Source organism: Anopheles arabiensis, chromosome 3, assembly GCF_016920715.1.
Source record: "Anopheles arabiensis isolate DONGOLA chromosome 3, AaraD3, whole genome shotgun sequence".
NCBI classification, from domain to species: Eukaryota; Metazoa; Arthropoda; class Insecta; order Diptera; family Culicidae; genus Anopheles; species Anopheles arabiensis.
Genome location: NC_053518.1, coordinates 45,424,060 through 45,543,560, shown reverse-complemented (window position 1 = coordinate 45,543,560; position 119,501 = coordinate 45,424,060). Strand labels below are relative to the sequence as shown.

Here is a 119,501-nt window from a genome sequence, read left to right as displayed (position 1 = left end):
CGTACGTTCTTTACAAAAGGCTTCCTTCGGCAATTCAGTAGAGCGTTTGATTAAATTCTAAAGATCCGGCTGACGGCGTACTGAAGTAGTTCAGCCTAATTTTTTTGACCAGTTTTCGTGGGTGAATGTAGACCAACCCTTCCTAACGTAAGAATCGACCACGATGATAAACCGTGGCACGTCGTCGCTATCCAGGAAATCGCTCGTTTGGTTCAATGCCGGTCAGAATGGAGAACCGACAGCAGTCATGCGAACACGCAGATCCACGTCGGTAGATCGACGCGAAGGAATTTCTTAGGTTCAAGGACAATTTATCCTCCACGCTACCAGTGCGACTGTTGCCCGTTTACCGAGGCGTAATAAATTCAAAGACCATTCGAGAGTATGAATATACTTCCACCTGTGCGGATAGTAAAGGGACAGAAGGTGAAACAACGTTTCAGTACGAAAGGTTATAATTGCAATGCTTGTTTCATTATTGCTACGACGTCTTGCTACTTCGGCTTGAAATATTAATGCCATAGGGGCGGTGTTTGTGTTTGAGTATTGTGTTTATAAAAAGCATCCCTTTCTTTACTCGACAGTTTTTCATAGTCATTAACGCTTATTTTGTATAAATGTTCACAAAACAATCTGGACAATAGTTTTAACATTCAAACGAATTCATTGCATAAAACCACAATTAAAGAATGTTACTCATATACATAGAAACTATTTAAATTTCTGATTTGCAAAGTATTCTATGCAAAACCATTTAACCTTACGTTTGCTCGATCGTCTTTCAACGTGTAACTCGGTTACCTACGAACGATTCCTATCAGAACGGCAGCATGAGTCATCAGTACTAGAATTGAGAATAACGAACCTTACCTGCCCTTCGAAATGGAACGGAACCTGCGATCGTTTCATGTCTGCCGATAAAATCAAATTCCACCGTGACGGATCATGAAATGGACTTCTGTGTCTGTTCCACTCGTGCAATTGTGATTCACTTCCGTCATTCTAACGGTAACACGTGAGTAGGAAGTGACATTAGCATAAGTGTCAGCTTACAACTATTGAAGCGTAAATAGCTACTGCTTCCAGTATGTCAACAGTTTGCTGGTTAGGTCGTTGTATAATTTTTAAATCCTATTGAATGTCGTTTGAGACTTATTGAACCTATTATTAAGTAAATAATGCCTAGCAGAGGTCATGGTATTCTTGTTTACGGCACCGTCTGTGGTATATATACAAAGAAATAAAATGTTTTGACAGCATGTTTTATGGAACATGCGATCTTCCGTTAATAACAAAGATGTTTTCAATTATTCATTTTGGATTCACATTATTACGGCTTCGGCCGTATTTTCATTCACCTAGAAAATAATTTAGCCGGTCTCGTAGTACAGTCGTCAACTCGTACGACTTAACAACATGCCCGTCATGGGTTCAATCCCCAAACAGACCGCGCCGCCATACGTAGGACTGACTATCCTGCTATGGGGGGAAATCTATTAGTCACTGAAAGCCAAGCTCACAAGTGGGTACAGGCAGGCCTTGTCCGACATCGGTTGTTGAGCCAAAGAAGAAGAAGAAGAAGAGAAAATAATTACTGATTCAGTATTTATAATCGACTTGCTTGGGCAATAGCAACAGGCGATCCGATTTTTTTTAATATTTCTACTATAAAATTAGTTTATTTAATAGTGTTTTATTGGCATCTTGTATTTCTTTAAATGTATTTTAATTTTTTAATTAATCACAACAATAATTTTAAGAAATATTCATACAATATGTACTATTTCGTACTATTACCTCTGCCAATCATTTCGTAGGCATTCTAATTCAGTTGAACATAGTTAATAATACTTGGCATAGTTATACCTGCAGGAATAAATTTAAAACACAAACCATGTAAGACTTAGATTTGGATGAATAAACCAATTCCTTCACCACCCATTACAATCAGCCATTACTTTCGGCTCATTTTAAAACACTTAAACTCAAAAGTAATCATTTAATTGCCATGTATAAGACAGTCCCGGTACCATAAAAAAACATGCCATGATTACGTACATGGCGTCGGTCGGCAATGCTGTCTCACGCAGCAGGTGTGTAAATTTCTCCCACAGTAAGTACAATATTGTGGGATTTCATTAAAAAATTTAATTACCGCATGAGCATCATCACGACACGGGTGACAGTGGCGGTCATTTCACCCCATTTGGCTTAGCACCGATGGAGCATGAGGGAGAAGGGAATCTCTCAACATCTTTGTAAAACAAAAGTAAACATAACCCGTCCGTAGTGCGAAAATGGTCGCATCGTCCTCCAGTGATGTCTCTACCACATCCATAAAGGGCTCTTCAGCAGGGAGCTACATCCACCGGTTGGTCTCCAGCGCTACAGAGAGCGAGAGAAAGAGGGAGAAAGGGTGAGTGTGAGTTAAAAATGCAGTTTGGAAAAAAATGGAAGAAAACCCCAACCATCCGCGAACAACGCGGCCCAGACGCCAAACAAATTCAACCAGACTGTTGGCTCGAGACGTCACGGCGTGGAGATTTTTATACACGTTTTCTTCGACTTGCGCAATAGATTGTGCGCCGTGCGCCCCAATGCGCTCAAAGAACTGAAGATGAAGAAACGTTCGGCAACGCACCACGGGATCTTTTCACAGCCCGGTTTGACTAGTTTCGGGGCTTGGTGGGTTACTGCTGCTGCTGCCGCCGCTGCTGTTTCTCAGGTCGTCATCGGTTCAGGTTAGGCTGTGCGAGTGTGCTAAATTTGAAGAGTGCGCCATATTTTCGTGCATTTACCCAGCCCAAAGGTACAAGCGCAGTTGCATCAGCGAAATTTACGAGCTTCTTCTTTTCGATGGTGTCATACGTGTCTCTTTGGAGCGGGGCGGTATATTATGATAACATGATGCCGGCTTCAAGCTGTTATTCAAAAAGACAAAAATCATGACAGTGCTTTGCTAAGATTTACGTTCGATTTTCTTTCCACAATCTACTTTCACTTTGCTTAACAAACAAATATACTCTGTGGGGTCGCACATATCATCGATAGCTGAATTGACGTTGGCAATGTGGTCGTTTAAATGAAATTACTCCGCGGAAAAGAAACACTATCCTTCGTTCAGTCAGCAATTCTGGACATGATCGTAAACATGTTTCTAAAGCCACCAGTTGAGTGGTGGAGATAGTGCAAAGTGCTAAATATAGCTACAAAGATACTGACGATAGATAAAAATAACCACTGCTGTTGCTCGGGTCACCGCACTACCCGATAGTTTTAAAGTGTATTGCACATATACACCAACGGTGGTTATGTGCTTATTAACTCACTATTCAAACATGTTGCTTTATGCTATTAAAAAGATCTTCAGACTATAAAACAGTTAATGTGACCAGGAAATCTCAAAATAATTTGTTTTTACAACCCTTTCATAAATAAACGATGACATTTTCCCATTTCCCATTGGTCTATATTTTGCAAAATCATATCCAATTTACTTTTTGTTCCAATTCATAAATATCACCTTCTACGTTTGCTAGTCAGAGAGAGAGAGAGAGAGAGAGAGAGAGAGAGAGAGAACGACACAAAAAAATGCGCAATAGCGCATTCCCATGCCTCAACCAGATCATGTTTGCAGCAATCCCGACAGTTTCTCACGTTGATCTACGGCCATCGGCAACGTGACAAATTTCAGCAACCGAATACGATTAATATTGCGGCGGATCTCACCAGCGAACGGACCACCATTTCGTATTACTTTTAATGAAAACATATTGCTGTATGAGGTTCCATCTAGCATCTACCGGCATCAATATCTCTCATGGAACAACTATAACATCATCTTCATCATCATCAACATCATCGTCACGTTTTTTGTTCGTTTCGAAGCCAGTTTGATTCATGTTCAAGCGCAAAACGCGTGTCTTGTTCTAGAAGTGTTTGTTTCTAAATGGCCATAAAAACATTCACATTGTTTGTGTCGAAGGGTAACTGTTTGAACAGTGAAAAGTGTTCTTTAAATGAGATGGAAATAACAGCTTTACTCTAAACCTGTTCCAACATTCAACCTTGCGAAGATGCGAAAAATGATTGCCGCAATGTTTTAATTACCGGTCAATTGATATGCAGTTGCGATTTCTTACATTTATGCTGTGAAATTGTGATTCTTATTAAACAGTAAAGCTAACATAACTATTGGAATCTAAATCCATTACCACTCACAGCTGACGGTTAGTAGCAGGTACTCGTTTCCGCTCAGAACAGAACGATTACGGTACAGTGCACCGTAGTGAACCTTTCTCCACACGGTACAGATATATCAAGGTTTTGCAATCGAAGTTCAAAGCCGTTCATAAGTGCGTCTGGCCCTAGGCAAGGTTCCAGTGGATCTCCTTGAATTGGAACACAATCTACAGTTGCTCGCTTAACTCCGCTCGACCAGTTCAAATCAGTAACTGCAACCGTTCGCTACTCGTGATTCGCGATCGACACGAGTTTCCCATTCACTTCAAAATCAGCCACGGGCGTCGATCATCTTACACATGCGATCAGTGCATGAACGTGATGATAAAACAACACGTTAATCACGTGCAAAGAGCACTGCTCTTATGAGTAGAACAAAAGACTTCTACGCTGCGCAAGGTGTAAAAAGCGACGAACCTCTAGCGTTCATAGCGTTGTGTTCCTGCAATGTTATATGAGTTGCATCCCACACTACGTTGTTTGGAGCCGTTGAAGCTTCAATGATTTTAGTTTTAAACGAAATGCTAAATATAGACGGCATAAAGAATCAAAATCCGTATTCAGTCTACAATTAAATGTTTAGTATTTTTTTACCCGCCTGACCTTGAACATTCCATTTGATTTTTAGTCTTCATCCTGCATTTTTTCTTTTATCGAGCAATCTGTACACCGTACAACTCAGTTCACACACACACTATGAAAGAGCAGACCATCGACAAGAAATGTGATTTGTGCGTGGTGATCGCGCTCGAGCAAAGTTCCCGATTGGCCATTGTGCCGGGTCATTGCGGTGACCAGTGAAACGTGACGCAGAGTTCAAAAACCAAGTTGAAGGACGCCAGGACTTTATTGGCCCATCGGTACAGTAATGTGATACACCCATTTTGTTTCCTTCTTTCGAAAGTAGAGTATCGCGGAAAACCGGCGACAGATAGACAAGGACAAAATTGAAGGTGTGCTCTCCAAATGGTATCCTTTAAAGAGTCTTCTTTTGATGAAGGTCAAGTAGATATCACCGTAAATGCGGTAGGAGTGGCAAACAACAACCACCGCTCATATTATGGGAAGTAGTAGTAGTAGTAGTAGTAAAGTTGTCATGAAAATTCAAAGTCAATAACAACCTCAACTTGACTGCCAATGAGTTCAAGCCGATTAAGTACATTACATACATTTTGGGCCGTAAATTGCTTTGTCGCGTAAGAGTGATCATTAAAATTCAAATTGCTTTAACATTACGTGATAATCAACGCTTGTTTAAGGTACATTACCATTACAAATCGGTTTTCTGCAACTTTTCGTAATTAATTTGATATCTTTTCAAAAAATCATTTGATCTAATTTAGTATTTCTTTAACGTTGTGAAACATTTTAAAATAAATCAATTTTGATAAACTTTCACTGTCAAAATGCAAGCAAGCTATAAAGCACAACTCATCTCTTTAGCCACATTTCCGATTGCTCCAAACAAGCCATGCTATTCACACTCTCAGTTTCCGCCAGCAATTGCGTATCTCATCACATACCCTATAAGTCCAAAAACATACATAAACACCATTAAATACTCATGCACAACCACTTGCTCTCTCAACGCTAGATCACAACTACCATCTCCATTCGCTGAACCACCCCTCTGTCCCTTCCACCCACCCAAACATCATCGAAAGGGCCACAATACCAGCTTGTGACGTCAGTGAGCGAGCTCTTCGAACAGCAAAATACAGAGAAAGAGAGAAAAAAAACCTGCACCGCACATTCCGCACGCGCAAAGCTCAAAACACAGTAACCGGGCACGCGGAAAAGCTCTCCATGGGCGCCTCCATTCGTGCGATCGTACAGCGCCCACACTACCACCATCAACATGAGCGCGTTCGTGACCGATCGTGACCGAACACGGATGTAGCCGTCGCCGTCGTCATCGTGATCACCGGCAGTGTTGGCGGCGATCTTTGCACGTTCACTTATGAGGTAGTTCCGCAAAATTCCCAGGACGCACACCACGTACGGCGCAGCTGGCCCGACACCAGTCGCTTAGTGGTGGTTGTGAGGTGACGCTTATTGCCCGTTGCCACCGCCATCGACACTGGTCGAGCGACGCACTCGGCCGCCCTTTCTGCCCACAGACGGGTCGCCGTCACTAACACTAGCGTACCATGTACTGCGGACGTGATCTTTTTCCGCAAAAAAAGCACCACCAACAACGCTAACAACACACCGCTGCCGTTGGGATTGCCGTTACCGCGCCAGCGTTCGGTTACGTTGACGATCGCCACCAACCGCCCGGTGGCACCTTCCCAACAACAACAACAACGGATGAACGATCTACGCGTTACTGCCAGATGACGGTGCTTATGTGTGTGTGTTGCTTCGTTGTCGGTTGTTATTATAGGTGGTGGATCGGGCCGCTGAGCGTGAAGTAATATTCCGCACACAAAACATTTCGTCCGAGAGGGAGCATATTTCAGTTTGAACAGAACATTCGCTTGCGTCGGAAGCAACCTGTGTGTAGTTACGGTTAGTTTGCAGACGATTTTTGATGTTGTTTTGATTGTTTGGTTGATGAGATGTTTGATATATTGTTTTCTTAATTTCGAGTGTGTGGTGTAACAATAATGCTGTGATTTTAAATGATTGAATTGTGATAAAGTAGTAAAATTACTCGTCGGCTTTAATGTGTAATTTCTTTGTGATATTATTACCTCTCTTTGTGATATTATTTGCGTTACATCAACAAACTACTTTCAGTGCTCAAAAAAGTATTACATAAAATTTCGTTCATAAAACGAAATTGAAGTTCCCTTTTCACTGCACACCATTCCACTGACACACATATTTCCGCTCTGGTGCACCTCTTCCGGGCTAACATTACCACGCGGCGCATCGCGGCCACTGTAACGCGCCGTTGCTGCGATAGTTATCATCTCTGAGCGTTCACTTTCTTTTATCCGGTTTACCGGAGAATACGGCGGGGCAGGAGCATACACTCCAGCCGTCCCGATTCGTTAGCGATTAAATAATTTCACCAAACGATGTAACATTGCATGCCAAACAGGCAACAGCCAACCCGCGCCCAGTACCCAGTTGGTATCGCGAACCCGTTATATTACTCAACACTCGGTTCGGTTCGGACACAATTTGTCTGTTTTGGATTTTCTGGCCGCTTCCTTTCTCCGTTTTCCGTTAATGTAAAAATGAAAATAAAAACAGGCACACAACCCGGGGTACGGGCAAGCGTGGTGGAGCTTTGTCTATGTTTTGGTCCGTTCTGCAAACTCGAACGGTTGAAAGCGAAAACGCACATACGAGAAAGAAATGTATGCACTGGGGTTTGTGGTGTTGCAGTGCGAACGAAACCGAAACCGAAGAAACGTGTTCATAGAAAGTGAAAATAAACGCGAACCAAGTGGGATGGTGCAATGCTTAAGGAGAGCCATTTGTGGGCTGTGTTTGTACGTCGTAAATGGTGATGCTACTGGTGATGTTTTAGTTTAATATTTATGAGTATATAAATGTTGTAATGAAATTTTGAATGAAAATTTAAATTACTTATCGTGCTACATATTCGAAAAAAGGATAATAGAGCCCTCCGTATAACACTTTATCCTTTTTACTGTAATTAAACTACAAAGGAGGAGCTTGATAAGGTACTCTGTGTCGTTTGCACTTTGCATTTATTAGTGTACATACTACACCAACCACCATCCGCAACGAAAGTGAGTGAATATTTATAGTACTAAAGCATCTATACTTTTATTCCTTTAGTAGTATGCACGTACAAAAGTGTGAAATAGCTGTTAGGCGGTGAACGGGTGTGAGATAAGGCGAGAGATAAATTGAGCGCAGAGAGAGTGACCAGAGAAAGCGCTTCTCTAAGCACCAAACGCGCAGTGTGTTTGTGATTATGTAAACGTGATTCGATCACTGCAACCGCGATCTCAGGAGGCTGATTTGTGAGTGCCAAAGCCGTGTGTAGTGTACCGTTCGTGGTTGTACCCGTGTGTGTCTTCTCGAAAGGTGTCCGTTTGACGGTGGATGTGTTGTAGTTTCGCGTAGTGCATTTGCGCGCGCCGTTTCAGTGGCAGTATTATCATCTTCATCCATCGATCCTCTGCGGTGTGCACACACACAGTTCGGAGGAGTTCTGCTCTTTTCCATCCCAACACAAAACATACTCGACGGCACGGCTCTTTGCAATACGACAGGAGAAGAGTCTGCTAGTGCACGTGAGTGAACTGATTTTGTGACAGAATTCCTTCCAAGTGCGCCATATTATTTGCTCGACGACCTAGCCAAGCGGCATCAAACGGTCAATTATAGCAGAAGAGTACGCTCCCGGGAACGGATCTGCCGAACGGGACGAGCCACTGATGGTTGAATAATTCCACCGCGAAGACAACGACGTTCCACCACGATCACAGCAGACGGCACAACAGTCACGGTGTCAAGTTCCCCCGCAAAAGACGCAGCTTTTCTGCCGGCTGTAAAGCACACCGTGGAAACATCTCCAAACTGTAGCGTGTGGTGAGTAAATGTTCGCTTTTTTCGCCACTAACGCGCCATTGCTGGGGCGCTAGAGAGTCTGTAAGCCATTGTGTAGTTGCTTGTTCGTGCTGAAGTGTTGCTGTTTTGTTGGCTAGCGCACGTGCAGGGCGCCAGGGAATCACTGAAAGATGATGCACGCGATTATTTATCGAGGTGATCGTTATTTTTTTTTTTGGTCCTCTCCCGCTGAGAAGGATTGATATTAATTATGCGATCGAGGGCTCTGTTTATCTAACGAGCAATAAATGAACTTCAAAGGCATCGAAACGTCGCAACAAAAGCGTTCGACGATGGCGGCGCCGACGTCTGCGTGGGCTGTTGACGTAACCTCAACAGCGGTTTATGAGTGTTTTTCTTAATAGCTCGTCCAAAGTTGTCCTACATGCTTGTGGCGCGGTACGTTTGTTCGAGTTGCCCGATGTGCCGTGAACCGAAGAGCAAAAGCACAAGCAGTGCCAGCTTCCCTTTGGATGCCAGAATTATGTTACGAAAGTTTATGTATTGAGTGTGAAGTAATAGATTCCTAGCGTTCCTGTTAAACGCTCACAAAGGCACTCAGCGAAATAGTGCCCACATAGGCGCTTCCTCGTTGTTAGTAGTAGCAGCCCTTGGATTTAACAAAGCTTGAAAGCGTTCTTTTCTTACGTTTGCTACTCCATCACCGTTTCCACACTCGCTTACATACACGCACACACATATATACACGTGCGCTCACTTCACGGCGCCAGAGAGCTGCCGGAGGGAGTGGAGGAAGATGAGATGTGTAAAGCAGATTCGTTCACGCCACATTTACATCAGCTAAAGGTTGCGCCGTACTTCGAGCTTCCTGCCTGACCGGTAGCGCACGCTGCGCTCGCAATGCCAGCCGCCGGGCGAAGGTGGCGGCACTGAATCGCACGTACAGAGGCGTTAAGAAACTTTCCTGTGGTGAAACACGCTCGGATGCGGGTATTTCGATGCACGGAAATGGTGTATTCATCATCGCGCTGCAGTTACAGAGTGTAGTTGGCATGAAGTAGAAAATTATGAAACCAGGTAATTAAAATAGGGCGCATGTTAAGTTTTTAAAATTCGTGATGAACTTTGCACTCAGTTTTCCTGATAATTGATGCAGATAACACGTATCGTGACGTTTTGTTAAAAATGTTTTAAATATTAATTTACCATGTAGAGTCTAACACTAAATAGAGGTATTGAGCGATATTATTATTGAATCGATATTTGTATAGACAAAATGTTCAAAATAATATATATGACGATGGTGGTAGATGTATTTATGAAATAATAACAAGAAGAACTACAACTTTTTTGTAATGTTCTGCCGATTCAGGAAAAAAAAACTGGTCATTAATAATGTAAAATCCTTGAACTCAATTCTTTAGAACTTATTGCCACAAAATACAGACTGCCATGACCGTTATTCAATGCATTTCGTTTCGTAGTAGCTCACCGAGTCCATCATGGACCAGTGGCACACTTTAGGTCCTTTCCGCATCCAATTGTAAAGTTGTAAAGCCAGTAGCACCAGCCAACCTAACTTCGCCCATAAGCCGTGTTACCCTAAGTTCATGATTAATTTTTCTGACCCTGGCCAGCTGCAAGAGACGCTTTTGTTCGTACGTACGCTCGTTCGTTCTCTTCCCGTAGTGCAGTATTATTCAGCCCAGGGCTAAGCCGTTGGACAAACGGTCGAAGCGAAGATTGTTCGCGCTGGAGTGTTTCATTAAAATTTCAAATGAGACGTCTAGTGGTGGCTTAATAAGCACCACACCAGTGGCCAGTAACCAGGAGTTGCTGGAAAATGGTAATCAACCAACTACTACCACCAGTAGCGTGACGGTTGGTGTTGCGTCTCCATCTCCTGGGCTGTGATTGTCGGGGGGATTTAATTGAATTATGCCCATTCTCCCAAGCCCCTACTCAACCACATGTGAGGAAGACACGGTGAAGAAAAATTCTTCATCATTTCCACTGACGACGGTCTTACGAAGACGAGAGAAGTCAGTACAACTTTGTCAGTTATAAGGCGATTTGTTTTGCTTATAGCTGAATTTTAACTCAACAATCGGCATGGTAGGACGCTTTTGCGTGTGTGTGTGTGTGTTGGTTTGTTTGTTTGTGTCTTACACGCACTAGCACAATGCTAAGCTGCTGTTCAGTGACGTGTTTAACAATAGATGACAGGAACATTACCCATTCAGCGTATTGCCGGTTGTCGTTCATTCGTAACCACAAATCTTCGCAGCTCACCATCAAAGCCACAGTTTCGGACGGTGGCAAATGGTGGGAATCTTCTGCTTAAAAGACCCCGGCACACATTCAATGGCTTCGACTGCGCATTAGCACCATTTTTTGCGCACAAAAGCTCGACCGAAATCGGTTTACGGGGAGGGTTTTCGAGCCGCGTTCTTGCAGTGCTAGTCTGCATAGACGTTTCATCTTTTTGGATTTATGATCAGCCATTTAAATGCTAAAGGCTCAGCGTCCTTTGTGTAGTCAGTTTTAAATAGATTTTGTTGTTGTATTGTGCGGAAATATGTTGTCTTTTTTCTTTTCATTTTATGTAATTACACAAAATATTCTTCAAAAAAACCGTGTCCCATATCAGACATTTAGTTATGTATTACCATTTCAGATCATGAAAATCAAATGTTAGATTCATCTGGTGATGGCGACTACAATAAAGCTAAATCGTAGCCTATGGTAGGGTTCTCAGTAGTATCTTCTTGACCAAGGCTTCCACCGCCATCACCACCAACCATCCAGTGACCTTAGGTATTGGAATGCTCATTGAAAAATACGCAACCATTCGCTAACTTATATTCGCTAAGCTGCACTACGCCGCTCATCCTAATGTTCTAAGGGATAAGCACAAACGCAGCGCAATTTACAACCTTTTGATGCACATTCAAACAAATAAAAGATGGCAAAATCACTGTTCAAACACTAAACCGAAAAGAGTACAGCGGTGACTACTCATCATGTTCTCGGCACACTTTAGAGCAGCTCCGTACGGGCAGCTCATCAATAAAACATGAACCGTATATGCATCCACGAGTGAACCGTGCAATGGGGTTTCACCATAAGTGCCGGTCCCCCGGGGGAAGGAGGGCTTCATTCGATGTTGTTTTTTTTCGATTATAGTGCTGGCCAGTGTCATGAATACATATTTATGCAGATTCATGTCTTTAAACACCAATCAAATCGGAGTTCCTCCGCGAGCATCAAAACCTTCCCAAGCACAACACCTTTAGGCGTTCGTTGGCGTACCGTGACAAGGCGTAGAGTCGAGATTAATGCTCCTATAAATTGACATAAAGCTAATCTCGCATTAACCATGATACCGTACATCGATACATTCATGCTTTTCAGTATGTGTATGTGTATATATGTGGGTTTTTGTCCAATTAAGGATGATGATTTTGAACATTAATTGAGTTTCACTATTAACGCCATCTAAATGATATGATCACATCCACCATAAACATGATATTTAATTTAAATCGCGTTTCATTTTGGACACTTTAAATAAGCGTTCCCGAATAGGAAAATATTCCAATAATCATTAAAATCAGTTCAATAAACTACAAAGGTGAGAATCCTGTTACCAACCAAACCGAAGTAACTGTTTTCCTACCCGGTACGCATGGTACATTCAACTGCACGCGGCCATGAAGGTTAACTTGCCAAATTTACTGAACCACCGCGAATCGAAATCTGTCCGAAATGAAATTTGCGTGCCGAATGGCATACAAATTCTCCATTCAGTTGGCGCCAACTGTACCAACGTCATCAACCGGTAGTAACGGCGGGGAGGCATGTAATTGAGTCGGGTACATGCATGCGTAAAGGGGTAATCAAAATGCTGCATGAATGAAAACAACCAAGAGCAATACACTTTGCAAGGTTTTATGTGGTATGGCTTCCTCGTTGAGATAGAACATGAAATTGGAATCTAATTGGATCATTTATTGTACCGATTACGTGCCGTTACAGTTGACACCTCATTACGCGTTGGTTTGTGCGCAGTTAGCTTGCTACACCTTTATTCACAGATATCTTAAATTTTCCACCGATTGTCTTTATATGGTGCCTGACCATATTTGGTAGCAATTTTAAATAAGAAAGTTGTAAAATGCTACCCTGTGGCAAACTCATTTACTTTACTGCTTTGGATTGGTGCTGAGCGGCGCTCTCTGTTGACAGTATTTGGTTGTTATTACATTATCAATTTTCCGTGTTGGAATTTTACGGTAACAACATCATTGTGGACGTTGTGTTTCAATCTGAACTGTACTGTATCTTTTTTTCGATTAATTATCATACACTTGAAAATGTCATGCTAACAGTACTAAATACATTTACCAACCTTTCAACCTCCCTCCTCTTAATGGCCTACAATCGGTAGCTTTGCAGCAATAAAATCTGATACCTCATTATGGAGCACTATTTTGTCACCGAATGTAACTTTATTTATCACCATCAGCAGCAGCAGCAGCAAAACGGTTGTCGCTTCAAGAAGCGTTACCGTAAAATCGGTCACCCTAGATGCCATACCAGCGGCTCAACTCGTCTCAATCGAGACGCAGGACGGTAAAATGAAGGAGAGCATATTTGTAGTATGGTAAAAAAGCGGCCCTAATACTTGACGGTGAACGTTTCAGGACACGAATCATTTTCGTCAGAAGTGAGAAAAAATAACAAGCTGGCACAACGGGCACATAAATTAAATCGCTGTCACGATCGGTACGAAAAATAAGGATGATTGGTCACGATCGATGGATTGCGACAGTGCGAGACTTTACGACTCGGTTCGATGCGTCTTGAAGATCGTCTCAAAACGGCCAATGGTGACGATGCGGTGTGAAACGTTTTGGCTCGACGCGACTAGGAGCAGTTCTTCTAACCGCGATCCCGGCATTCCTACGCAGGGAAAGTTTGGTGTGAAGTAACCGATAAAAAGCGAGTGTGCATCGCCTGATTTTTTTCTCTCCCTCTCTCTAAATGTTAGTGCAACTGGGCTCCAAATCGAACGCATTGTGTAACTGCAGGTTTCACTCCTATCGCTTGAAACGCAAATGCTTGCCACAAACGTGGCGCCATCGATTGTCGTAGCTGCGAGATAAAGCTTACATCATACATTTTGGGACCAAATCTTGCCCACCAGCTTGGTTCGTTTGAACGGGGAAGGCAACCGAACCAGACTGCGGGACAAGGTAGCCCCGCAGGGCTAGAAAAATGAATCGATAATTAATTACTTTTGTTTGTTTTGCCTCCGATCGGTCGCAGAGCGAACAAATGGAGCCCTAATTTGAAGCGATCAGTCCACGGGGAGGCTGCCGAACCGCTCGAAAACACGATATATCATCACAAAACGATAATCGACCGGTTAAAACCTATGGAGAAGGGTAAGTCAAATTGTTGGTCCTTCTCAGCGGGACGTGCCGATGGGCGATTAACGTTGAAGAAATCAGACCCAAAGAAGACGAAGAAGCAGTAGATGAAGCTTAGCTTTTCGTGTCGTCTAGGTGCTCCGGAGGCTCAAGAATAAACGATGAATAAATAACCCACGGTGGGATGATTGTGCACAAGATCGCTTTGTAGAAACGGTTTTTTGTGGCAATTTTTCACCATTGAGCGTGGTTGGGTTGTGTGCCTCAAGACGTGCTGTATCTCAATCGATCTAACCGCAAATGAAATTATCAACTGTCAATGTTTCGCTCCAGAAAGACAGCCAAATTCGTTTTGATTGTGCTTTGAAACTTCTTCTACAGCAAGATACAGGCGTTGTGTGAGCAGGCAGACATCAACAGCTGTAGTTAGTTGTACTTAATCTTTGTTGTTTGAAAATCGTTTGAATCATTTGAAAATATTTGGTGTTTTAATCCTCAATATTTGGTAAAGCGCTTCATTCCAACTCACACTGCTCTTCGCCATTCAAATTGAAAGCATAAATCTACCAGACTCGAACACTTCCAACACAGCTCAACTTTTGCCGGAATTGATCCATAACTCATAACCTGACCGTGCCACCGTTTCCGTTGTCGTGTCTTTTTCTAGCAAACTAGAAGAAGCAGTGAAGGGGGTGCCCCCGCACTGCAAAAACCGTAAATTAAGCTCTATCCCGCTTTGAACTTCCTTCGGCAGGTACTGGGTGTATCATTGCAACGCTGCGAGCAGATATTTTCGCCATATTCCATTTAATCTTTTGCAATTCAATCAAACTCGGCCGATTGTCGTGCATGGGTAGTGTTTAAGCTTGAAGCCACGGTTATTTCAGCCAGCGCCACCGAAAGGAACCAGCACCGCCATGAAATGGATATGTGCGCCGACGACTGGGGATTGATTGGGCCACAACGTTCACCAATTTGCTAGCCAAATAATTTATACACTTCCCATTGAGAAATAACAGCCCGAACACTCCGAACAAGCTACTAGTGTGGACCATTGTGAAACCATTCTGTCACGGGGAAATCTCGGTCGTAAAGATTGCCGTTACGAATTGCGATCTGACATTTCCCGTCCATGGTCGTATGTTGCCTGTGTTCTGATTCCCGCCGAAGGACAGATGCTGTGTAGGGGGAGGTATATTTTCCTCCTTGGGAGGAAAAATGCTACTAGCACCAAGCATCTTGCACGTGTTAGCGCAGATATGTACTTTGGCAGGCGAATAATTATGGGATGTAATACCGTGAGGCGTGATGGCTATAGCTAACGCTCTCTCTCTGTCTGCGCACACAACCGGAATTAATAATTTCAATCACTGCTCGAATTCCATTGCCCCATTCAAACTCCGTTCGAATCATAAATCATAATCGATCCCCAAGAAAATAACCAACGTCCAGTGAACTGTCGATGCTCGAGAACCGCAACACTAGCTGCGCCCCTCGAACAGTGTTTGAAGGTTACGGCGAGTGTGTACGTCCGCTTGCCATTGAGAGGGACGTTTAACTTTTTGTTGTTAGGGTTTCCGATCGGTAAAGCTGACCAGCCGAGCCTGGTACGGTGGTACTGCGTATGCGGAAATATGACCAGCACGTTCTCCCGCTACGTGCCCGTTACATACCAAACAAGAACTACACGATCGCGAACGTTGAAGTGTTGTTGTCGCTGCGAGGCGTATCGTAAAATGAAGTTCTCGATGGTCCTCCAAGGTACACGCGTTAAACTGGTGTTGTTTATTCATGTACCGAACACAGGAACATACCAAAACAGTTACGTTGTTGTAATCAAAATTCTGACATAGGAATGATATTTGAAAAATCGTTGTGTCTCAATGCCGTGGCTTATACAAATAGCCTCTTCAAAGCAAGGCTGGTTCATATTCCCATTCAAACCAGGTTCTTCATATGTAGTAGTAATTTTCTTGTCCCGTATAACTAAACCCGCTAAATTGTACAAGCCAATCGATCTACCCTTTTAGAATTACATTTTACTTTGTACAAGTTGCTAAGTACGTTACAAACAGCAACATGCGCTCTTCACGTCCTACTACTCACGTGTAGGCGATAACTGTGGATGCTCGCTCTCAAATAGCGTCCATATATCATCTATCTTACACTCTTAAACTCCTCCAGATCTACGGTGGTAGGAAGTAATTAGCAAGACCAAGTAAACGAGCGCGCACATAACATGTATTTAATCAAACGACCTAATGTATGATGTACATCGCCACTCCGCTTAGGGTCAGTGTACATCGTAGTAGGTCCGAAGTAAACTTGAGGCATTGCGTACACCTGCGAAGGAAAATTTCAATTATAACCCTTCGTTTAGTGTTTCTAAAAGGTAGAAGTGTTGCCAGTGTTACCCTCCCGAGCAGTAGGGATTAGGTTCAGTGGCAATGGTAACCGTCCTACGCTTACTAATACACTTATCTCTCGTTCAAAGGCAGGGCCGGAGGCAGGGGTCCGCTAGAGCCACCGGTAGTACTGGTTGTGCACTTAGCGTTTTAAGTCACCTGCCCTTCGCAGGGCTTTTCCGTTCATCAGCTAGGGATAATTATGAACCTGTACTGAGTGGGTCGCACGCTGGTTGCTCCGGCTACGTTCAGCAGTATCATCGTGTCGAATCGATTTGTGATTTAATATTACGTGACTGTCCTTCGTTGATTGCTGTCGTTAAGCTGCTACTGCTACCGTAATGCAGCAAGCATAGATACTTGCAGTCAGAATGCATGTTTCTATGTGAGTGTATGCACGTTTGTGCAAGTGTGTTTATGTTTACTTCGCATTGATAATATGGATGACGATCGTGGCCCAGTCGAAGGCTAGCTGCTAGAGTTCAAGGTTTTGCACTTTAATGAATAATGTCACAGTTTGTTTTAGCGCTCAGACAGTGATAATTTGTTGATTGAAGTTGGTTTTTGTGAAACAATTGATTTCAGTCTGATCATGCAACAGAATTAAAACTATATGCTAATTAATTATTGTAATTTAAGATAACATTTCATCATAATTATTCCCTTTTTAACACGTGACAATCTTCATGTTTATCACCAAACCAAAATGATTTGAAACAAAAACAAAATTCACACGTCTAGATTCCTTTTGTAATTGGTTGGATGTTTCGCATGAAACGCGAAATTCCCAACCCTACTCAAGCTGTCGTGCGTTATTTCCTGCTATCACCTCAACACGGTTCCACCGGTATGTGGTTATCCTCGGCGAATGTCAACGGCGCCGGTAGTCACATTTTTTCTTGGCCATTCTCCCCCACCCAACTTGCGCAAGAGCCCCACTACGGATGCAATTTGTGTCCTTTCCGTCCGTAAAAGGAACCGATCGTCAAGCAAATGGTAAAACCGGACACCATTCGTACGCTGAATAGTGCGAGCCCCGTCACAGTCGCTGCAATGCTGTGACACATGGTGAGCTGTGTTTTTTTTGTACGCAAACGACTCAACAAAACAACCCAAATCCGTCTCTAGACAACGCACGTGTAAATATTCATAAATCCGTTTGACCGTACGCAGTGGTGACGCATACGCCACATCAGGGCCATCAGCATAGCGGACTTCAGATATTCAGTGGCTGCATCTGCGAAAGCAGAAACGTATCGATCGTTCGCAAGGGTCAATGGCAGTAGAGTTAATTTTATATGCCTTTACAGGTTACTGGCCACTTAATAGTGCACACTCAACTACTTCGAACTGACGAATCCTTATCCTTGAGTATGTATTTTACGAATTTGATGAACTTTGTGATATAGGAAGACAAAAACAAAGTATAAAAACTGATCTAGCATCCTCCATCAAATTCAAAACGTTGTGGGACGTCTGCTGAACGTTGTAAGCATAGCAAATTACCGGGCCAAACAAGCATCAAACTCCATCAAGAATAGTCGATCTTTCCAGCTCTTCGACCTTCGTTCTGCCGATAAGTTGCGGATGACCTTGATAATGTTTTTTTCTATGGTACCATCACGATATTTAAAACTGACGTATCAGTGAATAGGCAACATGTCAAGAAGCTGCGAATCATCTTGATGCGCTTATAGGCGATGGATCAGGTAGCTTAGTGTATGGCCATTGACTCAGCATAATCTGTAGACAGCGGACCTTATAATTACTTGCTTATTTTGTTATGCTTTACATGTCTTTCAAATAAAAAATCGAATGAAGTATCATGGAACCATCGATTTTGCGTTGGTTATATTTATTAGCATAGATGAATAAAAATCATAATTTATGTAAAATTGTTATATGTATCAAGCAATTTAAATTGAATTTTTAATAAAAAGTTAACTTAAAAGTATTCATTTTATAGTTCATGAAAACAATCAGCGATCGACGTAAAGCTGAAAGTATATCTGAAATACAGATTTATCTCCCCATTACTTGCAAATATCATACAAAAAAACATAATTTACAATACGTACATTTTACTTAATAAAATTGTTTATAAGAGTCAAGAGTCGTTCACGAGTCTATTCAAATGTCATAGACAAAAAGGACAACCTACTAACATGGCTGCCATGTTTTAAATTATTTTATTGGACAAGCACTCCATACCCAGAACTGACTATCCTATAGTCACCAATAAGTCACAGTCAATAGTCAAGCTCATAAGTTACTTAGATAGGCCTTGGTAAAGTACGACTATATTTAAAAAATCACATTTCTGTTTTTATTGAACAATCTATGCGTATCCAAGTTTGCCGAACTTTATTTAGACCAAATTATTAACATTTAAGCGATATTATTCCGTAAGTTTATTAGTACCCAAAGCAGGATTCCGATGAAAATGGAACCACGTGCGTCACTGTAGAGACTCACATATCTACGCACATACTGTACTGGACTTAATATTACTCAAACAGAATGCACAATAAATCCTCGAGATTACTCACCAACGGAAATGACACGGTTCATTTATTTCCAAGTGTGTAATCATACAACCGAACGATCGACTCTTACCTCAAAATAGCTTCACACCTTCTACAGTTTTGTTAACTCTACGCATTTATAAACATTTCCTGTGCGGTGGGAATGAATTAGGTTTCCTTTTTGCAATGCAAGCGCTGTAGCAATCACTGCTAGAAGATTGCTACTTACAACTTGACCCGTCTAATGCCAGTCTCTTATTGCTCACTTTTGTTAAACCGTACTCCATCTACTGCACCCCACTAAACCATATCAAAACTTTTCAAACAGTTGCACATCAGCAGATGGTCTCATCAGAAATCTCATTTTCTTCGCGACGTCTAACGCTCCAACGCTAAAGATCAAGTCATTGATCCAGCAAATGTCTTCCCAAGCTGCTGCACATGTAGCTTCGAACGGCGAGGGATCGGACGTTTTGCCGCAACTGTTGTAACGTAACCTTTAGCCGAAAGTTCAATACGATCCAATGAATTGGGTTGGAAAAGTTATGTCCATCTATTTCGTTGTTATATTTTGTAAGGGCCACTGTACAAGCCATGTGAGGGAATGTGATTAATAGCGTCGTAACAAATGATATTCATTGTTTTATGAGATTATAAAGCGCTGGCCTCTTTTTTGCTGTTGCGATGTCTTTTTTGTTCAACGTAACGATGGTTTGTTTAAGAAAAAGTATGGATAATGTTTAAAGAAACATACCTAAAACTGATTCTTAAATATACAACTATAATGGAAATTTACCAGAAAAAAATAATTTATATACTTGACCGTAACATCAACGGCATAAATATTGCCGGTAGCCGTTCGAAATTGAATCAACCATAGTCAAATAACTATCAATCAGTGCAGCGCTTGGCAGCAATGATGAAAAAGTCATTTTGGCAAACGAAGATCAATGAGGAGTTTTTCCTTGAGATTGAAACAAAAATGCAATGCTATTGCAGATGGATTGCATTTATTTCAAACGTTCACTATAGGAGAAAAATTATATGATTGAGATGATTTGGAACCGTTTCAAACTTGTTGGCCAATCGTAAACGATATAACAAGCCAACGTTATTGCTGCCTGTTATACAATTCATTATGTCGTTAAGTGTTTAGCAATGAGCTAAACGAAATTTTCACTTGATATTTTTGTGATGATAACCATTAAACGTGTTAAAAATATGTGTTCATAGTTAAAATCTAAATGAAATATCTAGAGTTGTGTTTAATTTATTGTGTATAATAAATTGTTTTTATAATTTATGATGAACTAAAAGCGTAGAATGACTTGAATATTTCTAATAATTTAATGATCATTACTAGTATTCTGTTATTTTTTCAGTTTACTTTATTTCTTTTACCTCTTAGTAGATCATAAATTATCACCATTGTACAACGAAGCAGTATTTAGAACAGCGAGATACAATCCCTCTCAAGTTTGCAAACAATACGAGCAAAATATGTACAACTCTCCATTCAAGCTCCCTAAAGCTAGCCTAAAAATGATATTGCAATAGCCGACAACCATGTAAGATATAAGCTCGAGAATCCAGTTACTATCACACCATAATATACACATGCACACAACAACAACAACATCCTAACTTCTTGGCGGAAATCAGTGGCCCTGTTTGGTTACGGAATAGTTTTGCAAGCTATACACACACACAATTACCAATTACCCCACCGGCAACATATGCGTCACCGACATTGTGCACGGGCACACATGTGGCTGGTGCAAGTAAACGTTGCAATTGTAACGGATTCAATTGTGCACAATTTGGCCATAGCTGTATAGTGAGGTGCATTTTCGAATGCGAGCTCACTTCGTTTTGAATGCTGCAGTTCTATGTATTCATGGTGGTACATTAAAGGAGGGAGGAAGGAGGTGTATAGTAGTACATAACTTAGCAGTGCTTTTAGTAAATGTTTAAAAAAGAATATTGTTTAAAAATTCAAATATTTCACTTTGTGACGTAGCTTCTTGTACTCTACGCACATCTTTCAACAGAATAATGCATGATCGCTGATCGTTTAATATATATTTCACTCGCATACAAACCAGCACTCCCCGCATTATTAACAGTTACGTGGGTGGTTGCTGTAGATTGTGGGCATGAGTAATGATATTTTGAAATTCCGCATAAAAAAACGACACAGCCCGTTTTACCTCCGCAAGTGCTGAGAGACGTTAGATGAGATAAGTGAGCATCTGATAAATGAGATACATGTCATCACTATATGTAATGCTTCTTCTTGGTTTCTATCGCTTCTTTGCGTTGGTTCGATGATGTTGCTTCTAATTTGAAGTAGTTTTTTTTTGCTCGTCGTAAATGAGAAAATTCTTATATTAATACTTTTTTTAAATTATTTCTTACTTTCCATTACGTACAATTACTGTGCACTAGTAATCCATTTTAACTCGAGAAAGTACGATCACGTCCATGATATGTCGTCTCTTCCCCGAACAAGGAAACTCAACCAAAAGTCCAATTATTTAAAACGACTAATTATATTTGCCTCCTGTTTAACTGTCCTCACCTGCTGCCAACATGGGCTGAACACTTTTATCTACACCGTTTTCTACAGGTGCAAATCGCTAAGAGTTCCCCAAGCTGTGTTAGTGTTCTTCCGGGGTATTGTTTCTTTGCAATGGGTGTCATAATGTATGGTACCATCGCTATACCCTAAACCCGTTATCTAATACACCGACTCGTGGTGCAATTTTGCCTTTGCCTCTCAAATGCCTTCATCCGTGTTTCGTTTTTGCATATTTTTCAGTAACATTCTCTCTTTTCCCTCTTCTCGTTCCGCAGGTCTCCACAGACGTTATTCAAAATAGGAACCCTTTAAACAATGAAGGGCTGGTTTGACGCGTTCCGCGATGACGGAGCGCCAACGCTTTACTCGTTCTCTAATCGTACCCCCGTCACGGGCGATGTCTCCATCGTGGCGGTTTGTGTGATGTTCGCCACCGTGTATTTGGCGTTTCTGGTCATTTTCCCGGGTGTAAGGAAGCAGGTATGTAGGTGGAGATGCTGTAACGCACATATCAAATCGATGTGTTGAAATGTTTGCTAAACACTGTAAACTTAAAGCTAGCAGTTAAAAAGCTTAATTTTTCATGTAAAATTCTTAAAATGGGAGGAAAATTTTATAAGAAATATTATGGGCGAAAATTATCCGTTGCATCATCATGCTAGATCTACTAAATTGCCAATATTTTCTTCTTATCTATTCTACTAATAACTCTTTATGAATACTTGGAGTTAAATATTGGGTGCTCTCTTGTTTGCAGCGTCTTCAAAAAACCATAAATTTAACCAAGGATTGATTGTACCAGATGAAGGCACAGAAGTGACTGTATTTTTCTAAATGATCCTTTCATTTCTTACTAATTTTCAAACATATTTCTTTGGTCAATATGCATTTAAATGGTTTTCCGAATCAATTTAAAATGTTAACAAAATGTTTTATTGCTTGCAAGATGTTTTAACAGCTCCAAATGTTGTATTTGCATCACAATAATTTACCGGTTATTCTACATAAAGCTTCTAATACGTCTCAAGCGGGATCGAGTTTGACAGTTCTAGGTGATATGTTGAAAATCATGTTTATGCACTGAATCTTTACAAAGTTTTTTAAGTCAAATTCGAATGTAACCATTGTTACAGGGTTTTCCAAGTCACTTTCTAATGTGCACATAATTATTCACCGCATCGAAGATGTTTTTCAACCGCTGTGAAATGGGTTATTTGCTTCAAAATGAAATTTCAGTTTTAAAACATGATTTTCAACACATTAAAAAGAACTGTCAAGCTCAATCCAGCTTGAGTCTTGTTGAAAATCATGCTGAAAAAATTAAAAATTATTACGATGGAAATGAAACATCAGATTGATGTGGATTGTTATTCACCGCGTGCAAGATGTTAATCCACATCAATCTGATATTTCATTTCAATAATCTTCTTCTTTGGCACAACAACCGCTGCCGGTCAAAGCCTGACTGTACCCACTAGTGAAGTGAGCTTGGCTTTCAGTGACTTATTGTTACCATAGCAGGATAGTCAGTCCTACGTAAGGGGGCACGATCTACTAGGGACTCGAACCCATGATGGGCATGTTGTTAAGTCGTAAGAGTTAACGACTGTATAACCACCGGCTCCATTTCTATTTCAATAATAATAGTTTGGAAGTTCTTTGTTATGTGTTGAAAACCATGTGTTAAAACTGAAATTTCATTTTGAAGTAAATAAACCATTTGACTGCTGTTGAAAAACTTGCTGTCTTCGATGCGGTGAATAATTGTGTGCACATTAGAAAGTGACTTGCAAAACCCTGTAATGATGTACTTATTCGAAATTGACTTGGAAACCCCTGTAAATTGCTCAGTACATTACAATACGTTCTTTATTTTTGGCTTGCGAGATGAAAGACGTTTTAATTTTTACCAGAAGGGTTTCTATTATTCAATTTCTATTGCTCGTTCCATACACAACTGTCGAATCTTTTAAACTTGTATTCATATACTATACAACTGTGATACAACCAGAAACTCAATATTGTTAATTCGTCATACGCAACATTCATTGCATTGAGGTTCAAATTTGAAAAGGTGAAATAAAATAAAATAACATCAAATTTTTTAATCACTCATACATGAAATATTCTTGTGGGCAGCCGATTCCTGATCTCTTCAAACAACTGCACACACTACATTACACCGTACGCTGAACCATTTCAAGCAGAGTGTTTTATCGTGGATCAATATTTGGCGTCGTAAAAAGTCCCATGCCAAAGGTAAACAATTCGATCGTCAACTACAAGCTATTGCACGATCGCCTCAACCTTGCCAGGTTTTTGCACGCTACTTTTCCGCCCGTAGCGTACCGTCGCGCAAGTGCAAACTAACGCAATGCTCGATATTATTGTACCAACGTTTGTTAGACTGCACCAGCCAAACAGCCCACACCGCTTCACGGTGGTCCGCAAAGGGTGCCCGTTTTTGGAAGATATTTTAATAGGTTTAATGAGATGCGGCATAAATTCATGTCGAGAAATTATTATTACCGTGTGCCGTGTTGGCCATGTTGCACGTTGCGCTCACGACTGTTCCTGCCAGTTCATTTAGGATTACAAGGGGTAACCGATCGATCTCGTCCCGGTTGCAGCAAACCAACCATCCATCCAGGGCATGCGGTAAGCGCGTGAATTTCGGCACGTTATGATCAAACCTCCCACAGCTTGGTCCCACAAACTACCGCGATTGGTCACGCACTGACCGGCAGAGCCGATCACGTCGCTCAATTCGTCTCCACCGGTCAGTGATTTGCACCCGGCGCGATTCGGTGTTTGATTGATGGCCAATAAATTGATGTTTGCAAACATTTGTTAACATAGAAAGCTGAAAAGCATTCCTCCGTGGGTTTGTGTTTTACAGATTTTCTTTCCCTTTTTTTGGTCTACGATCTCTCTCTCTCTCTCTCTCTCTCTCTCTCTCTCACTCTCGCTGTCTCTGTTTTCGCCCGGTTTGGGCGGAATTTTAAATGGGCGCAAACAGTAGCAGAGGCAGGTTAAATGCTGCTTACTAGGGTTGCGCTAAATTGATCGCTTTGGTTGATTTATTGCACGATTAGAAGCTGCAATCGAGAAACATACGGGTTAAGTGATTTATTTGTACCGACTGTGTATGGTTATATCGAGGCGTGTGTGGGCAAGAGATTTATAATTTGTACCTTACACAAATGCACCTAACGCATTCAATTAATAACATCGGTGCAAGCATACTCTTTTAATTGATATATCCTTGGGTGATTATGGCTTAGAGACAAATGTATTTAATTCGTGGTGTTATTATTTACGTTTTCTGTTTTATTTTTTTTTTCTTTCTACAGAAATTTACAACTTTCACTACCGTTACCTTAAGTCTGTTTGTTGGACTAGTCATATTAGGTAAGCAAAAAATAGTGTAAATAGTGTATATGTAAACTAATGTTGTAGGATCAGTTGTTTTAGGAAACAAAAACTTGATATTGATATTTAGTCTCTAAAGTCGGTCGTTTGTCATGGTTCAACAATTCTGTCTAAATATTTTAGGACTATATTTTACCACAAAAATGCGGATGGTAGTGCTAAATTCAAGCTTATCAGCCATATCCTGTGTGCTGTACAGCCTTTATACCATTTCCCTCCTAGCTGCTAATACTCTCACGCAGGCAGACTCCGCTCATTGATTAGTATTTCATTGAAACCGTTGTTGCGAACAGCACAATGAAACATCATGTTCGGGTTGCAACTTTGTCTTGCTCTAGCCATGGTTAAGCATCAAGCATAAAACGATCGTCACTTCTTCCTTCATGGTGAGCTAGGCGGCTTCCCTCGGTGATCAACATTTGCCACAATGATCAAAGATACCATCGCTTACAATGCTTAAATCTCATTTCCACAGCAACTTTATTCTATGCCCGGATGTGCGCCTTTTCGCTGGTCCGTGTTACTTGCTCTTAAGCTGTGTCGGGATTTGAAGTATTTTTTGTCGACTTAAATGAGTCGCCAGTTTTTGTGCGTATTACTTTTTGCTCCCCCCAAAAACCAGCACTCCAAAAGTTGTTGCCGTTGTTAATGAGCTAAAATAAAATCACATCGAGCGGGTAGAAGAGGAAACGGTTGAATGGGATTCGCAAAAACAACCCACAACAAGAAGAAAAACATTTCGCAAAAGCGACTCATCAGCAGCTTAAACAGCTTATAGCTTCTTCCACACATAGCAGCAGTAGTAGGAGTTAGGTTTCGACCGGACCGGAACAATCAGCTTACAATCGCTACCGCAGAATGTGACCATTTCCGCACCAAGGTCACGCGGGCCCCGGGCACTAAAACACTAAACGAAACTAACCAAGATCTTAACTTCTCGGCTCTCCTTCCTTGTGCGTTTGTTTGTTTGTTTGTTGCCGTTTCGACTGCTGTGCATCTCGTGACCCCGACGACTTCCAACATCCAACCGCGCAGTAAGTCGCCTTGGCTCCGGCTGGCATGTGGCCCAATCGACGATCGTTGCACCGTACCGTGCGTTCTCGCGGGAGAAGCTGCCCGCCCGCATCGGTGCGCACATCGGGCTGATGCACATCAACATCACCCTGACGGCGCTACCGCTCGGCAACTGGACACCGCCGGACATTGATTTCAACGAGCGATTCAGCTGGAATCAGGCGAACGATATGGGCAACTCCTACCGCGATGCACTGCAGCGCGGACTACCCTACCCGATACTGACGGTGGCAGAGTACTTCAGCCTCGGCCAGGAAGGGTTCGCCTGGGGCGGCCAGTACCGGGCTGCCGGTTACTATGCCAGCATTCTGCTATGGTACTGTATTGTGCGCGATGCGCGAAACATTCAATTCGGTGTGACATTCAATTTGTACTGCTTCCACTTTCTAGGGCATCGTTTGCCGCGTGGCTCCTGATGAATCTGCTGCTGGTCGCGGTACCTCGCTACGGTGCCTACACGATGACCCTGACCGGTGCACTGCTGATAGGGGCCAGCATCGGCTACAGCTCCATGCTTCCGAAGCGTCCGCTGACGATCGTTATCGAAGGAGCACGAATCGATTTCCATCTCGGCTGGTGCTTCTATCTCGTACTCATCGCTGGTAAGTTCTACCCTTTTTCAACGCATGCTTGACCGACCCTGGCTAGCTCCGTTTCATCAGACTTATGTATGTGTTTGTTTCGTTTTCTTATTTTCCAGGAGTGTTATGCTTCGCGATCGGATTAGTCATTTCTATCATTGATCTTGTGTGGCCTCATCGCTTTTCCACCATATTGGAGGTAAGGCAAAACGATGTTTACTTTTAAAGAATGTTTCTCACACACCCAACTCTCTTTGCGTACATGTTAAGGTATACTATGACACGCCATATGATCGGCACGTGATTCTGGAGGAGTCTCATGACGTTAGATATCGTAAACGCAACAGCAAGGGCCTTGAAGAGCCTCCCGGTCTGGGATCTCGCATCCTGAGGTAACTAACTGTTCGAGTAAATTTTGCTATTCAAAATGAATTGAACGGAAATTTCATTTCCCTTGCATGTAGACGTCTATCCTCAAAGACTCGTGATCAACACACGGATAAGATGGGCATTGAAAACCGTGGATTCCAGCACGATGTTCCCAAGTCTCCGTGGCGTTATCCGTTCCGGCGGGCTCAGCAAACGCCTCCTCAAGGTATCCAGCGTACGATTTCGCAGGACTCCACATCCAGCATTGCATCTGCTGCTGCCATGTCTCAATCGCTCCACAAAGTGGCCCTCTCGCGAATGCTACCGTAAGAACACACACACACACATATTAACCGCATTTGAAACGATCTTTATCACTCATTTCACTCGTGTTTCGTTTCTAACCACTTTCTAGGAAACCTCCGCTAGAACGCACGCGAGAAATTTCCAACTGGTAGAGCCCAGAAGGTACGCCATCTAGTGTCTTGGATAGTGATCGCATAGAGCGAGACGATAGAGCAGAGTACCGTCTTTATGCGTGATGATCTTTTGTGATATTTATAAGAGTGTACACAAACCTCCCACATGGTCAATGATGACACTGATGTATTTTATCGACGCACTTTTAACAAACAAACACCCCCTTCATCTGTAACTCTGTGCCCTACCAACGTCCGTTCATCTGTGGCGTGAATAATTAAGAAAATTGGCAAATGCTTAGTGAACGGGGATCGTATTCTGGATGGAGTTTGACACATAAGTTTTATTCTTAGTCGTGAAAGTTTTAATGTAGAAGAGGAGACGGTTGATACGGAGCCGCCTAAACCCGACTTGATTCATTCATTTGTAAGGATGCCTCGTGTTTTCTAGATTTTGCTACTCGCGATGTGATTGAGACAGATAAAACGCAAAGCAGAAATTATCCGAAACCGAACCGAGGGCTGATCAATTTTAAGTTATTTATTGTTCCTCTACCAGTGTTAGCGATGTAGCAGTTTCAGTAATGCGTAGCACAAAGCGAAACGAAAGCGCTTATAGCGCGGATCTATGTTAATCATTGCATTGTAAGACCGTATGGTTTGTTAGTAACGTAAGGAAGATTGTAAACTATTTCTTGACGATAAATCTGCGACAGAAAAAATCAGCGCAAATGGACGAAATGGAATAAAAGTCAGATTTGAACTACAGGTTTCTGAAGTGTCTATGCGTTTTTTTACATGGAGATTGGTTTCAGCTATTTTTTCGGTTGTCTTGTTTATTATGCTTTTCGGAAGGTAAAATGTACACCAAAAGGAAGTACTTTCGCAAATTGTTATAATCCACAGATTATAAGCCTGAAGTCATTTGAAAGTAAATTTCAATAATTTTAATTTAAGTCATTTTAAGTAAAGAAACAATTGAGAAATTATCTGAATAATAAAAGCCCTATCTGTAGAGGATTAATTTAAAAGCTATTCTGGGGTATCCGGCCACTTGATGTTGTAAAAATATCTTGGTAAAAAATAAATACAATAACTTGGTGAGAATAATGAAATATAGTCAGTCCTATTGTATAGTACCGCAGTATCAAACTCATTTCACCAGAGGGCCGCAAGTACTCATTTTCAGATATTTGCGGGCCGCAAAGTAGAGAATAAATATATACCCCAATATTTATATTAAATACTGCTTCAGATCAGCATTTTTAAACAATATGACTTTTTCACTCCGCACTATAAATCTGGAAACGTTTGTTATTTACAAATTTGCGATGTATTTTTTTCTATTTACACTTTTTTCTGTTAGACAATGATTAACGTATTACCAAAGCAACAAACAATTTATACTAAACTTATTATCAAAATAGGATATTTTTCATAAGCCGTTCATTTGCACATTGCACATTTTGCTAGAAAATACCTGTCAAACACACTTTTTCACTCATGTAGTGGCAGTCTAGCGGCCTTTGGCGAATCTTTTTTGAGAAAACCAAGCTATAAGCGAGCTTGCAACATATTTACTTACAATCTGCTTTTCAAGGCCCAAGTGTTCTGGTGATATTTTGTGCATTTTTTACAACAAAAACCTGTATTTTAGGGAATATTTTGTTAAATAACGATAATTTTACCTGACGAATATTTGTAGTGTGTGAGCGCAAAAATAATGGCTAATGTTTTTTTTACAATTGTTTCTGATAGAAGGGGAATGATTCGCGAACAACAGAAATAAGCTGTGTACGCGTATTTGCAATCTTTTTACAGGCCGAGAGAAATGTCGTGTTTTCGTGTTGTTTGAAAATTAGTTTTCGATTACATGCAAGTATCAAGTGGTCTTATGGTGGTATACTGTGCATTTCTTACATCTGAAACTTGTGATGTTTTGATTAATTTGGTTCAATTACGATATTTGTATCCGACAAAGATTCGTGGTGTGTGAACTCACAAAGATTGGCGAATGTGCAGAGTAGTTCGGATCAATCCGGAGCCGGCTGAAACCTCTACTCAGCAGTCGGTGGCGTTGAAATCGTCAAAATCGGTGGAACCGATCGGAGCTAGTTCCGACTGCAGACTTGCCGCTCCGTGCGACAACCGACGAGTCCAACGGTTCCGAATGGTTCTGAACGGCTCCGGCGACTTCGGACGGCCTCGAGTGGAATTGTCGGTTTGGATTTGGCCGGAATAGGAGTCGAAGTAGCGACGATCGGAAATGGGTTTGAGCCATGGATGCTATTCCAACAATCCATTACTTGTTGTTGCGTAGCTCCCAAGAGTGTTTATGTACATATTTTCATTCCTATTTCGTTTCTAGCAGTTGACGCAAATCTGTTTTTTCCATATACAATGTGCAATTGAGTCTACCCATAATGTTGCTATAATCCAGAATTTGATCGCAATCCGAGTTTGCATTCGATTTAGCGTTTCTTAAGGGTCTCGGTAGATATTATGGGTATATAAATATGAGTTTCGAAATATATAGAGACAACATTATTGTTCTTCCCTGGGAAACTTGATACACTTAGACAAATTGTAAGAATATATTTTTTGATTTGCAATGCTATTTTCAAAATATTCTCGCTGGCCGATAATTCTCGATAAAAATCGATAATTTCTACTAAAACAAATTAAAATAAGAAACCAAATTTCGACACGAAGGAAGATTTTTGAAAATGAATTTCTACTCATCAATTGTCAAATGCAAATAAATCATTTCCTTTTCGATCGAATTGTAAAAATCATTCAAAAGTAAAAAATTGTTATGTTCAGTCAGAACCCAAACGCCACAGATTAATCTTAAACGACTGTAAAACAGAATGTACATACAAAAAAACGAAGGCTTCATCAAAAGGTTCACTGGATTGCTCAATAGACGCCGCCTTTTACTCATCGTTATTTTGCTATCCTTTTCTAGCAATGTACTTGGCCTATCTTCAAGCGAACATAACTTTTTAAGCTATCTAATATTCCGACCAAAAATCAATGTGGTTAGATACACAGGTTTGCTTTGGTGGTTCAAATGGTTTGGTGGTTCAAATGCTTTGGTGCTGATAGAAAACGCATTGAAGCTTAGTTTTTGAACAATCGTACTGCTTGTGCTGTTGTATCGATGCATAACTTCAAACCGAAGCCATACATGATGATAAGTCCTACCTCTTACCCCAAGACAGGTTTGAGAAGGACGGAAGTATGTTTACGATAATATTGATCTGATAGGTATATTGAAATATTTTGTAAGAGCAAGTGGTGGCATAGGAACACTCTCAGAGGAACTGTCCGAGTCATACACACACACAAGATGACCAATATAGTTTCATCAAGAAAAAACGGGTCATACTCCATCGAATACAATGGTATTCCCTAGCATCCTTTACGTAGCCCGCCAAGAACCAATAAATGGATCTGGCGGACAACTTATCAGGACATAACTGCGACATACATATGGCCAGTTCCACTAGTGCCAACCGCTGGCTCCAGGGTCTCTGGCACCAATGGCTGGCTCCAGGGCACTACCTTCCAAAGCAGGAGAATCTAATGTATCCCTTACGTAGCTCGCCAAGAACCAACTAATGGATCCGGAGCACTACTTATCAGAACACAACTGCAACATGCATATGGCCAGTTCCAAAAGTGTAAATGGTTGTCTCTAAGGCACTACCTTCCGAAACAGGTGAACCTAATGTATTTGGAATTGGCCACTAACAATTATGAGTGAAATGATTGAATCCTGTTGTGACCTCTCAGACCGTGTGCAAACCGTAATATCCTTCTCGTTCCCTCCGCACTCGTCCTCCCCTATATATTGCCCCTCGCCGTACAACTGTGGATCGTAATGATTCGTCGTAATGTACCACATGAACCAGAACCGTACGGTTCATTTAGTACACGTGAACAAATGGAACCGGTTCACAAGAGAAGAACGCTATAGTTCTTTTGATACGTCTAAATTTAAAAAAAAAAATCATGGAAATGAGTGCAAACATTCATGATTATTTTGAAATAACGAACAACAAAACCTTCCAACATTCGCAAATTTAAAGAAAAAAAAACAAGAATTGGTTGATTTTAAACTGTTTGTGTAAATCGCTTTCTAGGGTCAAATGATAGATTGTCAGTATTGATTTGCTTTTCATGCGATCATACCCACGGATTAATCTGTAGTTCTACCGATTTTCGAATACAGTACCGATTCACAGACTTTACAGGTATTGCTGTTTGCAAAAGAACGAAAGAACCGAAATCACGTTCGCGTTCACAGTAATGAACGACAAGCTTCACTCACGTTTACTGAAAACAACCGAAATGCTCACCTCTAGTAATGATCCGCTGCTGCGCGCAATACGAACTTCCAATTCCTTGTCCCTCCTATTCGAATTCCACCTCTCCCCCTCCTCCTTCCGTTCTCGTTCATCCTCCCTCTTCGGTTTCTCTTCTGCTTGAGGTCTAGCTTTGAGGTGTAGCAATAATACATAATACGGACGTCACACGATGCGTAAACTTTTTGAGTTTACGCCTCGTGTGACGTCCGTATAAGAACTTAATTTTGTTAAACTATACGGCGAACAAATCTAACATAAACATAAAAATACAGAGGTAATGAGACAGCTCTCAAAGCGAAGAAAGCTCCGCTGTGTGGCTATCGCACAGATGGCACCACCTAGCCTTTTTGCTATTTTAAAAATGCATCAGTCGTTTACCGTCTGCTAAACGAAGTCTTTTTAGATTCCTTTTAGGCTGATAGCTTGAGCCGGTTAGATCCCGTTTAGGGGTCGTTTTGTGGATTTGAGGCATATTATTGTATTATTATTATTATTTGTAATTTAGTGACTAATACCACACTCTACATGTAAAATAAACAAAAAATAAATCAATTTGGGTGGAAATCGCGAGATTTATCCTACACGAAAATTCCAGATACGAGATGTCTTATCAGTCCGCTGTAATAGCGTATCTCAAAGACAATCTGCAATGAAAAAAAACATAAATAAAAGACAGTCTGAGTAGTATTAGATTTTGTTGATAGAGATTTTGAGTCTTGCGACTATGTACATTTATCTCTTTGCAGGTAAACTAGTGGAGTAAAGTTTGGTTGACTTGATTATATTTTGTTGTATAGTTCCTTATTTTTCAGAAATTTGAGGAGATTTTTTTAGTTCGGTTTGTTATAGGATAGAGCATTATCAATGCTATTTGAGATGTTGTGTTCTGTGCGTTTGTGTTCGTAACCACGGCATTCAATCAAAAGGTGTTTAACAGTAATTGAGATACCGCAATAATAGCATAGTGGGGGACTGCTCTTCTCCATCAAATAGCTGTGTGTGAGGAGTGTGTGCCCTATTCGTAGTCTAGACAATACTTTTTGGTATTTTCTAGAGTCCGTATTTAGACAACCGTTCTTGGATGTTTTAATTTAGCGAAGAGAACGACTTGATGATGTGTGCCACATTTTTTGGCATGACGAAGTAGCGATGTTGTTGCTGGACCTAATTAGGATAATACAGTCTGAACTCACTGATTGAACTTCTATTCTCTGCCAACTACAGCTAACCGCAAGGCCAGACGTGGTGAAATATACAGCGAAATGAACTATTTGACAAGCGAAATATTTGACAGGTATAGCTAAAGCACCGACAAACCGACGTGACACTGGCGTTACAAAAGTGTCCCACGCGAAAGTACTGTCATTTACCAGTGAGGCGATCACTTCTGTCAAAGTAAGCTCTGTTCACTGCTGCTAAGATGTAAACAACTTTTCTAAATACAAATTGCAAAGGAAGTGTGAGGCAAGATTTTGTGAGAATTATTGGACAAATAACCCAGGAAAATCATTTTATAAGTTTCCAAATCAATCAAAAGATGTGAGAAGTACATTAAACAATACGCATTGGAATTTGCGAAGAAAAACAAAAAGGGGATTTAGCAATTTCTTCTCTGTGTCAGTGTGTTAAGCGAATCATTATAGAGATGGCGCTAGTGTTTAACGTATTTTCATTTGAAATAAGGAGACAACTTTTGAAGCTCATTTTGTTCGAAGTGTCACGTCGGTTTGTCGGTGGCTTAAGTGTTGTATCTCCATACAACATCCGCTTTCGAATATCACTTAAAAAGAGTATCTTCTGGAACATTCACAAATGGGAAGAAATGATGAACTGTTGACTGAAAATTAACGAAATACTTGATATTGAAGTTTGTTAATTTATTTAGTTGCGATTTTGTACACGTTATTTGTTTCCATTGCACATCAGCTGGTTGCTGTGATGCGTTCTCTGCCAGATATTTCACCTGTCAAATAGTTCATTTCGCTGTATATTTCAGCTCGTCTGGCCTTGCGGTAATATTCGCTAACTGGGATGTTTTTTGGTATAAGATGGCTCTTGTCAAAGTGTCAAAGACTGACCCCAAGCGCCACAGATTAACCCAAGCGCCACAGATTAAGCTTAAACGACTGGAAAATTGAATATCCATCAAGGACCGTAAAGATAACAGGTCAAGTTATAAGCCCGTTTTGACAGCTAGGTGGAAGAAGAATCGACGAAGAAAACTGACAGTTAGTTTTCCGCGTTTGGCGAACGTTTCAAGTTCTCCAAGGAAAATTTTCATTGGAAATCACGGGATGTGTTCTAATCAACTAAAATATTCACCCAAATTGATCTCCACCAAATATGGACCATGTAAAACGTAAAAAAACCCATCAATACATATACCAGCGGAAAACCATCTGTCAAAATCGGAGCCCAGGGGGGGGATCGCCAAAAGCGCTATAATTACACCTCATTATACATTCCACCTTGATATCCATAGAAAAAATGAAAGCTCCACAGCTTCATTGGTTTGATCAATAGATGGCGTATTACAACTCATCATTATATTGCTATCCTTTTCTTGCAATGTGTTTCGACAAGTTTCATCTTATCATGACCTATATAGCCTTCTAACTTTCTGAGCAAAATCTATACGAATGGTCGTGTGGTCAGATACGTGGGTATCAACACCAACGACCATTACTCAAATCGTTGGCCGTATGCTAAACGAAGTCTTGCTATATTCCGTTTAGGTAGAGAACTTGAGTTGTTTAGAAGCCGTTTAGCGGTTGCTTTGTGGATTTATGGCACTTGGGACGCCGTCAACCCAAGTGCCACAAATCCACTAAACGACCAACTAACGGCTTCTAAACGACTCAAGTTGTCTACCTAAACGGAATATAGAAAGACTTCGTTTAGCAGACGGCAAACGACTGCATTCTAAAAATAGCGAAAAAGCTGGTGGCGCTCTCTGTTGGTGGGATACCCCAACTAGTTGAGCTTCATCGCTTGCAGGAGAGCTTTCTCATTTCCTCTGTACTGTTGTACGGTTTCGCATTGAAGTTATGCATCGCTAGAATTAAAACGGTGATACGATTGGTTAAATACTAAACTCCAACGGAAACCACCATTACTGTAGCAAGTGAGATTTGAGTAATGGTCGTTGGTGTTGCTACCCACGTATCTGACCACACGAAAATTCATATAGATTTCTGCTCGGAAAGTTAGAATGCTACATAGGTCATGATTAGAGATAAACGTTGTCGAAACACATTGCAAGAAAAGGATAGCAATATAATGATGAGTTGTAATACGCCATCTATTGATCAAACCAATGAAGCTGTGGAGCTTTCATTTTTGTCTATGGATATTCAATTTTCCAGTCGTTTAAGCTTAATCTGTGGCGCTTGGGAACCATCTCATTGCTGCTGCACAAGTTAGATTCGTTAATCGAAGAAATAATATTGAGGAAAGTGATTGTGATTGTCCAGTGAATTGAGTGAAATTTTGTGTAATTCATGAATGTTAACAATTTAAAAATATACACATGTACTTAAACGAAACAAATCTTGTTGATTATTTCATCAATTACGCTTGCTTGAAAATAAAACGCAAAGAAAAAGAATCCCCAGCACTGTAGCATAAGAAAGCTGCTTAAGCCTTATTTGAAAGATCCACCTGAAAATTCAATACTTTTTAACTATGTATTGCAAAAGGCGAATGCGAGCAGTGTTCTTTAGCTTGCCAAAAATGAGCTGCTTAAGCAAATTTAGCTATTTGGGAATCTTACTGTTTGATAAAAAAACAAAACCAGATTGATGGTGTTGTTCAACTCAATGAGCATTGAAAAATATGTTTTAGAATCAATAATAGACATTATTTAACGATCTTTTCAAAACGTTCAAAGCTAAATTACTAATTGGGAATTGAACTAAAACTTGGTTTCCAAATTGTTACCTGGGCAATCACGCGTCATTGCGATTGACCGACCACACTTCCCACAGTGCACCACAGCAGCAAAACAAAAAGCAGCACAGTTTGAAACTCACAATTAATGTACGCAGGTGAAACGGAATGCAGTGAAACTTTGTGAAACGTTTCTCCATGATGTGTCGTGCAAGTCCTAATCTACGGCAGCCGCCTTCTCTAGCACTGGAAAGAGTCCTCTAAGCACGACAGTTGCACGGTTTTGTTTCAGTGATACTGCCAGAAGAAGACAACGAAGAAGACGGTCGGTTTTGATCTGCAGTAAGTGACCTGCGTGTGCCGCGTCGCTGTCCCCGTCCCCGTTTGCATAACATTACTGCGTACGCGCGTGTGAGCAGCGCACTGCCGTCGTCTTCGGTCGTCCGAATCAAGTGTTCATCGGCTAGCACGCATCGTTTAATGTTGTGTTTTTCACCCGTCTGACCAGTTCGAGTGCGTCCGCCCGAGCCGAGTTTTGGTTTGTGAAGTTGAATCCATCGAGATGATGGTCAGTGTTGTGCTGTCAAAGGAGCGCGGCCATCGTTACTGCCGCGGATGAATGGTGATCGTGCGCTTTACTACACGATCGAGAAGAAAGTTGCGACGTGATACTTTGTCCGCCTGTGTCTGTTTGTTTGATAAATTTAGAGAAATCGATCGCGGCACCGGCAGTAAGTTTTTGTCCGCAAAGTGGACCCAAGCGAAAGGTGGCCGAAAGCAGAGAGGCAGGCGCACCAAAGTGCTTCCGTGTGCGTTCAGCAGTTCTGATGATCAAGCAGTTTGAAGGGAACGAAAATATACGGTTCGCACTGAAGCGGAAAAAAGAAGCTAAAGTGTAAAGTGTGGTGCTTCTTTCTCTGACGTCCGAGTGTGTGTCCCTTTTGCAATCGGCCGTAAAGCTTTAATAGAAAAAAAAGAAGCACAGTGCATCCACATCGGCGGCCAGCAACCAGCCAGCCAGTTCGAGCCTGTCTGCGTGTCACTCCGTACGAAGGTGGCGTTTGTGGCATTTTCGGCATTGGGAAATTATTCCTATCGCCAACATAGTCCGTTGGTGCTGTAGTCGTCGTCGCAGTCGGGGAGCCGTAGCGGTCGCGCTCAAATGCTGTCGATGTTGAAAGTGAAGCAAAAATGAAGTGTAAATGCAATACCGCTGCAATCGCTGTCGTGTCAAAAGTGGGCAAACCCATCCAAGTAGCTTCGTTGTCGTCGTCATCATCATCATCATCATCAACCCTGCGCGCCGGTATAGGCAGCTCAAGGAAAGCGCATAGGTGGTGCGTGCGGTAGCGACCGACCGATCCTCTGTGGTTCATTTATTTCCGTACTTCCTACGCGCGCGCTGCACATGCACACACAGCACAGCGGTCAGCGGATTCTGTTTTGTGGTGGTGTGAGTTGCTGCACCAGTAGAATATCAGTCCGTTAGTTCAAGCGGTCCCCGGTGCAGAGGTGCGATTAGTTTTAATTAGTTACGAATTAGGGTGATTCGTCAAGCCAAAATTTACGACGATAGTGGTGCAACTTATTGCAACGGAATAGAAGCATTCTAAGCCTGCAACGCCAACACGCAGCCATTTGCAGTGAATTTAGTTGTGGAAGGTTGTAAAAGTACGCGCGTGCGCGCATAACCGTCCCATCATCATCATCGTTTTTATTACGGCCCGACCGTCCGATCACTTTCTGCGTCAACTGTCGCCGTGGGTGTGCAGGAACAGGCCGAAGCTTACGTTCAACCAGTCCGCAAGACAAGGAACGGGAAGCAAAGTTCTGACTGCGACTGAGTGAGCAATCCAGTGATCGCGTGCACGCAGTGTTTAGCACAAGGGTTAACAAACAAACGCCGCAAAGTGGTGACAAAATATCTACTGCAAAGTAGGTACAGTAACATAGCAACCGGGCGACAATCGCCCACCATTCAAGATGCCTTTCGGACTGAAGCTGAAAAAATCCCGCCACTACAATGTCATGTCCAAGAGCCTGTTCGTCATATCCGTCGATCATCTAGGTGAGTAAAACTGCGTTTTTTGTTACCGTACGGTCCAGCAGGGCTCATTTTTCATTTTCTTTTCAAAGTGAAAGAACACAGAAACGGTAATTCAAACCAATGAAGCTACTTGCGAGTGCAGGTGGAATAGAGAATTTGTTATTAGTCCAACGGTTTCATAATATTTTCATTCACAATTGCTGCCGAACGGCCGCCTCTAAAACATCCGGTGGTCCGGCTTACTACACTGTACGATCGTGAGGGGAATTGTGTGTCCAGCACACGCCTAACACACACACACACATTCCTCTTTCCGTGGGAAGGGGTGAAACGCATTGAAACCAAAGCTGCTTGGTCACCCGGCAAAAAGGGGGATGACATTCCACGACGCTGAATAACAAATAGTCGTCAGTGTATAATATTGGTGGACCTGGTTCACCCGCGCGGCGCGTATTACCTATTCTTTCGGCTATGCTGGCTGCGTTAGTAATGTTTGCAATCATCGTCATCGTTCAGTGATTTTGACGGAGAAAAGGTCGCATTGTATCGTTGGGGGGAGATGAGAGAGAGAGAGAAAGAGACGGACGAAAACAAACACAGACAAAGTAAACTGTGCCTCGGCCGGTGTGTGCAAATCAACCTGCCGGAATTTTCTGCCTGATAGGGTCGTTAGCGTTTGCTAGCAATAATACATATTTTCGGTCGCAATGCCCATAACCCTAGCCAATGCCTGCTGTATACAGTGTATACAAATAATGCATCTCGGAAGATAAATTTCTCTATTTTGCTTTCCGGTCTAGGATTAACGGGGTATTAATTAATAGAAAGAACAGGCATGCCGTGAAGCAGTGATATTTATCACCTAAATTTATTCTAAAGCCATAAATTGTGGCAAATTTAATTCTACATTACGAAAAGCAAGAGAACAGCAAACGCCAAATTACTTATTGCGAAGTTGTCAAAGGAAGGTTTTGTTTAGTGGTGTCTATGATCTTTTGAACCCAACAAATTGGTTTATTAAAGTAAAAAAATGCTTAACAAAAATAGGCTTAACATTTGAATAAAAAGTAACTAATACTCGAATTGGCGTTATAGCTCTATTGGAATAGTGCTTGAAGATGCTAGTTTGTTTATTTAATTACTAACATTCTTGTCCTTTTAATGTCTAAGGACAATACAATAAAAAGAAAAGTATCTTAAACCTGATGTGGGCCATTTGTAGGTCAAATATCGTGTCGTTCGTGTAACGTTTCGTTAAAGTGAATAGCTTTCAACATAAAAAATCAGTTAGGCGTTTTAGTATAATTTCTTTGTTTTTTTGTATTGATATTCAGTACTTTTGTCCAATGTCCAAACGGTTACATTCGTCAAAATGCATGCCATCAACAGTTTCCGAATTTCTCGAGTTGGTTTAACCTTTTGACTACTTTTCAATCTATTTCGTTAAAAGAAAACCATATTAATTGTACAGGCTCTGCTAGATTATCTATCAAATAGTATTAAAACGTAGGTACGTCGATTAAAAATTGATAGATAAAATCAAATAAATTTCTCTTACATATAAGCGTTTTGAAGTTGAGGAGGATCATTTTGCAGAAAGATCATTTTGCATATCATACCTACTTAGTGGTGGCAAACGATATTAAAGAGACATTATTTCTTAACTAAAAAGCAAGGAATCGAAAAGAATTGTATTTTGGGTCGATTTTCACCTAAAACAATAGGTCGATACAATACGAACACCAACCGTATGATCAACCTGTACGAATATTTAGTTGTAGAAGTAAGACAAGTGATTGATAACAGTTGAATCATATTTTTATACTGTAATGAAAAAGTTTATTATGATAAATAATTGCTGCTATCTACAAAAACTATTTTGTTAGTTCAAATAGGGGTTGATATTTGTAGCATTTGCCTGTTAAGCGAATGAATTTAATATTACTTTTGTAATTCATTTTGCTACATTTAATTAAACAAAAAAGGAACAGCATTATAACGCTGATCATAAACAACGGGCATATAATTTAAACGAGTTATCTATGCACAACAAGATATCAAGATTCACCTGATAAACAATCTTTTTTATGGGACACATGCGGTAAGCGACAAAGAATGCAGAGCGAAGCATAGTGTGTCCTTCAACAAATCCACATATATGGCACAAAGACGTAAAAACACACACACATTTACTCACAATGACCGATATCATAAGAAACTCGGCCACCTTTCTTGCTTCTACGGTGGAAATCAGTTGCTCGCTTATCAAAAATATCGCTTCGCTGCCGCCCTCGGAACTCCCCCTCCGTCTGTCGTATGTTTGATTGCACACATTTAATAATGGCTCTGCGTCACAATTGCGGTTAGATAGGGATGAGCGACACAATATTCAGCACGCAACGGATCCTACGAGCTCGATCTTAAATGTGATTGTATAAGGAATTAAAATTGTGGCAAGTATTGCGGGAATCTCAATTTGTTCCTGTGCTAAAACAATGATCATTGAATTGTAAGCATTAATTGACAGCTAAGTTAAAGTTTTGTACTTTCTTATTACCGAAGATTGACCAAGCCACACATGTGACTCGTTAGACATTGCAGCAGACTTCAATCAATCTGTCCATGGCTTATTCAATCAATTTTATCGCCACCAGTTCAATAGATAGAAAAAGGCAAACTTTCTTGACGACAACTTCCAACCGACCAAGTGGCGATTCAACGGCCCACTGTACCGCTCTACCCCTGCGTCACCCTAATAAATGATAGCCCAATGCCATTGACACCCACACTCGGTAAAAATAAGGCAACGACAACTTCTTCTCCCCGAGCATGCGAGTTAGATAGTTACACACCCTCCACGATACAGGCGGAAGAAACCTTAAGACGCTTCAAAGTCTTTCCCTGCTGGTACTGCGATATTGTCGACGCGTTTTGTCTCTGTCAGGTGGTGGGTGACTGTATCAAATGGTGGGGCAGAGTTGATAAGAAAGCTATAAATTCACAGTGGCATATTTTGCGCGCGCCACCGCAGTTGAATGGTTTGTGGAATGCGTGACGACAAATATGCATCCAATGGGCAGATTAACGTTGATGCGTCAAACAGAATTGTACACTCTCATCGCATTTGTGCCGTGGTTACGGTCTCTGTCATCGATAAATGTGCAGCTTCAAGCGACCATAGCGAGGATCTGAGTCATTACTATTTCATACGAAATTGAAAGCGCGTTAAGGAATCACCTGCAAATTGTCGAGGCAACAGAGGGGGTGCATTTGCAAAGATGATTGATACGTTTGTAGAGTTGCCATCAGTGTGAAATTGTGTGAGATAAATGAAAATGTAAAGTTGGGAGTATTTTTATACATCCCCGTCCATAAGAGACTTGAACCCATGGCGGACATGTTATTAAGTAGTACTAGTTTACAATTGTTCCATGGAATCGCTCGCATTTCTACCAAGGAGCTGGTCAGAGTACAGGGTTTCCAGGTCAGTTTCGAATGTAAACGTTGTTATTCACTGCGTGCAATATATTCTTCTTCTTCTATTAGGTTGATGGGTTACTTCCTCCTATACTCTCTTTTTCGGAGTTATTTTATTTACGTGATTATATGCGAGCCGGTCTAGTGGTACAGTCGTCAACTCGTACGACTTAACAACATGCCCGTCATGGGACTGACTATCCTGCTATGGGGGGATATCAATAAGTCACTGAAAGCCACAAGGGCCACAAGTGGTACAGGCAGGCCTTGACCGACAACGGTTGTTGAGCCAAAAAGAAGAAGAAAAAGAATCTAGGTTTTCCAAGTCACTTTCGAATGTGCGCATCATTATTCACCACCTCCAAGATGTTTTTCAACAGCTGTCAAATCTTTGATTTACATCATAATATAATTTCAGTTCTTGCACATTATTTTCAACACACCACAAAGAACTGTCAAACTCAATCCAGCTTGAGACGAGTTGAAAATCATGTGGAAGAACTGAAATTATATTATGATGTAAATCCAACATTTGACAGCTGTTGAAAACATCTCGCAAGCAATGAAAAAGGTTGTTGACTTTGGAAATTTACTCGGAAAATCCTGTATTGTGAAGCTCTTCAACAGCTGTAAAATGGTGTGATTGATTGATGTGACATCTTGAAGACGGTGAATAATTATGTTTGCATTCGAAAGCTACTTGGAAATTCTGTAAATCGCTAAACAAAATCAAGAATATGTTCGATGTAAGCATACAATCATCTTGAAGGATCAATCAATCATCTTGAAAAATCTATGTGACCAAGCTGGCGTTATGGACTTATAGACCATGTGAAAAATATACTTTTTTAAACAAAAATACATTTCGAATTACATAAAGATTAATAACTTTGAGATTCAAGAACGAAACAAAAGTCTCGAATGGTTCAGTAATCTTCATAAATACGTGTATTTTCAAATTCTTTCGCAAAATGAATTCAATTGGATTTGCAAAATGAAGAATTCCATGAAGTCTTCATTGAAAACATTTGAATCTTTTCAAAATATCATAATTCATAATAATCTCAAACCACACGGAACTAATTTTATCGAACAATTCATCTACGATTCAAAATTTCGCGATCCAAACACTTATCAAATCACGATTAGAGGGCGAATAAAACAAATGTCTAACGCTCACCGGTTCGCCATCGCCGACGCCGTGATTGAGTGTGTCGTGCGGCACCGTAAGCTTCGTGAATGTGCGTGATATATCTGCTGGACCGTTCCCACTGCTGGAAAGATCGGCCGACTACAGGTTCCCGCGCAGTGTTAGTCGCTCTGTTTTTTCGACTTTCCTCTTTCCCCCGCAGCGCAGCTCCATCTAACCACTCACAACCATCACTAATACAGCTGCAACGCCGCTACATTACAACGCCCAACTGGGTGGATGGGTGGGTGGATTTTTTCGTGGTTTGCTGCTACTACTACTACCCATCCCTAAGGCATGGCGCGCGTATCTTCTTCGGCGATACTGTTCGGCGAGCCTGGTGAGCGATTGGCAAGTCGTCGGGCCGGCCGACAACAACAACGCACACGACGAGGTGTAGTTTCAGTGCCCAGTGCTCGTTTCGTGTCGGTAGTTGCGGCAGTGTTGTGCGGCTACACATCCTCCCCCTTCAAAGGTGGTGAATAATAATTCGCACGTGGAGGAACGACGACGACGTGTGGTGTGTGCTCTGACGGACCGGAATCCGCGCCAAACACGCTTTTGGTTATACTGGACGGGATCGTCCATACCGTATATGCGCAGGATTTTAATGATCGCCTTCGTGTGCTATACTTGAAAAGAAACAACAACAAAATAAACACCTTCAAGCGATGATGTCATTGCGAACGAAAGAACGTTAATATTCTATACCTCCCGGACGGGGCCGATACATCGAGCGATCGAAACTTGATCGCGAGTGCTTAATTTGCGTACTATAATACTAAGATCGTTCAACGTGATCCGGCCAGTGGCAGGCGCTTTGTGCTTAGTGAGTGGGTGGATCCTCGCATAGGAAAAGTGCTTCTCGAAAGGGTTTGAATTTTAACCACCCGGCTTCAACTGTCCTCTGTGTACGTTGACGTACAAATTCCCGCACCTCTCAGCCATGCTCCAGTTAGTCGTTACCATTTTAAGTAAGTGTCTGTTTTTTTGCGCCCAATGCATAGCTTAAGCCCCCAAATTATGTGAAGTGATCTTTTCATGCTGCTGCTTACTCTCTCGCCGGTGCCCTTGAGAAGTTAAGCTCCGTTAAGCTCTCCCGGTGCTGGCCAGGGCCGGAGTTGTTTGCTTGTGGCATTCCTTTCAACATTCATCCTGCGGACGGAACCGTACACACCGTAATCATAAAAAAACAAGAACAGATTTCATGTACCTTTCAACAGATTGCTCATTTACAACTCGACTCGACCGCCATATCAAGTGGGTGGAAAACAAATAAGATATCGTCTGTCTTCTACCTAAGGGTCTTGGGGCTGGGCGGCCGCGAACCCCTGTGTACACCTTTGCCGGTGGGAGATTATTCAAATTTACAAACCAATGTGCGTCTATGTGTGTGTGTGTGTCTTAGGTCTGGAATGCAGTGATAAGAAAATGTGGTCACCACAGCCGCTAATTTCCCATAAGCACTCGCTGAGTCGCGCTCCCCACGGGGAAGCTTTTGGTAAAATGCGCGATAAGTGATTGTAGCGGCTCAGCATGAGTAAGCGCCTATGTGCGCCCTAAAAAAATATAATCAAGGCTTTAAAGCGAACCGATCCCGAACATCACTAGCCCAGTTTCTTCGTGGCTGATGGTATTTTAGTAAATGCGGCGTGAAAAATAGGTGTTTTTGGGGGTGGAAAATGAGCTTTCCTCTACGCTCGTGGGCAGGTGTTTTCTCTCTCTCTTTCTTCTTCGTCGGTAAAAGGGGCCAATTTGTGTGCCGGTTAAAGCCATCGGTAAATAAAAACCAACGGTAACACCACCAGTCTGTAAAACTACTACAACGTGTCGGTTGGTGTGGCCAGGCGTGGTCAACTCCCCAGACATGTACCACAAGGGCTAAAGCTTTTCCGGAGTCGGAGCTCGTAATCGGGTTCGGAAACTACACAGACGTTGTTGCCAAACAAGAAACAAACCCGCTCCATTCGTGTCTAATAGGAAGTGGTGTGGTACAGCCCCGTGCCTATGCCGAATACTTCCGTCGATAAGGGAACACCGTTTTGATCACACATTCCATTTACGACAACGGTACAATCGCTGACGACCTAACTGAATGGCTGGATAAGCCCCTGGGCCCCTCGTAATCGTGAAAAACAAAACAAAAGTAAAACCAAAAAACAAACAATGTCCATCAATCTGACGCTACGCACGTACTTGAGTGAGGCCCCGGGAAAACAATCGTCATCATCATGCCCGCTTAATTGTTGTTATTGCGACTCCATCAGGCGCAACCGATCGTCGTCGGGCGTCTGGCGGCAAGGTTGCCCTTGAACAAGGAAGCAACCACCATAATAGTAGTAGAGACCTGTGGCTATGAGATGAAGGCATTACTAGCGAGGGTTTTTATTAGTTTGTGCGTTGAGTCACCAAAATTGTCATTGCTCTTAACGGAGCTAATGCTTTGTTGATACATACTAGATGAAGAATCGCTGTGTCTTCTTTTAGTGACATGTGTTTGGTTTGGTGGGCAACTGCCGTCGGTGCGACCTTATGGCGATGCACGAAAGCCAACACACAATGGTGCTGTTTTGTACTTAGTATGTCATTTTGTATAGTGCTTATACGATATTTTATGTGCTTTTTGTTCTGAGATATTGGTTGTATGATTGCGGAATAAATGGCTAACGTACGTATGCAGAAATTGTAGAATGTGTCCGTTTTAATTACCCTCCTGAGGTGAGGATTAACTAGAAATGAGACTCTTTATGTACTGGCGTTTATAGCGCTTGCTTTTCATCATTTTCATCTTTATATGGTTCAATCTGAGATACATTCACTATACAAGAAAGAGAACTTAAAATCTTTGCATACATATTTACTACTGAACACACATCATCTTCAACTTCAAAATTCGTTACGAGTATACTGTTGGATTAGGACATGTGTCCTAATTGTTTTTATAAAAAAAATGTTTTTTAGTTTGGGATCCTTGCTAGTTACACAAATATTGGGAGTCTTTACGATTCTAGCTAGTTTGAGCTTTTATTGAACAAAAATGTTTGCTCGTGCACGTTTGGATTTGTTTGGAATAAAAAACTAATTATTTACCAAACAAATTTTACAGTAAAACGATGTTTTACAATGTTATTGTAACTCGATTACCCCCAAGAAGTCCACGTCAAACGGGTTAATAATAAATTCGTCAAGTTTTTCCCACGCACCATACATCTATAGAACCGGACAATAAACCTAAACTTATTGTTTTTACGTTGAACCGAGTGTGCCCGGGATAAGGCTAAATATACAGGAAGCAAATGTACTGAGAACCAAATCTGTCGATACATGATGTATTAAAAATACGGCCGAAATCGTAATAATGTTAATTTAAATAAAAAGTAATTAAAAATATTCCAGTTTGATTTAAATCAGATCTATTGGATACCAATCAAGCGAAAATTGAAGATAAAGAGTGCTTATGAAAGACCCAACTGCTCTAAACTTCTAGAATAATACCAACCCTTTACTATTCATATTATTTTGCTGTTGAAGATTGATGTTACAGGGTTTTCCAAGTTACTTCGTAATGTAAACATTGTTTTTCACCGCACGCAAGAAGGAGTTGTTATTGCACATCTTTTTGATATTTTTTTATATATATTCAGGAGGAACGGATTTGCCTTATTGCTTATATAATTTTAAATGAAATCATTTTCATCATACTAATTTTTAATTTCTTCAGCATGATTTTCAACTCTTCAACAGGTAATGAGATCCGGTTTCAAATCACGGTCGAAAAACGAGAGCAACAGACCGTTGAAGAGTTGAAAATCATACTGAAGAAATTAAAAATTATGGTGATGGAAATGAAACATCAGTGAAAAACAATGTTTACATTGGAAACTGACTTGGAGAACCCTGTAAATAGTGTCTTCACAATATCGAGTACTTCAATTGCATGACAAAAAGATCTTTCATGCATCTTCACTATAGTAATGTGACTGGTTGATATATAGCATTATATTACATAGCTTAGCTTAAGTCATGTACCAGCTGGGGTTTGTTTGAGCCATAAGCGAAGGGTAATCTAATGTTTCCCTGTACGTATCTGGGCTAATTAGTGTTAGTGTTCATCCTTTAAACCTTAAACTTGACCATAACATCTTCGTATTAAGATAGTTAACTGAAAAGCTATAAATATTTCAAATCTGTTAAAAGTATTTGTAATTCAACTAAAATCATTTTCTAGCATGTGCAATTTAGCATTGATTATTGAGGAAAGTTGTGAGATATGGTACTAAATATTCGTATTTGGCCAACAATGTTTTCCTTCTTTTTCTAAAAATAATTGATAATAAACCATTACATATCGATTCGAATATGCGTATCACACACGCAAACAGTTTCATGAAGTAGAGCTGTCGATTTAGATTAGATTTTACCTAATAATCATCGAGCAGTTTGTTTGACGTATACAAAAATACTTGCATTTCCCATGCTAAAAATCCTCCCTAGAACTTAAAAACTAGTTAATGAATCAATTGGTTGTCCGTTTCTTCTTTTCTTTTTTTTAGATTCGTCAACCAAAATCGATTGTACGCTCAGCTCGGAAAGCACTGGCCAGGAGTGTTTGGATAATGTGTGCCAAAGAATCTCGATCCAGCAGCCAGAGTTCTTTGGCCTTCGCTATGTGGTCAAAGGTACGACCGACGAGATGCGATGGGTCGACCTGGAGCGCCCGCTCAGCCGCCAGCTGGAGAAATATTCCGCCAACTCGAAGGTGCTACATCTGCGCGTGATGTACTACGTACTATCGGGCGTCAGTTTGATACAGGACGAGGGCACACGGAACTACTACTTCCTGCAGCTGAAGCACGACGTGGTGGAAGGCCGCATCAGCTGTGATCCGCGACAAGCGGTCATACTGGCCAACTACAGCCGGCAAGCCGAGTACGGCAATCATCAGGATCGCCATACGGTCGAGTACCTGAAGACGTTACTCTCCTTCCCGCAGGAAATGGTCCATGCCAACCTGCTCGAGGCGCTCACCGAACAGGTAATTCAGCAGGCCCACGAGCTGCACAACGTGACGCAAGGTGAGGCGGAAAGTTTGTACATATCCGCCTGCCAGCAGCTGGATGGGTACGGGCAGGAAACGTTCACGGCAAAGAACGACACCGGGCTGGAGGTAATGCTAGGAATCTCAGTGTCAGGCATCATTGTGGCTAGTGACACAAACAAGTTCTACCCCTGGCGCGACATTACGAACGTGGTCAACCACAAGCGTGCGTTCAACATCGAGTGTACGGTGCCACGGGAAAGTGCTGGGTTCACGGTGACGGATGTGGCAACGGGTCGGTACATCTGGAAGCTATGTGCGTTGCAGCATCGGTTCTATGTTACGTACGAGCAGAACCTAACGCAGGCGAGTCAGATGAACTTGAATCTGTTCCAAAACATGGGCGACAATTTAAACGACAGTCGAGACGATCTGTTAAGCGAACAGCAATATATACACGCGCAGCAGCAACAGCAACAACAACAGCAACAACAACAGCAGCAGCATCAGCCTAGTCCATCGCCGGGAGGATCACAAGCTCCGTATCAGGGCCCGATGGGAACGACGAGTTGGCCCAGCACGCACGAGCTTGCATCGCATTCGTCGAACATGTGGAACAGTGGAGCACACCAACATCATGCAATAGTAGATACACAGCCAGGCGGAGGAGGAGGTGGACCGAGCGGACCAGGTGTTCATCTATCCTCCAGCAATATTGCGATTGCGACTGGTGCCGGCGGAAGCATTACTAATCTCAACAACCTCAACCCGGCAAGCATGATGCAATCGTCCCGTTCCTCAGGGCTCGATATTAATCTAAACTCGACTTCCACCACCGCGGTGCCATTGGAGTATTCGAACCAAATGGGTTCCAGTTGGGGTCTGAATCCTGTCGGCTCGAATGCGTCACTCATCAACCGGGCACAAAGTTCGTCCTGTTTGGATCTAAGCAACAACAACTTGACTCCAGACCGGGACCGGCTAAAAGCGCTTCTGCCAACCTATCGACCAGCGCCAGACTACGAGACGGCCATCCAACAAAAGTACCGTTCGAGCAGTAACGATGTGCGGCTTGTCAATGGGAGTCTGCTGCATCTGTCCGCCTCCCAGATGCTTCTAGCACAGGAGCAACAACATCAGCAGCAAGTTGCATCGGCCGGACATCATCTCGAGTACGGGATTACGGGCAGCCAGCCGGACGTGTCCTTTTATGGGCAGCATTTGCAGCAACAGCAGCAGCAGCAGCAGCAACAATCTGCCGCCCAGCAGGTGCATCAGCAACCCTATCCGGATGTAACGCACCACACAACGACCCATATCATCGGTCCGCATTACTCCGATGCGTCCGATTATGGGTTAACACATCGGTTTAAAATGATGCGACTAGTGAAACCACCTCCCCCCTATCCTGCCAATCGGCTCAGCTCAACATCGACTCCGGATTTGGCGTCCCATCGGGCACTGCTCGGTTTGCGAAGTGCACAGGTGTCTGGCTCTAGTCCGGATCTGGTATCAACCCGCCCGCTGATGAACCACCACCATCATGCGGCGCATCTTCCACAGCATCAGCTGCAGATTGCGCATCTTTCACAAAGCGGTGGACAGGTTTGCTATCCCGGGCTGACTGCCGCCGGCAATCCTCACGCACAGTTGCACCATTCACAGACGATGCTACCACACGGCACGTACGAAAATCTGAACTTCATGGAGAATCTAACTTCTACGAAAGCTGGCCTAATATCGGCGGCGAATCAAGCCGCTCCGGGTAATGTGTACTACTACGTGCCGGGTGGAATGGAGCATCTGTTGCTTGCGGGTGGCAACACACCGGCTAGCGATAGCAACAGTCCGTCCTACCATGCTACTGCCAACGGTCACATCGGCTTAACTGCCAAAGCTCACCTGAACCGCTCATCTCAACACATTAACGGATCGATCGAACCGATTTACGAAAATGTGCCACTGCCGTGGAAGGATGACAATGAATCGCTTGGGGAGATACGCAACCGAACAGCAAGCGTGCAGTCGGCACCAAGTGTACAGCATCAGCCGACGATGCGACCGATGCCTCCAACGCCACCGCAACCCCAAACGCCAACCGGCACTAGCGCTCCGGTGAACGTTTTGGATGGTGGATCGTTTAATTTTCAAGCACAGGCATCGAAACAACAGCAGCAACAGCTACAACATAACCAGACCAAACAGCAACACCAACTGCAACAGGAACAGTCGACAGGACGACAACCACTGTTGCAGCAACGGGCTTCGGAAGTGGGAGGCTCAAACACAGCAATGGGTCCACCTGCTCCATCCAACGCTGAAGTGCCAAAACACCAAACCACCAACGATTCGGCAAGTGCAGACCCGAAGCTGAACAGTTCCTCCACCGCAATAACAGCTCCGCCATCGAATGCAACAATTGCCACGAACAAGGAACCACCGGTGCCCATGAATCGATCACATTCGTCAAACAATGTCCTCGATGCTTCCCAATACTCCAACTACACGCTGAATGAAACCGTCCAGAGTGGTAGCGTGCGCAATGGTGGGCACAATGATTCCGGTATCAGCTCGATCACGGGATCGACTAATCTCGGTGGCATCGGGGGCAGCACTACTAGCCGCAATACCACCCAAAACAGCAGCTCGACCAACAGCAACAACAACAACAACAACACGTCCACATCGTCCTCGTCCGTGAAGGAAACGAAACGAAAGCGCATATGGGAAATTCTTGGCGGTCGGTCGAAAAACTCGGCCGACAAGCAGAAAAGTGCCACGCTCGGTCGGGAGAAGGATCGCAAAAAGAAGGGCTCGGTCGACCCCGGCACGGAGGGTGGCGGGAGCGGTGGAAGTGCCAACTCTTCCATGAACGAGGGCGCGAACGCAGGTCAGCTGCGACACCGTTGGTCGACGGGATTGCCACGGCTGCAGCCACTGCCGGCGAATATCAGCAAGGAGAAGTTGGTAGGTTGAAGATGAACCTCGTTGTGAACGCACGATCTTTGTCGAATGTTAATCTTCTTCTTCTTTTTCTTTAGTGCTCTTTGCTCGAGTCCAAACTGGCAGATCCTCAGCTGTACTGCGAGTTTGAGCGTATACCGAAACGTAGCGACAGTGCCAGCTATAACTGTGCCTTAGCGGAAGACAATAAAAACAAGAACTTTGATTCAACGTTTCTACCATACGATAACAATCGCGTACGGCTAACACCGACACGGGACAATCGCATGGGATATGTAAATGCGTCCCACATAACTGTAAGTGTTTTGCCTGTTTGGAGAAGACCTAAAAGCTTGTTTGTAGTGCTTGTTGGCTACAAACTTAGTAATATCATTTTGCAATTCATTTTAGAGCACTGTTGGCAACAAGCAAAGATTTTACATTGTTGCCGAAAGCCCGAACGACACGCTGACGACAAACATTTTCTGGCAGTGTGTCTGGGAAGCGGACGTCTATCTGTTGGTGCAACTATCCAAAGAGCTTAACTACATCCCACAAACCAGCGAACGGTGTTTGGAGTATGGGCAGGTAAGGGTTCGATGTAGGGGCTGCTTGCTTCTTTAAATCTTTTATTAATTGAATGTATTTTCTTTGGCCCCTCCCGTTGCCGTTGGATAACAGTACCAAGTGTGGCGCGAGTTCTCGCAAGAAACCGATCGGTGTACAACGAGCAAATTGCGCGTATACCACACGCAAAGCCGGCGATATCGTTCAGTTTGGCATATATCCTACACGGAATGGGCCGATCAGAACTGTCCGGGAGATGTGGGACACTTTTTAGGTGAGTACCATCAAGATACAGCTGTGATGGGGATGGTCGCTTTTAATTTTCCATTTGCACCTTTTCCCTGCAGGATTCCTGGAAGAGTTGAATTCAGTACGGCTGGCGTCTATTGCGGAAGTGCCACCATCGCACAATACCAATCCACCAGTTCTCATACACTGTAACGAAGGGGGCGGTCGTACGGGCGTGACCTTAGTGGCGGATTTGCTACTTTACACACTGGATCATAATCAGGTACGGTAATGAAACTGTTAGGATGTTGTTAAGATGCCCACTAACTTGCCCTTCCGTGTTGTTCCCTTTCCACAGGACATAGATATACCACGATTGATAGGTCAGATTCGTCAACAGCGGGACAATATCATACCATCATTAGCGCAGTACAAATTCATCCATGCACTGCTCATACACTACTTGAAACAAAACAGACTGATTTAAGGCTAATCGGGCGCGGAACAAACTGTTGGGTGCTAAATGCTGTAGGCGAATTTTTTACTTCTTCTGGCCACATGCATGATCTTTGTATGGAAGGACTGACGGTCATCATGCGACACTAAATCCAAGAAACTAAACGTGCCTTACTAAGCAAGAGCAAGAAGTAGTGATACAGTGGAATTGTTCGTTAAAGCAACGACTGATGATCGGTTAACTACCAATGAACGAGCTTGATCGTACAAGAAAGTGCAACGGATTAACACGAAAAAAGAAGAAAAAAGAACCATACGATCAACGTGAGATTTAGTATTAATTTAGACGAAAATAATGTATTATTTGATCTTTTCTTTTACCCTTTGTAACACGCTAATAACGAAAGACCTCCTGCGTGTTAGTACGTGGTGATGCGATGATGCGTTTTAGCCTAGCTAGTATTCAAAAACCCTATTAATGCAACAATTACAGTGTGAGGTTACAAAATGGAACTAATTAAACACACTGCTCAACACAGCCATCGTGCTGCATCGTGCTTTGTTGAGGCGCAACAGTTAAATTGTAAGTGCAACCACCAGTATAGAGAGCTGCTTTTCGGCAAATGATATGGAATTGTGCTAAATTAGTAATGTTGTTTTTTTAACTAACTCGTTTACCCGTTAATGGTGGAATGTTTGCAGGTGCGTAGATTAATTTTTTTTAAATGTGCAAATGGAGAAAACAGGATAACGCAAAAGTATTTCCTTCGCTGTAGTAATAGGCTATTATTTATGTACGTCTTTATGTGACCCCGCTAGCGTTGGCTGTATTTTATATCTGTAGGTAAATGACGCGCTATGTATTGTAATAAAATTGGACAAACATTTGCATGTACGATCTGTTAGCTTAGAGAATATGTATTTTTCTTTTTCGCTACATTTCTCTAAATTCGACCGACGATGACTGTTTTAGGTGTTTTTTCGTAACTTGATCAAGGTAACACCTTTTTTGGCAGTCCTTCTTCTTCTTCTATTTGGCGTAACGTCCTACGCGGACATGCCGGCCGGCCTTATTCAGGCTTTCGAGACATAATTCATTACCACCGTAGCCGGATAAGTCCAATCCTTGCACAACGGGGGAACGGGTCCATTTCAGGCTTGGGCCCATGACGGGCATGTTATTGAGTCGTTCGAGTTGACGACTGTACCATGGGACCGCCCCATTTTTGGCAGTCCATTGATCGTTACGTCGTTTTACGTCTACTGAAGGATGTCCGTTATCGGGTCAAGTTCAGCATAGATTAAGTCTCCCATACGATAGACTGATTAGCTCGAGACTTAATGTTATATACAAAACTCTTATACATGCTCTAGATCAGGATTGTTGCGCTACACTGTCTTCCATGTCGATCTTCTATATTTAGTTTTTGGCACAGTGATCATCACTGTAATCTCAATGGATTTGAATTTCAATACTTCTATGGGAGGAGGATGAGTAGAAAGGTCTCCAAAGCGCTGGATCTATGGCTGCAACTCCTCATCCTTGTAAGCACCCGATAGCCAACTCGATCTACCTGACCTGATGCGGTATTCGAACTAAAAGTGCAGATCAAGCACTGTTTCACACGATCCGAAGCACTGTTCTACTGCAAAGATAAGTGCATATGAGTTATTTTTCATACCGATCTTCACTGCAACGGTTTAGCGATCTTCATTATTTTCCAGCTTCACCCCTCAACCCAGGGCGTGCGCTTTTCCTCGTCGGGATAAAATTACTAAATGTAAACTTTGCATGCAATTATGTCGCTGTATGGTAAGCAAATAAAAATCTTTCCTCCTATTGCAACACGTCGCTTGTTAGCAGCAGATATTTGCCCACGGTAAAGCCCGATCGCCTGTGCATTGTGCATTTAACACGTGCTGCAAGCTGTATCAATACCGATCGATTGTATGCTTCCACGATCTCTGTGTGGTATAAAAACGGCGCTGAACAGCAGTAAAGATCATCACTTACATTTGTTTTATTCTCCACGGAGTCAGTGAAATAACACCACAACAACAACAAAACGATGAAGTTTCTACTGCTTGTGGCCAGTGTATTATGCCTCGTGCTAATCGTATCCGCCCGTCCGGCTGACGACACTTCCGATCAAGAATCATCTACTGAACTAAGCGAAGGTAAGGGACTTTCTTTGAGTGTTGTAAACATTGAGGCACTCATTAATACACGTTCGATATAGACGCTGGGGCAGAGGAGGGTGCAGAGGATGCTGGTTCGGATGCGGAAGCCGATGCCGGTGCAGCTGACGGTGAAGAAGGAGCAACGGACACAGATTCGGGTGCTGAGGGTGATGATAGTGAAATGGACTCTGCTATGAAAGAAGGCGAAGAAGGTGAAGGTAGCGATGATGCAGTGAGTGGAGCCGACGATGAAACCGAAGAGTCAAAGGATGACGCAGAAGAGGGCAGCGAAGAGGGTGGCGATGGCGAGAGTGGCGGTGAAGGAGGTAATTTGGGACAGAATTTCGTAATGCCTTTGGAGGTTTTTTGGAGTAATAATAATGATCGTCCACTGCAGGTGAAAAAGAGTCCCCCCGTAACACGTACCGTCAGGTGCACAAGCTGCTGAAGAAGATCATGAAGGTTGACACCAAGGACAAGTACCTGAAGTCGTTCGTTGTGGGCCGTCTGCAGGAACGTTTGATGAACCCTACCATCGATCTGGTCAGCACTATCGAAAAGTATTCCAAGGTAGGTGCAGCAGCGCTTCTACTACATCGGACGATGTAACAGGAATAATCCTTTTTTTCTGTAATTTGATTAGATTAAGGAGTGCTTCAGCTCACTGGACAAGGACGTATCAGCCATGGTAAAGGAGTCCGAAAAGTCGTACGAAGAGTGTAGCAAGGATAAGACCAACACTAGCTGCGGTACGGAAGGCACCCGGGAGCTGGACGATGGACTCATCGAGCGGGAACAGGAACTGTCCGACTGTATCGTTGACAAGCGCGATGCAGAATAGGAAACACACCGTTAACGACACACACACGCGCGGCGTTGCCCCTGGAATCTTGCCATAAATAAATGCATCATATAAAATGAAATCTGTTACCGATTGCCTGTTTTCCTTTACACAGTGAAGCCATTTACGTTCAAGAACTTCACAAAAGATTCACAAAAGGTGTTCCGAACTCAATTCTTGATAACAGTACTTTATTTTCATACCTAAAGCAATGCAAAGCGCGTTCTTGTTCGGGACAGCGCTGAATGTTCATTGTACCTTGCACGGCGTTCGTTCTGCTTCCATGCCCTACCAGACATTCGTGGACCTTTGAATATGTTTGATGAAGCGTGCCACCTAAGAAATAATATGTATATATACACGCTTGCATATATCGTTTTTTTGTATTTTGTTTTTGTTTTTTTTTTTTAATGTAATAGTTCATAACTTCACATTGGATCGCTAACATGTGTCCTTACGCTGGGTGTCGTTTTAGATTTCCATTTTTCATTTGCAATTTGTATCACTTACTAGCAATATTAGTCCTCGATCCAATCGACATTACACCATCATCAAGCGGTTTTGTAACACTACACCTTCACTAAAAGGCGTTAAAAAAGAAGAAGCGGACACTGTTATTTGCCTTAAAGACTGGCTGCTTCCCGCTTTAGTTTACTTTGCAAGATCGTTTAGAAGTGTGCAGAAGGATGTGGGTTTTATATGTGAGTCTGGATGTTGTCGGCAACCCGTTTACATTGGGCTGAACTTTTATACATCCAGCAGACACACACACACACATACACGCACTTCATCCCAATCGGTATGAAATTTTGCATGTCGTCCTGGTGCGCCGGCCTTCATCTTCACCCTGTGCACCTTCCGATCTCGCATTGATTCGCGCTGATCTGCCCGCTGCCCTAATTCTCTTCAGCTGCCAGCTTTTCACCGCCCATGATCGCTTTTATATCCTCCGCGTCCAGTGTTTCGTACTTTAGCAGGGCTTCCGCCAGTGCCTTATGCTCCTTGGCGTGTTGCTTCAGGATTGCCTTTGCTCGTTCGTAGCTTTCGTTCAGCAGCTTCTTGATCTCGTTATCGACGCTTTCGATCGTCGATGGTGAGAGTACCTCATTCTGTCCGAACCCTTTCGGACCTTCGATCGTGCGCAGGCCAACCCTCTCGGACATGCCCCACTCCTTGACCATGTGGGCCGCAATCGAGGTGGCTTGTTTTAGGTCGCTGCTGGCACCTGTGGCGGAAGCGATACAAGCGAAACGCTGTTAACACAGAAAGAAAAACCTTGGGATGTTTGCGCAAGCTCTTACCGGATGTAATCTTATCCGCTCCGAAAATCAATTCCTCCGCAGCACGACCGCCCATCATCGTGTCCATCATGGCGAGCAGCTGCTGCTTGGTTACATGATAGCGTTCCTTCTCCGGTATGTAAGCGGTATGGCCGAGCGATGGGCCACGCGGCATTATTGTTACCTTATGTAGTGGATGGGATTCCTGCAAGGCGCAGATGGAAAGTAAAACCTGTTTAACGCACACACACACACACAGAGCAATGTTAATCTTACCTTTGTATAGTAAGCAACTATGGCATGTCCACCTTCGTGGTATGCAGTAATTTTGTTGGCTTCCTCGTCCGGCAGACGCGACTTTCGCTCCGGTCCCATAAGTACTTTGTCGCGTGCATTTTCCAAATGTTTCATCGACACCGTTTCAGCTCCGTCGATTGCCGCGCTAAAGAACCGTAGCCAAACCAACATTAGCATCGCTGCGAATTGTACTATTGGTCAATGTGCTATTCTTACCGCAAAGCCGCCTGATTGACCATATTCTCAATGTCCGCTCCCGTGAATCCAGTCGTCCCTCGCGCAAGCTGATCGATGTTGATCTCGCGGCTAAGAATTTTGCCCAAATAGTACGTGAGAATTTCCTTCCGCCCGGTAAAGTCGGGCGTCGGCACGACCACCTCCACATCGAAACGGCCCGGGCGCAGCAGCGCCTGGTCAAGATCATCGCGTCGGTTCGTTGCACCCAGCACGATCACGCCCTCGTTCTGCTGAAAGCCGTCCATTTCCGACAGCAGCTGATTGATCGTTTGGTTCGCGTACGGATGTAGCACCGAGTTGGTACGCTTCGCACCGACGGAATCGATTTCATCGATGAAGATTACGCATGGCGCACGCTCCTTGGCGGCCTCTGAAATTCATACCCAAAACAATAAGATGGAAAAACAAACGAATGAATGCCGACTGAATGGGCGATGTAACAGGACGGGGAAATTCACGTCAAAGCTTACTGAAAAGATCACGAACGCGGCGTGCTCCTTGTCCAACTAGAACCTCATCGAACTCGGGCCCTGCAGCGTGGAAGAATGGCACACCGGCCTCTCCGGCGACGGCACGGGCAAGCAGCGTCTTTCCCGTCCCGGGCGGTCCAACCAACAGCACACCCTTGGGTAGCTTGCCACCTAGATTGCTAAATTTGCCCGGGTTTTTCAGGAACTCTACCACCTCCTTCAGCTCCTGCTTTGCTTCGTCGCAGCCCTTCACATCCTCAAACGTCACGGTAATGTCCTCGGGATCGACTTCCACCTGATTGCCGATTTGTATTCTACTAAAGAAAGCAAATGTCACACGCTGGTCAGTCAAGCTGACGACGACCACCACAACACCCGAATCGAAGGTTTAACCTAGTTCACACCGACACTTACCTGAACACGGATCCATTTGGCGATGCGAACATGCTGATGAAGATGCCGATAAACACGACGATGATTAGCAGCTGCTGGAAGAATTTCAAATACTTCATCGCCTTGCCGGAGCGGTTCTGCTGATCCGGATGGGATGCGGTGAGGTAGCCTTCGGCGAAAGCAATCTTCAACCGCTGTCGCTGCTCGTCCGACAGCATCGGATCGTCGGCCAAAAGCTTATTCAGTGGCTCACCATGTGCCGACGGGGCAATGGTTTGTGCGGAGTACGCCACCGGGTCGTACTTGTGCGAGATTGGCGGTGCTGGATTACCTACAAACGGATAAACACGGTTTGTATTGAACTGACAATGATTCACGATTGATTACTTCACTAAAGTGTGTGCACCCTTACCCAATGCATCCTTCATGCGTGTGTACAGAGCCGGATTGCGCTTGAGTTCGGCGCTTATCGAACGAACCGTCTTAAAGCCACGCTGCTGGACAGTGTTCCAGCTGGTGGGCTGCGCCAGCAGGCTGCGGACAATTTTCTGCACCGATTCACCACTGAACGACACAGTCTCAGCGATTGCATCACGCTTTCCATGCTTTACCTTGGGCGTAACGTTCAAACTCCAGGGCGTGCTTTCCTTGATGCTACCCAGCAGCTCCACCTGGCTGAAGTGCTTCAGCAAATTACGCTCCAACCGGCGGGGTAACTTCAGCCGGTACAGCTCCTCCGACGGCACTTGCGCGGGCGCTGCTCCCACCGGAGACGGCTCGACTGAGCTGCGGAACGCATCGGTGTAAAACGTGACGAGCGATTGTTTCAAGCGTGGCACAAAATCCTGCTGCGCTAGCTGAGATACTGCTTCCCTTCCCTGCTGAGGCTGCTGCTGCTGCTGATGGTGTTGATGGTGTCTATGGTGCTTCTTGAAGGCAATGCTACTATGTCGTGGCGTAATCTGAGACAGGTGAAACAGTATTTGCTACAGGGAGAAATATCACACCCAATCAGTTGGCATGCGAAACTGGTCACTGGTACATCTTGCACGGATTTGCGTAATTCCCAAAAGGGAAGGAGGAGGGCCAACATCCGCCCGCCCAGCTCGCATACTTACGTGCTGATGTGTGTTTACTGTAAACATGCTAGCGCAAGGTTGTGTTATCAAGATGGATGCTGCCCGCTGAAATCGATGCCCACACAATCACAATGTCGAGCGAATGGATGCCAACGGTCAGAAATGGTGCGCAAAGCGTTTGCCACTATCCGTGCGAGCGATGCTGCAATGGAACGTTGATATTTTATAACTTTATTCACGCAATAATAAGCGCAATGATCGTGCAGCTCCCGATTGGACTTTTTTGGCTGTTGTATAAGTTGACGTTTCTACTACATTCGATAAACGTCAACGACAACGAGCCCTTCAGAAACGGCCACCGTCTGTATTTCACAATCCCTGCACCAACTTCAAAGAAATGAACGTGTCGGAAAATATGCTCACACTGTTATAAAGCTCTAAAAACTACATCAATCCGATGTACATCAAAATTTTTAAAAACATTTGTAAAGCAATGAAAAAAAATACAAGATCCAATTTAATTGCTGTTTACGAACACATTTCATACTGCTACCTGGGCAGCGCGCTGTCAGTCGAACTTCATGCCCAGTGTGGCCAGATTATTTTGGCGGTTTTCGGTAGGCGCATCAAAATTTTATCGGTAGTTTTCGGTAGGTTAAAACTCAAAACTTTAAAGAAGTAAAAGCGAAAGAAGTGTAAAGCGAGATAGGGGGGAGGGGGGTGCTAATGCGCAAAAAGAAAGTTCCATCGCACGAGAATATGCATCCTTTATTAAGGATATGGATTAGATTTGGTTCATCGATTACACAAATGAAGATTTTTCTGAAGTGTCGATCTGAAAATTGGAATTCTAAGCCAAAGAAGGACTACGATGCACATTTTTTTTCTCAGTGGTGACAAGTTCTTTTTCTCGGGGCTCCACGCGACCACTCAGGGCCGCAGCAGTGCTCCATTGGATATGATTTTATAGTACATGCTGTCATTTGGTTTTCACTAGATTATTTAGATTGATTTAATTGTTTGGCTGAGTTTTGTAGTTCGATGATTAAAAAATTGAGATTTTTTCCTGCAAACCCTAGATATAGATATACTTCGGTATTTCTGGTCACTTTTCCCACAGGGCAAGGCGAGCTTTTTGGCGGCCACCGTCGCAAAACCGTCGCAAAACGTCAAAACCGGCGTCGCATGTACTGCAAACCGACGTCGCCAGCGAGCGAAACTCGCAACGATTTCGAGGCGCTGGCGACGGTCGTTTTTGACGTTTTCCGACGGTTATTGACCTTTCAAGCGAGCTTTTGCCCTGGGAGCCTGTGTGGCCAGATTATATTAGCATTTCTGGATGATAAATTGATCATATCTATTGGAAGTAGTGCAGTCCACCAGCTTGGTACGGTTAGAAACAGAATGAAATGTATTTCATACAAAAACTTATAGCTACACAAATTCATAGGTTACTATAATTAAATTACTCATAACCCAAATACGGCTTACTATAATTCCAATAATATCTTCTGTTTTAGTTATTGAAATATCTTCAAATTTTCAGGTAAGCTGCATAAAACTTTGTTCTTTCCAGTAAGGGAAGGTAGGTAAAGACGGACACTGCGGGTAAGATGGACACTTCTCATAAATGCATCAAAATGTTAATTTGCGAAAAAATCAACAATGCAGCATCCTAACTTAAAGTTAAACAACACATTTGAGAACATTTTTGGCATATCCTATAACAAATTTTACAAAAAGGTTCTCATTTTCAATCTCTCACTATAGAGCGTTACTTTTTCACTCCATAGTGAGACGATGTTGGTTAGTGAGTTGATGTTGCTTGAATGATTTTTGTACCGTGTTGATTTTTCCGCACACTTTCCTCCGACATAGCGATTCATCGATGTAGGCGTTGGACGAAAAACGACAAACCATAAACAATCATTCAAATATCGTCCATACGTGTATAAAGTTATGTAAGGCCGCAAATACACAAATTCAGGATCAGTACACCGTCGAAAACTCCGAACAGAATTGGCTACTGCGAGCTGTCGAGAACCTCAAAGCGCTACGACTCATTAATCAGTACCTGTGCGAAAGACGCCGCGGATGGCGCTGACGATGTTTCCGAGAATGCCGCATTCAGGCGACTTTGTACAGATACAGCCAAACCTGCTACAATGTGTCATATCCGCTGCCGAACTATTTTCCCTGGAGCACTCTTATGCTTTCGATGTGCAGGACAACGTATTAGTAAACGTGAACCGAGTGAACAACGAACAACGAAGTGTGTATTATGTAATTACCGCAGCAGTGGACAAATACGGTTTGACAGAACAATCCAGTGGAGAGGAGACACACAATAAACAAATATATTTCCTTGATGGACCTGGTGACACCGGGAATCCGTTTCGGCTCGAAACTATTCTAGGGTCCCAAGCGCCACAGATTAAGCTTAAACGACTGGAAAATTGAATATCCATAGAAAAAAAAAAGAAAGCTCCACAGCTTCATTGGTTTGATCAATAAATGGCGTATTACAACTCATCATTATATTGCTGTGATTTTCTTGCAATGTGTTTCGACAAGTTTCATCTTATCATGACCTATATAGCCTTCTAATATTATGAGCAAAAATCTATATGAATGGTCGTGTGGTCAGATACGTGGGTATCAACACCAACGACCATTACTCAAATCTCATTTGCTTCAGTGCTGGTGGTTTCCGTTGGAGTTTAGTATTTAAACAATCGTATCGCCGTTCTAGTTCTAGCGATGCATAACTTCAATGCGAAACCGTACAACAGTACAGAGAAAATGAGAAAGCTCTCCTCCAAGCGATGAAGCTCAACTGGTTGGGGTATCCCACCAACAGAGAGCGCCACCAGCTTTTTTGCTATTTTTAGAATGCATGAGTCGTTTGCCGTCTGCTAAACGAAGTCTTTCTATATTCCGTTTAGGTAGAGAACTTGAGTCGTTTAGAAGCCGTTTAGCGGTCGTTTAGTGGATTTGTGGCACTTGGGGATGGACACCAAATTTATTGATTTATTTTACTTCTTATATCAATTGGTGATAAATAGATTTCTTCAAATACCTTAAATAAGGGTATTCCGAAGCTATAAACCAATCAGCAACTAGAGAGAGTATTGAATTAAGCGAGAAATGAAACACCGGTCAAAATAGTTATCATACGTTATGCTATTACACGCTCGACGCTGATGAGGCGCTTCACGAAATCCAATATCTTGTCACAGCTTGGACAACTTTAAACAATAAAAAGATGAGGCATTGATACGATATTGTTCAGGAATAGATGAAAAATTCTATGGGATTACAAACATCAAATGTTGACATGGTTGACATGAATTTTGACATGGTGGAAATGGATTAAACTATTAACAAGTCCCTCAAAAAATACTGGGGTCGTGGTCTTTTCGCGTAGTAATTTCCTTAAAGGAAGTTCTAGACTGTTGTTCTGTAAGCTGGAGCAACGTCAGCTGTAAGTGCGCGACATTTCAATAATGATTTAGATGCTGCATTCTACGATATATTAGAAGCGGTGCTTACAAGTCCTAAAACCACGGCTGAATGAATCGTCGTTGAAATAAGCCAAGAATTGGTTTAAAAACGTACCAGGACGTGGAAAGCGATAGAATTTGTTAAAATACTGTAAAATTCTTCACTTTCCAACGTTTTCTACAGGTGTCCATCTTACCCTTCATGGTGTCCATCTTTCCCATATCAGGTGTCCATATCTTACCCGAATCAGGTGTCATATCTTACCCGAACATTTCAAAACCGCACGAAAAAAATCATGTTTTTCTTTCATGAAAAAAAGCAAAAATCGATGGAAACTTAAAAGTTTCAACACATTTTCTGATAAAACATGAGTGTAAGATAATATATGAACATTTTCAAGGTCGTTGCACTTATATAACCCTAGATTTTTACCATTTCCCTCAACGTGTCCGTCTTTACCTACCTTCCCCTATAAAAAAATAAGAATTTTCAAAATTATTTATTATATACTTTTTTTATTTTAACTTTTTTTTACTCCTTACTTCTATGACCACCTACACGGGTAGGTCATAATTTTGTATGAGAAACTACTCTTTTTGCGTGGTAAATTGTGCATAACTTCTGTTTTAGTTATTGACATGACTTCAAATTTTCAGGGATGCTTGAAGCCAGGTGTATCTCGGGGACTGCCTGTATATGAAAAATAATTTTGAAAATTCTTATTTTTTTATATTGAAAAGAACAAAGTTTTATGCAGCTTCTCTGAAAATTTCAAGTTATTTCAATAACCAAAACAGAAGATATGATCAATTTTGTTGTGATATGTTGCGCTACTTAACAACGGCCAACAACGCGGGAAGGGTTTAAGCTTAAGATGTAGGGAAAAACCATGTATTCGCTAATAATATCTTTGCCCTTCTGAATGCCCGTACCGAGTGCCCGACCGCCGCTCGGTTCCCACTTGATGCCCTCTCATTCTACCGAGAGACCCGACCTCCTACACTCACACATCACACGAAGACCCTTGCCTGTCGTCGGTGAGTGGCTTAATATGTTAGGCAGGCTGGGCCATAACAAATTTACCATCCTGAAATGCGAACTCCCTTACAAAATGTATGACCTACCCGGGTAGGTGGTCATAAAAATGAGGGTGTATTTTTGGTCATAGAAACGAAGGTTAAATTGTTGCATTCTCAACAGTGCTCCTACCGAAACTTGCCAATATAATCTGGCCACACTGGCCCGCAGTGCAAAAGCTCGCTCGAAAGGTCAATAACCGTCGCAAAACGTCAAAAACGACCGTCGCCAGCGCCTCGAAATCGTTGCGAGTTTCGCTCGCTGGCGACGTCGGTTTGCAGTACATGCGACGCCGGTTTTGACGTTTTGCGACGGTTTTGCGACGGTGGCCGCCAAAAAGCTCGCCTGACCTGCGGACCAGTGTGGCCAGATTATATTGGCAGATTTCGGCAGGAGCACTGTTGAGAACGCAACCATTTAAATTTAATCAATTATTTTAATGATTACCCTGCTAGCAAAGAGAATGAAAAAGTGTGCGAGGGGCATGTAGAAGCAGGGGGAGACGGTTGGAATTACGCGAGCGTTTGGTGTTTTGGTTTCTACACAGTTTTTGCACTCACACAATTACACATGTGTGAATGTGTGCGTTCACTTTCAGCCTGCGCGCTCCGTTTGGTTTTCTCGCAGCGGCATGCTGGTATCGGTGTCCCGCTCGCACTAGTGCAGCGTATTCGGGGAGAAACGGGAAGGAAGGGGTATGAGGAAAATACAATGAAACAGCGCGAGCAAGCGTTCTTTTCAGTGAGAGTGCCTCGAGTATTTTAAAAGTCATGCAAGAGAGCGCCGGTCTGGTGGTACAGTCGTCAACTCGAACGACTCTATAACATGCCCATCATGGATTCAAGCCCCGAATAGACCGACCCCCCATAGGTAGAACTGACTATCCTGCTATGGTACCAATAAGTCACTGAAAGCCAAGCCGACTTCACTAATGAGTACAGGCAGGCCTTGACCGGCAGCGGCTGTTGTGCCAAAAAGAAGAAGAAGAAGAAGGAGCAAGAGAGCGCATTCTCTCTGTGGTAGCGCTCCATCTGCCATTTTTAATTATCAGCCCAAAACAACGGACTTCGGATCCGATCTTGGGCCGGACCCCCACCGTGTGTTTCCACCTTCCCCTCGCCTGAAAATTTCATTCTCTTTGTCTGTCTTTGAGCTTTAACCGTCGACAGCGAGATTCAAATTCAAATTTAAATGATTTCCTTTGACGAGCAATTCTCGGAATCCATGCAACTGACATTTTCTACTTATTATGAACATTACATTTTAACGGAAAAAATTAAAAAAAGTGCCAGGCAAACAAACGTGCATCAGCGCGATAAGTTACAAATGAGGTTAGCAATCCTTGAAACAGCATCCCAAGCGTCACAGATTAAGCTCAAACGACTGAAAAATCAAATATCTGTGATTTTCGGTAGGATAAATGGAAAATGGGTAGTTTTAGGAGGCTTATCTGTGAATCGGTAGGCATATGAAAAATCGGTAGGAATACAGATAAATCGGTATTTCTGGTCACTCTGTTCATGCCCGCGAATGACATCAAACGTGACAGCACAGCAAAATATTGGAGTCCGTGAAGAAGAAAAAAATACTTTGCAAACAGAATGATGTGTACACAGACGATTTACCATCGGCGCTGCGCGCAGTGAAAATATTCTAGCTCCGCACCCGATGCCGTGTTGATAGCAGAATTTCCGTGTTTGTGTGGCTGCTTTGAATAACGCTGTTTACAGGTTACATGCACCTACCTGGACACAGTGAAACTGCGGGGAATCACCATCTCTGTGTGCAACGTAAACGTATCGGTGCATCCACATCCGTGTCCATCGTCGGAAGTAATACTGCACTAGGGCCGATGCAGTGTCGATCTGCAGGGTGTTAAATTGCTGTAACAACAATTTACTTGTGAAATAGTGTGTTTCCGGATGTGCTTTACGTTTGGTGCAAAAGGCGCCTACTAAGAAAGCAAGCGGTCGTCCGACGTGGCTCATGGAAAGAATGAATGAATGAAAAACTTTCATGTGTTTCGTGTGGTGGCGTGATCGGGGGATTGTGTGGAAGTTGAAAGATGCTGCCAAGTGAAGAAGGTTAACCCGCACAGTTCCAAGGTTGGATAATAATAACCAGCGTAATAATAATCCTAAATTTTGACCCCCCATCAAGAGTGAAATCGAGGGATAGAGAGAGAGTGGAGGGTGGAGTAAGTGCACTATAGTCAAGCAAAAGTGAAGTGTTGGGAAACCTACCTTACGTAAGGGTGTGTAGTAAGTCAATAGTGCAGTGGAAAAAGTGCAATATTGGATAGCGGCAACCAATAGTATCTTCCGCTGGAGAATCGCCCCATTTCGTCAACGTTCGCGGTTTGCGGGGAAGGGATTAGCTGCACTAGCCGCGGAAAAGGGGGTGATTCATTCGTGGTCGCGCGGCTCCCAGTTCACACGCCTCAGAATGTCGTTCGTCAGCGGTACGACCGACACCGAGGCGGCACAAAAGTTTCTCGAGGTGCTGCAGAACGATTTTCGCAATCTTTCGCTGGAGACGAAGAAGAAGTTTCCCCAGATCAAAGAGGTAGGTTGTTGTGGTGGTTGGTTGTGGGCTGTTTTATGTACGCACGTATGGCATGCTGCGTTCGGTTCCGGCAATATGCATGGCAATAAAAGAAAACGTGCCGCAACAAGAAGCAATATTCAGCCACCGAGCGCAATATGGTGCCTGGGGTGGGTGAGATGTACAAATGGTTGAAGGCATACTTTGTAGTCCACGAATAGCGCCGCCACACAAACTCACATTGCTGTCGTTATCTTTCGTGCCTGGCCTGGCGATTGGGCCCGAAATCGACAGTTATTTTTCTTTCTATCCATTATTAATCATCGTACCACGACACTTGAGCGGCCAGATAAAATGATAACGCGCGTACAGCTGTCGGACGATTGTGTTGGTAGGTGTTAGAGAACAGAAGAGGAGTAAGATGGGCATACGGGGCAAAATGGGCACTCTTTGTTTAAATATTATCACACAGGTGAGATAAACTTCCAGACTCAAAACGAATGTATTGGAGTATTCCATCAGACCTGTTTATGTTTTATCACACATTACTACGAGGCGGTCCCGTGGTACAGTCATCAACACGCAAGACTAAACAACATGCCCGTCGTGGGTTCATGTCTTATGATGGACCGTCGCCCAGAAGCAAGGACTTGCGATTATCAAGTTGGCCTGGTACTGATTAATCCTCGGAAGCCGGTTTGTGTCCGCGTAGGACGGTAGAGGGCGGGCAATCCATTCTTAAACAAAATTAAACACGAATACGAATAAAAGACAGCTCCTTTGGACAAGTGGTCTCCAATCTGTGTACCGGGGCGTTGAAAGGCGTAGTCTGCAAAAGATTTTTTTTTAAATAAAAGCTTATTTCAATAAATTTCGTGCATTGTTTTGCATCACAATCTAGATTAGATTTGCAACAGGCATGTCTAGGATACAATTTCAACATATATGATGAAAAAGCTTAGAACAAAGTCTACAAAATATATGTGCTCAATATATTCGGGCCGCGGCAAATGTAAAAATATTAAAAAATTAAAGCTACGTGGTCCATGATCCTTAAAAGGTTGCAGTGCTTACCGAAATATTTTGGAGGTTTGGACAAATGACGCTTAATGGGGCTGTGGTGTTGTATTTGTCCACTAAAAATTGCAGTCGGGCACAGCGCAAAACCATCCGGTTTGGATGATTGTATTGTATAAAAAGGGTTTTAGAAGAGGTCAGAAAAGTGTCTCAAAATTATGAGAACCCCTGAAAATCCTGTATCTAAGCGCTGTTATTGTGGCCCATATTGACCCATTGTTGTGACGTTGCATGTTTCGTGTCGAAACATCGACTTTTATTGTATTTGTTGTAATTCATCTTTATATCAGTGTTTTAGACGTCTATATTGCAATACGTTTAGATTCAAGTCATAGGTAAGCAAAGGATAATATAATAAAGACTGTGTTTAATCGCGAATTCCAAGAAGTATTGGTTACACTACTCAACATGCCCATATTGCCCCGTTTTCCCATAATATGTTGCTTACTATCCCTATAATGAATCAAACGGATGAATAGATATACACTAACCTTTCTAAAAATGCATATTTTAGAATCGTCTCGTTCTTATCTAACTTAATGTAGATACATATTTAGATTTATTTTTAGAGTTTTATATCAAAATTTGGTGAAACATACAGTAGATCTTCCCATGCCTTTCTTACGAGCAGGGCTAAATGACTCACTAGCCCTGTTAATGAACAATCTCTAGCAAAACGAGTAACATAATTTGCGTAATATATTCCTTTTTTGCTATATTGATACATTGAAGAGAGAAGAGGGGAAAAGCATAATTTACTATAGCATTTTTCTGAACAGTTTTTTACTTAGAATGGATTAATATTAGTTCCTGCCAGTACGAGCCGATACAGTTATAATGAACTTAAAATACTAAAGTATATTCCCATTAACGAAGAAAAGATTTCTTAAAATATTTAGAAAGATTGTTTTGGTTAATTACGATTAATAGATAATGCAAAATATTTTCTAACTTTGTTCTAGCAGTGTTTATGGCGTTGGAACCAACTAATTTATTTATCGTACAAAATACATACAGGTCTCAATCCATTCTTATATATTTTAACGCAAGTTCTCTTAATATTATAATTGAAACATTACCCGATATCCATAATGTCTAGAATCCAATTGACATGCAATTTTTCCCAAGTTGTTTTTAAACATTCCTTGGTAATAGTTTTTTTTTTACTAGTCAGTGTTGGTTCGGAAGTAAATTAGGGTAACAATTTCGTTTTGTGGATTTTCCCTAAATTCGTTTCCCAAATAATCATTTCAAAGCGGTGGATTCTATTTTTTTTTACACGCTAATGGTTACCTGTAACTGGTAAAGAATGTTAGTTATAAGCTGTTTTGAACATTTTTTAATGTCAAGTAGCTTTCATTCATCTTTAGGAACGTTTTGAACGTTTTACAGTGTATTGTACAATTATGCTATATTTTTTCTTAATCAAAAATATGGGCCATCACTATAAACCAACTATAGAAGCAGAAGAGTATTTTTAATGTTCAACCATTAGCATGGCTTTATTTTTGTTTTAAGAGGAAGTTTGTAATGTTTTAAACTCTTTAAGATAAACTAATTAAATAAGTCTTCCCTCCCTTTCAACTGGTATGGGTTTATCTTTTTTCTGTATATCATGACGCATTTAGGAAAGGCAGCTTGCATTTTCTGTAAAGTTCTGTACTTGTGAAAACTTCACTTGAGTACACAAAATATTATTTGTGCGGGGGCGGTCCCGTGGTACGGTCGTCAACTCGAACGACTCAATAACATGCCCGTCATGGGTTCAAGCCTAGAATGGACCGTCCCCCCTTAGCAAGGATTGACTATCCGGCTGCGTGGTAATGAATTAAGTCTCGAAAGCCTGTATAGGCTGGAACGTCCGCCGAATAGAAGAAGATTATTTGTGATCCATTTGTGTTTTTTTTTTGTCAACTCTCTTTTTGTTATATTACTTTCAACTTTATAAGCAGGGAAGGGTACTATTTTTTCAATAAATACAGCACATACTTTTGATTCAAAAAGCATCCCTAAGCTCCAACAGTAGAAGCGTCAGCTCCTGTAAAGGTCGGCCGTTGTTTGATACCCATCTAGACCGTCCCATCGTGGTTCCTCCTAGCAAGGACGCCTTTTCTATTTTCTAGTCGTGGTACAAATAAACATAGTAAAGTACAAAATCATAACCTATTTTAGCATCACGATCGAGCGTTGGCCGTTACGCCTAGAAGAAGAAGGCATATTAATCATTCCTCATAATGTAAAATATGTTTTCGATAAAATTAAGAATAAACTTTTGGAGCTTTAAACGCATCTGATCTAGTTTCTTTTAGTTTCTCTCTCAATAACCCACGGTGAATTGTTTTGTGTTTCACTCTGCTTTATTAAATTGTTTTTGTGCTTAAACACCAATTGAAATACTAGTTACAGGGCTTCCCAAGGTTTGTTGGTTGCTTCGAATATTTTTAAAATGTGTTCTCACGATTTGTTAGTCTTTTCCCAGAATATTTTGATTCGGTTGTATTGATTTCCAATCGGTCGAAACCAATAAATAGTGGGAACGAACCAAAAAATCTATGGGATCCGATGTATAAATCGTAAGATGAGCCAAAAAAAAAATGAGAAATTGGTTGGTTCTCAATCGTGGGAAATCCTGTAATTATAATTGCTTTTTAGTTAGATAAAATAATATTTGTGTAATTTTTCATACGTTATACTTTCAAATGAACAGCTTTTGAGTTCGTAAGAAAGTATTATTGAATGGAAAGTTAATATTCTGTTATATTTATTTTATAAATTAGCGAATTTCCTTACTTATATAAAAAAAGGTAAAAACTAAACCGCTGCATCAAAATTTAGTGTTATATTTACTTTCGCAACCATATGTATGTGCAATTGGAACAAAAGCGTCTTGTCCACAGCGTATCTCAAATGATTTGTGTAAATTTGCTTTCTCTTCGGTATATGATGATTTCACTAACTCTCTCTATCTCTCTCCCCTCGTTGTTTGATTCCTCTATTTTTGTTATTGTGGTTTTTGCTGATGACGATCGCTCTGGATGATGGTTTATTTTCTTAAAACTTCCTTATTTTTCGCCTTCCGCTATGCGACTGTTGATTTTCCGACGGATAATTTTACCACCAAACGCCACGGCGCAGTAAGCGCGCTCTGTAAAACGCGCTGCGTTGGCCGACGGTGTATGAACTTTAATCGAATTATAAAACAACACTCCGTAGAATAATCAATGCAGAAGAGGAGTTGCGATAAAAGCAGCGGGGGCAGCATCGAGCAGCGGGGGAAGTGGGTGGTATGAGATATATAAATGAAGTGACCACAGAGTTTATCCATTTTTCCGTTACGGTTAACTCGTGGCAAACGGCATGTGCGGCTAATTAAAATTATTATTTCAGTTAAAATATTTAGCATTGCGCCCATTGCGGTGTCCTTTTTTGTGTGTATGTCCGGGCAGGAGAAACCATTTGGTATATTTGTGCGTGTGTGTATGTGTCTTTCCTGCCGGTCAGCAAAATTCCACCTTCCATTCCGGATGTCTGCCGAGGTGTAATGCTGGTCGTGGTGTGGTGTGGGACGAGCAACAAGGGGTTTCAAAATAATAGCAACATTGTTGGGCATTATAAATTAGATTTAGCCCTAAAACGAGCCGCCCCTTTCCTCTTCTCCCTGACGCGTTAACAACCTCCCGCTCATGACGGGATCCCTTTTCTACGTCCAGCGTACTGTCGAACGAAAGCATCCTTTTTAAACAGTTTAGCAAATTAGTCCACCTTCCACAGAGCAGTGTGGTTGTCGGTTGCCATTTGCTGCAGATAATAGGAAATATGCAGTCGTTTCCTTCGATGGTAAACGTGTTACTGTGTTCAAAACGACCGAAGGAACGGGCACTCCAGCAATAGTGTAGATAGCACCAGGGCCGGTCGTTGGATGCTAGCCGGCCTGCGAGACAGTTAGACCGTGTCCACTACAAACAAGGTAATCTAATTCAATATTTATCCGTCGCAACGGGGTTGACGGGGGTGGGTTGACGAAGCTGTCTTCCACCGTACAATAACGACGGTATGGGCAAACATTTGCAGAAGCATCACAAATTGGTTCTTGAAAAATCCACTCAACAGCAGTAAAAGGATTGCAGCGGTTGGTTGGGAATGTTGGTCCGAAAACTTTAAATTGGCACAAGCTTGCTTCATCACGCGGAAGATGGTGCACACACCCGTAGGCTACTGAAAATTCGTTCGTTCAAAAGTCACCCTCGTTCGTGTTGTGTAGAAACACATTTTGCAAGTGTTAAATTCCTTCGAGACGCCACGGAACCAAGTTCATGACAAACGAGATCAGCACTTAATTGATCAGTGTATGGTCCAACGCCAGAGCGATGCTGAGCCTTTGCTGTGTAAACTTCATAGCAGTAGGGAAAGGGACGTCTAGCTCGAAGGCCAACATAACTGACGGAAAACGATGCACTACAGAATAATACATGCTTTTCCTAACGGTGTATGCTGTAATTTGATTACTTTTAATTATTCAAACAGTTTGGAAGTTTGGCTCTAGGCTACAGCCAAAATTAAAAGGTGTTTAAACCATTTTTACTTCATTCGCTTTTTAATCAGATAAATTAACTTTAGTATCTTAGTTTAAGTTGTTCCAAACAGAAAGCAAATAGGGTTTACTCCTTGCTTCAAAGAAACCATAAATGAAAAAAACATTCAACTCTTTGTGCTCGGAACTAACAGCCACCTCTAAGTGGTGTTTCTGTAAAAGCATTCAAAGTTTACGTTCTCATTCCCAAATGCACAAGAAAGCTTCCCATTAGCCCTGGATGCACATTTAATGTAAGTTGTATATAGTTGGTTTGCATCGTAGTCTTTTTGGCGGTTGCATTTCAATGTACATTGCCGTACAAAAATGGGGATTTTACCAACAAACAGTGAGCTGCGAAAAGAGTGTTACATCTAGATTTATAAACTTCGACTACCGCGAATTCCATGTCATTTCATAATCCATGCCATGTCACAGATTGTCATTTAGGGTAACAGTTAGATGCTATGTTCCAGTAGTTATTATAAACAGCATCTGTTTCTTATAAACATTTATCCAATAATGGGCCCTTTCCGTTTTAAGTTCGTATGTTGAAATTAGAATCTAGACTAGAATCGTGAAAGGCCCCAATAATGATAGAGACCTCTATTCTGAGCTCATTAGTTTATTTTAAGTTGTGTATTGTTGTTTTCGGAATCTTATTTTGGTTTCTTATTATTAATCTTATTATTAACTGACAGTTAACATGTTGTTCTAGTAAAGTAATTCTATTGAGTAAATAAAATTTATAAAAAAAAATCCATTCAATAGCTATGATTGTTTTTGGTCCGTGACTGTCGATACGAAAAGCACATGAAGTGAGAGAAACTGCACTTGTAATCGTTGAGGCGCTACACAACTTGCGCAGTTTTCCTCCCGCTAAATGATCCTGAATCTTATAATTTTTAAAAGCTTTACCAAAAATTCCCAAACAACCCAGCAAGTGCTACGTGCCCAACTTATATACTTTGCTGCCTGCCTGTTAGTGACCGAGACGAATGTTTACCAACCGCAGTATAAATAGATTTTATTCGTCCCTCCCGCAACGGACATCGAACGGAAAGCCACAAAAGTCGGGCAAACGAAACGGCATTGGCTTTTATTTAATCAGATCTTATGCCTCACTGCCGCCGCCGGTATGATTATTTCTTTTGCAGCTGCAAATCTTACCCTTGTCTTCTTTCCCCCTTGACGTCACTGTGCGCCTTGGTTCTTTTATCCCGGAGAGTGGCAGCAAAAGTCGGAAAATCCTTTCCATGCCCTTTTCACGACAAACTTGTGTTTGTTTTTTTGTTTGTGTTTTGTAAAGAAGAAGCAGAGTTAGAAAAATATGCCCTCTGTTTTGACGTGCCTCTCTTACAGAGAGCTTCGGGTCAGTTTTTTGGGAGGTGTTTTGGGTTGGCGGATGAACGAACAGGGCGTGATTTTATACCTCATATAGAGTAGTCCACAAATCCCCTCTTGGGTGAAACGACGAAGCCGCTGAAGCAGACCATTTCGTCTGTGTACTCTGGTTTGGTCAGGATTTGTCACGAAAAATCTGCCAGTAGAGGTGGTTGGTCGGTCGGAGCATGGTTTCTATCTCCATTCCATCTCGATCGAAAAGATGGTAGCTTTTGGCGGATGAAGATTACAAACGCTTCCCCCCATCCGACCTAGCAACAGTCTTCGAATGGTGGTTGGTTTATCGTCGTCCTGTTTGTTTAGAAATCCATGTTTCGTAGTTTTTATTCCTTCGCTCTATGATATGATATGATTTTTTCCATATCGTTTTGTATGTAAACGAGTTTACGGTGGAGCTCATTTACATGCTTTAGCTTTTTGGCTGAATGGATGAATGGAATACAATTTTCCTTCCTTCGTGTCAAACATATTCTACCGGATGAAAAGTTTTGCATGATATATGAGGCGAATGTGTAAGCCCTGTTGGACCCAATGTATATTAATCTATTAATTAGGGCGGCTTTTTTATGTGTGACAATCCCACCGGATAATGTTAAATCATGCAAATGTTGATTAAAATTTGCAACGAAAGGGAGCATCGTGCGAATGAGATAATAAACGACCCATTAGCACGTGTGCTTATTTGTTGAATATTTCATTCACGATGGATGGTTCATATGTCCGGTCAGCGCACTGTTCTCTGTCAAACTCTATTAAGCTAAACGTAATAATCCGTAACAAGATTACAGATTACTTGTATAATTTTACACTTTTCGAATTTGATAACTAAAATGGCACTGGCAATTATTTTATTTTTAATTAAATTTCACCATAACTCTTTGTGAAAAAATGTATATTATCGTCTTGCATACCTTCAGGCGCTTAGTAAGGCTGCCGAGGGATCTGAGCTCATAAAAGATCGAATCATGTATAGAAGTTATTTTAATATCATTCTTTCAATAAATGGTGTTAGGTAGCACAATTTTCAAATATATTGTTAAGCGATTCTTTTAAAACGCATAACCACTGTATACTTTCTAGAGTCTGCGTGTAAATTGTACGCTTACATGCATTACAATGCTCCGTAGTAGTTAGCATGAATTACTACAGTATTTTCATATTTTTTTAGACTCCATCCACCAATTAAACCGTCGATTAAATTACTTCAAAGCGACACCGGTGGTTGGATCATGTTGATGTGCTAATTGTTCCCCATTGCCAAAATAACCGCATGTGTGCGGCCATCGCTGCATCTCTCGATAATTCCAACCTATCGCCCATTCGACATTTGTATAAGTCTCAACGGGGGGTTTATCGATATATTCCCTGTACCATCATCATCCGCCATCCGGGCTGGCGAACGCACAGGAAAAGCTGCAAATTTTCCCTACCTAGCGCACATCGATCGAAACGCTGGGCAGGTGGGGGGGTTCCAATCGTTATAAAATAAGCTTACATGGTCTTTCGCGAGATTTCCACCATACGATGGTCCGGTCTATTCGTGCATTTTCCGCATGTAGCGGAGGGTCGCGAAACCACACACATAATGCCGATCGGATGCAATGACTCAAACAGCTTGTACCTTTTTGCACCCATTCACCACGGACTAGTACGGGGTTTGTGCTACTTGTGTAGGTAATAGCTTCCGCCCCGTTGAGGTGTGAGCATTTAATTAGATAGTACCAATAATGTGCTCAAGCTAATTCAAACACAGCCACCTCGTGTTTCCGTTTTCGGGGAAAATACAAACCAGTGGTACCGCCAAAAACCACAGGAGCTGGTTGGTGCGTGGTAATATGTTTTTTTTTTTTTTGGCCTCAGCACATAAAATTTGCGTTAGTATTTGTTGGTCGGCTGTTATCCTTTAGCATTAATGATAGTTGAGTCGGGGCATGTGGGTGGGGTAGGTGGTTGTGGTAAGTCGTAGATCATGATGATAGCCTTTTGTTCGCCATGACGACGACGACGATGATATCTTACCCCTTACCACACAACAGCACCTCGGCACCGGAACTCTTTGCGTCGGAATAAATCCTTCCGGAGGGTTTAATGTGCTTTCAAACAAACACGGGCTAAACGTGATAACAATATGTGGGAGTTGTGTTTTAACTGGATTATGGCAGTTTTGAGATTGAATTGAAAAAGTTTTTAAAACAATCAATTAAAAAAAACGTATTTAGCCGATGCGATTTATCCTTTTTTGTGAGCCAGAATAGAAATAATGTTGTAACATTGGTTTCAGACATGGAGACGTGTAGTAAAAAATGTTATAGACATTACGTATAACTTCCTTTTCCTTTGGCGTAACGACCTACGTGACCTATACAAGGTAGGCTTTCGAAACTTATTAGTACTATGTAACCGGTTAGTCGATTCTTGCTAGAAAGTGGGGGAGGGGATGTTCTGGTTGGGAATCGATTGTCTCCGACTCTATCTAGGAACCGATTGTACCTATTCTAGAAGCCGACGCATCTTTTGAATAAACCACCAGACCACCGCTAATTGCTCATATATATTATAATGGCCTACAACAGTTGTTAGATGCTTCAAGCACTTAATTTAGGTATACGTCCACACAGCTTAACTTCTATTTTATTTTTACAATGTTTAGAAATTGTTCTTTAATGCTTTGCCTAAACCTAATTCTCTCTCTTACGTGTTCACCCAGGAAGCGCTCTAGTTCAGTTAGATATTGCGAAATGCATACATTTAGGCGCAAATAATCAGGTTGTTCGTTAGTGCTATCGAAACCCTCGATCCTTGTTGGCGCCTAAACCTCCATCCATCCAGGCTAACTTTCTTCTTAATATTTGATTCATTACAATCCCAAGCTTCGAATGGAATAAATCATTTTGAATCCCAACCGTACTTTTCTTTTTTTTTTTTTGCTAGAAAATCCATGTCCGTAAATCAAGTTCCTAAGGAATGTTTAATTATATTTCGTTGCGCTGAAACAACGAGCATTGATATCGTTTTGGGAGTATGCTTACAAACGTTTCTGGTGTACGGTTTGATAGAATGTGCATTAAAGCACAGAACAGGGGCTTTGCTGAACCATCCATTAGAGTAACGTACATATGTACCGGCACTCTTAATTACAACAAGCTTCATTTTTCGTTCCGGGTGGATATTTGTACTATGTACTGGCGACGACGTACATTACTGTACGTAGTGCAACGAGATGATGAAATCGTACGAAGATTGTTAAATGCTTTACTGCCACAAACCTTTCTCCTTGTCGTCAAATGGAAGCAATAAATTAGGGTGGCTCTATGGCTCAACCCGTACGGTTGTGTACGTACGGTGCGATTCGAATGCGAGCCCTGAAACACCACATTGTTTATCACCGATTCACAGGTGTACGATAATGGTTGAGGAAAAATCATAATCATCACGCATATCGCTGCCGTCCTACACGCTTGAAGCATATGCTTCGGCATTCAACGGTTCAAAAAGGACCTTATGTTCCGGGACAATCGATTACAACATGCCACACGGTTAGGCACACAGGGTAGAAAATACATTGAGTAAATGAGTTCTTACACATGTGAGTGTGATAGTGAACGTGTGTGTGTGAGTGTTTGGTTGGGAAATAAAATTGGTGATGCTTTGTTTTGATAATTTCGACCGGAAAACATGTGCCATTTGTTGTATATGCGTCTTTTTGAGCGCATTCCAACCCCAAAGACCAACATGGAAGCTCGCTCACTGTACGAAGGCTGCAGCAATTAAATGCTATCATCTACACCATGAGCTTGGAGGGAAATGATCCGGAAAAGGAGCCTAATGAGTTGTGCTTAAGATTACTGATTTGAAATTGGTGACAACACGGGCCCGTCTTGAGTCACGTCAACTTGGCTGAGATGGTGGAACGTGATCGTGCATTAAGCGAGCGGCGAATTAATCATATACCGCCCAATGTGTATGGCCACATTCATTCCGCTCTAAATAATCCTTACAGCTCTGGGATTGGTATTAAACCCTGCCATTTGAGGGACAATATCCTGCTATAAGCAAAAGGTTCTTTAATAATTTGTGTACATTAGCAAATGGTTCAGTAACGTTTTGAATATTTATTTAATTTTTGTATGCTTTGTTTGGCTGTATTTGTTGGGAACTTTAAGCAAGCGTTCGAATCATATGTTTATTTCCAGAAGTTTAATCACGTAATGGAATGTTTCAAATCGGATAAGTGGAATATTATAATTATTCGGGGAAGCTTTGCAATCTTATAATGGAATTAGTAAACGAAATACGGCCAGAGGTCGGTCAACTTTTGAAGCAAAGGAAACTTGAAAGATGCTCTTGTTACTTAATACTTAATTTTGCATGAGGTAAAATTTGCTAAATAAACAATTTAATGAAGTTTTCAGATGTTAAAGCAGTGATGTCAAACTCGTTATGTGTTGCGGGCCGATTTACAGTTAAAAATATTATCACGGGCTGCAGTTGCGAGCTTGGAGGAGGTGGGACAGGGTGACAGAACAGGATACTAAACAGAATGTAGCTGCTCAAGAGGTTTCCTAAATTGTGTTATATTTTGTATATTGTTATTAATATATAACTAAAAGGGCATGTGCAAGTTTGCTGTACCATTTTGTTGTCAACAAATATTATTCATTTGTAGCTTTAGAACAATGGTTGTGCTCTTCTTCAACTACTACTCCTCTTGGTGCTTTTGATCAGTGATGTAACTGGGAAATTTTCTAATTCTTTTGCATTTTGGTGATTTTGCGCATTGCATCAATGCAGTATTTTGATTGACACAAAAGTCTAGTAACTATAATTATTCATTGTCAGTACTACATCGACCAACATTGGCTAGTTGCGGGGCTAGAGTCAAGGGCTATTGGCTAGTCAAGGGAAAGAGACAACCCGAATTTAATTGGGCCCCATAGAATGTACATCTTATCTTACACCTTTTGCATGCTTTTTGGAGATTTTTAAAGAAATAGTTCAGATTATTTGAAATAGCATATTTAAAAAGTGCCTTCATCAATGCAGTGAAGAAAGTGGTATGCCGAAACGTAGTTTAAAGAACAGTCCAGAAAATATCAAGTTCACAAAATGAGCTCAGTATTTAACTATCTGGAGTATAACTTTAAAGCGTCGCTACTAAACAACTACTAAATCACGTGCTAAATCCCAGCTTTGCGGTAACCTAGCCAAATAAATCCCTATGAGTTACTTACTTCACTCTTTGTCAATCGAACTGCTAAGACTAAATGTTGAAACCTCTTTCCTAAGCGGATCAAAATTAGCACACCCGTTTGTCTTATCTCATGATCTACTATCTAATTCTGTTTCATCAAAATAATTCGTTCGCGGACTATTTGACATGTCTGGACAACAAGAACATGCATTAAAAGATCTCTTTACAGTATTTTAAGTTCTACTATTGTAAATCTCCTCTCTCTCTCTCTCTCTCTCTCTCTCTCTCTCTCTCTCTCTCTATCTATCTCTCCCTCTCTTTCTATCTCCCTTTCTCTCCCTCTCTCTCTGTTGATCTCTCTCCCTCGTATATTCACTTTCGATCTCTCTATCACTCACGCTGTCTTTTGTTGGCCATCTCATGGTTGAGCGTTAGCGTTGCGATATAAATAATTCTGAACATCACGCTGGATCCCAGGATGCAGCTTCCGATCGATGTAGACATTAGCTGTAGATAATCCGGAGTAGAGTCATGACTCCACTTCGAAGCCGGCTATGAAAAACTAATTTCGACTCCGGAATCCGATTTGAGTCCGATAAATTTCGGTTGAGTCTAGACGAATCTGTTTCTTTCCTGATCAATATTACTATATTGATGACTGATTATAATTTATGTAGTAGGATATTCACAACATAGGATGATCGAATTATGCCGAAATGAAATTGAAAGACCATCCCTGAAGGGCATGTTATTAGGATGTGCGACTTGACCCTTAACACACTTACCTGGTTGCACATCCGGCACTACATTTGTTTTCCGGCGTTGGCCTGTTGCAGGAGTGTCCAAAACCCAAAAACACGGTCTTGCGCCCTTGTAGACGGCCTAAAAGGACTTTACGGGCTGGGTCGTCTGATACCATGCGTATTACATAGCCAGCCTACCGGAGTCTGGTAAGCTTGATACGCTGTACGACTCTGCAGCTGCTGTTATTATTATTATTACCATCTAGACTCATAATCGGGCAAGGATGCATAAGGTCCACCAAGTAATCTGCTGGTAGCAAATCTGGTGAATGCCCTCTGCACTCGCTCGATACGGTCAATGTGCACACGTGTTACAGAGGTCCACATTACTGAGCAGTACTCCAGCGCAGGACGCACCAGCGAACAGAAAAGAGCCTTCAGAAAGTGTGGATTGGAGAATTCGCAGGCCATACGCTTGACCATACCCTGCGTTTTCCACGCCCTGCTGACTATAGAGTCGTAGTGGTATCTGAAGTTGAGGCCACTGTCGAGCCAAACACGAGACGAGGTTTACCTGGACCCCATCAAGAACGTAAGAATACAAAAGAGATGAACGGGATAATATTACATTTATCTGCACATAAAGAAAGCGAATTGATCTTACACGAGGAGGATTATGTTGTCGATGCTGACCTTTGACCCGAGCTTGTTGAAATCTATCTTACATCACTTCTTGGTATGGATGTGTTAGTAGGGCCGCTGTTGTCCCGTTTATTTGCTATCTCCGCCGAACATGTCATTCCTCAAATATTATAGCGTGTTTTACATTTTACAATCCGGTGGTACCTATTAAAAAGTCAGTTGTACTGTTTTGTTTCAACGGTAAATCTTCCGTTTCAGTAATCTATTGTCACTTTACTTCAATAACGGTTAAAGTGAACGACGAAAATTGCAGACCGTTTTGTGAGCCCTTCGGATTTGTTATTATGCTAACGGTAGCTGCACAAATTTCGAATCACTGCGTCGAGTGGCACAATGTTTGAAGTTTTTTCTCCCCTTTTTGAAAAGTAGCATAGTACAGTTTAAACGTGTAAATGCAACCAACCAACCCCTCCCCGCAATACCCAGAATTGGATGAAACGCAACGGCCGCAGCACGTCGGATTGTCATCGGATAGAATGGCTTTGTTTGTCTGTTAACGGTACTGTTTCAGTCGTGTTTTTGTATTTGTTTTGAAAAATGAGACCTGTTTTAATGTTTTGTTTTGCTATTTCTTGTACAAAGCAGCATAAAACAGACAAGCGGCAGCGACAGCTTGATGATGCCACATTATGCTGCCCCTGCACACAAATAGCTTAGTTATTCAGCAATACACACTTCGGTAGTACGCTTACCTTTTGTTGTGTTGTTCTGGTTCTGCTGTGCTGAATCTTCATCCATTCGTCGGTGTACAGCTTTTCACTGACAGGAAATTCGTGTCGTATGCTAATTATGCGCCGGTTGTGCTCGCGTTAATCTTCGCTATTGTTGTTACCACTGCCGACGACGCCGTGTGGGTTTTTCGCGATTTTTATCACTTGTTTGTGCTGTTCGTTATGGTTGCGCTGTTCTTCTTCCGCTCAGTGATGCATTTTTATTTAATAGACACCATTCATCCACGTGCGTGGTCTGTGCCTCACTTTTCATTCTCTTTTTTTCTGTGTTTATTTTCCTCCCCATTCCCATTTGACCGTAGTCATGCGAGGAAGCAATCCTGAAGCTGAAATCGGCCGGAGCGAATCCACAAACACCGGTGTACTATGTGGTGAACCAGATACTCTATCCGCTGGTGCAGGGCTGCGAGTCCAAGGATCTGAAGATAATCAAATTCTGTCTCGGGATGATGCAGCGCCTCATCACACAACAGGTGGTGGATCAGAAAGGGGCTCGCTACATCACCGACACGCTGTGGATGCTGATGGAGAACGGCACCGAAGAGGTGAAGGTGCTGCAGAGTGTCACACTGCTGCTCACCACCAACACGGTCGTGCATGGCGAGACGCTCGCAAAAACGCTGGTCCTGTGTTTCCGGCTTCACTTCACCAAGGACTCGACAACGATCAACACGGCCGGGGCGACCGTACGGCAGCTCGTTTCGCTCGTATTTGAGCGTGTGGTCGCCGAGGAGGCGGAAGCGGACGCGAATCAAGACGAGCGGCGGGAGGTGAACCTGGAAGAGTTGAAGCTGGCAACGGGCGTCGCGCCGAAGGGATTGCTGCCGTGCGCGGCAGATGCGTTTCTGCTGTTCCAGGATTTGGTGCAGCTCGTCAACGCGGACCAACCGTACTGGTTGCTGGGCATGACGGAGATGACCCGAACGTTCGGGCTGGAGCTGTTGGAGTCCGTGCTTACGCAGTACACGTCGGTGTTTTACCGAAACCCGGAGTTTAGCTTTCTGCTGAAGGAGCGCGTCTGTGCGCTGGTAATAAAACTGTTTTCACCCAACATCAAGTATCGCACGATCGCTCCGCAGGCCGGGGTCGGCGGGGCGGGAGTGCAACCGGGCGGAGGTGCCCCGCACGATAAGCCGTACTTCCCGATCAGCATGCGGCTGCTGCGGGTCGTTTCCATCCTGATCCAAAAGTATCACAGTCTGCTGGTGACGGAGTGTGAAATCTTCCTGTCGCTCATCGTGAAGTTCCTGGACCCGGACAAGCCGGCCTGGCAGCGGTCGCTAGCGCTGGAAGTGCTGCACAAGATGACCATCCAGCCGGAGCTGCTCATTTCGTTCTGCCGGTGTTACGATCTGAAGGATCATGCAACGAACATCTTCCAGGACATCATCAATTCGCTCGGAACGTACGTGCAGAGTTTGTTCATCAATCCGCAGCTGCTCAGCGCGTCGATTGGAACTGGCGGTGTCGGGGCAGGTGGCAATGCTGGCAGTGGGGGTGGTGGTGGAAGTGGCGGCGGGGTCGGAGGATCATCTGGACAGCAGTCGCAGCTGATGGGCGGAATGCCGGTGGGCCCGGGGATCTCGCCGCAGCCGGGGTTCATTTTTCGTGGCGTGTTCCTACCGCTGGTAGTGACATTCCCGAGCGGACAGTCGAAATCCACGTTCCTGGAGATGTTGGACAAGATGGAACCGCCGCCCATCCCGGACGGGTACGGGATATCGGTAGCGTACGCCTGTCTGCTCGACATTGTGCGCTCGATTTCCCTATCCATACAGGGACCGTCCCAGATTGGGGAAGAAAATCCGGCCCCCTATATGCAGCGCGTCAGCGAGGCGGACAAGGCACTCCACATTCAGCTGATACACTCGAGCTGGCTGGGATTACTGACGGCGCTGGGTCCGCTGATTGATGCCGCGACGGACGAATCCTCGACCGAGAGCGTGCTGAAGGCGATCCAGAACTATGCGGCACTGTGCGGGCTGCTGGAGCTGCACACGCCGCGGGACGCCTTCATTACGGCGCTGTGTCGTGCCTCGCTACCGCCGCACTACGCGCTGTCGGTGCTGAACGTGAACTATCAGGGCAATGCGTTCAAATCCCACATGCGTCTCGGTAGCCAGGACATGACGGCAGCGGGCATGGCCTTTCACGGAGGAGGTACGTACGCGGACATCGATCAGCAGCAGCAGCAACGGCACCCAGTGGTGGCCGTTGGCACGCCGCTCCCAACGTCCTCACTACCCGTCGGTGCCCATCAGGGGCCGGTACTGCTGACCGCCAAAAACCTGCAGTGCATGCGGTCCGTGCTGCATCTGGCGCACTGCCACGGTAGCATTCTCGGCAGCTCGTGGCACATCGTGCTGACCACGCTGCAGCATCTAGCGTGGATCCTGGGACTGAAGCCATCCACCGGCGGAAGTCTGCAGGCCGTCCAGAAGCCTCCGACCGACGCGAACTCCATCACCCAGGTCATGACGGACCTGCCGGTTCTGTCGACAATGCTGAGCCAGCTGTTCGAGTCGAGCCAGTACCTGGACGACGTCGCACTGCACCATCTCATCGACGCACTGTGCAAACTTTCGCACGAAGCAATGGAGCTGGCGTACAACAATCGCGAACCGTCGCTGTTCGCGGTGGCCAAGCTGCTCGAAACGGGGCTCGTGAATTTGTCGCGCATTGAGGTGCTGTGGCGCCCGCTGACCAACCACCTGCTGGAAATCTGCCACCATCCGCACATTCGTATGCGCGAGTGGGGCGTCGAAGCGATAACGTATCTGGTGAAGGCTGCCCTGCAATACAAGTACGAGCGACCGTTGAAGGAAAACTTAAAGCTACAAACCCTGCTGCTAGGGCCGCTGTCCGAGCTGTCCTCGGTGCCGCACGGTGACGTGCGGCAGCGTCAGCTGGATTGTGTGCTGCTCGTCCTGAACGGGGCAGGCGAGACGCTGTCGCACGGTTGGCCGCTTGTGCTCGGTATCATCGGCGCTGTCAGTGACCATCACGGCGAGTCTTTGATCCGGATCGCGTTCCAGTGCCTGCAGCTAGTTGTAACCGATTTCCTCCCCGTCATGCCATGGCGTTGCTTGCCGCTGTGCGTCAATACAGCGGCCAAGTTTGGTTCACAAACGCAGGAACTCAATATTTCGCTGACTGCGGTCGGGTTGATGGTAAGAAGACGGCGGTTGTGCTTTGTACTAGTGATGGGAGCTCGGAATCGGACCTACCCGATTCCGTATTTGGAATCAATTCCGGAACCGATTCGGTTGCTGGAGTAGATTCTGATTTCGGAGCCAATTTCGATTCTGGAGCCGATTCCAGAGTCGACTCCGAATCCGGAATCGGTTCCCGTGTCGGAATAAGCTCCGGAATCAGAATCGATTCCAGAATCAGAATTGACCTGGGAATCGCAATTTGCCCCGGTAATGAAATCAGGATTGACTCCAGAAATGGAATAGCCTCCGGAATGAGAATTAGTTCTTGAATTAAAATAAGATGTGTCAGAAACGAAGTCAATCCGGAAATCTCCATGATAATGGATCGTTTACGAGTACATTTGGATTCTTTGTGGCTATCAATATGAAGTATTATTGGATCCAAACGTCTGTTCTTATGGAGATGCCGAAACTGACTCCGATTTCGAAGCCGATTCTGATTTCGGAGCCAATTCCAATTCCGGATCCGATTTCGAATCCGGTCCCGATTCCGAAACCTATTCGGATTCCGGAGCCAATTCCGAAGCCAATTCTGGAGCCAATTGTGGAAACTGATTCCGGACCTACTATCCGTAATCGTTTCCAGAAAATTTCGGAGCTAACCAGAATCGATTCCGACGAAAACTTTGTTTTTCCCATCACTACTTTGTACCCGTATCTCCGTACACCAACATCGTTGAGCTTTGTTTCATCACGCCTTTCCTTTTTCTTCGCCTTGCATGTTTCGTGCCTTTTCGTGCAGTGGAATATTTCAGATTACTTCAACCAGAATCAGGAAAAACTATCGCAAACCGTTTGCGACGATATGTCGGTGCTGCCGGATTTTCCGGGAACGTTGAACATGCCCCACTTCGACCGTTTGTGGATGTGCTTGTACGCGCGGCTGGGAGATCTGTGTGTGGATCCCCGTCCGGCGGTTAGAAAATCCGCTGGCCAAACACTTTTTTCCACCATTTCCGCCCACGGCGCACTGTTAAATCCGCCTACCTGGCAGGCTGTGCTGTGGCAGGTGTTGTTCCCGCTGCTGGATAAGGTGCGGGCCCTCTCTAGCTGTGCCAGCAACGAGAAGGTGGACACGAGTGGTAACATTCTGATTCACCATTCGCGTAACACGGCCCAAAAGCAGTGGGCTGAAACTCAAGTCCTCACGCTGTCCGGCGTGTCAAGGGTAAGCCGCAGAGCAGTGTGATTCAGAGAAGGGATGGGATGTGTTTGATTTTTAACACTTTTTTATCCTTTTTGTCCTCCCCCATGCAGGTATTTAACACCAAACGAGCGCTGCTGCAGATGTTGGGCGATTTTCCCCGCGCTTGGGCGCTTCTGCTGGAGTTTATCGAAAATTCGGCCCTCAGCAAAAGCAACGAAGTGTCGCTAGCGGCTTTAAAATCATTCCAGGAAATTCTCTACAACCGTCCCACGGCGGCTCCATCCTCTGCAACGGGTCCAGCTGCCCCGTCGGGCGGTGCAGATGAAACGAATGCGGTGCGAACAACGCCTGCGGCCGCCGCCGAAGCCGACATTTGGAACGTTGCGTGGCGCGTGTGGTTGAATATCGGTGCCGAAAGTACGAAACCCCCCACGCTCGGTGACCTGTCGGATAAGGGTAACGCCGGTGCCAGTACCGCCGGGCCCGGCACTGAGGACCTGTACATCCCCAGTCAGGCATTTTTGACTGCGCTCGTACACATCTTTCCCGCTCTGTTCCAGCACATTCGGGCACGTTTCAATAACAAGGATCTGACGCAACTGTGCGCGGTGCTAATGAATGCTGTCGCCGTGCCAGTGCACAGTGACTCGACGCCTTACATTATGTCCACTATTTCGGATTCCCTGCTGACGCCATTACACGACGGCGTGCTCGACTGTATGGAATTGCTGCAGAAGGAAGCGATCCAGGCTGGGAGCGGAAGTGGGGGCAGCGGGATAAAAAATATGATATCGGCCATTTTTAAGCAATTGTTAAGTTTCAGCAAGTTTGCCTGTGCTCCCCCGAGCTTCGACCGCATCGAAACAAGGTGAAACTGAACTGTTTCGGTGTTTTTTTGTTGCAAATTATTCAACCTTTCCCTAACCAGAGCGTTCCTCCCCCCTTTTAGACCGCTGAAATCATCGCGAAGTGGGAGCGGTGCGGGCACAAACACGGGTAGCAATAGCTCCGGCGGGCTCATTCACCCCGTTTCGTCCACATCGAACGCAAACGGTGTGGAGTGGGTCAGCATGAACTACATTCCGTTCGGCGAGAAAGCACTCACCGTGGCGGTGAAGCTTTACCAACAGACGGCCAACGATATGGCCGTGATAGAGGGACAGATACTGCACGAAATTATCAAAGCACTGCATCTTCCACTGTCGCTAAAGTACAAGTGCATGTCGTCGAGCACTTGGAAGCTGGCTATCTCTAGCTTGATCAGCGTACTGCATACAGGGCTGCCGGTTGCGCGTAAACACCCGAAGCATTTTGCCTCGATGTGGAAAGATTTGGCCGACACACTGGACCAGTTTTTGTTTACAAAGAGGTATGTGAACATTTCATAATAACCAATCCAATAAGATTTTTTCCTTGTTGCAAATTATGTACCATTTTGTTATAATTCGTATATAATATAAAGTATATAAAGTACATAAGTATATAATTTGGGTCCTTTGGTCAATAATTTTACTCCTCCCTATTCATTTGCAGCATTTGCATCGTTGAGGATCGCGGTCTCGATGAGCTGATCCTGGACGAAACGATCGACTGCCAGGTGATCGAACTGATACGCGACGAAATTCTCCCATACAGCCAAGAGATTCCGCAACAATTCATCCTGGACGCGGTGGTGATCCTGAACAAGGGTTCCATCCATTCGGCAACCACCGGCAGCACACCGTTCGCTGGCTGCGAGACAGAACTGAAACTGCGCGAAGAGTTTGCAAAGACCTGCTTCGAAACGTTGCTTCAGTTTTCGCTGCTGGACGATCGTGTTGGCACGGCAGCCGCCGGTGCGGTCGACGAAAAGGAAACCAATCTGGCAAACAACAACGCCACACTGTGCGATGGCCAGGGCGGTAAAACGACCGAGGGTGGTATTGCGGGACAGTTAGCAATAACAGCCCTGTTGCATCGGTTCGAGGAGGTGCTCAGAAAGTTTAACGAAGACGAACGGTTGAGTGGCAAGTTTCCTTTACCAAGGTATGCAGCAAATGGGCGTGGAGTGTTGTATAAATAGATATAAAATAATACATGATCTTGTTTTACTCGAAGGTATCGCTTGTCGGAAATATCGTTCGTACTAAAAGCCGTCGCTACTCTTGTGATATCCATGAAGAAAGCACCACCCGCCAAAGGTACGTCTTGTGGTTGATATCTCATGTCGAAAATTCTAACCTATTTGCCACCTATTTATTCCACTCTTTAGTGGGTACTACCGCCTGGGAGCAATTGATCAGCCTGTACCCCTACCTGGTGGACTGTACGACCACGAGTTCGGCGGAGGTATCTCGTTCGCTGCGTGAGGCACTGTTGCAGTACTGTGATTTGTTACGACCTCCGTGCACGGCAACCGGTGCCGATGCAAACGGGCATCATCGCGCAGGCCAACAAGGCAACGCCCTTGCTACTAATAACAATGACATAGTGAACACAAACGGTATCAGCCACTGTTAGCTGATGTCCAACACCTCGTCCAGTTTCTTCTTCCTCGTATGGTACGATTCTGGTTTGTTGATGAAGTTACTGGTCTAGGTCGACATGTTCTTTGCATCGTACAGCGACTGACTATCGCTAGACAGGAAATTAGCAAATGAATGATGGTATTTGCTTTATTATCACAAGTGGGATCGCCAAAAATTACTAAGCGAGTGACACCTTTGTCAAACGATGCAGCAAGAACTTTGGAGCAAAAAAAAAAAAGAAGTTCACACAAAAATTAAAGTATAATATGTTTCAAAGAAGCAGAACGATATAGTGGGAAAGGAATGCACTTATAAAACAGTTATCTATCTTTGTTAGCATTAGCGCAATCCGTTCATACAATTTATGTGCAAATTTCCATACATTTTGTTTATATAGTGAAGAGCTGCTACAAAGGGTTTCTCTGCTAATGCGTTTGACATGCATTTGAAGCAAATTCATTACTTTGCCCGTTTCATCATGGTTTAAATTGTACTAAGTAGCTCGTTATTGTATTAGAATTTACCCATGAAAAGTCGTTACGCCAGCGTTCTGTCGTGAAAATAGAAGAAAAGGTTTAGCTTCGGCAACAGTGCATCCGGTGCAACTCCATTAACGATACCACTATCCCTTTACCCATTACAGACAGCAGATGCTAGACAAGTATTTTTCCCTACCTTAATACCAATGCAAAATATACTTTTCTTCAAGTAGCGTAGCAAAGGTTCCTCGTAGTGTTTCTGATTAATTCCTTCGTCCGTTAGCGCTCACATGTTGCACGTTTCTCTTCTACGAAAACAATATTCATAATACGTCATAAAAAATAGCATGAAACCACCACCTCTTTCGCAAATGCAATTTCCAATCGCATTTTTCCAACGTTCCTTGTTCCGTGTTCCAGTTAGCACTATTAGCATATTAGCAGCATTTATACGTTTATTCCAGCTGCGTAGTACGAGTTAAAGTGAAAAAGATTAAAATATCATCTTACCCACGGCATGGTTGGTCGACGTTTGCTATTGGATTACAATGTGAGTTGAATTCGTTCGCTATATATGTTTTGTTTTAATCAGATTTTTTTTTCAACACAACATTTAACTCATAAGAAACATTGTACGAACTTATGCAAACTGTGCAAAACTCTGGAGGGAAACTAAAGAAAAGGATACGGTAAGGGGTTGCAAAATCTGAAATCCTTGCCTTGACCTAATTCCTATTATTTGACCCGCACTTAAGTAGTTCATAACGAAACAAAAACACAAAAATAAAGCAAACAAATCTTAAATGGTTGTGTTATATGAAGTGAATAAAGGTTTAAAATAGAATTTCACCTACGACTACTACAAAAATGCACACCCCGAGTAACATAACGTAACATACCTACAGTAAATGATTGTACTGGGGTGTTTGAAGCCCTTCATCGGTCTTTAGCATGCAGCGCAATGGTGGTGATACCATTGTTTTCTGACGATCACAGCACATCATCCCTAAGGCCTCCTCCCTTCGTGCTCGTCCGCATTAGCTTCTCGTAGTGTTTTAAATACCCTCCACGAAGCTTTAAAGCGAACTCTGTAGAGCGAACAGTATACAGGTGCAAGATGATCAGTTGATCAGTGCAAAACAAACCATGCACAACAATACAATCCAGCCATATGCTGTACTCAGTTTTAGCAACAATAACAAAAAAGTAACAAACGGGAATGTATGAAGTTGAAATTTGCTGCAACTTGCATTGAGGAGTTTTAACGAATTTACAATGAAAAAAAAAGCATCCAGGATACAAAATAAAGGTTTATTAGTGACCAAATGGGATAATGGTTCCTTCTAAAAACATTCTTACGATGACATTTTCATACCAAAAGTGAATGAAAACGATCGAAATGTACCAAATGTAGAAAGTGTGCAAGAGCAAACATGTCCCTCAATACCTAATTAACAAAAGATCCATTTGTTTCGGATGTTCTTCAACTTGACCCAACACTCAATAGCATTACTTATCGTTTCAGTACATTTATGAATGTATCGCGTGGAACATTGATGTTAGCAATCGATCTCATTTTCTTCTTTCCCTCAGATTGCTGCTTGAGTAGTTTCATCCGTCTGGTAACATCTCCTCCATACTGTGGATAGAAAAACAAAAACTCAATTTATTAATCTTCAAAACAGTCAACCCTCGGGCCAAGCTTACCAATTTAGCGGTCACATCCTTTCGATAAGCTTTTATAGTCTCGCGCGCCAAAACCTTTCCACCCACCACCGCCTGTATAGCGATCTGCACCATCTGTCGCGGGATCAGCTCCTTCAGCTTCACCACCAAGTCCCTCGCATGGTTTTGGGCCTTGCTGGTGTGCGTGATGGTGCATAGTTCCTCCACCAGCTGCCCATTCAGCAGTACATCCATCCGGACGATGCTTGTCTCGACGTAACCGTGATCTTCATAATCGAAGCTTGCGTATCCGGAGCTGACCGATTTTAGCTGATCGTGAAAATCCAGCACGATCTCGTTCAGCGGCATCAGGTACGTAGTCATGATGCGCTCATTATCGATATTGAGCGACGTTTTCTGAACTGCCCGACGCTCGACACACAGCCCGATAATGGCCCCGACGCACTCGGTGGGTGCAATAATTGTCCCCAGCACGTACGGTTCGTAGTACTCTTCCACCATCGTCCGGTCGGGAAGCAGGGCCGGATTGCTGATATACACCGTTTCGTTGCCACCGTGCGCCGCGATCGCTTTGGTGCCTTTTAGCTTGATTTTGTACGTCACCGATGGTGCCGTCAGTACCGGTTCGGCGTCGTACTCCTGTTGCAACCGCTGACTGAACACATCCAGATGCAACAGGCCCAGAAAACCGAGCCGCCAGCCTTGCCCAAGCGCTGGACTAGAGTCCGGCGCGACGGTAACGGCAGAATCATTCAGCACCAGCTTTTCGATGGCACTCTTCAGGACGGGATGCTGTGTTTGGTCCGGTGGGTAAACGCCCGCAAATACCATCGGCTGCTGGGGCTTGAAGCCTGGCAACGGGACGCACGTTTTGTTTTTCCTCAGGTACAACGTGTCCCCGATGTGTGACTCTTTGCTGGTTCGCATGTTGCACCCGAGCAGACCCACCTGCCCCGCCACCAGCAGGTCCACTTTACGTTCGTCCGGTCGCAGCAGTGCTAAGCTTTTCACCTCGTACGCTTTACCCGTGTGGCACGATGCGATCTCCTGGCCGGTGCGGATTTCACCATCACTCACGTAGATAAGGTTCAGCGCACCCCGATACTTGTCGAACCAGCTGTCAAATATTAGCCCCCGGAAGTCCGTGTCCCGGTTCGCTCCAGGAGCAGGCAGCCGGTTCACGATGCTAGCCAGTACCTCATCGCAACCCGTGCCCACCTTGGCCGAAACTTTCAGCACATCATCGGGATCGATGTCGAACAGCGTCAGCAGCTCGTTGCATACCGCTTCCGGGCGGGCGTTCTTCAGATCGATCTTGTTCAGCACTGGCACGATGACGAGCTGCTTCGAGCGGGCGAGATGGTAGTTAGCCACGGTCTGTGCCTGCACACCTTGATTCGCATCCACTAGCAGTATAACGCCATTACAGGCGGCCAACGATCGGGACACCTCGTTTGAGAAATCCACATGACCCGGTGTGTCGATCAGATTCAGCAGGTAGGGCTGACCCGCATGCTGATAGATCAGCGAGGCCGTCTGTGCCTTTACGGTGATGCCGCGCTCCTTCTCAACCTGCAAACTGTCCAGCACTTGCTTATTGCCCGAATGTTTCGCTATCGTGCCGGTCATTTCGAGCAACCGGTCGGCAAGCGTACTCTTCCCATGGTCAACGTGGGCTATGATGCTGAAGTTGCGTATCCGCGACACCGGTATCTCATCGTACTCGATATCGTCCGACAGTCGGGCGGTTGTGGTGTGGAAGCAGCTATGCTGAACACTGGCCAAGACCCTTCTCCTGCGGTTAGATGAATAAATCCGGACTTGTTTACCTTGTTTGCGCAATGTGCATGGCTGCAGCCTTACCGATAATTTGCACTGTACAGCGTGTAGAGTGTGCGAAACTTTGTTAAACCCATTGTTTGTACATGCTAGCTTTATGGGAATATGAGCAAAACTAAGAAGCAAAAAATACAATATTTACAACCCAAAATTACACAACCCCCGGCGACAACAATACGATTTTTTACAAGCTATGAGTGTCAAAATCACATGGCAATAATAACAACAACTTTGCTGGAGCAACAAACGATGACAGAACGTTGCAAAGCAAACAGTAAACTAGAAACGAAGAGAACACATTTTGCCTCGAAACAAATAAGAAATATGGGTTATATTTAATTAAAAAGTATAATTGATGAATTGGGTTGGCGTTAAAGTAGCTTATTTTATTTATTTTTAAGCCACATTTATTTTACTATCACATCATGTGTCATTTCGTTCATCGAATGTCAAGCTGGTAGTGCAATATGGCTGCTGGGTCATGATTGTGTGACCTGGGAGGATTCTTTTGAAGCTGCAAATATCGTTAGTCGCCGGTATTGAGGAAATATTCGTGGAACTGTGCGCGCATTCTGTATTGCCGGTTCGCAGGACTGCGTGCGTTTCTACACAAGGAGAGCCAAGAAAGAATAGCAGAGGACTCGAATAAACTTCACGCTACTGTGTATGTGGTGTGGTGTATGGTCATTAAAGTTCCCCATGCCTGGAAAAGGCCAATCAACAACTGCAGGTATGTGTTTCCCAAATTTACCTCAACGTATCTGTCGCTATGTCCTGTAGAAATGATTCCATAGTGCACAACTACTCATAGTTGATCGTAAGAAATCATCCAAGTATGATAATTGCAGAATAATATGTGCAAATCCGCACCTCGCTCTTTGAACAGATTTGATAAGTTACGTGGATGACCCAATATCTTTATTCTTGCTGAACTATGTTGACGAATCCACCGAAGTTTCTCAGAACCGATTCGTTTTGGATCGTCCTTCGCGAGCATGTCTAAGTATTAGTGTCCTTCGTACACGAGGCGAGGAACTTTTCTCGCTATCGTCGATTTTTGGAGCGGTCGTTCTGAAGAACTTTTTAACAATCGCCCTGAACGTCGTTGACGACATCGTTATTTTGTGTAATGAAATGCAATGTTCTTTCTTTGTTTCAGCTTTAGTGTTATTTCAGTATTGCAGATTTTAGTGAATTTTAAAACTAATCGTTTACGATTTCGTTTGCAAGGTAAAGACATATCATTATATTCCTCAAATACATATCTAACTTTTTTTCGTATTTCCGTCTCTTAGTGCTGCTTGTTTGTTCGGCCTCAGTGCAATGGCATCACCGGTAAGGTTTGTCGATAAATGTGTCCAGGTGGACATGGTGTATGGCGACGAGCACGACCCAGTTGCATCAACGAGCTGGGTTGCTAAGATCAATGCAAAGCCGTCCTCACAGCTTCCACCGGCACTTTCGTGTGAGGAATCGCAGCAACCGGCGATAGTACCGCTGCACATAAACCTGGCCATGTTGATTGAGAAGTTAGCTCATCTTGAAAAACCATTGCATTGCGTTATCAGGAAGCTAGATTGGATATTGGCAAAATATGGTGAGGCGTTCGCTAACCTTTCATTTCTGCACGATGCTATGCTGATGCAAGGTAATGCCGCCAAACCTTTCACATTGACGTACTTGAACAGCATTAGGATAGCGCTTTTTACTTGCGATTTGGTATGTCACAATGTTGACGTGCGGGCTTTGGGCAAAAGCATGAAGTATCTTAATACAAAGTTTGTAGAATATGTGAAAACCGTCGATTCCTATTTACCAGATTCAGTTCCCAACGATTTCTTTGCTATAAAGCTGCTAGTGATTACCAAAACGATCATGCATTCTCTAGATAGGGAGTTAAAGCAGATCAGAGTACGACTGGAAGACGCCCTGAACGCATTAAACCTGATCGGTGTGCTGCAGTGTGACATGCTAGCAGTAGTCGATATACTAATTAAGAGTAAATTAGACGATTCGCCGGAAGGGTTTCCGAATCGAATGAATAATGTAAATTTCGGGAACGATTGGTTTGATGATGAATATCGTTGTTTTCTTGCTATGATCGAGTTGGTTTCCGACCGGACTGAAATCTGTTAAGAACTAACTGTATTAAGTTTGATAATAGAGGTTTTTCTGATAATTTGAATTTGAATCCGACGAATATGAATTAGAATGTTAAACATTTTTACTTTTCCGTTGTTTTTTGTTATTAATTGAAGATCTACTACCTGAATTATATTCTGAAATACATGATATCTGAAGTCACATTTGTATTGTTTGAGTTTTTAGTTATCCTGCCGAAAACTGGTACAGTTACCCTATCTGAATTCACATTTATATTGTTTGAGTTTTTAAATACTGCAACGTAACAGTAAATTGAATACTTTGGGTTTTCTTATAACACATCATGGAAACAAGCTCTGTATGGACAGGGCCTTCCATGTTAGAATTTCTAAATTGGTCACATTTTTTAGATTCAACTCATTTACGCTCTGTGCCGCTCAATCTTCCCTGACTCCCTCTTTTTGGATTCAAATTGCTCAATCTTTGCACCGGCTAACACTAGTACTTATCGCACATACATACTGATCAGGGCAGAAAGTGAGTGTAAGGTATTGATCCTCAATGTATTAGTAAAAGGATATGCATTTTGTAATGAATCTTAAAAGAGAGTAAATCATTACAATTAATATATTCACTCTCATATTCTGATTCAAATCACTTAAAAGAGTGAGTTTTCGCATCTCTAATCTTGAAGGTTCTGTTATACCTCTTTTGAGATTTTGTTCCTGCTCTTAGTCGCAGTCCGGAATACGACATTAAAATCTTATTTTAATACGACATTAAAATCTTAAGGAAAACTCTTATTTAGTGTTGTAAGGCTCTTTGACCCGAAGCTGAATAACCAGAATTAGCTCGTTGTATTACAGCACTTCCAAGATCACCGGTAGTAGCTTCCACGTTTAATTCTCCACGTTCGTTACGTTCAAAGAATACTAAACGAGCTTCGTTCGCAAATCGTCATATACTAGTGATGGACGGGTCGACACGAACTTTCCGGGTCGGAGCCATCTGTAAGCGACCCGGAGTCGTTCGGGCCGATCCGAAAGGTACAAGTAGGTGCACTAAGTGCAACTACTCCGGTAGGTGCAAGAAAGCATAAGCGACTCCGACTCGTTGGTGCAACGAGTTTGGGTCGGGTCGGGCCATGGTGGGTTCATTCCGACCCGCGGTTGCAGCGAGTTCGGGTCGATCCGACTGATGAGTAGGTGCGAGAAAGCATAAGCGACTCCGACCTGTTGGTGCAGAGAGTTCGAGTCGGGTCGGGTCAAAATAGGTTTAACACGGCTCCACCCGACCAGAACTCGGAATGAACCCACCTTGGACCGACCCGACCCAAACTCGCTGCACCATCCGGTCGGAGTCGCTTATGCTTTCTCGCACCTACTCATCATTCGGGTCGACCCGAACTCGCTGCACCCGCGGGTCGGATTTGATTCCGACTCCGACCTTGCGCACCCGCTGCACCCACGGGTCGGAATCGATTCCGACTGGCTGGCACCCGACTCCGGGTCGGATCGTGAAATGAATCGTATGACCCAACACTAATCACTATCATTTATCTCTTTCCAAACGAATCTACTTCTCTGACAAAATTTTATGTACCTTATGTTACATCCCGAACTAACTTCTCTAGCTGAATGTTACTCACCTACAACCGGTTGTTCGGAACAGAATGAACAACAATCTAAAACAAATATGCTGTCAATTAAATTTGTTCATTTATTCATAGTGTTTACATTATCATGTTCATTCTCATTCTCCTTTCAAAATTTTCCTCAATTTCATTCTCGCTTCAAATAGTCGGACTCGTGCTCGAGCCGTCAATCAGAATCGGTTCTGTTCGTACCGTTCGTACTGGATCTCGCGCCGCCATTGGTGATCGCTACTTCGGATGGAGATGATGTTGTTGTGGGATGTCGTTTCGGAATTTGCTCAGTTCCGACCATGAGTATATAAATCCGCATCCGACAAAGTGGAAACGTACGTATATTGTTTGCTGTTGTTTACGTAAAAACAAAATGTGTAACGCAGGAGAAAAATAAAAAAAGACTTAAAAAGTGATACAAAACAAGAACCAACTATTAACGGGAAGCGGTATCGACCTCGAATTGGAATTTGTTAGTATCTTTTCACCCTTACAAACCCTCCACATACGTTCGGAGTTTCAATCGTTCACATTAAAAACCTCACTTTTGAAACAATGTATATCGCCGGAAAAGAAAAAATAGAACGCATTTTACCGATGCCTATGCTTTCCTTGCCGAATCCCTACTTACACCTTCGCTGGCGGAAATTCTGCTTACTGTGTGTATGTTTCTTACCGTCCTACATCATCGTTTTTGTTTGTGTTTTGTTAGATCGATCGTACGTTGTGTTGGACATTACATAGAGGATCATCCCGGGGGAGTCCACCACGGCATCATCGTCTAATTCCACTCCGACTACATACTACGCGGGACGACTGTGCATGCAACTGCACACCACAAGGGAAGGATGGCGATGGTAGGCGAGGAGGGGTGCGGGGACAGCAATCATGGCATGAAACGGTTATCGATCGACGTTTCAACGATCAACAGCGAGAAGGGTTATGCTTGCGTTCTGACTACTTGTGTTCACCACCATCATCATCATCATCATCATCCACCTTGCGCTTCTTTGTCCTTTCCACCTAGCTTTGATCCATCGACGTATCCCGCCCATCGATATTGTTGTTCGACTGTCCGGATGAGTCCTTCTGTACCGATTCGAGCAGCGGCTGTAGCTCGGATGAACTGCGGATCAGAATCAAAAACTCCGCCAAGTATATGTTTTTATCTGCACATGCGGAAAGGGTAAAGAAGAGACGTGTAAATGAGATGAATAAAGAAAGATTAATAATGAATAATAAGATCCGACAATGTGGTTGCACCAGGAAGTTCCACTACTCACCAGCCTTGGGAATTTGCAGCAGTGCGGCGACGGCGCGTAGTGCAGATCTTTTCAATTCATCCTGCTTTTCGTACTCCTGCTTTACCGAGTTGGCCTTCACCTTCAGCGTACAGGTAGCACGCAGCGGCTCTACGAACTGATCGAGTTCTGATAGGAAGTAAAAAAAGAAAATACGTTACACCTGAAATACACCTGTTTACCGACGAGGAAACGCTTATCCGTCACCCACTCAATACGTACTTTGCAGAACGGCATTCGGGCAGAGTGCCGCCAGCCGAGCCGTCATAAGATAAGTGAGCATCTTAATATCGTAGTGATCGCGCAATCCCGCCTGCACGTGCTCGAGAAACTGCATAATGTCTACGCGATCGAGACCCTGCTCCAGCAGCGTGTACATACACTCGAAAGCCGCTTTCCGGATGTCGAGCCCATCGTCCACGGTGTGTTTGAACGGGCCCATCTCCACCTCCCGGATCAGCTCCTTCTTCACCTTCGTCTCCGAGTACAGCTGGGGCAGTAGCTCGGGCAGCAGATCGCGCACCAAGCTCGGCTTGTTGTGCACGGCCGAGTTGAACGCAACAAGTGCCACACGCCGCACCGACGGTTCCGGATCCTGCAGCGCGAACAGGAACTGGCCAATACATTGCCTAAGCAGCGGATCGATCGGCTGTGGCTGATCGGAGATGGTGAACTTAATCGCCGATACGACGGCGGTGCGCATCAGGGCGCTCTCGCTTTGCAGCGCCATTTGGAGCCGCGGGAGCAGCTCCTCGGGGTTCACCAGCACCAGCTTACCGAGACATTCGGCCACCACGTTGCGAGAGCCTTCTTCCGAGCATTCGCAGTGTTTGAAGAGCTGCGTCCAGATCGACGGTACGGACGGGAGCAGCTGCTCCAGGCCGGCCTTGCTGGTGGACAGCGACGAAATTAACTCCTTCAATGAATGCAGGAGCAGATATTGACGTTTCGGCTGTGCCTCGATCTCGTTCAGTATGAAGGGCAGATAGTGATTGAGATTGCCGACGGCGATTGCACCGAGCGCATGGCTTGCGGCACCCTTCACGTCCTCGGACGACGCCGAGAAACAGTTCAGGATCGTTTGTGCTAGTGTGTCGATCGTGTGCAGATTACTGGAAATGGGAGAGGAAAAATCAATTCATTAATTACTCAGTAAAAAAAAAAACACTCCGAATGATCTTTCGAGTGCTTCCTGAAACTTACAAGTGACGGCCAATTTCTCCAATCGTCAGCAAGTAGAACATAAGGTGCGAATCATTGCGACGGTTCTGGATTTCGCGCAGGAACTCTCCTGCCACCGTCAGTGCCTCGTTTGGCACCTGCAGAGTCAGTGCGGCAATGCACTTTGCCAGCGAATGGTACGCCTGCTTGTGCAGTGGGCTGCCACCGTGCTGCTGCTGATTGTATACCGGATTCATCAGCATCCCTAGCAGATGGCGGTAGCTCAGCCCTGGCAGTTGTGCTTGCACAAGTGCCTGGAACAGCTTCAGCGTACAGTTCAGTGCCGTACCTTGCAGCAGCGGTGAGCGCACCAGCGTCATCACTTCCTGCAAAATCTGCTCGTGCACCCCAACCAGTGCCTCCGGTTGCTGGCGGGCCACGGAAGTAAGCAGCACGAGCGAAAGCTGTGCCACGTGCAGGTCTGATTCGCTCAGCAACGGGGGCACTTCTCCCACGGCACCGCGCAGCAGCTTCGGGTCCAGGAATTGGCTGTAGTGCGTCACGAGTGTGTCCAGCAGGGTGAGCGAGTTGAGCTTCAGCGCACGTTGATTTTTGCGCAGGAACGACCCCAGCACCGGTATAACCTCGCCGATGATCGGGCTTAGATTGACGCGCAGCGGTGACGCCGCGATCATGGTCAGTGCTTTGACCGAGCTTAATCGCGTCACCTCGTTCCGCAAACGCTCCATGAACAGTGGCAAACAGGTGACCAGCTCCGTCTGCAGCACATCGCCCATATTGGCAATGATTTGGCCCATACAGGCGATCGCCCGTTCCTTCACCTCCTGGTCAACCTCGGGCGAGCGAAGCTTCTGCAGCGTGCTGGTGTACAGCTGACTCACGTACGGCGTAAAATCAAACGTTGTCTGTACGTCGACCGGCCGGATCACCTTCACCAGCTGCTGCAGCACGAGCAGTGCTTCGGTGGCGATCTTGTAGAACGGATCGAACACCGCATTCACGACGAGCGGAACGAGCAGCTGTATGTGCGCATGGAACACCTGCGGATTGTGCCCGACCAGCATACAGTAAACGAACCCGAGGGCGTCGATTTTCATATTGGAGGTTGAGTTTTTGTCATTCAGCGAGTAGTGGATGCCACTCATCAGCTGATCGATATGGTTCGAAAGTGCCCCGGGCAGTGCGTTCAACAGTTCGCGCAACAGCAGGAAACAATCCTGGCGCGTTTTCACCGACTTTTCGCGCATGAGCGGCTGAACTGCTTTCACGATCGTCGGTACCTGATCGGTCAGCATGCTGATCGGGCCAGGAATTTGCTCCATCGAGTCGGGATCGTGCCCGATATCATCGCCCATGGGGCGGGTCGATTTGAGCAGCGCGATGTACGCGTGGAATATGTCGGACTTGACGTTTTCTTCGCGCTCTGGAGAGATAAAAAAACAGCAGCGATAAGTTAAATCGAAAACAAAACGGTCAGATGGCACAGTTTACGTTACCTTTGAAGCGTGCGATAAGTGCCGGCGAAAGGGTTTTGTAGAATTCCTCCAACAGCTCGTGACGGGTGGAGATGACCGACTCCAAACATTTGGCGGCCGATCGACGCACCTTCCAGCTCATATCGTCGTCATCGCTGTACTCTTCGCTATCAATTTCTTCGTCGTCTTCCATCTCCATTGAGTTGCCACCCTCGCCATCATCTGCCTCGTAGTTGTAGTTTGGATCGTACGTGATGTACTTTAGGCAAAGATCAACGATCTGTTTGGGTATACAATGAGCACAAATTAGCACAGCTTGCTTATGCTAAAGCAGCGCGTTTGAGAACACCTACCGTCGGAATATGCGGCATGATCGCTTCCGGACAGCGCTGCACAAACGCTTCACACGCCTGCAGACAGAATTCGCGCAACTCGTCGTCATCCCGCAAGCTATACTGATTGAGCAGAAACATGACGCGCTCGATGTGGTTGCACAGCCGATGGCCGGCCTGCCGGCAGATCGCCGCCAAACACTGGATGTAGGTCCGAATCGTGCCGGGATTTTGCGGCTTCTCCAGCCCGTCGAGCAAGTGTTCGATCACCTTGTTGTACGCGTTGTTGTTGCAGGTGGTCAACAGGTGGGACAGTGCAACAATCGTGCGCTTCCGGACGGCCTGCCGGGCGGAACCGAGCTGCGGCACGAGCGCCTTCAGGATGAGCTCGTGGAACGGTACCAGCAGATCGCCGAAGCGCGACAGCAGATCCGACAGTATGTCCAACGCTTCGAGCTGCACCGAAACGTCCTCCTTCTCGATCGCCACGCTCAGCTTGCCGGTGATGCGCTGGCAAACGTTCGGCACGAGCGAGTTGGACGACTGTGGCAGCTCCGATATGACCGTCTTCAGACCGATGCTCGAGATGTCACGCAGCTGTTCGTTGTTCGACACCATGTTGGCGCACAGCAGGTCCACAATCGTTTCCACCTGATTTTCCTTCACTTTGTTTACCAACGGTCCCAGGCTGCAATATCAACAAAAAAAAACTTTAATTTTGACCTAGCAGCAGCAAGCAAGCATAATGGAATTATGAAATGCGTTTCGCATTTCATTCTGTTTCCCCGTTGCCACTGTCGGTATGTTTGCCAATCGCGGGAGGGATTGTTTTGATGATTTGCAAATACACATACAGGGTCGCGAGCAACAACATAACCTCAACAATTGGCAAACGACGCGATAAATGCACACGTACCATTTCACCGCAAGATTCTGCACCTCGCCGTTCTTGTCCTCCAGCAGGCGAAGCACCATACGGACGACTTTCTTCTCCGATTCATCGTCGAGCTTGATGCTGTCCTTTTGTAGCTCCGTCATCAGATCGTTGGTCGCCATAAAGCGAAAGTCCTTATCATTGGACGTCATCTGGTGGCAGCGCAGGAGCCGGCGGCACGGGGGGGCGGGGAAATCATAGTCAAAAATAATTAGTTACAAACAATCCAAAAAGATCGCACATAGCATGCTGGGATGATTTTGGGCATTTCGGAGAGCAATGTTTGTTGATGTTTGTTACATGATGAAGCATCATCTCCATGGGATCAATAGATTTGGAGGGGGTTGCTAGTAGGATTTTGTAATCTCATTGCGGCTCTGTAAGCTGTCAGTGCTTTTGCCAACAAAAGAAAATAGCGCACACATACACACACGCGGAAGGATAGCTGCAAATGTTTCTTCTTGTCTGAAGGACTTTCCGCTTTCGTCGATACAGATCGAACACTTCTTGATACGCGCACATTTTATCGAAGTACTGCGAGCCAACGATTCTCGACGGAGACACACGACACGAATTGATGCCTGCTGATTGTTTTTTTTTCTGTATGCGGCAGACGGTGGAACGAGAACGGGGGCCGGATGTTCCGGGGTTTTGGGACTCTTCGGGCAATAATGCTAGGGGCTTATTCAACATATGGATATATTCACCTTCTCCAGCAGATTCGCTATCTGATACGACGCCATTCTGATGAGTTGCTGCCGCTAGTGCTACACTGGTTCTAATAATCCAACAGGAAATTGTTGTTGTGGCTGCCGAAAAAAACACACACACGCAACGTAAAACACGATGACACTTTGATGAGAGAAACTGGTACGAAAAGGTGCGATATTTTGTTGCCGTGTCCTTAAACGTCGTAATGTTGTATCGCGGTACGCTACAGCTAATTCTTTCCTTTGGCGACAAATACGCGTGATTTGCACCACGAGCAGAGGTCGATTTGTTGCACCACGAAGAAAAGTTTTGCTGCTGATTCCCGAAATCAATTTGACATTTGCACACACACACACCGAAACGGGAGCAGCGGAGAACGGCACGAAGCACACGGCACTCGCTGCTTTGGCTAGTCGTGACCTGTGACGGCAACTGAAAATTTTACAGTTTGTGAATGCGGGTTAGCTCTATTCGCGATTGCAAAATTTTCTTCTAGTGGACAATGGAAATTGAGAAACAGGACAGCGTTTTGCATAAGATTTTCTTCTACACTTGCTGATCTTGCTGATTCTCTCAGCCACACTCACGCACACATGTACGGTTTCAAATGACAGAACACGCATACAAATGTGTATATATGCACGCATACAAACTATACCCACACACACATACTCACGTATCATGACAGTTGGTTTATTTACAGGTTGGTGCACCTCGATTTATTTGACAGTAGCAATTAACCTTTTTGTCAACGCCCAACGCGATAGACGACAATGAGCTATGAACTAGAAACAAAAAAAACTATATTATTTTCTATCCGTGAAGCCATGCATTTTGTACGAGCTATAATGCAAATACATGCAGCGGGAAGTGCCATGTATTCGGCTACCTTTTATCCAGGGGTTGGTTTATTCGTGATGTTCGGAAATGACAGGCTGTTTGATTGACTGAGAAATGGGTTTGAAAAAGACAATGGTTTCATCATCAAAAATACTATAACTCGGAGCATCAACTCAGTTCGTGATTACAAGTCAAAGTGATAGCACGTTAAACACCAACAAACCAGTGAATAGCTCCAAGAAGAAGGCGAAACAGAATGGCCGCGAAACAAAACGCTACTTTTCGGGTAGATTTTTCACAGATACCGAAAAAGCCATCCAGGGCTGAAGCGATTAAATTTCTAATAAATGTATTAAAGTTGGAAACAGATAAACTAGAGAAGGTGCAGGTCTTAAATATGGCACCCATTATTAGCGTGGAAATGAAAGATCCAATCCATGCTAGACAATTTGTGGAAGCCCATGATGGGAAACATGGCATTTTGTGCGATGGTACCGAGTTCAACGTCCCCATCAAAATGGAGGACAATACGCAAGTGGTGAAAATCCTTGATGTGTCGGCTAACATTTCTAACGCAGAAATAAAAGAAATCCTCGCGGCTTATGGAACACCCGAGGAAGTACTTAATACATATTGGGAAGCCCCGTCCCCATTCGCCGGAATAAAAGACGGCAACCGTTCAACAAATATGAAAATCGAAAAACCAATCCCGTCATTCCTGACAATAAAGGGGGAAATAATTAAAATCCTCTATAGAGGACAGAAAGCGACATGTCAATACTGTGACCAACCAGTGCACTACGGTGTCACATGCACCCAAAACAGAAAAAACACTCACAACACATATAACAAAACAAGTGTCAACAACCGACTTTTCGCAGAGGTCGCACAACAAGGGACAAAAAACCAAAACACAAAAATAGGACCGACCACATACAAGCCTCATACTAGTGAAGCACCAGAAAAGAGTAGCGTCTACAATAACAACCAAAATCCATCAACCAGCAGAAACAATAGTACAGAAACCTTATCCATGACAAGAGTGGACTATAACAAAATTGATGATTTAGACAAAACCGTTACCGGAAAACGACTGGTTATGGATGATATAATTTCCTCCGACACCGACACAAACGATCACGAAAGACAAATTAACCGAACAAGGAAAGCCCGTAAATCGTCAAACTAAATAAATACAAATATATATATATATATATATATATATATATATATATATATATATATATATATATATATATATATATATATATACATAAAAACAAATACAAATTAAAATAAAATGGCCAGAAATATTTCCATACTTCAAACAAACATAAATAGCTTACCCAAAAACAAAGAAGAACTTGAAAGAATAATGAACGCTCAAAACATCACGGCAGCATGCATAATGGAAACATGGTTGAACAAAGATACAGAAAAAAAGGCACAAATTTCAAATTACAATCTTATTACAAACCATAGAGAAGATGGATACGGTGGAACTGCGATCTATCTTAGAAATGACATCAAATACAAAACTAAACAAAGACAATACGACAATGAAATACAAATCACAGAACTGACAATAAGCCAAAACGAAATAAACTTAATATCAATTTACGCATCCCCTACCACAAACTGCAACAAACTGAAATCAATTATTGAAAACATACTAAATGATACACATACAACAACAAAAACAGTGATAGCAGCTGATCTTAATGCCCACCATTCGGTATGGGGAAACCCATACAACGACCGAAAAGGTAAAATGTTGATCGATGAAATCGAAGAATCTAAATTCGTTCTACTACACGAAAACGAAATAACTTTCGTACCAACAGACCCCAATAAAAGAGCCACAGCAATAGACCTTACCATAATAACAGAAAACTTAATAGACAAATGCAAAAGGGAAGTACTAGAACACCACATGGGGGCAACTCACCACAAAACAATCATCACGACAATACAAGAAAATATAACCCCCATAAAAATAAAACGAATAAATAAAAATAAGGCATATCACGAAATAAAGGCTATAAAAATAACAGAGAACAATACAAGCCACGAAATATGCAAAAAAATATCGCAGATTATCAAAAAAAACACAAAAATGACTTTCAAAAGACCAAAGATCTGGTGGAATAGAGCCACCGAAAAGGCATGGCAACAAAAAAACGAAAAAAGAAAGACATTCAACCAGAATAAAACTACGAATAACGAGATAGAATTTAAAAAAACACTAGCACAATTCCGACTCCAAAAACGCCTGAACAAAATTGCAAATTTTGAAAAAAAACTAGACTCCATAGACTCACGAACCAGCCTTGACGAACTATGGAAACTGACCAAAAGAATGGAAGGTAAACAAGAGAACAGCAAAAAAGAAAATATAATTGAAAACAACATGGAGGAGGCAAAAAAATTCTTAAACGACAACTTTAAAAACAACACAAAAGGGGATAAAAATTTATATAAAAACATACCAACGCCAGAAAACATACTAGATGAAGATACATGGCAGCAACTGTTGAGAAAAAAGAAAAACACAGCCCCCGGTTCTGACAACATTTCATACGAAATCTTAAAAAACATTAATGCAGAATCCCGACGCGTAATGATAGCGGAAGCAAACGAAATGTGGAAAAAGGGTAAAATAAAAAAACAGTATAAAAAAAATCAAAGTGATAGCGATACCCAAACCGGGAAAAAACATTAATGATACAAAAAACTATAGACCGATCTCACTACTCCCAACACGAACAAAAATAATAAATATGGCTGTGTTAAAAAAATTACTAAGGGAATGTGCTATAAACAAGATAATACCAGTAACATCTCTTGGATTCAGAGCAAATCATTCAATAAACCAATGCATCACATATGTAGTAAACGAAATAAACAACAACAAGCGAAACAAAACCCTTACCGGAGTCATATATGTGGATTTATCAAATGCATACAACAACGTAGATGCAGAAAAATTGATAAAAACCCTAAAAGAAAACCAAATATCATTGGAAGTAATCAGATGGATCGCAGCATTCCTAAATAACCGAACAATAGAAATGATTTCTGAAAACAAAACAATCAGAAAATTGACCTCAGACGGATTACCACAAGGGGACGTATTATCACCGACTTTGTTTAACATATATACTAGTCAAATCCACAAAAAAATAAATAGTAATCAATTATTACAATATGCAGATGATTTCATCATTATACAAAATGCCAAAACAGCCCAAGAACTACAAACAAAACTAAAAAGATCCCTAAACATATTCGTAGAGGAAATAAACAAACTAAAACTACCGATGAACATCGAAAAAACCAAGTTCATGGTTTTTGGAAAAAGTGAGCACCCGATAACACTAAAAATAAACAATACAAATATCGAAAAAGTAACCACATATAAATACCTCGGAGCATGGATAGATGGAAATTTGAAGTTTAGAAAACAAATAGAAGAACTAAAAAACAAGACCAGAAAAAGACTGAATATAATCCGACGCATCTGCAACCAAAACAACAAACTAAGCCCGAAAAAAACAATAGTAGTCCACAGAGCCATAATCAGGGGAATTTTGGAACAAGGGGCCTCTTACATAGGAAACGCAACAAAAACACTCAAAAAGTCACTCCAAACCATAGCAAACCAATCACTCCGAAAAATAACAGGCTGCACCAAAACCACACCAATTAACTCCTTAATGGCAATAGCTGCTGAAGTACCACTACACATAAGAAGCAAATACATAGCAACAAAAGAAACTTTAAAGACATTAACATATTCAAAAATCCATCAGAATCAAATAACAACCAACATAAACAGAATCGCAGAAAAAAATAAAACATACGTAGAAAAAATTATTACCGAAAACAGGGAACTAATTGAAAAAATGGCAAAAATAAAAATAAATAACATAGAAGTGAAAATCCCAATTCATCCTAAACCAGACGAAGAAATTACAAAAGATACCCCTCATAGAGAAATAATATTGAGACAACAATTTGAAAAACAAATCAGAAACCTGGAAAAAAAGAAACCGATAGTATATACAGACGGAAGCAAAATAGAAGATGAATGTGGAATTGGCATCTACATAAAACCACACAACAAACCAAATCAGTATATAGCATCCCACTTCAAGCTAAAAAACACGGTACCAATAACTTCTGTAGAGATAACAGCAATTGAAAAAGCCCTACAAATTGCCAATGAAAATAATCTAAAAAACCCGACAATATATACAGATAGCCAGGCAGCATGCTATATTTTAAAAGAAGCACAAGAGAAATGCTACATAGACGAAGCAATACATAACATCCTAAAAACAAGCGAAAAACTCAATGCTGAGATAAGATGGATACCAGCACACATAAACATAGCAGGAAATGAGAAAGCCGACCAGTTGGCCAAAAAAGGAAGCACATCAAAAAACATAATTGAAAACAAACTACGAATAAGTGACACAACAATCAACATAAAGAACACAATGAGAAAAGAAACTGCAGATTGGTACACAGCAGAGTGTAGAGAGAAAGGGAAGAAACTAGAAGAATTTCATAAAGAATTCCAATTTAAACCTTGGTACGACGAAATCCCACTAAGCGCAAATGAAATCAAAACAACAAATAAATTACTGGTTGGCCATGACCTATCGAGATATTGGTTAGCTAAAATGAAGATCGAAGAAAACGGTGATTGTCCAACTTGCCATACTCCGGAAACGGGACGCCATAAAATTTTCTACTGCAAAAAAAAAAAATATACAAAAATCAAAGAGACTCAAACCCTCTCATATCTTGGAATAATTTTATAACCAATTGGAAAGGAAAAACAGGAACAACGATAAAATAAGTCATCCGTTTCATGAAAGAAAACAACATCGAAATTTAAAGGAAAAGATATTTTTAAATCTTAATACAAGAAGTATACACCAACCTATAAACAGATACATCTAAACAACTGACATGGCTGACAATGAAATAGCAAACAACACAACACAGAAAAAAACAACAAGAAAAAGAAAAGACGTTCCCGAACCAAAAGACATATGACTCTAGACAGTCGAAGTCTAAAAGAGAGAGTAAGCCTCTGAATATGTTGTTTAAAACAAACGTTTGTACAACATAGGAGGATACATCCCCTCTCGCCAAATAGAAGAAGAAGAAAGAAGGAGCATCAACTGTGATCGGGTGCCTCGCCCTCAAACATCGTTTCTCCATATCATAAAACAGTCAAAAAGCAGAATCCAGATTTTTTACATGGATTTTCGCGTTCGATTTTCGTAAAAGTGATGGTTGCGATGCCATTCAGAACGGATGTAATGCTATGCCCCGTGAGAGTTCAGGCTAGGTCCTTCTGGAAGTCCTAAAAAGACTTTACGGGCTGGGTCGTCCGTTTCCACTCTAAGCGAAACCACTTTTGCAACATACTTGACTTAATTTTAACAATATGTTGAATACACTTGATTGCTACAAAATAAACATGAAAACGGAATAAGATAATATGTAATTATAATGATAATTCACTTTATGAAACAAGCAAAGCAAAACAAAAAACACATATCGGTGAAATCTCTCTGACCTGCGTGCAAAATCCAACTAGAGGTTGCAGATTACAAAGCTTATTTGTGGTGACAAAAATGGGCCGACTGCACAAACTAAAAATCAAACTAAATGAAAATTTATCGGACGTTCTGAAAAAAATGATTCTAGGCCTTCATAAAATATATTATCCATAGAAAAAAATAATCAACGTAACTGAAGTAATCTAGGGCTGGTCTGGTGGTACAGTCGTCAACTCGAACGACTTAACAACATGCCCGTCATGGGTTCAAGCCCCGAATAGACCATGCTCCCATACGTAGGACTGACTATCCTGCTACGGTAACAAAAAGTCGCCAAGCCCACTTCACTAGTGGGTACAGGCAGGCCTTGACCGGCCGTGGTTGTTGTGCATAAAATAAGAAGAACTGAAGTAACCACAAAAAAGGGGATTGGCTGAATTGTCCAAAGAAAAGCATGTGTATATTGTTAAAGACTTTAACCAATTTATATTTTTATTTCTTTACATATCTTGTTTTACTTATTTACGTTAACAATAGGTTCGACACCCCCACTGCACTCTGTCTGTTTCGCTATGTACAATTTTCTGTTGTTCATTTAAATCCGTTGCAATTGTAAGGAAAAAAGACCCATTTTAACACAGCATGGCTGCGACCCCGCATACATCGTACTCCAGAGTGTTTTATGGAACCGTACTGTCGTCGTGTGTTTTTTTTGATTTCTATTTCGCCAAAGCCCTGAACCTAAAACGAACGCTTTGCTTCCTTACAGTAATACGTACTATCGCTAAATACATCATATATAGATTGTAAAAAAGCCCAGTAACATAAATTTCACTAAAAAACACAACGCAAAACAAATAGAGAAAGTATACCATTAATCTTAAACACGATAGTGAAGAATGTTTCGAACTGTTTTATAAGCAATTTGAATTGCACGTTCGCTGCTCCCGTATTTGATCCAGGTTAATGAAAAATATTATTTTTTTTCGCCACTAGCTGGATGCATGGGAATCGGAATTCTGGTGATGTTAAGACGAAATTAAATCGTATCGTATTCTTGAACGTTTATTTGCGGGCTTGGCATTTCCTTACTGACGTGATAATATATGCGCTACAGCAACGATTAGCTATGCTTCTATTGCTATAGATAGTTTGAAAATTGTTTAACTAGCAGATGTGTAAAAAAAAAAGGGTTCTACCTCTCTCCCCCCCCCCCCCCCACTCGGTTGGTTTACGAAGAACTTTGCCGGCTTATTATAATTACCTTGTTCTCTATTCTGTGTTCATAAAATCAGCTATGAAATGTTTAAATAAAAGTATTGCTGCTTCACGGATTTCATTGCGTGCGTCAAACCAATGCTAAACGTTTTATCACGTGTACGATCAACTGAATGAAATCGTAGGTAAAAGTTGCTTGATTTCCCATCCTTATAAGTGTCCATGCAAGTGTCGTAGAACAATAGGCAGCGAATAGAACCTAACTGTGGCTTTACTTAACAATAAAACAATAATTGGTCTGTAACCCTGCAAAGGAGACCATTCTAACTGAAGACGAGTAGTTTAGTAACAATTGCTTGACCGTGGTAATAGAATGTTGTGGATAAATTAAATCGTCTCAGCATTAGTCTATTCCATCGGGATTTACTGCATCAAATGAACGTTAGATCGTTGGTGGAATAGCTTATATTGAAGCGCGTTATAAAAGTGCACACTTACGAAGAGTGCACGTACACTATATTCTTGAACACCGAAAGTTACGAAACTTTATGTGCTTTTGTTGTTGTTGTTGTTGTTGTGTGTAATCGGTCCCGTGTCGGGGGCACGTATCGGGCGCTGTATCATTTGCAATTGCTTGATAATAGTACTTCCTCCTGCGGTACACAACGGTGAGTACGAAATCGTTTACAATTTTGCCCATTATTATTGTATCGTATCTCAGCTCAGACTGTGCTCATACGTTAGTGCTTAGAATATTACTTTGTTGAAGCAAAATGCCTTATTAACAATTTACCTTGCATGTTCCAAACAACTAAAAATCACAATTCTATCCATCCGATTCTATTCTGTTACACTTGCGCGCTCACACATCGGGCAATCGTGGCAAGTCGTTGTGTCAATCAATTTGTGTTTGCAACTTGCGCTTTCCTTCCTGTTCTCTTTACTAAGTGGTCCCTTCTATTGGCCACAACATCTAGGAGCTGGGAGATGTATTAGTGCACTTTGGGAAAACGCTTCGCACAACCGAAAGCAATCGGTAAAACCCATCACAATGAGCAGCGAATTGTCGTACTAGTGCTGCCTTCTCTTGCACCCACTCACTGTTCTTCTCCGACGGTGTGCAACACACGAAGCGAACGGAGATCTATTTGAAAGTCGGTGAGGGGACTGCTATGGTATATTCCTGCTCACATACCACATTCGTTGCCGTTGGGCTACACGCTGGTGAAGCACTGTTTGCCTATTGCTCTTTCTTCCACCCGCAGCAGTGGCATTGTAATCGTCGGGGGATCGTCGGCATTATTGCGGCTAGGCAGAATTAGGAAGGGGTTGGCTTATCTTACTTGGTAAAGGCCGCAAAGACGGCCCAAATCACTTCGTTGGCGTTCGATTTGGCGGATTCCGCCTCAAAGTCCAGATCGAGCAGCTCTCTCACCCGCCGCATCGCCAGCTCGTAATCGTCATCGTTGAGCGGTGCAAAGGCATTCTCCAGGACGTCGCTCGCGTGAGCCAGCAGTATCAGCGCTAGCATTCGTTTGCCAATCCGCTGAGGATCGTTGACCCATTTCGTTAGTACCGCATCCTGTATCTGTGGACGTGCAGGAGCAACCCCAAACAAAAAACCGGAAGAAAGAGCAAGATTAAATCCAGCAGATCTTTTTTTGTGTGTGTATGCTTCGTTCCGGACGGATGGTTTCCGCATCCAAATCTACACAGCACTTACCTTCTTTACCAACCGGCACTTGATAACGTTATCAGTTAGTGGATGTGTCGTCATATCGAATAGGAGAAAATTTTGTTTCTCCGTCGTTAGTACACCCTTTTCGACTAAATTCTTGGCTAGCCGCTCGCGCACATTTTTCAGCTGATAGCGTATCTTTAACGGATTCCATGTTTCCCCTGTACAACGAACAAACGGTACAGTGATTAGTAGAATGCTTGTGTATGTATGTGTCTATACATTAAACGGGTTGTCTATACGATTTGCTAGAACCTTCTTCGAAACACTGAGCTCGTGTACTGGGAAGCAAGTTGTGTGTATGTTTTTTTGTGTAAAAATGTAAACCATATACTGTAGTTATTCACTGTTTCGTAAAACTTACCGCTCAAATATTCGATCCAGCTCTGAATGGTCTCCGGTGGGCACGTTTCTTTAATATGTTTCAAGGCCTCGTCGAGCAGTACATCACCGGTCGGTGTGTCGGATTTGAGAATGATTTTTCGCGTGCACAAACCCTTCCTTCGCATACCGGCTCGCTCCAGTTCGATACGCCCGCGAAGGCCCAGCTCAATCAGGATACATCCTCGCAACCCGCTCGATATGCAATCGTTCCAGAATGATGTGTAGCCCTGTACGAGGGAACGGACGAAATATGTTAATTATAAATTTTCTAACAACTACTTTAATTCTACGTTATTCGGTGCGAAAGCAATTTTAACATAAAGAAGAGAAAGCAAAACAAGTAACAGCGAATCAACGAGAAACGTGCCAGTGCAGCCGTTTCGTTATTTAAAGAACTGGTTCCATTTACGCAATAACGTTGCTTACTTAAGATGGGGACACTTTATTGCTGGATGTAAGAACGGCACGTCTTCAATTGACGATAAGCTGTAGAACAAATCATACCGTTGTTGTTTCTGTTTTTACTTCACTCAAACACAACGCACGGTATTCGGTAGATTCCGAGCCGGCAAAAGGAGTGCAAAAATAATGTGTAAACAACGATAAAACCCCTTTTTTTCTAACGTTGCGGCAACAGTTGAACAATGCCACATCGCATTCATGGTATGGGTTCGCGCGACGTTGAAGCGATAAGTGCGAATGTGGGCTAATAAAAATCATCATTATTAAAGCCACCGATTCATACTGACAAGGGGAAAATTATCTAATACGAAACGATATTAGTGGACGAGAATTTAGCGACAAAATTGCTTCAAAAGCGTGACAACAGCAAATTATCACTGACTGATGTTGCCACTTGGTAGCGAGAAAGATGTGATGCAGAAAAAAAAACATCCCCGTCTATCCATTATGACGATGTGGCGCGTTTGGATTGTGTCACACCACTTAACTTTGCTCGCGAAGGACAAAACATCTATTGCTGTTCCAAAGCATCCGTTTTTAATGGATTGCTGAGGCCTTTGCTCTTCGAATGCAACTGAGATTCCGTGATGTTAATTGTTTTTTTGTTCTTGCCCGCTCCCAATCAGTCTCATACTTGCGGCTGGAGGTAGCTTGTCAATGATTATTACTGTCTGCCGCTGCTCGACGTCGTTATCCATCCGACCGCTCTTACCTCCTTATCCTTTAGCCCCAAAAGCAGCACCTCTTCCATCAAAGTCAGCCGCGTTTCCTTGGAGTCGCAGTCTTCCATCTCGTCCTCCTTGTCTACTTTGTTGTCCTCCTGGTCGACATTATTTGCCGCGGACGAAGACGATCCTCCGTTCGATTCGGTGTCGCGTGCTTTTACACGTCGCACAAGCCCGTCAGTTCGATTCATCGCTCAGCCGATGCCGTTTTAGGCCGCCGTCCTCGTGGGTATATGATTGTTTTGCGGTGGCGAAGAGTTGTCAGCCTCCGTGCGCGGGGGAATGCCGACAGACACCTCACACGGTGGTGGTAGAGGTGAAGGTGCTTGTTGGCCTTTCCTTGCTCTCTGCCCTTTCTACCTGCCCGCTTGCCTTCCTGCCCCACCCACCCAGCACCAGTTGTGTGTGAGTGTGCACTGTAACTACCGCATACACGATGACCGTGGACACACTTTGGCGTTTGTCACTGGGCACAAGTAGACATGCACACAAACACTGCACCACACACACTCTCACCAAAGTTCCTGCTTGTGCTGGATGGTTACCCTTCGATGCTGATGATACACACACTCGAGATGGCCCGGGCGAAAGTAATCCGCACACATTCAACAACAACAAAACACGGGAAATGGACAACAACGCTTTAACGGTTGCTGCAATGCAGTCAGCGATTCCGAAATCTGTCTCGGTCGTTCGCCTCGTAACGATGAGCTGGGTGGTGTTGGAGTCCAACCAACGTCGCTCTTTGCGTCGCCGTCGTTGTCGTTGTCGTCGTTTGGAGCCCCTTGGCAGCTTTCCAGCCCTTGGTGCTAGTTTTCACATCGAGCCCGGGTTGTTCGCGATCCCACAATTAACGCATTACCAGCGTTCACTTTACTTACAGCTTGCCGAGCCAATTGCAATGAGTTGAATCACCGTGTAGCAGGAAAAGTAAATAATATTCGCCCACTATTTGTGACACGAAACAAGGCAGCGATGACGACTGCTGCAGCAGCAGATAGGAAAAAACATGGCGGATTCGTGGAACGATTCAATTGACAGGATGCTATTCGGGTCTGCTGTCAGCGTGACTTTTGGCTACAAAGACCAAGATTATTTAAATTGCTGTAACCTTGGTGAAGACCCACATAACAATTTTGAACTACAATCTCAGAAAGTTCCCGCTTGCTTTGTAAGGCTGGAAATAGACGAGCCGAGATCATCGCGGTACCGCGAAAATCGCGTATGACTTGAGCTGTCAATTATGTTATAAAATCTGACAGATAGGCGAGATAATCGCGGTTCGTGTATGGAACCATCCGAGGTCTGGTGACGATTGAATGTGCCAAGAAGAAATATTTTTCTATCAATTTGCGAATCAAATTATTTATTTCACAAAGTGTATGCAAAATAAAATACAAAACTCGTTTTTCGATACGAGTTTTCACACAAATCCGCCAGAAAAAGTAAAAATAATCGGTTCGCGCTACCGCGAAAATCTCAGCAATACCGAAGTTGGGTATCTCTGCGAAACAGCAGGCGCGATTGGCGGCGCGGAAGATTTGACAGCTCTACTGTTATACAACTGTTATAAACAAGGCGCGAATTTCGCGGTACCGCGACGATCTCGGTTCGTCTATTTCCAGCCTCACACGAAGCGTGAACTCAGAAAGTTTGCGCTTGCTTTGTATGAGAGAGCGTAAACTTCCCGTCTAAAGATTAGTTGTGTAATGTGATGAGCGGACATAGGTACATACTGTACATCGAACAACGTCGCGGTAGGTCAGTTTTTACTGACATGAGCCGAGGTGGAATAATACATCGATCGAACGTTCTTTTCAGCACTTGATCGTCCAGGCGATCATAGAAACCTTTAGGAGGTTTCCCTTACTGGAAACGTTGGAGTTTAGAAGCCTTACCTTGGGTAGGGGGACATAACTAAACTCTTGAAATAAGTTGGAAGGCGAAGTATTAGGAAGCGTAACGTCCTATCTTGGCAGTCCGAACGAATCTGACTTGCCACGGTCGGAATTGGTTTTATTTATACTCAATAAGTTTCGTACATTTGGTTTTGGAATGTGTTTTTGTCCTAATTTAACGGTTATTAATATGAGGTGCAATTTATACATTGTATTGGAGTGAGGTGTCTGTCATTATGTGCCTATGCTGCGTTTTTAGTATTTTTACGAAGGTTCTGGAAAGTATAAACTGTTCTAGCTAAAGAACGGGTGCGTTCGTCGATCTTTGCCTACACTGCGCTTTTAGCAATAAGTTGCTATGCGTTCTCTGTTTGTCCACTTTGCTGCAGAAACGCTTGAATTGCTTATGTTGCGCGTTTCGATTGTTTTCGATAAATGTGTCTCAATCGTTTTTCTATGGACGGTATGGTCTGGGTATGTTGCTATGGTGTGGATTGATTTGCTGAATGTGTTATAATGAATGTGTTGCAATAGTGTGATTTGGCTTTCCGAAGTGTGTTACAATGAGTCTATAGTTGATAGTGTGGTTTACAATAAGTTTTGTTTAGCAGATATGCTACAGTTGTATGACTGAAATCCAGTTTTCGCCAAAGCTTATGCCTCGTATGATGTCCGTATCAGAACCAAATAATTTTGATTTTTGTGCACGCACGCCGCAGGAGCGATTACCGCTACCTTACCGTCTGCTACACGTAGTCATTTTAGATTGCTTTGCAAAAAATTTTAATAAAGCTGGTGGTGCCATCTGTTGGTGGGATAGCAACACAGTGGAGCTTTCTCCCTCCCTCTGTACTGCTGTATGGTTTCGCATTGAAGTTATGCATCGCTAGAACTTGAACAGGCACACGATTTATTAAAAACTAAACTGTAATGTGAACCATCAGAACTGAAGAAATTGAGATTTGAACAATGGTCAATGGTACTCCCAAGCGACACAGATTTAAGTTTAAACGGCTGAAAAATCAAATATTCATAGAAAAAACGAATGCTCCATAGCTTCACTGGTTTGCTCGATAGATGACGTTTTATAATTATTATTATATTGCTGTTCCGGTTGGCCGGTCTCGTAGTACAGTCGTCAACTCGTACGACTTAACAACATGTCCGTCATGGGTTCAATCCCCAAATAGACCGCGTCGCCATACGTAGGACTGACTATCCTGCTATGGGGGCAATCAATTAGTCACTGAAAGCCAAGCCCACAAGTGGGTACAGGCAGGCCTTGACCGACATCGGTTGTTGAGCCAAAGAAGAAGATATTGCTGTTCTTTTTCTGCAATATGGTTCGACAAGCTTCATCTAATCATGACTTATCCGATTAACTTTCCGAGCAAAAATCAATGAAATTGGTCGTGTGGTCAGATACATGGTTATCAACACCATCGATCATTATTCAAATCTCACTTGCTTCTGTACAAATGGTTCACATTGCAGTTTATTATTTAAACAATCGTATCGTCGTTCAAGTTCTAGCGATGCATAACTTCAATGCGGAACCATAAAACAGTACAGTAGGAAGGAGAAAGCTCTCAAAGCGAGGAAAGCGCTCCACTGGTTGGGTATCTCCCAACAGATGGCGCCACTAGCTTTTTTTTAATACTATTTTTAGAATGCATGAGTCGTTCACCGTCTGCTAAACAAAGTCTATATTCCGTTTAGGTAGAAAGCTTGAGTCGTTTTAAAATCCGTTTAGTGGTCGTTTAGAGGCAATTTGTGGTAATTGGGATATATCGGAGGACACCTGTAATTTTTCTACATTAGTTTTATTTTGTTTATAAAGTTATTTCGCTGTTCAGTTACACGCAAAACTGCGCCTCCAACAATTTAACGATCAAAATATCAATATTCTCCTGGTATATTTAAATCAGTTTGACAGACGCAGATAGATTTTGTTTTCAATTTTGACGCTGCGTCGTGCGGTGTTAACGCATGCGATTGTCAAATCCCATACATTTTGGTAAAATCGCAACGCAGTGCGGCGGAACAAGTACCACTGTCGTACCAAAATCCTGTGAAAGTGCCAATCAATCAATCAACATTGACAATCAATGTGAAAGGGTCTTAAGGTTGGAAATAGACGAACCGAGATCGTCGCGGTACCGCGAAATTCGCGCCTTGTTTATAACAGTTGTATAACAGTAGAGCTGTCAAATCTTCCGCGCCTCCAATCGCGCCTGCTGTTTCGCAGAGATACCCAACTTCGGTATTGCTGAGATTTTCGCGGTAGCGCGAACCGATTATTTTTACTTTTTCTGGCGGATTTGTGTGAAAACTCGTATCGAAAAACGAGTTTTGTATTTTATTTTGCATACACTTTGTGAAATAAATAATTTGATTCGCAAATTGATAGAAAAATATTTCTTCTTGGCACATTCAATCGTCACCAGACCTCGGATGGTTCCATACACGAACCGCGATTATCTCGCCTATCTGTCAGATTTTATAACATAATTGACAGCTCAAGTCATACGCGATTTTCGCGGTACCGCGATGATCTCGGTTCGTCTATTTCCAGCCTAAGATTGTCATCCAAGCGATCCTTCCTGACATGTAGGTTTAATCGGTAAACGCAAAGTGTATGAATATCAGGTGGTCTCGTCCCATACAAATTGACAACTAATTTCGAAATCAAAAAAATCTCCTTTTGACAGAATGGGTGAAGTGAATTTCCATAGGAACCGTTCGCTTTGTTTTTAGCAACACATACGTAGTACACATTGGTGTCCTCATCGACGGCATTATTTTGATCCAAAAATGGATTTTAATTAGTTCAGATTTGGTTTAGCCTACAGTAACATATATTTTGAGTGCTTTTTAAGGTATTTCAGTGCAAATAACGAAGATTCTAAGATTGTGTGTGTGTAAGGCAAGTCGTCAGAAAGCTTGTTTGGGGAAATGTTTTCACCCATGCTGTCAAAAAGTGACGTTCAACTTTTGCTATAAAAAACAGGCTATGAGACCATCTGATATTCATACACTTTGGGTAAACGTATGGACATGAATTGTTATTTGGGAATTCTTCATGCTTGCTGTCATTCGCCCGGCATCGTTTTTAGTCAAATAATAACAACAAAACGTGGTCATCTCGAGCCGCGCTGTACGGATTCTCTGTGGATGCTTTCTAGCCTGATCTAAAAAAAACACGCCGAAAAATGTCTAGCAGCGATAGTGATAGTGAATTTCAGGAGGAACCTAAACCATCCACGTCGAAAGCGAAAGGGAAGAAAAAAGATGATGGAAAACCGAAGCGTAAACGACTGCAGGACTATTTGGATGAGAAGGCAGCCCGCGAGGTAGCCGAGCGGGCGGAAGAGTTACTGCGGAAACGGCGTCGCCGTGGTCTGGCGGACGATGAAGAAGATCCAGAGGAGACAACGTTCCCGGTGATCAACCCGATGAATTTTGTCAAGAACAAGGAGATCCGCCACAAGCAGTTCAAACGTATGCAGGGGGCCAAAAGGAAGGAAGAAAAGGAGGCCAAAAAGACGCGCAAGCTAGAGGGCATACCATCCGCTCCGAACCATACGATCGAAAGTCTGCGCGAGAAGGATGAAACGACGGTGGTTAATATGGAAGGGGAGGACCAGGCGGAAGTCATGAACGATCTGGCAAACGATGAGTTTTGCGAGTATTATCAGAAGAGCTACGAACCGAGGGTGATGATAACGTTCAACGCGACACCGCACATGGTAACGCGCAAGTTTGCATCCCTGCTGCGGCGAATGATTCCAAATGCAAAAACCTTCCGGCGTAACAAGACGCAACTGAAGCGGGTGTGCAAGAGTGCTATACGCGAAAACTATACCGACATCCTGGTGGTGAACGAAAACAGGAAGAAACCGGAAGGCTTGCTGCTTATTCACCTGCCCGACGGACCGACGGCACACTTCAAAGTAAGCAACTTTAAAGACTTGAAGGATTTGAAGCGCAACGAGAGGGACATTACAACACATCGACCGGAGGTGATTTTGAACAACTTTACCACTCGCCTGGGATTGACTATTGGTCGCATGTTGGGCGCACTGTTTCACTACGAACCAGAATTTCGCGGGCGTCGTGCTGTAACGTTCCACAATCAGCGTGATTACATCTTCTTTCGGCATCATCTGTACGAATTCGACAAGAACGGAAAGCGTGTGAAACTGCGCGAACTGGGGCCACGATTTACGCTCAAGTTACGTTCTCTGCAGGTGGGACTGTTTGATGGCAAGTGTGGAGATTACGAATGGATGATTACCAACAAGCGCCACCAGATGGAAAGCCGACGTAGATTCTTCCTGTAAAATAAAGTATCTCACGGATGTGGGTTTCAGTACAATAACTTCTATTTTCGTTCTGCCAGTGTTTGTTGAACATTTAGCGGGAAGTCACATCTCTTTAGGCATGATTTGCATCTTTTTTCCAAATCAAACATTTGTTGTTTGCAGGTAGTTCAATCATCTCTTGCAGCGTAATACCTTTCGATGCGGCCAACGTGCTCAGCTCTTTCGTGTCGCGTATACCCCACTCGGGGTTACGATGCTGCAATGATTCATTGAAACGTACGTTACTCTCCGGAGTGAGAGTGCCGTCCACGGCGTACGGTCCGTATGTTATCAGCAGTCCTCCGCGTTTCAACAACTGAGCTGCATTGTCAAACAATCCGTGGGCACAGGCGATCGGTGAAATGTGCAGCATGTTTATATTGAGCATATAATCGAACCGGTTGGCACCGGAAGTATGGTTGATGTTGGCCTCATTCTGCCAATCCGTGCACGGTTTGGAAATGTCGATGAAGATGGGAGGTTCAACGTTCTTTACATCTTGCCGGTAGGCATCAATGCTGCCGAACAGAGTGGTATCGTATTCCGATGGTTGGAATGTTATGTTGGGGAATTCCTTGGCAAAGTAAGCTGCGTGCAGCCCAACTCCGGAAGAAATTTCCAGCAGGCGAAGGTTTGGCTCCGTTTTCGACAATACTCGCCTCAAAACATCCAGAATGGGATCCTTGTTCCTTTCGCCGGCCGGATTTGTTATTCTTCTCATGATGCTGAAATGTAGAATTTAAATTACAAGCGATATAATTATTTCGTTTAGCAGTGGTTCAGACAGTTTATGAATTTATGAGCAGACTATTTACTTCATAAACCTGTTGGCCAGTGTGGAATATACAATTGTACGCCGAATCACTCTGATACGGTTTTGTAAACAATGTGAAAGCTACACTGTAAATTATGAATGCACTTCTAAAAAGGCCCAAGTGTCCAAAATTGAAAAGCGTGAAATCCCAGAGGGCAAATTGCGTGCAATCTGTATGCAAGTTGTGTTGGGTCTTGTTAGCAAAGAGCCAGCAAATTCCTGCAGTTTCTGCATAAAAATCATACTTGGTGTGTCATCATGTTTCGACCAGGCTAGCTGTTTGCCGTTTGAAATGTTGATCAACATACATAAATTGGTACAAATCAGTGAGTGTTGTTGGACAAATCATCATTCATAGAAAGCAGTGGGCAACATTTCTCCCCATCTTCCAATCTCTATCCATCATTGCGTAAAATTATAGCCATCAAGGAGGCTTTTGCAGGAATCATAGCCAAAACACTTTTTGACTGATAAATTATACCAGTCTGTAGCTTTCACCCATCACCGGTAGATGGCGTATGCTTTAACAAAAATTACACTAGTGAGTACGGACAATGTCCCCCGGGCTTAAAAATAGCAACAGGCTGGTGGCACCATCTGTTGATGGATAGCCAGACAGTGGACGTGGTATAAAGTACTTATAACCCAGGCTGGACGCAAGTCTTAAAATTTTATACAAAATGACTAAAAATCTCACCCGGATTGGGAAATCGAGCACGATGAAATGAAATTCCCAAGTGCCACAAATCCACTAAACGACCACTAAACGGGTTCTAAACGACACAAGCTCTCTACCTAAATGGAATATAGAAAGACTTAGGATATCCAACGCTTTG

General features: G+C 43.2%; 10 protein-coding genes across 14 annotated transcripts; 5 read left to right on the top strand and 5 right to left on the bottom strand.

The window, feature by feature from the left end:
- Positions 1 to 6,644: 6,644 nt before the first annotated feature.
- LOC120902669 (dual oxidase maturation factor 1) lies at positions 6,645 to 28,334 on the top strand. Of its 3 annotated transcripts, none has more exons than XM_040311626.1 (10): positions 6,645 to 6,753; positions 8,002 to 8,760; positions 21,961 to 22,165; positions 25,039 to 25,096; positions 26,153 to 26,507; positions 26,582 to 26,793; positions 26,892 to 26,971; positions 27,043 to 27,164; positions 27,237 to 27,467; positions 27,557 to 28,334. In XM_040311626.1, the coding sequence occupies exons 3-10, from the start codon at positions 22,001 to 22,003 to the stop codon at positions 27,597 to 27,599; spliced, it is 1,266 nt and encodes a 421-aa protein (XP_040167560.1). In that variant the 5' UTR covers positions 6,645 to 6,753; positions 8,002 to 8,760; positions 21,961 to 22,000; the 3' UTR covers positions 27,600 to 28,334. The 3 variants fall into 3 exon arrangements, with proteins under 3 accessions (XP_040167560.1, XP_040167562.1, XP_040167561.1); XM_040311628.1 differs by having other exon boundaries at positions 6,704 to 6,753; positions 8,005 to 8,760; XM_040311627.1 differs by lacking the exon at positions 6,645 to 6,753 and adding an exon at positions 6,780 to 6,914.
- Positions 28,335 to 35,929: 7,595 nt separating this feature from the next.
- Positions 35,930 to 52,680, top strand: LOC120900604 (tyrosine-protein phosphatase non-receptor type 21). Of its 2 annotated transcripts, none has more exons than XM_040307850.1 (7): positions 35,930 to 37,889; positions 47,088 to 50,539; positions 50,614 to 50,832; positions 50,927 to 51,103; positions 51,197 to 51,356; positions 51,430 to 51,593; positions 51,669 to 52,680. In XM_040307850.1, exons 1-7 carry the CDS (start codon positions 37,805 to 37,807, stop codon positions 51,795 to 51,797), a joined length of 4,386 nt encoding a protein of 1,461 aa, XP_040163784.1. In that variant the 5' UTR covers positions 35,930 to 37,804; the 3' UTR covers positions 51,798 to 52,680. The 2 variants fall into 2 exon arrangements, with proteins under 2 accessions (XP_040163784.1, XP_040163785.1); XM_040307851.1 differs by lacking the exon at positions 35,930 to 37,889 and adding an exon at positions 42,859 to 43,508.
- A 1,081-nt stretch (positions 52,681 to 53,761) lies between these two features.
- Positions 53,762 to 54,870, top strand: LOC120900605 (30 kDa salivary gland allergen Aed a 3-like). Its single transcript, XM_040307853.1, has 4 exons — positions 53,762 to 53,944; positions 54,007 to 54,273; positions 54,345 to 54,517; positions 54,591 to 54,870. Exons 1-4 carry the CDS (start codon positions 53,836 to 53,838, stop codon positions 54,786 to 54,788), a joined length of 747 nt encoding a protein of 248 aa, XP_040163787.1. The 5' UTR covers positions 53,762 to 53,835; the 3' UTR covers positions 54,789 to 54,870.
- Positions 54,871 to 54,950: 80 nt separating this feature from the next.
- LOC120902494 (ATP-dependent zinc metalloprotease YME1L) lies at positions 54,951 to 58,858 on the bottom strand. 2 transcript variants are annotated; one of them, XM_040311283.1, is made up of 8 exons: positions 58,584 to 58,858; positions 57,878 to 58,451; positions 57,487 to 57,796; positions 57,073 to 57,386; positions 56,582 to 56,972; positions 56,345 to 56,510; positions 56,090 to 56,273; positions 54,951 to 56,013 (listed from the first exon to the last, which is right to left on the bottom strand). In XM_040311283.1, the coding sequence occupies exons 1-8, from the start codon at positions 58,608 to 58,610 to the stop codon at positions 55,685 to 55,687; spliced, it is 2,295 nt and encodes a 764-aa protein (XP_040167217.1). In that variant the 5' UTR covers positions 58,611 to 58,858; the 3' UTR covers positions 54,951 to 55,684. The 2 variants fall into 2 exon arrangements, with proteins under 2 accessions (XP_040167217.1, XP_040167216.1); XM_040311282.1 differs by having other exon boundaries at positions 57,073 to 57,389; positions 58,584 to 58,610.
- A 5,827-nt stretch (positions 58,859 to 64,685) lies between these two features.
- On the top strand, positions 64,686 to 88,284 carry LOC120904081 (protein MON2 homolog). Its single transcript, XM_040313828.1, has 8 exons — positions 64,686 to 65,690; positions 80,390 to 83,257; positions 84,045 to 84,470; positions 84,560 to 85,317; positions 85,399 to 85,818; positions 85,983 to 86,474; positions 86,547 to 86,629; positions 86,701 to 88,284. The coding sequence occupies exons 1-8, from the start codon at positions 65,571 to 65,573 to the stop codon at positions 86,946 to 86,948; spliced, it is 5,415 nt and encodes a 1,804-aa protein (XP_040169762.1). The 5' UTR covers positions 64,686 to 65,570; the 3' UTR covers positions 86,949 to 88,284.
- A 443-nt stretch (positions 88,285 to 88,727) lies between these two features.
- LOC120904084 (translation factor GUF1 homolog, mitochondrial) lies at positions 88,728 to 91,241 on the bottom strand. Its single transcript, XM_040313830.1, has 3 exons — positions 90,985 to 91,241; positions 89,143 to 90,916; positions 88,728 to 89,074 (listed from the first exon to the last, which is right to left on the bottom strand). The coding sequence occupies exons 1-3, from the start codon at positions 91,035 to 91,037 to the stop codon at positions 88,949 to 88,951; spliced, it is 1,953 nt and encodes a 650-aa protein (XP_040169764.1). The 5' UTR covers positions 91,038 to 91,241; the 3' UTR covers positions 88,728 to 88,948.
- Positions 91,242 to 94,757: 3,516 nt separating this feature from the next.
- Positions 94,758 to 101,247, bottom strand: LOC120904082 (cullin-associated NEDD8-dissociated protein 1). Its single transcript, XM_040313829.1, has 8 exons — positions 100,640 to 101,247; positions 99,915 to 100,084; positions 99,020 to 99,686; positions 98,688 to 98,946; positions 97,213 to 98,614; positions 96,232 to 97,121; positions 95,992 to 96,138; positions 94,758 to 95,877 (listed from the first exon to the last, which is right to left on the bottom strand). The coding sequence occupies exons 1-8, from the start codon at positions 100,673 to 100,675 to the stop codon at positions 95,732 to 95,734; spliced, it is 3,717 nt and encodes a 1,238-aa protein (XP_040169763.1). The 5' UTR covers positions 100,676 to 101,247; the 3' UTR covers positions 94,758 to 95,731.
- A 6,274-nt stretch (positions 101,248 to 107,521) lies between these two features.
- Positions 107,522 to 112,609, bottom strand: LOC120901612 (Golgi phosphoprotein 3 homolog sauron). Its single transcript, XM_040309688.1, has 4 exons — positions 111,577 to 112,609; positions 110,383 to 110,629; positions 110,004 to 110,179; positions 107,522 to 109,868 (listed from the first exon to the last, which is right to left on the bottom strand). Exons 1-4 carry the CDS (start codon positions 111,778 to 111,780, stop codon positions 109,620 to 109,622), a joined length of 876 nt encoding a protein of 291 aa, XP_040165622.1. The 5' UTR covers positions 111,781 to 112,609; the 3' UTR covers positions 107,522 to 109,619.
- A 3,986-nt stretch (positions 112,610 to 116,595) lies between these two features.
- Positions 116,596 to 117,871, top strand: LOC120903592 (probable ribosome production factor 1). Its single transcript, XM_040313114.1, has one exon. It carries the CDS (start codon positions 116,700 to 116,702, stop codon positions 117,828 to 117,830), a length of 1,131 nt encoding a protein of 376 aa, XP_040169048.1. The 5' UTR covers positions 116,596 to 116,699; the 3' UTR covers positions 117,831 to 117,871.
- LOC120903593 (methyltransferase-like 26) lies at positions 117,851 to 118,759 on the bottom strand. Its single transcript, XM_040313115.1, has 2 exons — positions 118,667 to 118,759; positions 117,851 to 118,576 (listed from the first exon to the last, which is right to left on the bottom strand). Exons 1-2 carry the CDS (start codon positions 118,669 to 118,671, stop codon positions 117,925 to 117,927), a joined length of 657 nt encoding a protein of 218 aa, XP_040169049.1. The 5' UTR covers positions 118,672 to 118,759; the 3' UTR covers positions 117,851 to 117,924.
- Positions 118,760 to 119,501: the final 742 nt, after the last annotated feature.

What these genes read in the sequence shown, in the direction of transcription:
- LOC120902669 (XM_040311626.1), top strand. Translation starts at nt 22,001, where the DNA reads ATGAAGGGCTGGTTTGACGCGTTCCGCGATGACGGAGCGCCAACGCTT. An exon ending in GCTTTTCCACCATATTGGAG is followed by an intron (nt 26,972 to 27,042) that starts GTAAGGCAAAAC and finishes GTACATGTTAAG; the next exon opens with GTATACTATGACACGCCATA. An exon ending in GCCCTCTCGCGAATGCTACC is followed by an intron (nt 27,468 to 27,556) that starts GTAAGAACACAC and finishes ACCACTTTCTAG; the next exon opens with GAAACCTCCGCTAGAACGCA.
- LOC120900604 (XM_040307850.1), top strand. Translation starts at nt 37,805, where the DNA reads ATGCCTTTCGGACTGAAGCTGAAAAAATCCCGCCACTACAATGTCATG. An exon ending in GGTGTTTGGAGTATGGGCAG is followed by an intron (nt 51,104 to 51,196) that starts GTAAGGGTTCGA and finishes GTTGGATAACAG; the next exon opens with TACCAAGTGTGGCGCGAGTT. An exon ending in ACACACTGGATCATAATCAG is followed by an intron (nt 51,594 to 51,668) that starts GTACGGTAATGA and finishes CCCTTTCCACAG; the next exon opens with GACATAGATATACCACGATT.
- LOC120900605 (XM_040307853.1), top strand. Translation starts at nt 53,836, where the DNA reads ATGAAGTTTCTACTGCTTGTGGCCAGTGTATTATGCCTCGTGCTAATC. An exon ending in ATCTACTGAACTAAGCGAAG is followed by an intron (nt 53,945 to 54,006) that starts GTAAGGGACTTT and finishes CGTTCGATATAG; the next exon opens with ACGCTGGGGCAGAGGAGGGT. An exon ending in CTATCGAAAAGTATTCCAAG is followed by an intron (nt 54,518 to 54,590) that starts GTAGGTGCAGCA and finishes TAATTTGATTAG; the next exon opens with ATTAAGGAGTGCTTCAGCTC.
- LOC120902494 (XM_040311282.1), bottom strand. Translation starts at nt 58,610, where the DNA reads ATGTTTACAGTAAACACACATCAGCAC. An exon ending in CAGTAAACACACATCAGCAC is followed by an intron (nt 58,452 to 58,583) that starts GTAAGTATGCGA and finishes TTCTCCCTGTAG; the next exon opens with CAAATACTGTTTCACCTGTC. An exon ending in CCGCGTTCGTGATCTTTTCA is followed by an intron (nt 56,973 to 57,072) that starts GTAAGCTTTGAC and finishes TATGAATTTCAG; the next exon opens with AGGCCGCCAAGGAGCGTGCG.
- LOC120904081 (XM_040313828.1), top strand. Translation starts at nt 65,571, where the DNA reads ATGTCGTTCGTCAGCGGTACGACCGACACCGAGGCGGCACAAAAGTTT. An exon ending in TGACTGCGGTCGGGTTGATG is followed by an intron (nt 83,258 to 84,044) that starts GTAAGAAGACGG and finishes CTTTTCGTGCAG; the next exon opens with TGGAATATTTCAGATTACTT. An exon ending in CGCTGTCCGGCGTGTCAAGG is followed by an intron (nt 84,471 to 84,559) that starts GTAAGCCGCAGA and finishes TCCCCCATGCAG; the next exon opens with GTATTTAACACCAAACGAGC.
- LOC120904084 (XM_040313830.1), bottom strand. Translation starts at nt 91,037, where the DNA reads ATGGGTTTAACAAAGTTTCGCACACTCTACACGCTGTACAGTGCAAAT. An exon ending in CTGTACAGTGCAAATTATCG is followed by an intron (nt 90,917 to 90,984) that starts GTAAGGCTGCAG and finishes ATCTAACCGCAG; the next exon opens with GAGAAGGGTCTTGGCCAGTG. An exon ending in AGGATGTGACCGCTAAATTG is followed by an intron (nt 89,075 to 89,142) that starts GTAAGCTTGGCC and finishes TTCTATCCACAG; the next exon opens with TATGGAGGAGATGTTACCAG.
- LOC120904082 (XM_040313829.1), bottom strand. Translation starts at nt 100,675, where the DNA reads ATGGCGTCGTATCAGATAGCGAATCTGCTGGAGAAG. An exon ending in TAGCGAATCTGCTGGAGAAG is followed by an intron (nt 100,085 to 100,639) that starts GTGAATATATCC and finishes CGCTGCCACCAG; the next exon opens with ATGACGTCCAATGATAAGGA. An exon ending in ACTTATCGCACGCTTCAAAG is followed by an intron (nt 98,615 to 98,687) that starts GTAACGTAAACT and finishes TTATCTCTCCAG; the next exon opens with AGCGCGAAGAAAACGTCAAG.
- LOC120901612 (XM_040309688.1), bottom strand. Translation starts at nt 111,780, where the DNA reads ATGAATCGAACTGACGGGCTTGTGCGACGTGTAAAAGCACGCGACACC. An exon ending in CTGGATCGAATATTTGAGCG is followed by an intron (nt 110,180 to 110,382) that starts GTAAGTTTTACG and finishes TTCGTTGTACAG; the next exon opens with GGGAAACATGGAATCCGTTA. An exon ending in AGTGCCGGTTGGTAAAGAAG is followed by an intron (nt 109,869 to 110,003) that starts GTAAGTGCTGTG and finishes GCACGTCCACAG; the next exon opens with ATACAGGATGCGGTACTAAC.
- LOC120903592 (XM_040313114.1), top strand. Translation starts at nt 116,700, where the DNA reads ATGTCTAGCAGCGATAGTGATAGTGAATTTCAGGAGGAACCTAAACCA.